The 121,896-nt window shown below is 45.5% G+C and overlaps 5 protein-coding genes across 5 annotated transcripts; 2 read left to right on the top strand and 3 right to left on the bottom strand.

The window, feature by feature from the left end:
- The first annotated feature begins 1,341 nt into the window (after positions 1 to 1,341).
- LOC128310816 (A disintegrin and metalloproteinase with thrombospondin motifs 9) lies at positions 1,342 to 92,398 on the top strand. The gene is made up of 22 exons (XM_053047539.1): positions 1,342 to 1,685; positions 32,475 to 32,717; positions 33,002 to 33,168; positions 33,367 to 33,507; positions 51,475 to 51,673; positions 67,361 to 67,533; positions 68,475 to 68,595; positions 69,940 to 70,177; positions 73,391 to 73,543; positions 79,923 to 80,246; positions 80,331 to 80,968; positions 81,053 to 81,614; positions 81,695 to 81,917; positions 82,317 to 82,487; positions 83,195 to 83,335; positions 83,775 to 84,077; positions 85,130 to 85,261; positions 86,007 to 86,246; positions 87,636 to 87,797; positions 88,745 to 89,036; positions 89,127 to 89,476; positions 89,573 to 92,398. Exons 1-22 carry the CDS (start codon positions 1,367 to 1,369, stop codon positions 89,738 to 89,740), a joined length of 5,460 nt encoding a protein of 1,819 aa, XP_052903499.1. The 5' UTR covers positions 1,342 to 1,366; the 3' UTR covers positions 89,741 to 92,398.
- LOC128310815 (vitellogenin-A1-like) lies at positions 14,482 to 20,816 on the bottom strand. The gene is made up of 3 exons (XM_053047538.1): positions 20,786 to 20,816; positions 15,751 to 20,682; positions 14,482 to 15,669 (listed from the first exon to the last, which is right to left on the bottom strand). Exons 1-3 carry the CDS (start codon positions 20,814 to 20,816, stop codon positions 14,483 to 14,485), a joined length of 6,150 nt encoding a protein of 2,049 aa, XP_052903498.1. The 3' UTR covers position 14,482.
- On the top strand, positions 21,880 to 23,910 carry LOC128310817 (E3 ubiquitin-protein ligase TRIM37-like). The gene is made up of 4 exons (XM_053047540.1): positions 21,880 to 22,601; positions 22,718 to 23,173; positions 23,237 to 23,443; positions 23,513 to 23,910. The coding sequence occupies exons 1-4, from the start codon at positions 21,880 to 21,882 to the stop codon at positions 23,895 to 23,897; spliced, it is 1,770 nt and encodes a 589-aa protein (XP_052903500.1). The 3' UTR covers positions 23,898 to 23,910.
- Positions 34,674 to 41,056, bottom strand: LOC128310814 (vitellogenin-A1-like). Its single transcript, XM_053047537.1, has 3 exons — positions 41,026 to 41,056; positions 35,991 to 40,922; positions 34,674 to 35,909 (listed from the first exon to the last, which is right to left on the bottom strand). Exons 1-3 carry the CDS (start codon positions 41,054 to 41,056, stop codon positions 34,723 to 34,725), a joined length of 6,150 nt encoding a protein of 2,049 aa, XP_052903497.1. The 3' UTR covers positions 34,674 to 34,722.
- LOC128310813 (vitellogenin-A1-like) lies at positions 44,183 to 50,566 on the bottom strand. The gene is made up of 3 exons (XM_053047536.1): positions 50,536 to 50,566; positions 45,501 to 50,432; positions 44,183 to 45,419 (listed from the first exon to the last, which is right to left on the bottom strand). Exons 1-3 carry the CDS (start codon positions 50,564 to 50,566, stop codon positions 44,233 to 44,235), a joined length of 6,150 nt encoding a protein of 2,049 aa, XP_052903496.1. The 3' UTR covers positions 44,183 to 44,232.
- Positions 92,399 to 121,896: the final 29,498 nt, after the last annotated feature.

The following is a 121,896-nucleotide window of genomic DNA, read 5'->3' as shown; positions in this document are numbered from 1 at the left end:
CTCCTCCAGATTACCGGAAGCAGAGTGACATTAAAAATATGTTAGTGAAAGATGACGTACGTTCAATATATCCATGAATTGATAGAATTGAAGATCTCGGAGATCTTCAGAGCGAAAGATGTTTGAAAAATCAGCAATTAAAATTTAGCCAAAGATGTCCTCAAGGGTTTTGCTCAAATGACTCGTAGTGTGGTGCTCTAATTAATTTCGAAAATACTCATCTAGAATACGAGATCTTGGAAAACCCAATCCATACGTCATTCGGATTGCGCACCGTATTGATGTTTCTGGCCCATGGCCTAGACCTTCAACGTTGGATGTCGCGATTCTTTGTCGAGACACACAGGCAATGTATTTTCGACCATCACAGAATATGTCTCACCAGTTCGCGTGCCAACACTTTGACGGAGATGACGCGTATACTGACGGCGTGCTGTACAAAGATCGTCATGTGCTGGTCGCTGGTTTTTTTTTTTCTTTCACACATTACCCTACATTTGTGCAAAATAGCTAGCGCCGCCAAAGTCAGTGGATGTCAAAGGATGTGCCCTGAAAGGTGGCTACATCGGGAGGTTAATTTTTTCTGACATTGGACAATGGGCATTGGACAGATATTTCTTTGTTAAGCGGATTATGAAGAACAACACATCCGACTTTAAGAATTTTTCATTGTAACTGTACCAACGCTAGTAATTTATGGCTTAACAGTCAGGAATTTGTATCAACTGTTTGTCGGCGTGCGAATAAACAGTGTACACAACCATATAAATTAAATTACATTCATTTTAATTCATTTCTCTTTAATGATATTTTCTTTCTTTTGCCTTCAATTTCAGTTTTCGAGTTTCGAGCACCAACGGCGGCACATACACGGCATTCGAATACACAAAGTGATGCAAATGAAGAAAAGCCAGCAAACGTGTTGCCTACGTACGACGTGCAGTGCATGGACGGTAGTAAACCATCCATCTCAACTGCTGACAAAGTGGACAGTTTTAAATTTCTTGCTGTATATAATCGGGTAATGCGGGAATAGTGACGCGTCCCGGCGCAGATTGGTCCCTGCAACGTTGTGTCCGGTGCTAGTATAGAATTATTAACCGCGCGTTACAGATCGGTGCATGGTGTGATCGATATCGCTATTGTCATTCGCGTTTTCGAAACGCCACCAGCGCAACGGTTTTTCTGTGAATTACGGCGAGCGTCTTTTCGCGTTCGTTAGTTAGTGCTGTTCTAGTGGTTTTGCGTGCGTGTGTTTTTTTTTGTTGTTGCTGTTGTTGTGAAAGTGCGAACCGTGTGCGCAAAGGTGTTAATTGTGTTTCGCTACGATATCTCATAAGCTCGGTATTATTTTTTGATAGTAGTTATGACCACCCGATGGTATTCATCCGGCAGGAGGAGGATCTGCTTCCTGGTGGTGGGTATTGTGTGCATCATCATAATATTGATACCGCTGGCACCGTATATTGCAAGCTATAGCTCACAACCATCCACACCCAATCAGTGGCAAATGCATAGCTCAAATGAGTCAGAGTTGGTGCCGACCACGCGAGAGCCGTTCTACCGAATATCCTATGCGCAGAGTCCACCGCGTATTGTAATGGTGGGGTCCGAACATGTACCACCATACGAGACACCGCCCAACGATACATCGCCCGACGGTAGTGGCACGTCTGACGGAAATGGTAAGGATTTAAATTATTTACATTTAAAAAATATTTTACTTTTATTGATGATTTTCACAAAATGGATCCCACCTTTGAATGACAATTAATTACAATTTATCAATTATTTAACTTACACCGAAACCCAATCGAAGTTGAGTCAAGGTGCATTGCAATCCTGGCAGGAATTTCGATGCTGTATTGTTACGTTTATTAACCGGATGCTCTGAAATGCTTCACGTTTGTCACAATTCTCGTCCACGCCGCTATTGGCAGGAGGCAAACTACAAAACGCCAAAGCGACCAGCGCAACGGACCGATCTTACCGAACCACATTTAATTGCATTTCCACTTTTGACAGCGGGCACTTAACGATGGTTGCAACCTGTTCCGACCCTGACCACGCAACATCGATCATCCTGCCGAATGGTTCGAACTATTTTGTCTTCAATCTTCGAACGCCGCTTCGAACCCCAAAATCACTCACCGTGCGAACCATTTATCTTTCCGATCTGCAGCGCGCACTGCACCGTCCGCTTACGCCGACTAGCGCTTGACAGTTTCCTGCGCTTGTGATCAGTCGGCCAGTCGGACGGTCTTCCGTGTGCGCTGTAGGCCATTAGTAGCATAAACAGTGAGACGGCCAATTCATTGGTTGCAGATGCGCATTGCATTCCGTTCGGTACGGTGCGGTTTGGATTGTAATAATGTTTTTCGCATTACTCTGATGTTGTGGCGGTTTTTTTTTTCGTTCTTCTACCTGCCCGGAGCATCGATCAGATCGATGCAGCAATGAGAGAGACCGTGTTTGCACCTTCATTGTCAGGGATGCTCCGCTTACGGTGGTTCACAGCGTATACGTTACGGTGCGGAGGTTCTGCTTTGTCCCTGTGAGTGTCGGCACAAGCTTCTTCGAGCCGTTCCGTGCACGATTGCGTGATGGAGCATCATTTTATTGATTCATTAATCTCAATCAAACCGTCAATCTTCGGTCATTTTAGCAGCGGTCAGTCGTGATTTGTACGATCGGGGGGCTCTTTTTTTTCAACCCGTGAAGCAAACCGAAAATCAACAACCAACCGTCACGTAAGCCGGAATGTAAACAACGAAAACCCGCAACAATTATCATAGTTGCGTTCGACAATGGTTTGCAGAAGTAAGTGCTAAATCCCATCGCCTGCACCACTAACCGCGTAATAATGGTTCTAGTGGTGCATTGATGGTGGCAAAAATGTTCGCCTCGTTCGGTTGATCGCATGGATGGGAACGAGACTAAAAATAATAAATACAGTTGATTTTTGTTTCCATTACACTGTCCCTAATTGTGCGATATATTTGAAAGGTATAGGCACGTCGTGAACTTCCTGGTGCATCGTGACAGGATGTTTATATGTTTGATTTGTTTTTGTTATGGTGCATGAAAATTCCGTAAAGTAATCCAACTTAAAATTGTATAAATTGCACGGGGAAGAACGATGCGCTTGAGTTAACCCCAACTACCGACAACTCCGCGTGATGTTTCGTTAACGAGAACGACAAAAAACATGTTTACTTTAACAATGTAGAGGTCAGTGTTGTCAGCACACCAACAAAAAAAAATCCAACTAAATTCTAGTGCAATTGCAAATATCCAAAGCGATGCGAATGCCTCGTTACGGAGACCCGTACCCAGACAAAAACAATGCGCAAAAGCACAGCCAAACAATAAGCCAAACATTCCACTACGGCCGGGAAGCTGCTCTGATTTGCTGCCGCTGTTTGCTTCAATGTTTCGTGCATCATTAAAACATCATTTTTGTACTTTTTGGCAACGACCGACGCATCGCCGGTAGTAATCACCATAAACGGTGTGAAGGTCTGAACTGCATTCCTGCGAGCAATTCTTTGCATCTTGCAAGCTAGTTCTTTTGCCGCTTGGTGGAAAACGCTTTCTTTGCTGCATGTACGAAACAGTGTGAAGCAAGTGAGAAGATTGCGGTATGATTATATTTAGAGCATAAGGGGTTGGTTTAAGGGACTTATATTTTGTGGTTAATGAACTTTCCAAATTATTCATTATTATGATTTCATGTAAGTTTGATATTAGGGATCACTATTCAAACATGTTTTATAGAAAACAAAATTGCGATACTTTATGTATTATAATTTCATATCGCATATCGAGTGAAATCTCTATTTTGGAGACGATACAAAAATGCATGTTGCATCGCATCTCATTATAATGTGCATTTTTTTAAGGACACATAGATTTTTGATAATTAAAAGATTTAATAGTAAATTATGTTTTGTTAAATTTACATTTGTTATAATTTTGGTTAAGCACATCATCTTTAACGAATTAAAATGTTTGAATAATTGCTTTTTTAAACGCAAACTACATGTTGTACCTTGGCGCTACATTCCTTTGCCCCCATTAGTCGTATCTGTCGTGTTCTTCCTCTGCGGAGATCAATGGGAGAAATACATTCCATAAATCCAAACCCACCGGTATCCGGTTGCATCGAATGATTAAAAGTATAAACCACTATTTATCACCCCTTCGGCAGCGCACCGGTGACCGGTGAGCTGCGCAACATTACCAGCATGAGCTTCACGCTCATTACCGTGCGGTCACTCGGTCTACGGGGTTCAGCACTACTGCCCAGCCATTACCGGCTAGCGGAAATTGGTTTTGATTTGTTTATCTTTCGTTTTGAGGTAAAGCCGTGGTGCTTTCTCTTTGCTGCATTTCCCAGCAAACTTCCCGATACGGCGATGCATGTTTCATCTCTCCCGTGCCATAGATCATACCATTTGGTTTCTGAGGTTTGATTTAAGGCGGTACACTTGAAGGCCTGCTTTGTTTGGGTACGGTGGCGTGAATCACTGGAAAAGTTTTTCACCACATCAACTGACTTAAATTTCATAATCGCGCATTCGGAAATGGAAAACTTTGACGTACTTTGATATATGCAAACGATAAAATATAAATGGAGAAAAAGGTGGTGATTGGATGTTTGGTTTGATTAAAAGTCGATTCGATTTAAAATTGTAGAAGTTGGCTAACCTGCCCTTTTATTTGTTAATTGTCATTACGATCGAGTTATGGTACACTAATATTGTTCACTGTACAAGACGTCGCAGATAATGTTGTTTGCAATGTCATGCGTTTTGTGCGTGTGTCTGTCGCTGTTCGCTTTCCATTCATGAATTACAAATTACGATAGCACGACAGCAATGCAGCAGTTTTTGTTTCTGTACTGAAATATTCATGAAGCAATACGGCCTAACCTTTTATCACAAATAGTAAGAGAAGGAGAATATTCATGAACGTAATTCACACATTTCTGCTAGCGTAAGTGTAACGTAGCGTTGTTTTTTTTTTTTGGCCAACAAGCAGAATGCTATCGAGGCTATCGTGTTACATCGGATAACGCACAGTAATAATAAGTACAACTTCACAAAAAGAGACACCCATGCACCTACTGAAACACAGGATCGATAACGGAGTCTGCCGCTCCGTACATAAGCGTCGAGAATTGATGGTCGAGTTGGTTTGATTGTTATAGACGTTGAACTATTCAATGCTTGAATAAATTCGCAAGGTCTATATCGTTTTACTCAGTATGCTTGTAATTTGAGTCATTTCGACAATGTCATCGTCCGTTCGTCTGTGTTCGTGGTGGATCGTTTTCAATAAGCAGTAAGCGGATAGTGCGATGGAAACCTGAGGTTCATGTTTTCTGTTGTATTATGTAGTGTTAGTGCACTATGTTGGGGTCAAGGTTGTTAGAATTTTTGTATCAATAGAGACATACTCTTTAAACTTCCTGGAGTTTCTTGGAAATTTTTAGAAAAACAGTGTACAAAATTTTTTATTTTTTATTTTTTGATGTTAACACGGGAATATGGGATGCCATCAATTAGGCGAAACATGATTAAGTATTAAAAAAACATCCAGGCTCTGTTATGAGGTCACATGTTCGATTGATGCGATAAAATCTGGCAAAGCCCGCTAGTAGTACACAACGATGTGTCGCAACCCCAACACTTACTCGAATCCTTCAAGTAGGGCTTTAACTGGCGAATAATAATAAACAACAGTGTGTAACGCAGATGAGTCGCCGATCGTCCTACGTTTGATGCGTAGGTGTTTAAATTACGAACGATACAAACGCGCGCGCGTGTGCGCCCGCACATACCACTTACGACGACGACGTACGACAGGTTGGAAGAATTCACACATCGCAAAACGGTTTTCAAATGGCAAACGGTAGAACTGTGCGCCGGAGACATGCAACTAGTGGAGGAAAAATGTAAATAAACACGATCAAACAGCCGATTACGAGCGTCGTAACGATGGTGCATGAGTCGTGGCTGGGAAGAGTGGGCAGAATCATCATCCACTCCGTTCGGCCATATATTCGGCACGTGAGGTCCATCCGCGTTCGCTTAGCAGCAGCGAACGATCCCACGATGTTGAAAATCCGTCGTAGAAAACGAAACATCCAGGCTCAGTGTGGTATCCGGGGCGTTACACGGGCGTTACACAAATCATTCCATGCGCGATGCCCGACCAAACCGGTGCGGAAGTACCCAATATGCCGGACCGTTCCCGACCTGCGCCCTAGCCGACCGATTAGCTTTGCGCGCGTGTGTTAGCAGCGGTGTACAATTATCACTTGGCAGAATTTATCGATTGACAGATAGTAATTTATGGAGCGAACGGTCCCCACGCTACCACGTTCGCGTCGGTTTTGTTTCGCGACCTGCAGAGGCACGGTGGCTCACCTGAACGGATGCTGCGGTACAGATTTGCTCGGTTTGCTCGCACGAGCATGTACATGGACGGGAGTTAGACGATTTGAAAAATGGCCCGTATGCAGCCCGTTGATCGGCACACAGAAGTCGCTCAGCCGCCGTGCTGTCTGCGCACCCTGTGTGAGTAATCTCGGAATCTCGGAAGGCACGGACCACCCTAATCCAGCCGCAAATGGAAGCTCGTCGCCCTGTGGTGGAACGATAATTTATTACGACTATCGGTAGTTGCACCGGACGACTCGAATCATGTCCGGTTGTATCGATGTTTTGAGATATGCACGCTACGTGTAAGCTCTTCCATTCCTCTGGAACTGGTCGTAAATTCGAAGAGGTGAGCTGTAGCTATCAACTCTTAAGGCTATTTTTCATTCAGTATGAATTCAATAAGGATAATTTCCTATTTTTAACCTCAATATTATGTTTTAGTGAGGAATACAACGTCTTATAGTCGTGTTAGTTAAATTAGATATTCAGAGTGTTATAAAAATGTGAGGTGTTAAAGGCAAGCCTGTCTTAGTTGTATATTAAGGGTTTAATTCCACTGGTGATGATTGAATGTTAGGTCTAAATGAAAAATGTATCCAAGTTCACCCAACCACATCCATGCTAGACGACCGTTAATTGCGATTAACAATCAGCTGTCTTCCAGCGGATCCGTTGGAGCCCTTCTCACTACCCTCTCTACAAGCTTTCTGGAAATCGTCTTTTTAGGCCCTTGAACTTCTGGGCAAGATATTGGATCAACGGTGGCGTGCATAGTTTCTGACCTCTGGGTGTGCTTACGGGCTACGGCTCTGCCGGATCACCCAGGAATGGTCAGTGCAGCCACCATGCAGAAGTGAAGCTAACTAGTGCAGTTACAACCAGCACAGTTGGATCGTGTTTCTAAGGTCCCTCTCGCATCTAACTCAGATCGCGATAAGCTACCGCATAAACCTGCTTCGGTTCTGGTGACGTTCGTTAAAGCTTGGGATTATTTATGTTACGTTCCTATGCCTCCTATCCATTCTAGAGCATTGGTTGGCCCTGTCGTGGGGTCATTACGATGCTTCACCGCGGTTTCGAATGTCAACAACGGTAGTTGTCTTTACATCCCTTGCGCTGACCAATATTAGCCCTTTCGGGATCGTCCACCACGGACTAGGCTGGAACCATATATCAGAACCAGATTACTAGACAAAACATGGCTCACGACACTCGGCGTTGTTACGGTGCCAGATTCCAGGTTGCCCTCGAAGTTTCGTTAATCCGTGACATGGTTCCCCGAGAGAGTGTATCCAGCAGGAAGGCTCAGCGCTACTCACGGAAACGGCACCCGGCTGTTTCCTACATTCCTCGTTGGAAAGTCGGTTAACAAAAAAAAAGTGCTGACTAGTCTCGAAACTGCTATGTGCAGTTGCAACCCATTAGCTGGGTAGATAAACTTTGCACCACCCCGCCCCGGCACAGGGTTGTTTTCCATTTTTGCCCACCATAACAGTGTAGTGTTGCAGTTTTCCTGCAACGGAACGTGCTTAACTAAGTTATCAAAATAGCTCACTGAATTATGGAGCAATTAAGCCTGCTACTTAGCCAATGGGGGATGTGCATGGGTCTGGTGTTGTATCGCCAATGTGTAACGCACTGTGGTAGTGCCAGCAGGAAACGCTACGTTCATTGCAACGAACGTCACTTCCACAGCTGCAGCTAATCTGCTTTAAGGACCGGCCGGTAGCGTCCCATTCGGCTGACAAGTAACAGCACAGGATTGTTTTTGCAACTCGTGTCTACCCGCCGCTTTGGTACAGTTTGATGCAGTGTACGCGTCCCAGCTTATTGATACAGGTGCTGTAAAGCTGGGCGTGCGTCTGGCGCTGTGTCTGTGGCGAGCGAAGAATTATGTTCTAAACACAACCCGAAATATCGGCCAGTGTGTCAGTTGCAAGGATGACTTCATCACTTATGATGTCTGCCAAACTATTGCACCTTCTCGGCAGCGGAGCGCAACGTTGCACAATTGCTGGTAGACACACAAACACCTTCTGGTCTCCGCCTCCATTCCGCGCCCGAAACGTTTACTTTAGCTATTCTGTTAATTTTCATCATCCAGAAGTTTACATTAGTTGAAGAAAAGCGATTGCTCCTTGGCCTTAATTGGTTATTGTTCGCTCGTCTCGCCCAGACCTAAGCTAATTTACGGTGCACCAGTTAGCGGGCCGGCGTGCCGTTGCGCGCTGCTCGATTGAATTTGATGCTTTATTGCACCGTAATCGGGTTGTATTTTATTTTTACGAGCCAATTTATAAACAATCCACCGAACGACGAGCGTTCGAGCGCAGATTTAACTAGGATGGCCTCCACCCTGACAAGGATCAATTTAAAGCGGTACATCGGTGGAATCGAACCCGTCGCATTCTTTAATCCGTACCACAGCTATACGACCAACTTTACGACCGAACGAAATGGATTCATATACTGAATTGGATCGAACTACTGTAGCGCAAAAAAAAAATTATCAATTTTCACCTTATTTGAATAGTGGTATCGTAGCACTAACGAGTAGCATTCTTTTTACTGTTTTTGCCTCCCATTTGGTGTTTGCGAATTCTGGCTCGTGCAGAGCATATTGTTTTCCCCCAGTAGCCAAAAGCTTATCGACCGTCTTATGTAATGTGGTACCCCGTTTAAGCGCCTTGGTAACGATCAATCTGGCTTTCTGATCCGATTAGTGATGTGTCTTCCGGCAATCGGGCAGCTCGGTTTTTAATTGATACCAACACCCAATACCTGGGGCGAAATGTGCGTAGGCGCTAAATAGAACCCGGTAAAGACCCCGGATTGTAGACCAGGCTTGTTGGAGCTTAACGTTCAAAAGAGGCACACTGAAGGTCCCATGAGACTTAAACCTTCCCCCCCTCAACAAAACGTTATTGGAACGCGTCGTGTGTCTGGCATCGTGCAAAATGATTTCTCCCAAAATTGTTACCACTATGGCGAAGGTAGAAATCTTCGCCCCTGCCTAATGTGCGATGATCGGTTCAGAAAGTGAGTTTCCGTGTATGCGTCTGTTTGCTGTCTAGAGCTTTGTTTGTATGACAAGAAATCGCTAGCAAGGAACACCACCGGCCGAGAAGATACAGCAACGATGCGCGTTTTGAGGCACAATTCCGATCTTCAATGAACCCGCTCCGCCAATGGCCACAAATCCTACGCGCCAAAAGTGTAACCTGTTGACAATCGGATTGCCGCTTGGGCATCTCCGTCGTTCTGACCATTCGGGGTCAGAACGGGGGCGAGCTTAGTTAATGGATTTATGGTTTGTTTTGCTCGTCGCGAATGGACTCAACCGGCGGGACAAGTGCAACAGATTAGTGATTCTTTATTGCGCACACCAACCAGCTGATCGTCTTTGTCCGCTGTCATCAAGACATTGTGGGTGAGTTGTGAAATTGGTTATTGTTTTACCAATAATTAAATCCTTCTAATTGTTTCAAGAAGAAAGGCATTTCGAAAGGTAATTGAAGAAAGAAATTAAATGTTCATCAAACACGCAAGAATTTCGTTTCGCGGTGATGTTTTAATACAATCAGAACATTCGTTAGACGCAAGACTCTGCTGTTAATTCGATTCGATTCTTGATCTATATTACATTTGCGTACGGTTGGCATCTTCTCGTACCAGCCTGACATTGTCGTCTGTGCATATAATTAATGATCGTCTCCCAGGCCGACGAGAACGCACGGAGCAACAGTGTATGTTACCGCTGCTAATCGATCAACAAGTCATTTCTGTGTTGCTGTACCGAAGGCTTCCTAAGTGCCCAAAACTTTCCCACAGTTGCAGCGTGTGTTCTGGCTTGTATCACGTTTCTGTACAGTTTGTTTTTTTTTTGTTCGTTCTTTCTCCCCTCCAACGAATTAGTGCGACGCATCCATAAGTAGGATTCTGCGTCGCTCTTTGTAGCATGGTTCAATGGGACGGAATGGCATGCTGAACGATTTATCAACCACAACACGTTCACGATTGCATAGTTTTTGAAGCCTGGCTGTGAGCAAGCAGTATACCAACGGCAACTTTCAAAGCTTTCGACTGGCCGCAAAATGCGGGGAGAAAGAAAATTGACGAAAATTTAGCGCAACCAGTCAAAAGCTTCCCATCTCAGTGATATGCCTAAACATTTATCTTCAGCTTATAAGTCATTATAAGTTCGGGTTCGTGTGTGCAATCGGCAAACCCTTTTTGATTTTTGTTTTGTTTTGAGCGAGTTTTAGGTAAATATGTCGAAGTGAGCGGTGGAGCATACATAATTTTTGTTCGGAAAAGGGTAGCACTGCGCGTTGCATTTATCAACCACTGACAGACGGCGTTTTGTGCAAAGGATTCATTTTGTACGCAAGTCGCGGTAAAAAATCTGCATAATTAGCTACACAGTAAATGGGGGGTTGCGGAATGTTGTGAGCAAAATATGGTATGCAGCTTCAAATAAACAAGGCAACCAATTAGAATACTCGAAATGTGAGATTTTGTTTTAATGTAACGATAATTTATTTATGGTGAACGGAACATTATTTTATACAGATCGTTGCATTGATCAACTTCCTATTGCACATAGTGGCCTTTACCGATGACCTATAGCAATGCAAATAACCAAGAGTGGAATGTATTTTTTGGCAGTTTAAATCGAACACATTATCGTAGTTCATTTTTTAAATATGCTTTATAATGATTTGCATACCGATAAGTCAGCGGGGTATCTGAGTTAGGGTTTTGAATTTATAAACGATCGCCCAAAAACGTGTAGCGAACCCCGAGAAGTTAGTTTGTGACAGGAATCTACCCAATTAGATCGCTAACTGTGTTGCATTAATTTGGTCCAAAACTTTGCATTTTCTGATGCCACCCCGTCGATGAAACCGACGGCAAGGCGACGCATCTGAACAATAAATCTTTGCTCGTGATGAGTGACATAAAATATAAATTTAATTCGTATTGGATACAGTGATTGGTTGGCTTTATGCATTATGCGGATTTCATGCGCAATAAAAGCTTAAACATTATATCGTTAATAAATAACCATTGTTTGGGCTGAGTTTTAAACATTCGAACTCATGTTTATTATAAATTCATTATTTAGATTTTCTGTTCATATTGACACCGAACCATAACATAGCGTATTCTATCTTCAAACGTACAAATATCATGGAAACAGTCACATATGCAACGGTCCTACTTACACGCAATCTCGTAGGATTTGAATTGCTTTACGCTATGCGCGATGTAAGCTGACCGAAAACGTGATAACACTACGATGTTGGCAGGTTTCGAGGATTTCGTGCCGTGTGCGTGCTGTCGTCTGCATCGCACGATGAGATTTACGGCCGATTAAATGCAGCAGTTGCAGCATTCCTATCGGGCGCACTTGCATCAATCACGACACCATTAATGTCAGTCAGAATTTATTATTCAATTATCGGAATCAGAGCTACTTGAAGCGTTTATTTATGCGCCCATATCAAGGAGTTTTGCGGTAACGGTTACGTTAAGGTGGATTAAAGCCTCGGTACTATTGAGTGGCACTACTCCAGTCGGCGAAAAGCGTTGGATTTTAACACTTACAGGTGGTGTAGCTGCTGTTGATGCGCGTTTTGACAGTGAGAAGTGCAAGTTATGAGTTGCATATGATTGCACTTAACTCAAGGCGTGTTTTGCTCAAGGAAATAAAATGGCAAATCCAATACCCGCAAACGTCTGTTTAATGTTGATTTTTTAACAGCAGCAGTGAAATTATTCGAAAAATCAATCGCTCTTTGGTGTACTTTTGCTTCAAACACCGTACCATAAACGGCAGTCCTACTTCGCAGTAAATCTTTCCGGAAAATCGCTACCGCTTTCGCAGGCTGCACATGCAAAGTGCACGTAAATCATTACTTTATCACGGCAGCCGTGAAATTATAGGCCTTTATTTTCATACCATCGCCGTACCCGAACCGTGCGAGCTAGACCGTGAATGGCTAGACCAAGACAAAACGATCGAGAGCAAAAGTTGAACAGGCCAGAACCATCCCGCATATATTAGTGGGTGAGTTGCAACATTGTCTGCTGTCGGTCAGTCTCTCAACCCTCTAGACTTTAGATCTCGAGACATACGCAGTACACCAAAGCTACTTGGAGAAGCAAGATTTATGTTGCTCATCGTCGCGCCGTACTTTTGAGTCGAGTGAAATCAGGACTTGCATCACCGTTAGGTTTCGGAATGCGAACCAATGGCTGTATCGTGCCAAAAGACAAATAGCGTTCGTAGGTGCGATCTTGAAAGGAAAGAGTCGGTAAAATACTGCATCGAGATAACGAATCGGTTTCATTTGCATTTAGAAAACGGATTAGCGATACATCACGTTTTCTATTTTAATAGGCTCATCAGCCGGTTGTTTGGACATATTTTATTAAAAGGTTTTCAATCCCACTTTCGGTTCATTTCACATCGGTTTTGTGTTTAGTTTTGTTCTCATTATATCACATTTAAAACTATACTCACAGTGCGAGAAATAGCTCATTAGTCTTCAACTCATTTCGTTCCCACGTACACGTGTAACGCGCACATCGCTGCTCACAGAGAACAATTTCAAGGACACAGCGTCACTAAACTTCTTGCCATTCTAACCAGTATCGACGGTCAATAATTCTGTAACTTTACAGATTTGTCCTTTGGTGGTCGGAAAAAGGTGGGTTGATCTAAAGAACGTGCCAGCCCAAGTGCATTCAACGTCTATTTACTGTCGTCGATAGTTGCAGTGGTATCCGCTCAAGCTGCATGGTTGTGTCGTTTCTCGACTGATCGATCGACCTGTCTCACCATTTTACGATTCAATTAAGCCACAATATTTGCATGCATGGCTACCGCCAGTGAATGGCTAGATCGACTGAAATACCGTCAATATATCTTATTAAATAATGAGAGTTAAAGGAACGTCGCTGTGTGTTCCAAATGACAATGATATCTTCGATCAAAAATGACAAAATCGGACTTCAGGTAGCTTGAAAGAAATAATTGCAACATATTTTCATTTTTTTGTGAATGGGAATTATGTTACATGGGGATTTTTTAAAATAAATTTCAACATCATATTGTTTTTTTATGCAAATACATCAAATAAATGTAAACATTCCAACCATTCAAATTGTATCGTTGCTCAAAATCTTTATCGGAACTAATGTAGCCTGAAATCATGCTCGATGATGCTATTTATTTATAAACACCTAGCGTGAATGACACTCCAAACCAGAGCAAAGCACTAGCACATCACAAAACCTCGTGCAATTCTTCGACATTGAATCATCGTTTGCATAAAAATAGCTCCACCCTTTTGCCAATAGCGGATGAGACGCGACAACATATCTAACACTTTACCACCACTCTACTCGTCCACGGTGCCCCGGGAATGCGGCGCTCGAGCATGATGGTACACTCTAATTACTGTAATTTCGAAGACTGATTGTTGTCTAGGAGCGAAAAGTTCACTGCACCCGGCGAGGTTTAGGTGCGTAGCACTGAGTCGTATTAGCTGCTTGTGAAATGAAATGCGATTGGGAATTTCTGTTAGTGCTGAGCGTCTGCGATTTGGGTATCGAACGACTTCATGCCTTAACCTTGACTTTCGCCGCGACGACCACCAACCAAATTTAGCAATTCAATTTAACTTATTGAATGAAATTGAATTTTTCAAAATGCCTTTGTCTTTGTTTTATTTCTTCTTGCGCTGGTGCCCAGACTTACCATCAAGGCATCTAGTATAGAACAATTGCATTATTGAATCTGAATCCACTTCAGTGAATCAGATATTAAAGGTATACAACCATATGAATTATATGCTTTTTGTTATAAACATTGTTTCTCGTAGATTTTAAGAATTCTTGTGAAAGTTAATATACTTCAAACACCGTTTTTATCATTCATTCATTCATCTTTCGAACCTCCTCTGTATTTTTTACATTTTCTGTATGCACAATTTGAAATTTTCATAAATTATTGAAGCCAGCTTTTAGTTGGCGAAGACACACTTCTTGGGGAAGAAGTACTTCACAGTCTTGGTGACCGACTTGTTGCTCATGTCCGGGTTGACTCCCTTGCGGATCTGCTGCTTGAAAAGCTGGGCAGCAGAATCGGTGGCGTCACGGCAGTGGACATCGACGTATTTCTGGATCTTTTCAAAAGCCTTGCATCCCGACGAGCAAGTAGGGAGGGCACGGTTGGTGAAACAGATCTTGTCACCCTGCTCGACGTACTGGACGCGGTGCTGCATTGCGCATTCCTTCTCGGTGTACTGTTGCTTCTCGAAGAAGTGTTCACGGTTCGGTTTCTGTTCCTCCGAGGACGACGAGTTGGAATCATCCGATTCGTCCGACTCCGACGACGAAGACGACGACGAGGACGAGTCCGATAGGTCAAAGTCTTTGTAGTAGTAGTTGTAACGCTGACGTCCGGCTTCCTGCTCACTGATGACGTTACCGAAGTAGTACTGGGGCTTCACACAGTGCTCCTGCGCCTTCTGGTGGTACTCGGCGAAGTAGGCCTGGGCTGGACCGCTGCAGTTCATTCCACTGAGCGCGTACGAGGCGGCAAAGTATTCGGGCTTGCGCATGACGCACTGGTCGGGAGTGATGAAGTCGTCCTCTCCCTCGCCATTGTTGGTACCGCAAAGACCGACGAAGTTGTTGAAGTACGACTGATCGGCGAAGAAGCGGGCACGGTATCCGTCGAACACGATCTTGATGTCGTCATCGCGGAAGCTGATCTCCAGCTCGTTGCCAGGCAGGGCATAGACGCGGATCAGCGGCTGATCGCCACCATCGTCGTTGGTGTACATTTCGACGGCGTACTTCTCGTGGATCTGCTGGGGCTTGCCATTGATGTAGACCATGGGGAGCTCCTGTCCGTGCGGGATGATATCGATGTTGTAATCATTCTGCTTGTACTGTCCGAGGATAGCCTTCAAGAAGAGCTGGTTGTCCTCGCCGTGACGCGCCAGGATGGTGATCTGTTCGTCCTCGCCGAAGCCATTCTTCCAGTTGTATTCGTAGTCCGAGTTGAAGAAGTGCGAGTCCTGAGCGTAGAAGTAGTAGTCGGGCTTGACGGTGTGCAGCACAACATGCCAGCAGTTGCCAAGCTCGTAGTCGTAGGTCTTTCCATCGAAGGTGTTGACGAATTTGTTCGACACAACGCAAGACGCTGTAATGAAACGTAGAAATTCATTATTAACCAATATGTATCGCTAAACATCGCTTATGCAAGATGTTAGTGTATACTCACGGTGGTAGTTTCCGCGGTAAGCGTAGTTGAACATGCGCTCGTAGTAATCGAAATCGGGGTGGATGGAGAAGAAGTAGCGGGCGTACTCGCTTTCGATCGGGTAGTTCTGGATGGCGAAGCTGCGATCAGGTGCGTAGAAGGAAGCGTTGTAGTAATCGAAGTACGGAGCAAGCTGGAAGTCAATCTGGAATTGGTTGTGTTTGCCCTGGAAGAAGTAGTCCTCGCTCCAGTACGGGAAGGTGAAGTAACGAGCGTAGTCAAAGAACTGGTAGGTCAGGTTCTTGGCATAGTTGGACATATCCTTGAACTCAAAGTTGAACGAGTACTGATCGAAGTAGCCGGCCTGACGGGTCGCGTTTTGGCACGCGGGCAGTTGGAAGTAGCCCTTGTCCATCTGCTGCTTGCAGCGCTGACCAGCCTCAGAGATGCGGAGGAAGTGGCGGTATTGCTCGGACTGAACCAGCTTACCCTGCATCGAGACTTGCGATCCTCCCTGGCACTTTTCGCCGTATGCGAAGTCCCAGTTCATGCTTCCGATCTTGTCGAAGTTGAGAACGTTCAGGAAGTTGAGCTTGGGCATGTTCGGGTACTGGTTGGTGGCCGAGAAGCACATCTGGAACTGCTTGCCAGAGAACGGAATGAACTGGTAGAAGGCGCTCGACGAGACGTACGGACTGAAAGACAGGAACATCAACAGACGCTCCTTCTCGTCGACCGGGCTGTCGGCATAGGCGGTGGTGAACACGAACTCAGCCTTCTGCTGCTTGCCCTCGAACACGATTCCGAAATCGAAGACATTCACATCGCTGTTACGAATACCAGCTCCGGCGTTACGCATGAACTGCTCCTGACGGCGTTGGCTTCCGGCGTAGTACACGAAGGGCTGGGCGTAGTTGAACTCGTTGTAGTATCCAGAGGATCCGTGGCGACCCTTCGGGTGTTTGACATCGGCGGTCTGGAAGTCCTGGTCGTAGTCGGCCTGCTTGTGCTGCAGCACAAACTTCACATTCTTCACGCTGGTACGCTGAGCATCGTAGTACAGGTTAAGCTGATGGTAGTGGTAAGTCTCCGAGGCGAACGGATAGACCAGCGCGGACCAGTAGTCGTGCTGCTCGAGGTGCTTCATCAGATAAGCGTAGTCGATGAAGTCCTTGTCGTATTTGGCCTGGAATCGCAGAGAAACTCCGAACAGCTCATGGCCGAACGAGGTGTCAAACGACTTGGTGGTCTGAGCACGATCGTGCAAGATATGCACGCTCGGCTGCTCGGCCATCGGACGCAGATCGGTGATGTCCTTGTATCCAGTGTACGGCCACGAGCTCATGTGGAAGAGGAGCGTGTCCTTCTCGGGTTCCAGCGGCTGAACGTTCACTTCAAAGTCGTTGTTCTCGAAGTCAAAGCCAAAGTCGAAGCTGAAGGGGAAGTATCCCTGGAACTTCTTCTGGTAACCGGCGACGTAACGCTGATGATCGAAGGGCGTGATGAAGCCAACCTTGGCATCAACCAGGCGAGAATAGGCCATGTTCACGTCAGCAGATCCGTTGAACCAACGCGGCATATGGATGAAATCGTCGTACTCCTTCTCGGGGTATCCGGTCGGGGTCTTGTAGATGCTCGGGTGAGTGGTGGCAGAGGCCTCGAACTCGAATTTCACCAGAGTCGGGGTCTTCAGGCTGTATGTGAACGGCAGTCCGGTTGCCAACGGGAAGGCCATGGTGACAACATTCTGCTGGTAGAACTTGGTGACGTTGTATGCAAATCCGTCCTCGAAGTCTTCGAAGTACTTCTTTGCAAGGCTGGGGAACTGCTCGATGGTCTGGTTGTTGAAGGCGAAGAAGCGCTCTCCGTTGAAGATCTGGAACATGAACTGACCCTCCAGCTCTTCAGCCTCCTCGGGGTCGATGTTCAGCAGCTTGGCAATGCGGGTGGTGGACCACTTCTGGAACTCCTCCTGGTTCTTGTTTCCGAACTGCTCGTAGTAATCGTTCTGGTACTTGTGGTTCTTGTTGTACTGGCTGAAGTAGTCCTTGAACAGGGCCGGGTACTGTTTGTAGTACTTGTAGTAGTAGTCGCTAGACTTGTACTCGTGGTGCTTGTTGTAGCTATCGTATTGCTTGTCGAGCAAGTCGAAGAACGTCTCCATGCTCGAGACCAGGTAGTAGAAGGTCGAGAAACGCTTCAGGCCACCCATGTTCTTGCGCAGGTGGAAGAAGAATCCACTCGGGACGTAGTGGTCATCGGCAGCGATCTGGGAGAAGTACATGCGGTACGAAAGCTCAAGTTCCTTGAAAGCGAAGTCACGCAGGTAAGTGCCCGAGTACTGCAGGCTGAAGTCACGCGGGTTCAGGTGCTTGATGGCGGCCTGGGCGTTCTGAGCGAACTCGTAATCGTCATCGAACTCATCGGCCTCGGAAGCGCTCTCAAACGCGGTCTTGACGGCAGCGCGCACGTAAGTGCTCGGGTCGTAGTGGGTCTGCTCAGCCATGCGCTGGAGCATGTACACCGGGGGCTTCGTACGGATCAGCAGGTACACTGCGGCACAACGCACCTCATGGGCGTCTCCGGTGTTCTGGTACACCTTGAAGAGCACAGAGCGAGCCAGACGCGGGTAGTTCTCGACCAGACGGTCCAGAGCAACAATGAAAGCCAAACGCTGGAAGTGGGTCACTGGGATCTTACCCTCCAGGTACGGCTCGAACACGTTCAGGATTTCAGGATGGCCCAAATGTCCCAGACAGCGGATGTACACTTGCACCTTCACGCTGTCACCAGCCTTGACGGCTTCACGCAGCTGGTGCGCGAACCACGGCACAACCTTGTGGGCAACGATCTTGTAGTCGGCGTCAGCCAAACGGCCGAAGCTGTGCACGGGGTAGTAGTTGTAGGCAGAGCGGTTGTTAACCTGAGCGCGGTTCAGGAAATCACAGTAGGAAATCAGAGCCGTCGTGTTCAGATACTCCTGGTGCTGGACAGCGTTGGACGTCACCAGCAGGAAGTACTCGTGCATAACAGTCTCGGTCGGGTAGCGGATGGTCTTGGGCAGAGTAGCGATAACGCTGGCGGCTTCATCGCCACGCAGTTTCTTCTCTTCGATCAGCTCCTTGATCACCTTGAATGCGGGCGGGGTACCGGCCTGGGCCAAAGCATCACGGAAAGTGTTCCAGGCGTCAACCTTCTTAGCGAAGGACTCGCTGTGGTTGCTGCCTTCCTCGCGTTCCTTTTGCGAGACGAACAGCTTCTGGCAAACATCGTAGATATCCTGGTAGTGCATGGTGCGCAGAACGCGGGCCAAGATGGTGAACTTGTTCAGGGTGTTCGACTTGGGGACCTGGGACACTTCCTGCAGCTCCTCAGCGATCTCGTACGTCAGCTTGTAGGCATAACGGGAGGCATCCACGTTGTGCGCGTACTGGACGCTGTATCCCTTGTATCCGGTGAAGTAGGGCAGGAAGGGGGTCTGAGGGGCTTCCTTCATGCTCTCCGGGATCGGCTGGTAGAAGTCTTCCTCGCTGCTCAGAGAGTCGGAGTCGGACTCGGAAGAGCTGTAGAAATCGTGCTCATCAGACTCATCGGACGAAGAGCTGGACGAAGAGCTGTTGGAATCATCGGAGCTGGACGAGTCGGACGAGGTTTCGTTTTGCTTGCGCAGACGGAACTGATCGCGCTTGTACGCCTCGTAGTACTGCTGTTCCTTGAAGGCGTTCAGATCACGACGGTTGCGGTTTCCGCGACGTTCGGTTTCCTTCACCTGCTTCTTGTACTGCTCGGAAGGGCTGATCTTGTAGTTTTGCGGCTCCTCCTCCGAGCTTGAGCTAGAGTCCGAGGAGCTGGACGAATCGCTGGAAGAATCCGACGACGAAGACGACGAGGAGTCATCGGTCTCGTTGGCGGGACGAACGAAGTTTTTCTTATCGTGAGCCATGTTGTAGCTGTACACCAGATCCACAAACACCTGGCGATCGTCAGCCGGGCCTTCGGGGTACTTGTCGTAGGGCGTGATTTCGTTGAGCGTCATGTTGACCTGAGCGTAGACCATGGCCTTCTGGCTGTTGACCAGAGACGGGCTGACGACAACCTTGTTGACGGTGGACACCGACTGAATGGTGTAGTTGTACCAGTCACCGGTCAGATACATCTGGGTCACCTCAGACTTGGTCATAATGTTACCCATCTGGTTGGTGTTCGGCTTGAAGTCGCTGAATCCGCTGAAGCCAAAGTGGAAGCCCATGCGCTGCTCGCAGCGATCGAAGTTGCGGGACTTGACGACATGGAAGACATGCTGGTCCTCCTCGAGCCACTGGGGCTGAGGAACCCATTCCTTGTGGGACTGGAAGTGGAATTCCGGCACGGGGTTGACATCGTACAGGGTTTCACATTCGCCGGTCACCGATGGCTCCATGGTCTTGTACACACCGGTGAGGGTGTTGTTCTCCGGGAACTGGTTGAACTCCGACTTGACTACGTACGCACCCTGAGTGTCCAGCTGGAACTGGCTGACCCAGCCCTTGAGCATGTTCACTTCGTGGTTCGGGACGGTCTTCTCAACGTAGAAGCCCTTGACGGCTCCCTTGTTGTAGTAGATTCCGAAGGGCTTCGAGCTGAACGGCATCGGCTGCCATTTCAGGTTGAAGCGCGACAGTTCAGTGCGGTATCCGCGGGGCAGATACTCGTTGAATGCCGCGTACTGCGGACGGTCAATGTAGGCAACGACGTAGTTGTGATCCTTGGGGCGGATCACCAGGTAGCCGTGCGTCACAATGCCAGTCCAGTAGTCCTCAAGATCCGGCAGAGCGGTCATGGTTTTCGTCGTCACGTTGTACACGTACTCCCGGTTCGGTTCCCAAGCACCGAACTCGAAGCCCGTCTTGTTGAACGGGCGGGAGTAGGGGAACTCATACTCGGACGAGTATTGGTACGCCGTACACAGCCCCACTGTAAAACACAATCGGAGATTAGTTGAGCAGCGTGAATATTTTTCGGGCAATCTGGAAGCGTCCTTCGAATGCTGGAGCAAATGTAGTCTAAGAGCACTTACCAAACGTGAGGAGAAGTAACTTCGCAATCATGGCTCGGTTGTTCTCTAGGCCCGGATGCTTTGATTGCACTCCAAAGCTCGAATGTGCCTTCTGGTAGTCCGAGGATCATCTTTTATACCTCAATTTTGCTGATAGGTTTCAATATTTTCTTATCAGTAACCTCATTCATGGAATCTGTTTACATCTTAATTGAAGTAACCGTGTAATCTGTACTCTGTGTTAGTTCATTATCAGATTTTTTAATGTTCTTCCATCGAACTGTACATAGTTGTTTAGATGATACATATAATGTGGTATTCGGTTAGTCATTTTGGAATTTTCATACTCTCAAAGGTCTTTCTAGTTTCGAGACTGCGGAATAGACGCTACATTTATTTTTAGAACAAATTTCATGATATTCAGCAAATGTAAACTGTGTAACGGGTTTTGAAAGTCATTGCCGTTTTTTGAGATCACCGCTCCTATAAAAAAGTCTGAGTATGATCTATACACTCTCAAACATTTTTCTTGTCTCTCTACTATTTTCCGATCTTTTTCCTGCATGCACTCAATGGTTGGTTGGTGTTCTCTCAATACATAGCAGGAGGTATGTTTTCTACCATGATCGTACAAAGGGTATATTCGTATGCTCTGCTTAAAATAGATCACATTCGCGTGGGTCTACCATTCTCGTGAGATTTTTCTGAGAGTGGCATTTTCCTTAGGTACGAAAATGAGTACCAGGCCGATGCATGTCTCTCCCAAGTAAATTATTTACTCTCTCATTTTTCCTGCTGAAAAAATTCAGTCCGCTGTGATCTGCATGTTAAATTGGTTCAGTTTTTGTGTGACGGTTTAGTAATTGCTAAAAAGCTAGAAATTTGTTTCGAAAACTTTTAGCAAAAGTGCACCTTTTTCTTCGTGTCATACGTTACTTACAAAGCAAGCGACAAAGTGCAAAAACCTGATCAACTGATAAGTATACCGTCGCAACAGCTGTTCAGTGAGAAGCGCTCGCGATAAGCATACAGTTAGGTCGATGGCCTAGCTGATTGGAACGATCGAGATCAACCGTCGCTTATCGTTATACGATCGTTGCCCACCGTCATCATCGATGGCGTCCGGTTCAGATGATCAGCTCGTGCAGTGCCAAAGCGAGTCACTTCAATGTCCGATCTGCATGAAGCATGTTGAAGATCCTCGGCTATGTGCTCAATGTTCCAAGCTCTTTTGCTACAGTTGCATTCGCCAGTGGTTGCAAAAAGCGGATGACGAACATGGTAATCCGGCATGTCCGTACTGTAGGTGTTCGTGCACCATAGACAATTTCGTGAAAATTCTGGAAGGTAGTCCACTCTATCCATGCAAACCTACCGCTGAACGAAACACCGCAACTGATCAGTTGACTGCGGACGCAGCTACTAGGAACAATCCGGACCATATTCTGCCCCGGTTGGAAAAGCTGCTGCTCGAAACGCAGGGCTTCCTGAATGAAACTGATAAACGTGTTACGCAAGAGTTGGACAAGCAGCACACGCTCCTGAAGCAAACGAAGGATAATCTCATAAAAACAGTAAATTTGATGGTACAACAAGAGCTGAAAGAGATACACCAGCAGTTCCATGCCAAAATTGCCGAGATTAATGCGTGGAGTGAAATATTAACAAACAAATTGGACAAACATCAATTTGATATCTCATCTGCCAAGGCTACGCTAGATCAGAGCTCACCCGCAGAGCTTATAGTGAAGCAGTCGGAAATCGAAACGGCTTGCGCAAAGCTTACCGACGGCCTAAAATCGGTTTCGCTCAACGTGAAGCCACATAGTTTTAAAAGGTACTTAAAGCAAACCGCACAAATCGTTTGTAACGTGAACGAAATCAACACTGGATAGCAACTAATTAATTGTCAATACTTTCATATTTTTTGTTTTGTTTGTTTGCAACGTGTAGTAATCTAATTCCCGAACCATCCAGCTGGAAATTCACTGTCCACAAATACTCTTCCATTAGGCGAACGAATGAAATTCAGTATTCGGATTTTGCCACCGATGACATTGGTTCAGTGTGGCGACTGGAAGTGCATCCATGTGGGTTTGACGATGCCAAAAACACGTCTCTTAGTATTTTTCTGCAGCTCTACAATGGAATCGAAGGGAATTACCACTACTCCTTCGAGCTGCTGGGACCGGGAAGGAATCATTTCTATGAGGCGGAGGACTATTTCGAGCTACGCAAAGGCTGGGGTCAAAATCATTTCATCGACTTAAAGTCCTTGCAGGAATCGTTTCTTGTGGACGATGGTTTCGAGCTCAAGTTTTCCATTCGTGCGCTCAACCTTGTTGACAAATATGGGAAAATGAAAAAGCGCGCAGATCTGCTGACAACCGAAGTTGACCAGCTGAAGAAGTGAGTTGCTTAAGTGAGCGTTTTGAAGAAATGAGTACAAAGATGTGGCTTTAACGTTTTCAGAATAGCCTATCCGGACTGTTTCGACGAGGTGATAAACATCCGAAACGTCGTGGACGCTACCAGATCCGCCGCCTGTCTATACTCTGACATTCTGTGCGATGATATCGGGGGCCGATGGAGGCTACAAATCTATCCCGGAGGCAACGCTGAATGCAAAGGCCAATTTATCAGCATTTTCCTTGAGTTTTGCGCTGGCATTCCCAATAAGTATGTTCCGGATGCGTGTGTGAAAATGAGCAAATCTCAGTAAATCGAGTATTTCTTCCACGATTCTAGGTACGAGTTTACAGTCGCACTGCTGCATCCGAACGTGAAGAAGATTATTAAAAAATCGCTTGAGTACAGCATCCAGCCATCGCAACCGTTCGGGTGGAAAACTTTTCTAGGCCGTGAAGAGTTAATTAACAACGGCTACATACAGAAGGATTCACTTTCAATTCGGCTCACCATCAAACCACCTAGCGCGACACAGAAGCTTCACTATCTTCGGCAACAGATGGAACTGCCCAGGGAATATATGCAACCGGCACGCAAGGAGTCGGTCATTTCCAACGATTCCAAGCCCACGACATCGCAGGAACCGTTTGAAACGCGGCTGCGTAAAGCTTCAATAAGCTTTAAAAATTTGTTTGTCAAAGCGCCTAGCACTGAACAGCAGTGAGGAATGTAACATTGAGCTATCGGAATAATATATGCAACTTATGTTTCAGTGAAATTTGTTGTGGTTTTGTTGCTACTTTGCATTGAAATATGCAATGAAATGTATTTGATTTTGTTTCGATGAAATTAATCAAATGTTCGATTGATAATTCACGCCACTCGTCAATCCTCACAAACTAACCGGTACGGTAGGTTCCAAGCACAGCAAGTACATAAATCGAAACGTAAATCGGGTAGGTTAAATCACACATATTGGTCGACCCACGTGAGAACCATCAAACCAGCGGCACACCAACTGCAATCTCGATTTCATTGAACTTGATCTTACCGTGCTTGATAGTGTGTGGCATAACCGGTGATGCGCAAGCGTCACGGCGTAACGATGCTCCGCATGCGCATTAACGGGTCAAACCGTACCCAACGCGAGCCGCAATCGGGTATGCACTTGAGAACAGTTGATGGATGGTGTGGAAGTATAAAAAGAACCAGTACGCAAAAATGCAGAATACATCACGATTTTTAGCTTCTAATAATCCACCAACCGTTAGACGATAAATGGTTATTGCGTGTAGCGTCTGTTATTATTTATGGGGTGTTTTCAATCCGATCGCGAATCATGCGAAAATTTTGAGTAACAGTCTAACATTAAACTACCATCAAGTTATTGCTATACTGCGCTCTCTGCAGCAGTAATTCTCTGCAGTAAATTTGGGTTATTATAATAATTGTGCTAAAAAGGGCATACAAATTCTTATATATTGGGTAGAAATATGTAATATTTTTATGTTCCTTTATTACAACTTCTCTTAATTGAACATTAATAATTTCCTGTATCGCTATTAGATCCTTACGTTCTTCATGCACATTCTCTCTGCGGTATAGGCGTTCAAACGGATTATTTACGTAGATATTCCACGAATTAAACCGACCAATCGTTCATGCACTGACAGCTGCACGGAAAGTGAAATCTACAGCATCGATAGGGCACGACCGGTCGCGTCATCTGCTCATTGATGTGTATGCAAATCGAATATTTATTTCTTTTGCATTCCCCCTCCTCGCCTGCACGTGATTCGTTGCATTTAGAACGCGAACGTGAAGCTAATCCGACATTCACAAACCAATCATAAATCAACCGGCAAACGGTTTAGTTGCCGCACTGTTATATGCACCATTTGTTTGCAGACGATCTTGCGGTCAGAGAGTCACGAACTGTGGCGCCTCGTGTGTCACATTCGCTCTAGGTAAGACTCGCTTGACTCCAACTTAGAAGTTAAGCGAAAGATTTCTAGCGTTTTGTTTTCCAGCTTTTACTATTACGGACATTCCGAGGTCAGTAGGAGCGTGCCTTATTTCCTGAAACTCACCCAACCATTTCAGTACGGCACCGATGCAGTGTTGCGTGTTTTAGTGACCGACTTTCCGGGTGCAGTGTAGATCACGCTATGCCATCGTTTGGCGACAGGCAATCAATGAGCTGTCGTCAGAATTGCACCGACTCTGACCTCGAAAATTTGATGCCGTATGCTCATTTTTCATTTCCTCGAACGATTCGCGCAAACCGGCCGCAAACGCTACGATTCCTGGTGCGGTTCTGCCGTTTATGCAGCTTAGAGGCAAGCGATCCGAGTCGAACGAATCGTAATCTGACCAGGCGTAAATGATAATGATTTGCTGGATAATTGCATCCGTTTATCGTGCAGCGCCCGGTGACACACAGCCCCACTTCGGGATCGGAGTTGATCGAATGCAGCAGCACCTGGCTCTGCACCTGGTAGCGGTGGCCAACTGCCAGATTGTGGGACAAAACAAAGTGCCTCGATCGTTCCAACCATTACCCGCATTAACACCCAGATCTGCGCAGCATGGTATAATTATCATTATTTTCTTCAGCGTCAGTGTTCTGCTTCATTAGGAGAGTTCCTGAAATTCGTATAATAGTTTTTGCCCCAACGTCGCTAACAGTGGTACCGTTGAGGACGCTGCTTCTGCAGGCATTCGGGACGGGGGATCCAGTTATCTGCACGACTACGCTGCTTGACCCGCGTCGAGCGTCCCGTAATTGATACTTCGCACGGTGAGGACCATTCCAATTGGTCGATCTTTGATCGCAGATCGCACTGAAGGATCCACTTAGGTAGCGTCCCACTCGGAGATGAGAACGCACTTGAGCGGCGTTATCAGATTGGAATATTTAAATTGCGAATGCAGCCTGCGGAGCTAAACGAAAACGCCACCTAACGACCGATAATCGGAATCGATTAGTGTCGATGATGACGGTTGAGGTTGGCTCATTTGGCGAATTCCAACCGTCGTCGTTATCTGATCGATTCGATTTTTGGGGTGGTTCTCAAAAAACAATGCTCGAAGTTGGGGGGTTGAGTGTTTGTTTACCAGATGGTTGATAGGGAACTGCCTACGGTTGTTTTTTTTCGGGATTTATATAAATTAAATAATGTGTATAAATTTTATCTCACATTCTCCAAACGGTAGTTATAAAAAGAAAAAGTACGATATAGAATAATTTCTACCCAAACTACAATATCGCAGAATACTTATGCAATAAATTTGAATTGTTTTATACCGCGTCATAAATGAATGAATTCATAATTGTGCGATGGGACAATCTCTTGAATCGTTCAAGAGAAATATTCTAATTGTGTTCATACAAAAGGGAACCATTAACTACTGTCTGTCAATCATTTCCATTTATCTTCTGCAATAAACTCCCGCTACCATGTCAAGAACCGGTGGTCCTGAGAGAGGCTGAATGAATATAAAAGAAAACGGAATCGACTGCTACGCGGGCATCAAGTGACCCCAAGCTAACGAGTGTCGGCCTTGAACTGTTACTTCCGCGATACCAAGAACGATATGCATATAAAACGACAATTTTCTTCTGTTTATTGATCTCTTCGGTTGCGCATAACCGTAAGGAAACTTTCAATGTTCACCAGAAAACACCGAGCGAAATGGGGAGAGCACATTCTTCTTCAGCTCCAACCACGCTTAACCATTGACAACAAACCACTACCAACTATCAATTGCTTACGAGCAAGGAAAAAAAAGGGTAATGGGCGAGTTTCTCTTTGCTGTCGTGTGCCCTCGGCACGCATCAAACCTGCAGCCCGTACCGTTACGGATGCTGTGTGCCGTGCCGAGTCAATGGCTATCGCGCTAAATCAATAATGGTATTAATAAAAAAGCAGCAGTGGCAAAGAAAACGCCGATATAAACACAGGAGACATTTAAATTGTCAAGAATCTGTCGTGGCGCCATTCGTTGCCAACTGTGCGGGAAAGAGTGGCTGTAAAACGGGGGAAGGGAAATAAAATGCCAACTACAAAAAGCCGGCAACAACGGATGATGCTTTCACGGTGTGTGAAGGTGTTAAAGGGTAAGCAAACCAACAGGAAGAGAGACACTTCATATATCTCTGCATCCCTTCCCTTGATTTGCATCCCCCCTTCCCTCCCCTTTTGGGCTGTTGATCCGGGAAGTACATACAGAACGCATTCAACCATGTGAAGGTGCATCTCGGGTGCCCCACGCTGCACCCACTGCACTTTGGTTCCGTGCAAACAGTGCTGGAATCGGGTGAGAGCACTCCAGCAAACGGTTAGGACAAGTTAAACAAGCACAAGCTGATCGTGTGTGATGAAAACAAAAAAAAAAACAAACACACACACACTAACACTCACAGAAACAAGCACAATACCTCGAAGACGGGATGAGGTACGATAAAGCAAAGCGGAAAACCCATCGGTCTCGGCGGAAGAGAAAACAAATCAGTATCAATTAAATACCGCCGCAGGCCGATAAGCCATTAGCGCAATTAGCATAAACAATATTGATTTTCAATTGAACAACCTTATGATCATGTCACGGCACAGCGTGAATTGGGGTCCCGTCGTATGCTTCTTCGTAGGAAACAAATATCACTAAGAGGAACGTTGGATCAATGGACACTCTGAACTAACCAGTGGCATTGTTTTAACTGCACGTAACAGAATTGTAGCATCCCAAGTATCTTGATACATCTTGTGATAATAAAATAAATCGTTATTTAGACAATTATATATCCTATATATCGATCCTGCCTTGTTCATTTAATTATTCAAACATTACTTGTCCGACTATGTGAAGACTGAAAATTGAAATATCTCATGCGAATTTCTTAATTAAAATACCCACCAGGCTACAGCCAGTACAGTTCACCTCAATATAATATGCGGTTTTATCTCTGTACCCTTTCCAATGTGGCCGCTTTCAAGATGCCCACTGTCTTACAGGTGTACGGTTAGCTAGCTCAGCCGTTCGGAGCTATAGCACTCGATCCTTGCGGTTAATTAATTTTCAGCATTTCGCATTAATATTCAACGCCCTGTCAGTTCGTTTGATTAGAGTCGATTAAGCCTAACAGTATGAATAATCTCACCGGTGTTTTATGAAGCTGTCGTGTAGCCTTTCGCTAAGGAGTTAAATACGCCATTTTTTTTGTCGTTTGCCCCCTTAATAAATGAGAATCGTAATAGTAATTCCGCCAGATATCGGTAGGTTCGTAATTAATCTTCTGCCTTAGCCAACCGTGACTTTGACCTTAGTTGGGTTTGTGTTGTGCACTTTTTTTGCTTTTCGCGGCATATTATTACTACATGGCCGGTTAGAACTTCGTGGTAGATTATTTCGTCTTTCGTTCCACGTTTCCGGCGGAATGCAATCTTGCGCGCTCGGGCGGGATGCACGTAGCTGACCGATCCCGCAGTCACGACCCACACCCATCGACGAAGACGCGCACCGCCTAGCCCCGAACGCAAACCGTGATAAATTGAAAATATTAAACGCAGCTCTGTTTAGCGTTTAGCGCGCAATGTATTCACCGTTCAGCAAAATTATGAGTCCTTAGCCGTTCGTTCGCAACAAAGGGTGAAAGAAAAATCCCATCCACAAGGATCGTTATTTCGCTGGTTTGCTGCGATGTTAGGAACGGGGGTGGGTGGGAAGTTTAGTTTGCGAAGGAAGGCATCACTGTGCATCGCTTTCAAACGATTACAAAATCCCATTAGAAATGCGCACAGTTCGCCCTCGGTGAGTCCGGGGGGTTCGCATTGTTATGAAACTGTGAAGACGTGTGCCTTTCACCGGACTGGCCGCAGCACGTCGGCCTGCAGCAGCAGGAAATGCTGGGGAGAAGGATCGCACTGGTGCAATGTGGCTCCGTGGTTAAAACGCGTAAACTTTGAAACCAACAAGAAGGAAAATCTAGCCGAGGAATAGTGCATTCTTTCGGTTGTGCATACGCTGCATGCGGAGCGTATTGTTTACGACGCGCTTTTAGCTGTTGTTATGGTAATAACTTAAACTGCATGCTGCTGCATATTTACCCAGCGCAACAGAGCCGTCAGTTTCGGTTGCATACGCTTGTTCTACATTTCTTTTCCGCCGAAGTTGTGTGGGCAAGTGCATCTCGACGATCGTAGAGCTGTGGTTGGTTTTACACGGGCACGACCATTAGTCAAACGGCTCGAGTGTGTTTCTAGGCCTCTGATGGTAAGATTGGACATTAGACACGAAACCATATACGCGGCAAACCATCAGTAAAATTGTGTAGGAGAAGAACAATGTATCAATTTGCGTTAAAAATTGAAACGATCGATCGTTATTCTACACACGACCGTCGCTGCTTAACCTCAGCTCAGCGTTAGCTCACATTTCCAATTATTTTTACCAAATTAACCTTTCGTCATCTTCCCACGTAGTCGAACTATTGGATAATGAAATTGGTGAAGATTCACCATGAACTGGAAATGTGTTGTGCGTTCAAAAGTTATTCAAAGATGACAAGAACCCAATAGGAAGGAAAATCCCCCCAAGCATAAGGAAAAAATATACAAACTTAATAGTTTTACGCTCAAAAGAATCATCTTAACTGATCTCAATTAGACGTTATCGCTTGTCCTTCCCGACGCACTTGATGTTTATTCGAGAAGATGACTATAAAACAATTTGCAGCACACATTAGCGCCATTGCCATTGCAAATGACAAAGTGTCGTTCAAACTTGAAAAGCATCGGCCAAACACATCGGCGAAGAAAAAAAGAAACGGTACGATTTGTTTCGTTTATCTTTCGATTCAATTGCTTGCCCTTAATCATACGGGCCCACCCGGGGCGTTCGATTGAGTCGTGTCGTGTCTGGGCCCCCTTTCAAGCTGTCGTCAATAAGAAGCTACTTGGGTAGGGTGTGTCGCGTGTCGTGGGGGGGGGGGGGGGGGGGGGGGGGGGATGTTTATGATTCGGAATTTATGTGTTTGTTGCACTTAAAAACCTGCTTTTACGTTGGTGCGGATCATTTACGAAACCCGTGACACTGGTCGGCGATAGCTAAACCGGCATGGTGATATTTTAAATGTGCACTTGCGCTATTTCCCCCTGCACTAACATCACAAATAATGTTTCTGCAACTATGCTGGATGGCTTGTTGTTGCTCTCATTTGCGAGACCACCCACCTACTGGGCATTCCCCGTCCTGTCATATTAAACAATTCAATTTGAATGCATCATTAAGCATATTTTCTATTCTCCTTGTTGCTTCTCGTTCAGACGCCGTCGAACCGACATTGTTGTCTTTGGCTATTATTATTTTAATGTTTTGTCTACGCTTCTACATTCGTAAGTATTAGCTGGTAGATAAAAAAAAAAACGCACACCGAGGTAATTTTGTGAAGCGATTGGAAATTCAACATCGGTACGGATCCCATTCATTGCGATCATTCTTCTTTCGACTTGCTTCGCTTGGCATGACTGGCGATCGGTCGATCGATCGAGCAACAAACGGGATCTAATCGAAGTTCGGTACTGGCATTAGATCGACAACATGACAGTAATGTACAAATTATGGTAATGATCATGTTTCCCTAATTGTGTATTGTTTTTTTCCGCATCCAAACGCTTGCAGCGATGATTTGAGAGTCTAAACATGGTTCGATACGAAGATGGTAATATCATCGCACATGGTAATATTGTGACAAAATGTAGCCAGGCTTTGTGGTTTCGGGTTGCCGGTTTTATGGTCCATTCCGGAAATATGCAAATGCAATATGTTGAAATAAATTCCTGTTCTAGTTACTGCATTTATTTTTGTGCTGTAAAAATGTTCAGAATCCAGCACAATGGAGGGGATGAAAAAGTAAATATTGCAATTTATTTTATCCCAAAATTTAAACCACTTCACTTCTGCATCGCTTAATTGACACTAACGGCGATCCATTAGCGCTCATTTAGATAAAAACAACCGACCACGTTCATTGCCACATATACCGCAAAGAAGTTGTCTATAAACTTAAGTACACAAAGTATGCGCTCGGGGTGTTTGCCGCATTCGAATCCTTTGAGGAATGCACTTTTAATCTCCCTGTGGCAGTCTGGTAACTGGCTGCATCGTCGCAAAAAGATGAAAGAAACGATTAATTTAACCGTCCAGTGTTCGGCCAAATTGGTCGTTTTGTGTGCACTTTGATCAGAAGGACGATTTTTCATTCCGCGCCGTGTATGCTTTTTTTAATTCCTTTCAAACGCCAACGGTTTCACGCGGCTACACCGAGCGAGCGGACGCGCAAGGATATAAGGGTGGGTTCGTGTAGGGATTTTGCTTAATTTCAAACTTCACTCTCGGTGAATGATAGACCGTGATGGTGTTTTAATTGAGTAATGTTATTACGGGTTGTTTCGCCTCCTCCCCGTGTGCGGGTTTGAAAAACCGGCCTAATGAAAACTTCGCATCCATCACCACACCACAACTCGGGCAAGCATTTACTGCTCGTCTCGTTCTGCTGGAAATATGTATCGGGCCGGACCTGTGTCTATGTCAGAGCGTTAAAAGTTTTAAACCTCCAACGAACGATACCTTTGCAATGATTCTTGGAAGATTAGAATACCTAATCTGACCGTCGCCGTGTGATGCGAACGCGATTGTGTGTATTTTAACAGTTCTTCTTCTTGGCTTTCCGGCGGGTGATTTGTGCGGTTTGGCGGAATTGCAAAGTGCGCCAACTCATCGGCCCGTCCGGGTTTATCGTGCCATTCCTGCCTCTAACCAGCACTGACATCAGCTGAGCTGTGAAAAGATGTTAATCTTCTCGTACATATTTTCTTTTCCTCGTTCCGTTTCGGTTCGGACGTTCTTAGCGTCCAATTTATGACAGATTTAGGGAGGGCAAAAATCGGCATAGCGCATTCCTTATTTACACCAACACCGTATTCTGCTTATCGGACCACCTAGATGTTCAGGTGGTCGAATGTAGATGCGTGATGTTGGCCTCAAACTCAAACGCCTATCCTCAGTATTCCAGAATCTGAAAACCTTCATCAAACCTTTTTTTTTAGAAATTCAATCCGATTCTTATATTTTTTGCTCTGTTCAGAAATGGGTCAATGAGCTTCGTTTTGTGATACGTAATAAAACGATGCATTGTTGCATTTTTTTTTAGTTTGTTATAATCTAATTTCTTTATGTTTAAAGATGTTTCAAAGTTGCACATTAATTAATTTCAATTTGTATCTGTTTGTTTATTTTGCAGAAACTGCAATGCGAGAATCAACTTTGCGGCTACCTGAAGTCAACGATGGCAGTGGGAGCAATAGAGTAGTATCATCAGTATCTGATGGCCACATTAGTACCAATAGTATTATTAGCAATAATATAGATAATGACGATGTGTCGCGAACGCACAAATTGAAGAACGGTACGTTCGAATATGCGTACATAACCAAGTTGGTGCGACCCTTACACCAAGACGACTTGCTGTATGAGTCCAAAGCAGGTAAGATTCAAAGCCATGTATCAAGGAGCGTCCAGACTGTAGATCATAACTGTTTTATATATAGTTCTTTTTTGCTAGAAAACCATTCGAGCATATGTTATAGTTACAGTCTGGATGCTCCTTCAAATTTACTTATATAAAATACAAAAATGTTTATCTTGCTTTAATGTGCTTGAAAAAACATAATGTTTTCTCGTTAATTTGCAATGGTTTTGCAGGCACGCAAAATGATACCATTTCCATTCGCTTCATTCAAGTAACTCACTATATCTCTTGTTTTCCAGATGTCTCTGATGGACGACGTAGCTCACAAATTCACGCTACTGGTGCGTTTCGAAGTAGATCATCAAAAATCTGGGATCCCCATCCAGAGTACGAGCTCAATGCATTCGGTGTCAGAATGCATTTAAAGCTTTCGCATGACGCAGAATTTATTCCGAAAGATATGAAGGTAATTGGCTGCTCAATTTTACGGCAAATCATGCTACACAATATTTGTATTGTTATCAGTATACTTCCTAGCATTTATAACCTTTTACACTGTTGATCAAATCAATAACCGATTATTTCGGGTGTATTAAAGGATTTAAGCAATTCGTTGTTAGCAAAACTGCACGAATCATACTAACATCCTTTTTCTCTTCGCAAGGTGACTCATTTTTGGCCAAATGAAACTGTACGTAAACCTGAGGATCACGATGAAAGTAGGTGGCTCCAGGGCTGTTATTACAAGGGTAGTGTCGTAGGAGATGCACAATCCACCGTACGCGTATCGTTATGTGAAGGAATGGTAAGTCAAATTAAAATTCGAGTCGAGTTCTACTAACATGAATCAACTTGTCCGATCCAGTCCGTCCAAACAAAACCGTCGTGAATATTCTAAATCCAGCTTTTTAATTTTGTATCGACCACCAATGCTATCTATTTTTGCACTCTGGATAGCAAGGCATGTTTTCTTCCATTAGTGCTGTATTTATAGACCAATATTCCAGGTGAGGGAGCAGATACAGCATTTCCTGCTAGAAAAAAAAACTGTAACGGCATATTCAAAAGATGTACAATGTTCAAGCTTCTCACGCTTCTACACCTGTTTTTGCTCGAACAGATGCGGAGTATATTTGTTTACAATTGGCTAGATTTTTCTTCTTAGATATTACCAATCATCCGACATTCTGTTTGAGCTATGTTACGATTAAGTTTAGTTTGTGATGTCCGAATATATGGAGCATTTAGTTTTACATTCTTTGCCTTCCTTTATCTTTGACGAAATTTATCTTTGACTCATCCTACGTCAGCATCCTACGTCACAAGTTAATAGATTTTGTATGAAATTATCAATTCTAGGTAAATATTAAGGAGAACAAAATTAATCCGAACAATTGCTATAATTGCCATGTAAGCAAAACTCTCAAATTTTGCTGTGCACAGTAGTGGAAATCTGTTTATAACAACTCTAAATGATGTCAAAATCTAAAATCATTTAGTCTATTGTACAGCTCACAATATTGCAGAAATTTTACAAACAGAAGCTCCACCTCTTGCTAAAATCGGAATCATCTTCGGACTAGCAAGAAAGATGTGTAGTGTATGTAAATACATTTATTGGTGCAATGGATTGTTTACACAAATATTGATTTCCGCGAATTTTCAAAAGAGTGAACGTTAAAGTGTTGGTGAACATCAAATTGTTGCGTTGAACATCAAACATATCGAACCCACTACTTCAGCAGTACATAAGCTACAAACACTCTAGTCCCATACTAACGAAACAAACGCACTCAATTTAGAGGATTTCCCGCAAAGCGGTCAGCGCGCTGGCCTTGGAGTTAAGTGCCACTTAGCATTGGTATTGTAATCATGCACAAAGGATTCCTCGGAAAAGAACATTTTCAATCGCAATTAATCATTTTATTATAAATACTCCTCCTTTTTTTTGTACATTTTCTGAATGCATGTTTTTACAAAGTGTTCATTTTGTATCGTTTTTCGATTCGGGTTTGGTTTTCTAGTAGACGTGCACACACTTCTTGGGCAAGAAGAACTTCACGGTCTTGGTGACCGACTTGTTGCTCATGTCCGGGTTGACTCCCTTGCGGATCTGCTGCTTGTACAGTTGTGCAACGGAATCGGTGGCGTCACGGCAGTGGACGTCGACGTACTTGGGAACCTTCTCGGAGGCCTTGCATTGAGAGGCGCAGGTCGGGAGCGGACGGCTGGTGAAACAGATCTTGTCACCCTGCTCGACGTACTGGGCCTGATGTTTCACGGCACATTCCTTCTCGGTGTACTGTTGCTTCTCGAAGAAGTGCTCACGGTTCGGTTTCTGTTCCTCCGAGGACGACGAGTTGGAATCATCCGATTCGTCCGACTCCGACGACGAAGACGACGACGAGGACGAGTCCGATAGGTCAAAGTCCTTGTAGTAGTAGTTGTAACGCTGACGTCCGGCTTCCTGCTCACTGATGACGTTACCGAAGTAGTACTGGGGCTTCACACAGTGCTCCTGCGCCTTCTGGTGGTACTCGGCGAAGTAGGCCTGGGCTGGACCGCTGCAGTTCATTCCACTGAGCGCGTACGAGGCGGCAAAGTATTCGGGCTTGCGCATGACGCACTGGTCGGGGGTGATGAAGTCGTCCTCTCCCTCGCCATTGTTGGTACCGCAAAGACCGACGAAGTTGTTGAAGTACGACTGATCGGCGAAGAAGCGGGCACGGTATCCGTCGAACACGATCTTGATGTCGTCATCGCGGAAGCTGATCTCCAGCTCGTTGCCAGGCAGGGCATAGACGCGGATCAGCGGCTGATCGCCACCATCGTCGTTGGTGTACATTTCGACGGCGTACTTCTCGTGGATCTGCTGGGGCTTGCCATTGATGTAGACCATGGGGAGCTCCTGTCCGTGCGGGATGATATCGATGTTGTAATCGTTCTGCTTGTACTGTCCGAGGATAGCCTTCAAGAAGAGCTGGTTGTCCTCGCCGTGACGCGCCAGGATGGTGATCTGTTCGTCCTCGCCGAAGCCGTTCTTCCAGTTGTATTCGTAGTCCGAGTTGAAGAAGTGCGAGTCCTGAGCGTAGAAGTAGTAGTCGGGCTTGACGGTGTGCAGCACAACATGCCAGCAGTTGCCAAGCTCGTAGTCGTAGGTCTTTCCATCGAAGGTGTTGACGAATTTGTTCGACACAACGCAAGACGCTGGAATGAAACGTAGAAATTCATTATTAACCAATATGTATCGTTAAACAACGCTTGTGCAAGATGTTAGTGTATACTCACGGTGGTAGTTTCCGCGGTAAGCGTAGTTGAACATGCGCTCGTAGTAATCGAAATCGGGGTGGATGGAGAAGAAGTAGCGGGCGTACTCGCTTTCGATCGGGTAGTTCTGGATGGCGAAGCTGCGATCAGGTGCGTAGAAGGAAGCATTGTAGTAATCGAAGTACGGAGCAAGCTGGAAGTCAATCTGGAACTGGTTGTGTTTGCCCTGGAAGAAGTAGTCCTCGCTCCAGTACGGGAAGGTGAAGTAACGAGCGTAGTCGAAAAACTGGTAGGTCAGGTTCTTGGCATAGTTGGACATATCCTTGAACTCAAAGTTGAACGAGTACTGATCGAAGTAGCCGGCCTGACGGGTCGCGTTTTGGCACGCGGGCAGTTGGAAGTAGCCCTTGTCCATCTGCTGCTTGCAGCGCTGACCAGCCTCAGAGATGCGGAGGAAGTGGCGGTATTGCTCGGACTGAACCAGCTTACCCTGCATCGAGACATGCGATCCTCCCTGGCACTTTTCGCCGTATGCGAAGTCCCAGTTCATGCTTCCGATCTTGTCGAAGTTGAGGACGTTCAGGAAGTTGAGCTTGGGCATGTTCGGGTACTGGTTGGTGGCCGAGAAGCATATCTGGAACTGCTTGCCAGAGAACGGAATGAACTGGTAGAAGGCGCTCGACGAGACGTACGGACTGAAAGACAGGAACATCAACAGACGCTCCTTCTCGTCGACCGGGCTGTCGGCATAGGCGGTGGTGAACACGAACTCAGCCTTCTGCTGCTTGCCCTCGAACACGATTCCGAAATCGAAGACATTCACATCGCTGTTACGAATACCAGCTCCGGCGTTACGCATGAACTGCTCCTGACGGCGTTGGCTTCCGGCGTAGTACACGAAGGGCTGGGCGTAGTTGAACTCGTTGTAGTATCCAGAGTATCCGTGGCGACCCTTCGGGTGTTTGACATCGGCGGTCTGGAAGTCCTGGTCGTAGTCGGCCTGCTTGTGCTGCAGCACAAACTTCACATTCTTCACGCTGGTACGCTGAGCATCGTAGTACAGGTTCAGCTGATGGTAGTGGTAAGTCTCCGAGGCGAACGGATAGACCAGCGCGGACCAGTAGTCGTGCTGCTCGAGGTGCTTCATCAGATAAGCGTAGTCGATGAAGTCCTTGTCGTATTTGGCCTGGAATCGCAGAGAAACTCCGAACAGCTCATGGCCGAACGAGGTGTCAAACGACTTGGTGGTCTGAGCACGATCGTGCAAGATATGCACGCTCGGCTGCTCGGCCATCGGACGCAGATCGGTGATGTCCTTGTATCCAGTGTACGGCCACGAGCTCATGTGGAAAAGGAGCGTGTCCTTCTCGGGTTCCAGCGGCTGAACGTTCACTTCAAAGTCGTTGTTCTCGAAGTCAAAGCCAAAGTCGAAGCTGAAGGGGAAGTATCCCTGGAACTTCTTCTGGTAACCGGCGACGTAACGCTGATGATCGAAGGGCGTGATGAAGCCAACCTTGGCATCAACCAGGCGAGAATAGGCCATGTTCACGTCAGCAGATCCGTTGAACCAACGCGGCATATGGATGAAATCGTCGTACTCCTTCTCGGGGTATCCGGTCGGGGTCTTGTAGATGCTCGGGTGAGTGGTGGCGGAGGCCTCAAACTCGAATTTCACCAGAGTCGGGGTCTTCAGGCTGTAGGTGAACGGCAGACCGGTTGCCAACGGGAAGGCCATGGTGACAACATTCTGCTGGTAGAACTTGGTGACGTTGTATGCAAATCCGTCTTCGAAGTCTTCGAAGTACTTCTTCGCAAGGCTGGGGAACTGCTCGATGGTCTGGTTGTTGAAGGCGAAGAAGCGCTCTCCGTTGAAGATCTGGAACATGAACTGACCCTCCAGCTCTTCAGCCTCCTCGGGGTCGATGTTCAGCAGCTTGGCAATGCGGGTGGTGGACCACTTCTGGAACTCCTCCTGGTTCTTGTTTCCGAACTGCTCGTAGTAATCGTTCTGGTACTTGTGGTTCTTGTTGTACTGGCTGAAGTAGTCCTTGAACAGGGCCGGGTACTGTTTGTAGTACTTGTAGTAGTAGTCGCTAGACTTGTACTCGTGGTGCTTGTTGTAGCTATCGTATTGCTTGTCGAGCAAGTCGAAGAACGTCTCCATGCTCGAGACCAGGTAGTAGAAGGTCGAGAAACGCTTCAGGCCACCCATGTTCTTGCGCAGGTGGAAGAAGAATCCACTCGGGACGTAGTGGTCATCGGCAGCGATCTGGGAGAAGTACATGCGGTACGAAAGCTCAAGTTCCTTGAAAGCGAAGTCACGCAGGTAAGTGCCCGAGTACTGCAGGCTGAAGTCACGCGGGTTCAGGTGCTTGATGGCGGCCTGGGCGTTCTGAGCGAACTCGTAATCGTCATCGAACTCATCGGCCTCGGAAGCGCTCTCGAACGCGGTCTTGACGGCGGCGCGCACGTAAGTGCTCGGGTCGTAGTGGGTCTGCTCAGCCATGCGCTGGAGCATATACACCGGGGGCTTCGTACGGATCAGCAGGTACACTGCGGCACAACGCACCTCATGGGCGTCTCCGGTGTTCTGGTACACCTTGAAGAGCACAGAGCGAGCCAGACGCGGGTAGTTCTCGACCAGACGGTCCAGAGCAACAATGAAAGCCAAACGCTGGAAGTGGGTCACTGGGATCTTACCCTCCAGGTACGGCTCGAACACGTTCAGGATTTCAGGATGGCCCAAATGTCCCAGACAGCGGATGTACACTTGCACCTTCACGCTGTCACCAGCCTTGACGGCTTCACGCAGCTGGTGCGCGAACCACGGCACAACCTTGTGGGCAACGATCTTGTAGTCGGCGTCAGCCAAACGGCCGAAGCTGTGCACGGGGTAGTAGTTGTAGGCAGAGCGGTTGTTAACCTGAGCGCGGTTCAGGAAATCACAGTAGGAAATCAGAGCCGTCGTGTTCAGATACTCCTGGTGCTGGACAGCGTTGGACGTCACCAGCAGGAAGTACTCGTGCATAACAGTCTCGGTCGGGTAGCGGATGGTCTTGGGCAGAGTAGCGATAACGCTGGCGGCTTCATCGCCACGCAGTTTCTTCTCTTCGATCAGCTCCTTGATCACCTTGAATGCGGGCGGGGTACCGGCCTGGGCCAAAGCATCACGGAAAGTGTTCCAGGCGTCAACCTTCTTAGCGAAGGACTCGCTGTGGTTGCTGCCTTCCTCGCGTTCCTTTTGCGAGACGAACAGCTTCTGGCAAACATCGTAGATATCCTGGTAGTGCATGGTGCGCAGAACGCGGGCCAAGATGGTGAACTTGTTCAGGGTGTTCGACTTGGGGACCTGGGACACTTCCTGCAGCTCCTCAGCGATCTCGTACGTCAGCTTGTAGGCATAACGGGAGGCATCCACGTTGTGCGCGTACTGGACGCTGTATCCCTTGTATCCGGTGAAGTAGGGCAGGAAGGGGGTCTGAGGGGCTTCCTTCATGCTCTCCGGGATCGGCTGGTAGAAGTCTTCCTCGCTGCTCAGAGAGTCAGAGTCGGACTCGGAAGAGCTGTAGAAATCGTGCTCATCAGACTCATCGGACGAAGAGCTGGACGAAGAGCTGTTGGAATCATCGGAGCTGGACGAGTCGGACGAGGTTTCGTTTTGCTTGCGCAGACGGAACTGATCGCGCTTGTACGCCTCGTAGTACTGCTGTTCCTTGAAGGCGTTCAGATCACGACGGTTGCGGTTTCCGCGACGTTCGGTTTCCTTCACCTGCTTCTTGTACTGCTCGGAAGGGCTGATCTTGTAGTTTTGCGGCTCCTCCTCCGAGCTTGAGCTAGAGTCCGAGGAGCTGGACGAATCGCTGGAAGAATCCGACGACGAAGACGACGAGGAGTCATCGGTCTCGTTGGCGGGACGAACGAAGTTTTTCTTATCGTGAGCCATGTTGTAGCTGTACACCAGATCCACAAACACCTGGCGATCGTCAGCCGGGCCTTCGGGGTACTTGTCGTAGGGCGTGATTTCGTTGAGCGTCATGTTGACCTGAGCGTAGACCATGGCCTTCTGGCTGTTGACCAGAGACGGGCTGACGACAACCTTGTTGACGGTGGACACCGACTGAATGGTGTAGTTGTACCAGTCACCGGTCAGATACATCTGGGTCACCTCAGACTTGGTCATAATGTTACCCATCTGGTTGGTGTTCGGCTTGAAGTCGCTGAATCCGCTGAAGCCAAAGTGGAAGCCCATGCGCTGCTCGCAGCGATCGAAGTTGCGGGACTTGACGACATGGAAGACATGCTGGTCCTCCTCGAGCCACTGGGGCTGAGGAACCCATTCCTTGTGGGACTGGAAGTGGAATTCCGGCACGGGGTTGACATCGTACAGGGTTTCACATTCGCCGGTCACCGATGGCTCCATCGTCTTGTACACACCGGTGAGGGTGTTGTTCTCCGGGAACTGGTTGAACTCCGACTTGACTACGTACGCACCCTGAGTGTCCAGCTGGAACTGGCTGACCCAGCCCTTGAGCATGTTCACTTCGTGGTTCGGGACGGTCTTCTCAACGTAGAAGCCCTTGACGGCTCCTTTGTTGTAGTAGATTCCGAAGGGCTTCGAGCTGAACGGCATAGGCTGCCATTTCAGGTTGAAGCGCGACAGTTCAGTGCGGTATCCGCGGGGCAGATACTCGTTGAATGCCGCGTACTGCGGACGGTCAATGTAGGCAACGACGTAGTTGTGATCCTTGGGGCGGATCACCAGGTAGCCGTGCGTCACAATGCCAGTCCAGTAGTCCTCAAGATCCGGCAGAGCGGTCATGGTTTTCGTCGTCACGTTGTACACGTACTCCCGGTTCGGTTCCCAAGCACCGAACTCGAAGCCCGTCTTGTTGAACGGGCGGGAGTAGGGGAACTCATACTCGGACGAGTATTGGTACGCCGTACACAGCCCCACTGTAAAACACAATCGGAGATTAGTTGAGCAGCGTGGATATTTTTCGGGCAATCTGGAAGCATCCTTCGAATGCTGGAGCAAATGTAGTCTAAGAGCACTTACCAAACGTGAGGAGAAGTAACTTCGCAATCATGGCTCGGTTGTTCTCAGAGGCCCGGATGCTTTGATTGCACTCCAAAGCTCGAATGTGCCTTCTGGTAGTCCGAGGATCATCTTTTATAGGTCGATTTGGCTGATTGTGCGATCCTGCTATCACGGAATCTGTTCATCTACATCGCATAGTTTATTGACCGATGTGTTGCACGATTAAGTAATTTTCACTGCTCATATGCTTACCGCTTGACGCTTATCAGTGCATTACTAATACCTACGGTGCAAATGGCACAGTGTGGTTTACTGTGGAATCTTCCCACAGCTTTTCAATGAACTTCAGCAGTTGCTACCAGGATCAATGGTTTTGTTTATTGAATTGCCTTTGTGTAAACCATTGCTTTTGATTGATTATCATTTCAGTCTTTACTTTGTTTAGTCTATGAATGGTTTATTTTGTGTTTACACTTTTTTGTAAGACGATCATACTTTTGAGCACATACAAAGCACTTATTTCTTTTGTATAATTTGTTGGTTTTGTATCAATCATTCGTATGTTTATTAAATATAAATATGTTTATTTATTAATATTATGTAGTAATATTGTTTATATTGATTCGAATTTGTATAGTCCTGTGCTGTTTATGCTAGAGATACTGATCTTCTTAACACAATATCTCTTCTTTATCAAACAAGGATCGTACATCAATAATCATGCCTTACGCACCAGGTACCAGCCCAATTATTGTCCTATGCATTTTATTGAACTGCCCAAGGCTTTATCAAAGTTAAGCAACTTTTCAAGTTCGATCAGTACATTCATTCATTCGCTTCTCCCCTCCCCCCTCCCCCCCTTCCAACCTCCCAACCTATACTTTATAAAAATAGGGACCCTACTATCATTCCGCCCAAGGCCTCCAAGGAGATTCACCCTTCATTGGTTGTTTGGCCACAAAACCGTCAAAAGGTATTGGCCCGCCATTTCCGGTCAACTTTTAGTTTATTTATACTTAGCTGGATCGTCAATCATTTATTCGGAAGATTGATCGAAATGAGATCTGTTGGTTTTGTTTAGACCCTGGTTTTAGTCCCACATGTTCAATCTCGTTAAATTACAGCTGGAAAGACCTGCTTTCATGTTTCTTTTCCACGTTTCGGGTTTGATCACAATTGACCATGATGAAGGTAATTTGTATCATTTTACCGCAGCGGCGGATCTAACGGTGGGCGGAGTAGGCGGCCGCCAGGGGCCTCGTCGATTGGGGGGGCCCGAAAAAAGCTTTTTAGTAGTTAAAGGTGTATAGATTATGTCAGAAAAGTCTCGCAAAACGAAGCGATGGCTAGCGTGGGGACCCCGAGGGATACAATAAGGGGCCCCTGGAAAATTTGTTCGCGGAACCCCTCCCCCCCCCCCCCCCTTGCAATTTTTTTTAAATTTTAGGCCCCGATATCATTCCGCCTAGGGCCTCCAAGGGGATTGATCCGCTACTGTTTTACCGTAAACAGCATCTGTGTCACTGAAATCCGCTTATTTCTCACTCCTGTGCAAGCGTCCTCCTGTTTGATTTTTTCACAAATTTCTTTCCAAAAATACAATTATTACAGTTAATTTCTCTATTCCAAAGTATTGCATCACCTTATTTTATTAAAGAAGAAGGGCCAGGCCGTGGCTAATTGCATCACATTATTTACTTACTTACTTACTTACTTACTTACTTACTTACTTACTTACTTACTTACTTACTTACTTACTTACTTACTTACTTACTTACTTACTTACTTACTTACTTACTTACTTACTTACTTACTTACTTACTTACTTACTTACTTACTTACTTACTTACTTACTTACTTACTTACTTACTTACTTACTTACTTACTTACTTACTTACTTACTTACTTACTTACTTACTTACTTACTTACTTACTTACTTACTTACTTACTTACTTACTTACTTACTTACTTACTTACTTACTTACTTACTTACTTACTTACTTACTTACTTACTTACTTACTTACTTACTTACTTACTTACTTACTTACTTACTTACTTACTTACTTACTTACTTACTTACTTACTTACTTACTTACTTACTTACTTACTTACTTACTTACTTACTTACTTACTTACTTCCTTACTTCCTTACCAATTTCCTCACCAACGGGGCTAAAAATACTTCAAAGTATCTTCCTACCCATGTTTTGAGTATAAAAGATTCCTCAGACTGTTGCAGCTTGACCGGATAGCATCCAGCATCCTAGCACGTATGTCTACATCGATGTTAATGGCGATGCTGCTCTTTGATCCAAGAAAGGTGAAATTTAAGCGACTTGGAAAGTGTGCTCGTCTTCCCACACGTCACCCCTTCGTAAGCTAGGATGCCAGTTTGCTGGTGGTGCTACCATCAATTTTTTTTGGCTCGGTTGTCTTTAACCTAAGGTTTTCCGCCGCCTACTCAATCCTTTGGTAAGCATCCGCTACATAGGAGAACCGTAAATCGTTTTTTGATTCATTTTAAAGAGGGTTTGTGCCTATCGACAGTCATTCGCCTCTCTAGCCGTAAATCAATGATGTATGCACCACCTTTGGGATCCACATTTCACTCGAGCTTGAAGTTTAGTGTGAACACGTACGTGGATACAATGCATATTGAATTAAACAACATATTACGGGTTCTTTACCGGCACAACAGCCGCAAAAGGTTCCGATATCTCATTTTTGGCTTCCTTTAATTTTGTTTACCTGATAGCCGGATAGACAGTCCTACGGAAGGACGATTGATCCGTATTTGTTTGTTAGACCAGTCCTGTCTTGTGAAGACTGGCATCGTTCATAACGCCTTTAGTGTCCCGTTACCCAATACATCGCTCAGTGGCTAAGTTAAATATGACAAACAACATATTTCCTACACGTATCGTCAAATGATAGTTTATGTCAGGTATTTCATGAAATACTTGTTTATTTTTTATCATCCCATTAGAATGGCACAGTGATTACAATCCCGGCACAGTTGTTTATTCCAACGAAAAGATTACGTCAATTTCGTTATACTCGTAATACTCGTTATAGTCAGGTCATCGTTAAAGGTCATTAAAACATTAGTTTTTACTGCAAATGCTTTTTATTATAAATACTCCTCATTTTTTTGTACATTTTCTGAATGCATGTTTTTACAAAGTGTTCATTTTGTATCGTTTTTCGATTCGGGTTTGGTTTTCTAGTAGACGTGCACACACTTCTTGGGCAAGAAGAACTTCACGGTCTTGGTGACCGACTTGTTGCTCATGTCCGGGTTGACTCCCTTGCGGATCTGCTGCTTGTACAGCTGTGCAACGGAATCGGTGGCGTCACGGCAGTGGACATCGACGTACTTGGGAACCTTCTCGGAGGCCTTGCATTGAGAAGCGCAGGTCGGGAGCGGACGGTTGGTGAAACAGATCTTGTCACCCTGCTCGACGTACTGGGCCTGATGTTTCACGGCACATTCCTTCTCGGTGTACTGTTGCTTCTCGAAGAAGTGCTCACGGTTCGGTTTCTGTTCCTCCGAGGACGACGAGTTGGAATCATCCGATTCGTCCGATTCCGACGACGAAGACGACGACGAGGACGAGTCCGATAGGTCAAAGTCCTTGTAGTAGTAGTTGTAACGCTGACGTCCGGCTTCCTGCTCACTGATGACGTTACCGAAGTAGTACTGGGGCTTCACACAGTGCTCCTGCGCCTTCTGGTGGTACTCGGCGAAGTAGGCCTGGGCTGGACCGCTGCAGTTCATTCCACTGAGCGCGTACGAGGCGGCAAAGTATTCGGGCTTGCGCATGACGCACTGATCGGGGGTGATGAAGTCGTCCTCTCCCTCGCCATTGTTGGTACCGCAAAGACCGACGAAGTTGTTGAAGTACGACTGATCGGCGAAGAAGCGGGCACGGTATCCGTCGAACACGATCTTGATGTCGTCATCGCGGAAGCTGATCTCCAGCTCGTTGCCAGGCAGGGCATAGACGCGGATCAGCGGCTGATCGCCACCATCATCGTTGGTGTACATTTCGACGGCGTACTTCTCGTGGATCTGCTGGGGCTTGCCATTGATGTAGACCATGGGGAGCTCCTGTCCGTGCGGGATGATATCGATGTTGTAATCGTTCTGCTTGTACTGTCCGAGGATAGCCTTCAAGAAGAGCTGGTTGTCCTCGCCGTGACGCGCCAGGATGGTGATCTGTTCGTCCTCGCCGAAGCCGTTCTTCCAGTTGTATTCGTAGTCCGAGTTGAAGAAGTGCGAGTCCTGAGCGTAGAAGTAGTAGTCGGGCTTGACGGTGTGCAGCACAACATGCCAGCAGTTGCCAAGCTCGTAGTCGTAGGTCTTTCCATCGAAGGTGTTGACGAATTTGTTCGACACAACGCAAGACGCTGGAATGAAACGTAGAAATTCATTATTAACCAATATGTATCGCTAAACATCGCTTATGCAAGATGTTAGTGTATACTCACGGTGGTAGTTTCCGCGGTAAGCGTAGTTGAACATGCGCTCGTAGTAATCGAAATCGGGGTGGATGGAGAAGAAGTAGCGGGCGTACTCGCTTTCGATCGGGTAGTTCTGGATGGCGAAGCTGCGATCAGGTGCGTAGAAGGAAGCGTTGTAGTAATCGAAGTACGGAGCAAGCTGGAAGTCAATCTGGAATTGGTTGTGTTTGCCCTGGAAGAAGTAGTCCTCGCTCCAGTACGGGAAGGTGAAGTAACGAGCGTAGTCAAAGAACTGGTAGGTCAGGTTCTTGGCATAGTTGGACATATCCTTGAACTCAAAGTTGAACGAGTACTGATCGAAGTAGCCGGCCTGACGGGTCGCGTTTTGGCACGCGGGCAGTTGGAAGTAGCCCTTGTCCATCTGCTGCTTGCAGCGCTGACCAGCTTCAGAGATGCGGAGGAAATGGCGGTATTGCTCGGACTGAACCAGCTTACCCTGCATCGAGACATGCGATCCTCCCTGGCACTTTTCGCCGTATGCGAAGTCCCAGTTCATGCTTCCGATCTTGTCGAAGTTGAGGACGTTCAGGAAGTTGAGCTTGGGCATGTTCGGGTACTGGTTGGTGGCCGAGAAGCACATCTGGAACTGCTTGCCAGAGAACGGAATGAACTGGTAGAAGGCGCTCGACGAGACGTACGGACTGAAAGACAGGAACATCAACAGACGCTCCTTCTCGTCGACCGGGCTGTCGGCATAGGCGGTGGTGAACACGAACTCAGCCTTCTGCTGCTTGCCCTCGAACACGATTCCGAAATCGAAGACATTCACATCGCTGTTACGAATACCGGCTCCGGCGTTACGCATGAACTGCTCCTGACGGCGTTGGCTTCCGGCGTAGTACACGAAGGGCTGGGCGTAGTTGAACTCGTTGTAGTATCCAGAGGATGCGTGACGACCCTTCGGGTGTTTGACATCGGCGGTCTGGAAGTCCTGGTCGTAGTCGGCCTGCTTGTGCTGCAGCACAAACTTCACATTCTTCACGCTGGTACGCTGAGCATCGTAGTACAGGTTCAGCTGATGGTAGTGGTAAGTCTCCGAGGCGAACGGATAGACCAGCGCGGACCAGTAGTCGTGCTGCTCGAGGTGCTTCATCAGATAAGCGTAGTCGATGAAGTCCTTGTCGTATTTGGCCTGGAATCGCAGAGAAACTCCGAACAGCTCATGGCCGAACGAGGTGTCAAACGACTTGGTGGTCTGAGCACGATCGTGCAAGATATGCACGCTCGGCTGCTCGGCCATCGGACGCAGATCGGTGATGTCCTTGTATCCAGTGTACGGCCACGAGCTCATGTGGAAGAGGAGCGTGTCCTTCTCGGGTTCCAGCGGCTGAACGTTCACTTCAAAGTCGTTGTTCTCGAAGTCAAAGCCAAAGTCGAAGCTGAAGGGGAAGTATCCCTGGAACTTCTTCTGGTAACCGGCGACGTAACGCTGATGATCGAAGGGCGTGATGAAGCCAACCTTGGCATCAACCAGGCGAGAATAGGCCATGTTCACGTCAGCAGATCCGTTGAACCAACGCGGCATATGGATGAAATCGTCGTACTCCTTCTCGGGGTATCCGGTCGGGGTCTTGTAGATGCTCGGGTGAGTGGTGGCGGAGGCCTCAAACTCGAATTTCACCAGAGTCGGGGTCTTCAGGCTGTAGGTGAACGGCAGACCGGTTGCCAACGGGAAGGCCATGGTGACAACATTCTGCTGGTAGAACTTGGTGACGTTGTATGCAAATCCGTCCTCGAAGTCTTCGAAGTACTTCTTCGCAAGGCTGGGGAACTGCTCGATGGTCTGGTTGTTGAAGGCGAAGAAGCGCTCTCCGTTGAAGATCTGGAACATGAACTGACCCTCCAGCTCTTCAGCCTCCTCGGGGTCGATGTTCAGCAGCTTGGCAATGCGGGTGGTGGACCACTTCTGGAACTCCTCCTGGTTCTTGTTTCCGAACTGCTCGTAGTAATCGTTCTGGTACTTGTGGTTCTTGTTGTACTGGCTGAAGTAATCCTTGAACAGGGCCGGGTACTGTTTGTAGTACTTGTAGTAGTAGTCGCTAGACTTGTACTCGTGGTGCTTGTTGTAGCTATCGTATTGCTTGTCGAGCAAGTCGAAGAACGTCTCCATGCTCGAGACCAGGTAGTAGAAGGTCGAGAAACGCTTCAGGCCACCCATGTTCTTGCGCAGGTGGAAGAAGAATCCACTCGGGACGTAGTGGTCATCGGCAGCGATCTGGGAGAAGTACATGCGGTACGAAAGCTCAAGTTCCTTGAAAGCGAAGTCACGCAGGTAAGTGCCCGAGTATTGCAGGCTGAAGTCACGCGGGTTCAGGTGCTTGATGGCGGCCTGGGCGTTCTGAGCGAACTCGTAATCGTCATCGAACTCATCGGCCTCGGAAGCGCTCTCGAACGCGGTCTTGACGGCGGCGCGCACGTAAGTGCTCGGGTCGTAGTGGGTCTGCTCAGCCATGCGCTGGAGCATGTACACCGGGGGCTTCGTACGGATCAGCAGGTACACTGCGGCACAACGCACCTCATGGGCGTCTCCGGTGTTCTGGTACACCTTGAAGAGCACAGAGCGAGCCAGACGCGGGTAGTTCTCGACCAGACGGTCCAGAGCAACAATGAAAGCCAAACGCTGGAAGTGGGTCACTGGGATCTTACCCTCCAGGTACGGCTCGAACACGTTCAGGATTTCAGGATGGCCCAAATGTCCCAGACAGCGGATGTACACTTGCACCTTCACGCTGTCACCAGCCTTGACGGCTTCACGCAGCTGGTGCGCGAACCACGGCACAACCTTGTGGGCAACGATCTTGTAGTCGGCGTCAGCCAAACGGCCGAAGCTGTGCACGGGGTAGTAGTTGTAGGCAGAGCGGTTGTTAACCTGAGCGCGGTTCAGGAAATCACAGTAGGAAATCAGAGCCGTCGTGTTCAGATACTCCTGGTGCTGGACAGCGTTGGACGTCACCAGCAGGAAGTACTCGTGCATAACAGTCTCGGTCGGGTAGCGGATGGTCTTGGGCAGAGTAGCGATAACGCTGGCGGCTTCATCGCCACGCAGTTTCTTCTCTTCGATCAGCTCCTTGATCACCTTGAATGCGGGCGGGGTACCGGCCTGGGCCAAAGCATCACGGAAAGTGTTCCAGGCGTCAACCTTCTTAGCGAAGGACTCGCTGTGGTTGCTGCCTTCCTCGCGTTCCTTTTGCGAGACGAACAGCTTCTGGCAAACATCGTAGATATCCTGGTAGTGCATGGTGCGCAGAACGCGGGCCAAGATGGTGAACTTGTTCAGGGTGTTCGACTTGGGGACCTGGGACACTTCCTGCAGCTCCTCAGCGATCTCGTACGTCAGCTTGTAGGCATAACGGGAGGCATCCACGTTGTGCGCGTACTGGACGCTGTATCCCTTGTATCCGGTGAAGTAGGGCAGGAAGGGGGTCTGAGGGGCTTCCTTCATGCTCTCCGGGATCGGCTGGTAGAAGTCTTCTTCGCTGCTCAGAGAGTCGGAGTCGGACTCGGAAGAGCTGTAGAAATCGTGCTCATCAGACTCATCGGACGAAGAGCTGGACGAAGAGCTGTTGGAATCATCGGAGCTGGACGAGTCGGACGAGGTTTCGTTTTGCTTGCGCAGACGGAACTGATCGCGCTTGTACGCCTCGTAGTACTGCTGTTCCTTGAAGGCGTTCAGATCACGACGGTTGCGGTTTCCGCGACGTTCGGTTTCCTTCACCTGCTTCTTGTACTGCTCGGAAGGGCTGATCTTGTAGTTTTGCGGCTCCTCCTCCGAGCTTGAGCTAGAGTCCGAGGAGCTGGACGAATCGCTGGAAGAATCCGACGACGAAGACGACGAGGAGTCATCGGTCTCGTTGGCGGGACGAACGAAGTTTTTCTTATCGTGAGCCATGTTGTAGCTGTACACCAGATCCACAAACACCTGGCGATCGTCAGCCGGGCCTTCGGGGTACTTGTCGTAGGGCGTGATTTCGTTGAGCGTCATGTTGACCTGAGCGTAGACCATGGCCTTCTGGCTGTTGACCAGAGACGGGCTCACGACAACCTTGTTGACGGTGGACACCGACTGAATGGTGTAGTTGTACCAGTCACCGGTCAGATACATCTGGGTCACCTCAGACTTGGTCATAATGTTACCCATCTGGTTGGTGTTCGGCTTGAAGTCGCTGAATCCGCTGAAGCCAAAGTGGAAGCCCATGCGCTGCTCGCAGCGATCGAAGTTGCGGGACTTGACGACATGGAAGACATGCTGGTCCTCCTCGAGCCACTGGGGCTGAGGAACCCATTCCTTGTGGGACTGGAAATGGAATTCCGGCACGGGGTTGACATCGTACAGGGTTTCACATTCGCCGGTCACCGATGGCTCCATGGTCTTGTACACACCGGTGAGGGTGTTGTTCTCCGGGAACTGGTTGAACTCCGACTTGACTACGTACGCACCCTGAGTGTCCAGCTGGAACTGGCTGACCCAGCCCTTGAGCATGTTCACTTCGTGGTTCGGGACGGTCTTCTCAACGTAGAAGCCCTTGACGGCTCCCTTGTTGTAGTAGATTCCGAAGGGCTTCGAGCTGAACGGCATCGGCTGCCATTTCAGGTTGAAGCGCGACAGTTCAGTGCGGTATCCGCGGGGCAGATACTCGTTGAATGCCGCGTACTGCGGACGGTCAATGTAGGCAACGACGTAGTTGTGATCCTTGGGGCGGATCACCAGGTAGCCGTGCGTCACAATGCCAGTCCAGTAGTCCTCAAGATCCGGCAGAGCGGTCATGGTTTTCGTCGTCACGTTGTACACGTACTCCCGGTTCGGTTCCCAAGCACCGAACTCGAAGCCCGTCTTGTTGAACGGGCGGGAGTAGGGGAACTCATACTCGGACGAGTATTGGTACGCCGTACACAGCCCCACTGTAAAACACAATCGGAGATTAGTTGAGCAGCGTGGATATTTTTCGGGCAATCTGGAAGCGTCCTTCGAATGCTGGAGCAAATGTTGTCTAAGAGCACTTACCAAACGTGAGGAGAAGTAACTTCGCAATCATGGCTCGGTTGTTCTCAGAGGCCCGGATGCTTTGATTGCACTCCAAAGCTCGAATGTGCCTTCTGGTAGTCCGAGGATCATCTTTTATAGGTCGATTTGGCTGATTGTGCGATCCTGCTATCACGGAATCTGTTCATCTACATCGCATAGTTTATTGACCGATGTGTTGCACGATTAAGTAATTTTCACTGCTCATATGCTCACAGCTTGACGCTTATCAGTGCATTACTAATACCTACGGTGCAAATGGCACAGTGTGGTTTACTGTGGAATCTTCCCACAGGTTTTCAATGAACTTCAGCAGTTGCTACCAGGATCAATGGTTTTGTTTATTGAATTGCCTTTGTGTAAACCATTGCTTTGATTGATAATTTCTGCACGGATTTTGCTTGCCATTGTTTTGCTTTGTGATTGAATTTATTATCTCTCTTCGCTATAGTGATGCAGATTAAATCCAGCCATAGACTTTTGTTGACATACATTTAAGTCGTGTCGAATGATAACCTTATGAACTTTGTCCCGTTTAAAGCTTTTCAAACACTTTGTTAGCTACGTTATAAATTTCGATATATGATTAAACACTTACATTCTGTACGCTGGTGAAAAATTTGATAAGAGTCGATTTTAAAATCATATAGGCCATTTGTCATTTCATTCAAGGTTTGAGTTGTGTCGACTTGCAAACACAACATTGCAAAATTATTAATTTTCTCTTTTCAACTTCAAAACAAGCTTGTCGTGGTTTCGATGCACACATTTCCTGTGGGTGTCATGTACCGCAAGTAATCTCAACAAACCCGTTAACACTATCTAAGTATGACGTTACCGTGTACAGCAACCTGTACGATCGCGTGAAATACGATGTTGTCTTAATGAACTTCCAATCGTTTGCCCGTTTGTCATCCACAGCATGGACATATAAAGACCACTAACGCATCCTTTATTATCGAACCGGCGAAGAATGTATCGAGCAGCGATGCAAGCATTCTGCACCGCATCCAACGGCTCATGGCGGATAAATCCAATCCTGGGAACGATGGACGAAAACTGCCGGATGGATCGAACACACCGGCAGAGGATTGTGCAGTACGAACAGATCACGAGGCTGGTAAGTAAGCTGGGAAATGTTTTACAAGCTGTTTCAAATAACCCATCAATGATATCCCACTCTCTGTTCTCTCCTTTGATACCGTTCACAATGAACGTTGTTTAATTATACTGACACGTCACTCCGCTATAAATCATAAGTATACCACCATGTTGTGAATTCTTGTTTTACATCATAATCTTCGTATCTGTTAGGATTCCACCGCACTCTATTCTATTCCTTTTTATTTTAAGATCCATCCACAAAATACTACAACTTAATATTGATGACTTAATGACTTCAAATTGTTACACAACCAACCCATTTGTGGAAATAGTGGTTTTAGTAAATAAGTAAAATTTATTTCATTATTATCAAAATGGATGGTATTGGTCCATTTCAAATGATCTGAATGAAGGATTGGTTTTAATTAAAATTTTATTCTAACAACCACATATGTTTAGCCTATATTAATTTCCATATAAATGATCTTTAATGTTGATGATATAAGATAACGTACCTTTATAAATCAGATACGATCTGTCAACGATTTTTAATCGAAATTTGATTTGTAAATTTGCTTACAAATTATCCGTCATTTTGATTAACTTCTTTGATTGTGGATCCTTCCCAATTTTTGGATAGTTCGTTATTCGTTGATACTTTCTCATAAAATCATTTCTTAAAGAAATTAAAACTTTGTTGCAATTCTATTCTCGGAACGAACGCCCTGTCTTAGGGTTGTTCCCTTTTTCGAGTTACCTTAGAAAAAAATTGTTTAAGAATTAAATGCTTTCCGAAACACGTTCACGCTCTTGACGGTCTAGTTAGTTTGTGACCAATGCTGTGCTTTAAAAGGAACGCATTGCGATGCGCAAACAATCATTCGACCGCCCGTAAACGTCTCGTCCCATATGACACGTGTTCATTGATAGAAATTGTAACGAGTGAAGATAAAATTCGTTCCATGTAGTTGTATATTTTCTTGTCTAAGTGTGTGTGTGTGTTTATGTATTTATGTAGGTCCTGCTGTACCTAATAAATCTTACTGTCTATCCAGTTAGACATCGATACCGTGAATTATTTTCGTATGGCCGGCGTACGACACACGGGTGGCGAAATATCGCTTCAGTCTGCCAGCTGGCTCAGTCTTCTAAACTAGCTTGCTTACCACCGCACGATCCTTCCAAACCGAGTACCCGACAGACTCACATTATGCAACACTCGCAAACCCACCTCGTGGATGAGTATGCATTACAAAATTCTGACAGGCCGCTTGCAAACGGTCACCAACGTTTATTCCACTCATGCTTCACATCGCGTTCAATTCCATCGGAAAGCGACAAATGCGCCTGCATCACAAAATCGTTAACAACAGTCGGCCAGCTACGCACCGGGCAACGCACGTAATAAAGGATTGCCAGTAGTAATAGAGCGTGGTAAAAGCTATCACAACATACGTTGCTAGCTCATTAGTTTGTATCACCTTTACCGATCGGTTCGATCGGTTGATCGATGTCTTACATGCCCGCTGTTGGTGTACGTACGCATATCGGCCGCTTTGTGGTAAACCGAATGTTTGGATTTGTGGTGGAATTCGCTTCACCGTGCCCGCGTCCAAAATGTTCGCCTCTGCTTTGACAAAGGGATCCCAAGATTTGGAGGAAACGTTACTCACTGCCCAGTATCGTATCGATCGGAATGTAGCCTGGACTGCTTGGAATGCAGCACCATGTTTACGTTACTATCATCAACATCATCATCGTCAGTAGCAGCCGAGCTACTGAAGTGAGCCAAACCCTACCGTCAGCACTTTCCAGTACATTTGCCTCGATGTTTACCAAACATTCAAGATATTCGGTAACACTGAAAGTAGTTCTAGGTTTGTGGATTTTTTATTTTCATCCACCACATCGTACACTTCTTCGTACCAGCAAGCAACTGTGTCTGCTTTGGAATCCTGTAACATCCAGGGTACTGCTTCCTTTTAAAACACGCTAGTATGTTTACCATTACACGCTTTTTTTTTGTGGCGAGTGATTGAGTGAGTGTTCACAAACTATTTACGTGTGCGTATGCCACTTCTGTATGACTGGATGGATTTTTGGTTTCCAAATAGATATTCTTGATCGTGACCCTGGCTTGCGAGTATGCTGCCCCCTTTCAATTCTCGACCCAAACGCTATTTTACGATAAAAGCAGATCGATGATGTCAGTTGTACGGATCGCACTACGCTATCACATCAATTCGCGTAGCAAGGCCAAACTACCGCTGGAACAATTAACTTTGATTGCCATCGGTTAAAGTTGGAAAAATTTCAACAATGTTAACGAGGCTGAAAATTACGAAAATTACAACATTTGCTGTGGTTAGAAAACTACACTGAGCATTGATATTAGAGGGATCAATTAAGAGGCAGAAGATTCAAAGATCCTAAGAGGAGTGCCAATTTATTGATGAATTTTTGTATATGTTTTTTATTTGCTAAAAACATTTTCCTATTTATAAACTATATTCAGCAATAGATATATAGATTCATGTTAAGATAAATAATACTTAAATGAAATATTATTTACACTTGACTGATGAATGTGAAACGTTTCAAATCAACCATCACTGAGGTGCTCAGTACTTGCCCAGCTAATGTATCACATGTCGATTTCTCTATTTGCACCCAAATGCTTGCCGGCGTACAACATTGTTGCCAATACGAAGCATTCCGGACCTGCCGTCAGTGTTAGTGCATTGCGCTAAGCTAACCGATTCCCTCCTGGGAGTGAAATAGTAGTTATCATAATTAAGCTAAGCACGCCCTTTCTCTACGCTGCCGATTTCTATCATGACCGCCCATCCCTGCCCTTCCTAACCGTAGCAATCTGTGGTTTGAGGCGCATGAACCGCAGAACAGTTGCGATGGCTGGGCGAGGCGTTTCATTACATGGTGCAGAATTATCAGCGACATGATCGAACGCAACCAATTTATGCTTATTTTTTAATTTCGATCCCTCGCGGGTACCTCACTGCACACTACATCTTAACGTGCACTTAATAGATGATGCAGATAATCGATCGAATAACCACAAGACAGCGTCCCGAGGGCGCGCAGTACAGACGCTCGAAAAGGTTCCATTTTGAACACACATACACGCACACACACGTTATTTTTTCATCATCCATAGGTGTAACGGGATGTAAATTGTACGTAAAAAAAAAAAACGAAACAGGGTTGAACAACTTAATCAAGTGAGTATCTCGGGGGTGGACTCGCAGTTCGCTCTCCATGCTCGGCTTCATCTTCATTCATCTTGCAATCAAGCGAACATGCACCGACATTCATGATCTTTTAACCTTTCGAGGTAAAGCTAAAACGAATATAATCAGCAAAATGGCAAAATAGTAAGATGCTGCCTTAACTAAATAAGATTTTTTTTCTACCCTACACAATTGTTCTTATGAAATCTTTATTTCTCAATAAGAAATCCTTTTTGTGGATTTGCTGAAACATTTTTTGGTATAAAATTTTAAACTTAACAAATAAGATAATGCAAGAAGCTTGTACCAACTGCAGCTCTCTGGCATGTCTGATTTATTACGCGCAAGCCCCTTTTCTCTTCAATCAGCGCAGGGCTACCTCGCAGTTATCCAGACAGGCTGGCGGCATATTTGCATAAGAAGATTAAATATACCCACCGTGCCGTGCCGGCGGAGCGCATTGTTAGGCAATCATGGGCCCACGCGTGTCTCGTGCAGAAGCGTGCTGAGTCGTGCTTTCATTCATACCGATTCAGTTCAATGGCAGTGGTTCCTGCAAGAACCTCAACCCTTCGGGCGCGCAGCTTGACGTACCGGTCGGATGGCCTTGCGGTAGAAAGGCTCGCGATCATGAACCCTAATCATCTGCTGTGTGCCATCGAAATAGATTGGTTTCATTGTGGATAAACCTATGCATCCTTTGGATGTTCCTGCATGTAGCTCAAGATGTATATTTGTCGAGTTTCCATCGTACCATTTTCGCACACGCTCCGCTACGTTGCATAATTTGTGCAACACCGTGTGCTAGCGTAGAGATGGTACGCTAAAACGCACTTTATTATATCCACTCCCCAGTATCTTGATGAATGAATGGGTTTCGTCCGTGTAGGAAGCCATCGCCCACATAATAAGAAGAAGGTGCTTAAAATCGAGTACTGATGGCGTACTGCAAATAATAAGGAAATAAATTTCCTCCAATTAGGAATGGTCTATGATTCATACCGTCTCGCAGAAATGAATTCGCCTACAAAGCTTGGACGGGATTGTTACATAGGGTTCAACTACTGTTAACTACAATAGTCAAAATAAAAATTTTTTTTTTTTTAGAAAATCTGTCCTCATGTTTAAATAGATTTAAATTAAAAATCAAAAACAATTAAGTGTACATGAAACAGCAACGCACTATTACTACTATACGGATGCAGTCGATTTATTAGAACAACTCGCTCCGCGGGTCAATAGTTACGGCAAACATCACTCGGTGATGAATTGATTTTATTTGCAAATCAATCGGTGCTGTGACCGCCTAGGGCACCAACGATTGACGCAAAGGGTAGGAGATCGCACTTATTTCTAGTTAGGTTGGTATGTTTTGAAATAGGACAATCTTGCCCAGTTCACTCAGAACGCGTTATGATACGACACTTCTAAACGTCGGTAAGCGTCATGCATCCATCCCATAATGGTTCCCACCCATTCCCACAGTACAAACTATACGGGGGGCGTTTAGTTATGCTTGTCAATCACGTAAAGAAAAAAAAACAACAAATGATCACTTCTGCAGACACTAGAGTATGCTGGCAGCGCGAACATAAGAAGGGCCTGGTGCGTGGTACAGCGCGGGACAGGCAGCTTAAACGTGACAAGCGCGACAGAAATTGATAAGCAAACAAATTGCGCTACGTTCGATCCAATTGGGCAGAGCATAGCGTGCGTGTGTACGGAGCGTATCAAATGCGCGTCACTTTTGGAGATACATCACTTAGCCTTGTTCGGCTAGATATTCCTACGCATCGGAACCTACGCCGCCGCGTACATGTGTTCGCATCTGGTTAACACTGATGGCCGTTCAGCGAACCCACCGAGATGATAAGTCAAACAAACGAAATCGCCGGCGCGGTCGCGCATTTTGGACGCGGTTCAGCGGATGCGCATGAAGATGTCTTCTCCCGGCTGCCTGACCTTCGTATGTGGCGGCGTTGGATGTTGCTAACTGTTGGGCAATGCTGCGAACGCTTCGCTAGACCCAACCCCGTTTTGGAGCAACCCAGGACCGAATCGCCGCCGCACGATCGCTGTTGATAGGCCCATAAATGTTAAGGTTGATTAAATAAACCTGCGCTAAAGGGCCTACACGTTTGCCACCTGCGATGCGCTTCGTTGATGATTATCAGCCACCAGGCATCAGCCGGAGCAAGCGCCCAGAGCCCTCGGCTAAACACTACTCCCGCAGCTCTCGACCAAAGGGCAAATCGGACGGTTTTTGTGTGGTGGAATCTTCGGCGAAGACTGACATGTTTTGCGTAAGCGTTCACGCCGCGAGCGTTGAACGCCCTAACGAAGTTTGTGTGTTGATCACCAACATCGGCACCTGCCCGAACTGGCCGGGCAATGAATCAAAGGCAGTGAGCTTAAACATAAAATCTATCAGTACATAATTCATCGATCGATTATTAAATCTTGCCTCGCTAATTGGTGATAAACCAAAGCGTCGTTTGTTATTCCGATCTGTTGTGTAGATACTGATACCAAGGCGATGGGCAGATGAATGTTATGTTCTATCTAAAACGATGGGACGGCCCCTGCACGTCACATGTACACCGATCCGCAGACGCAATATCATCCGACCAGCAGATCCGTTGTGTCATGTTGCGGAATAGACGTGTCGATGCAGGAACGTGTTAAAAATTAATTTTATACATTTTTGAAATTCTCCACTTCACTGTTCCACAGTACACGGCTTTGCACGACGAATCAGGTTGGACCTATGTGGATGGTTCTTCGGTGTGATAGACACCACAAAAACGGACCCTGCACCTTGTAAGGAATTTCATTCACGACATGTCCGCATGCCGGCCAGCTCCGGCACAGCATCGATCCTTTACCGCACCCGAATGTGATGGCTGTCGTTAGGTGAAACATGAAATCTAATTATGTAAATTGCCTGCTAAAATCTTTGACTGACGTGTAACAACAGTTTTCGGGGGGTGTTTTTTTTTCGAGTTCCTTTTTTCCTTCGTGGAAGTTCCTTTTTTTTGCCCACTGATAGAGTTTCTTCTTCCTAGTCCACGCGCACACCGAGATTGAGCCGTGTGCGGCTTTTACCCTGCGGTGATGCTTAGCACACACGCAAAAAAAAAACACTCACCCAATAAACAAGCACTCAGTAGACGAATTGACCATTGTGTGGGGCACCGGTAATCTAGACAACTTTTCGGCAAACCCCCCTGGCCTGCTAACGAACGCTGGAAACATAGGAATGGGCGAAAAACAAGAACACACCGAAACCGAAAAACTGGTTTCGTCGAATTCGATGATTGATCGAACAGTCGTCAAATAGGTAGCCCGGAATGATCGACGGTTCGGGATTGCGATAAACGAGCAGCAAACGAGCGAATGGCGTTAGGGTGCTGGAAGGATAAAAAGGGATGAAAGCCGAACGCCGCACGCCGAATGCCAGCTGACACGGCACAACATCTCCATCAAGGCGGGTGAGAAGGGCACGTGCTAGCGATAGACAAAATTGTTTCAGCACGATTCAACCGTCCGCAGCGTGCGGCGATGAATCAATGATCCATGTTTTGGGCCCTGGCATTTTAGAATTTGATCATCAAAAAAGCGATGAGCATCAAGACTATGGAATGTTCCCGTTTTTTTTTCAGTTAGGATGGACTATTAGGAAAATCACCAAGAATGTTCAAGAATTTTGCAAATCTAGATCTGAAGTAGAAGCGCACTTTCGAAGTCGTCCAAAATTTCATCTATCTTGGGTTGATGGTCAACACCGACAACAAAGGTGATGTTGAGATACGTGCCAGTATGCTGACTGCCCACCGGTCAATCTACAGTCTGAGCAACACCTTCTTTATTCAAAACTCCTGTGGTGACGGACGAAACTAGAACTATATGGACTTATATGTATAGTTCCAGTACTCACATACGCCTCTAAGACATGGGCTTTGCCCAAAATTGATGAAAAACTCTTGATCGCCTTCGAGGGGAAGATGCTCAGAAGGATTTGGGGACTCGTATATGAGGAAGGACAATGGAGGATCCGATACAATGACGAGCGCTAGGAGCTATACGGCGCACTTAATGTGAATAAAACTCGCCAGGCTGGTCACGTTATGGGAATGACACCGGACAACCCAGCCCGTAAAGTCCTTAGGTCCTTATCGTCCACATGGACAGAAGAGGCGTCCTAAGCCCAAATTGAGATGGAGTGTTGACGTTGATGCGTCCTCCAGAAAGGCCCGGATAAACGATTTGCTGACGATGGCGCTCGACCCTGAGCAGTTTAGAGGATTCCTGCAGCAGGCCAAAGCAAAGAGTTGTATAAGTAATAATAGAAGTAACACAGGAATTAAATTGTCCAAGAAATTAGAAAGTTGATTTATATTAAAAATCATTGTGCAACTTTCAAATTGATAATCTGTTCATCTTTATTTTCTCCTGGCACTGTACTCGAATGCTGACTAAGAGAATTGACCAAATGGAACTGCTTTTATTGATTGTTACTGTGACCATGAATTTTAACATTGGCACATACAACTTTGTTCGTTTGATGTGTTGCATTTATTTCTTGTTCTTTCTGCTACATTCATTTTGCGTTATTTTTGCTTCTCTGCGGTAAACCACTTACTAAACCACGATCTGTGGCCATTCACTATTCGGTCATCGATAAACATAACTTCCTGCTGGAAATGAAGGAAATGTTAGCTCCAAGTGCTAAATTAATTGAATAATCTCTCATTTCTGCGCAGCGACAGTTCGACATTCGGACAATCGATGAACTCCTTCCAGCGTGGGTCAAGTGTATGGATCCTGAACACTTTCGGCAATCAAGATTAATGATGTGTAATAATGACGTACCACCCTTTGAGGCAAGGAACGACGACAATGTTACGTTCGTTTAATTTGTCTTTTTTGGTGTCTTTCTCTCTCTCTCACTTTTCCACACAAAATTCCCCCGGTTAGCATTATTCTCAATGAAATAAAAGTTATTAAATTTGCTAGTGTGTTGCTGTGCCGCGCGAATAGTACACTGTCTCTTTTACGCATTTAGCACATACGGATCACTAACAACACCCGCAAACAAACCATCCGTTGAATGGAGATAAATGTCCCCATTCACGCTTCCGTGGTGATTGCGTAATTTCTCGCAAGGTCGTTCGATGATGAGTCGCATTATTTGTTCCCATCTTGCTCCTCATCGCCGTGCCGGTGCGTTCGTCAAGTGCGTCCAGGAAGCGTTCGCGGTACAGCCGACATTTCACAGCTGACGATTGGACGACGGATTGCCCGAGAATCTGGCAGCCGTACGATCCGTTTGTCATAACCGTTCCTGCCATTTAAGATCTGCCGTCAGGCGGTTAAGCCTCTCTGAATCAACAAACCGGGCACCGCTGATAGTGTGTTTGCCCTCTGCTTCGGAAACCAATAAACGTGAGAACAAGTTGTTGACCGCTCCAATGTAAACAGCGTCGAGAGTTACTGAAACAAAACTAAGAATTCAACCAGCTGACTCATAGGCTACAGTTGATTGCTAACCCCGTGGCAGGTGTTTTGAAAACCAATCTTGATAACAGCGAACCAATGTTTGTCAATGGAATCGTAATGGTTTGTAGTAATTAAGAACAATATTTTGAAAAAACACTGTTCTTATGACACTGGATCATAAAGCATCACTGATAGCTTAGCATGGCTAAGAATGGTTTGCGAAATTTATTTAAAGTTTACCCTTTAGGGTTGTTTTTTTTTATTTGTATTTTTAAAAAGGACTTCAATTAGATACATACACTTTAAAGAGTGAAATAGTGAATGCCTAAAATTTAATTAACGATTATTGAGGATTTGTCAATATTCTATTATTACTCGTCTATTTTTCAGTCTCGTTGGGTATATAAAAAAAAATCAATTCGATTTCAATTTTCTCAATGCCGAAAAGGCATGGCTACCGTATATTCAATACTTTCAAACATGCTAATTGTTGTTCTGCGCTGAAAGTATGAATTTAAGCACAGATTTTCAAAATTTCCACTCAAGCGTACGTAAACCACAAACGATCCTTCACACCTCCGACGCAACAAGTTTATGTGCAATCACTGGATGCTGTACACTTTTTCTAGCCATTTAACCGTAGCGGCCTGCGGCTGGATCGGTTTGCACTTACAACTTTACATAAATTACAGCACTGCACATAAAACAGATCAGGGCAAACACAAATCATGCCGGGTCTTCCTACTCACCTTCATCCTGTTATGTAAAGTAGCACCCCGGGCATAAATGACATCGCCCTACGAATGGTTTCAACCTTCCGTCAAACTAGCGAACTGCATTGCGCGGAAGATGAAATGTGCAATGACGTATGGGTACAAAAACACATTTACCACACGTCAGATGGCATTGCATCCTACGAGCCCGAGTGTGTTCAAATTGCACATCGTTTACTATTTTCGGTTGAACCCCCGGACCCTCGAGCCCCTTCACAAACCCATTCCGTCTGGCACGGTGACACACTTTCCACGCTGCACAAAAACTGAACTTTTGGTGACACAGTTATGCTTTAGCTAGGGCACAAAACCCCCCCGTCACGTGCATTTGAACGTGGATGCTGGCATTGAATAGTGATCTTTGCCTGCATGCCCACAGAGATGCCTAAAACATGCACTGGCATAGAAATCATTGTTCCTCCCCAAAATACTACCGCCGCTTCCACGAGCTGTTGGGTCGAAAGTGAATTCTATGGTGCAAAAAAACAAGGTGTCCCACTATGTTTACACCCCATCTCGTGTTGGCAATAACTTCCCCCCTGGTAGTAGGACCCTACCCATACCCACTCATTACAATGGCTCAATAAAATCACTCTTTTACGATACAGTTGATGTGATATTTTGTGTTATTTATTTTATCGCACTGTACGTCAACTATGGGCACTTCCTTTTTTGTATTTTTTTTACTCCTTCTTTACAATGTTTTTGACCGTTTCTTCCCCCGGACCCGCGTTTTTGCTTTTGCTTTTTGTTTATCGTGAGGTGATCGGGTGCAACATGATCCCAAACCACTACCGCACCCATTTGCACGAATCGTGGCGCGTTTCGTTGATTTTATTTTATTGTTTTGTGTCGTTTTGCCACAATCGTCACCACCATACCTTCTTACTCGCGACACATTCATATTCCCCCCCTCGTGTGAATGTGGCCACTCTTCCGCTACTGAGTCAGACAGCGCAACCTGGGTGAGGAAGCTGTTTTGTCGACGTCGTGTCTGCAAAATTCGTCCGCATAGCCTCTACCGCTGGATGCTGTCTGCTGAGCAGTGCTGTGAATTCAAGGATGATCTGCTACGCTGCTTGCTGTTGTGTGGTGTGACTGATTTGCATAAAACAGAAACCCCCCATCGAAACAAAAAACCTGCCCAACTTGTTCTCGCTGCCGGAAACCGATCTGCTTTTTGGAATGGATCGGGCGGCTATATGTTTAGGGCAAGATTTAAGTCGCGTATATAGAAATAAATTGACGTTTCTGTTTTATTGATCAATTTCAATCATAGATAAAGATTGCGGTGTGCTACGATTTGCATGTTGCACGAAAGCTGCGACAAACGACCCACCCTTACTGGTAAAGATGAGCTCCTTTACGAGAAGACCCGACAGAACTGGAAATCCCGATAATACCACCGTTGAAGTAGCGAAGCTTTGCTTATTAGCATAAAATTTTTATGTATCGAAAAATGTTATCAAGAATCGTTTAGTGATTAAAAGAAACCGGTATTCATTCATTGGATTTCTCACTAGGTGAGCTTCGCCCAGCTTTGTGGGAATGCCGTCAGCCATACCAGCAAGTTCCAGCTCATCCGATGAAGTGTGCTAAATTTTTACACATCTTCGGGGAAAATGCCGCCACTACTCATAAAACCTATACCGAGATCGGGTGCTATCGGATGGAACATAATCAATATTGCTGAGAGAGCGTTCGCAAAGGCTCCACGCACAGGGGAAGAAGATAGCAAACGATCACAAATAAAATACGGAACCTTCTGAACCAGTTAGTCTCGATTCGTCGTAAAAACATCAGCCATAATTTATGGGCGGCATTAGACGATGAACTATTAAGCGTTAACGAGCGGTTAGAAGCGTTACCGACAGTTCCGAACGTGTCTCGCGTACCGTTGATCCAGATGTACTTAAACGCCCAAATGTCATCTAGATTCGATGGTGATTTATGGCGTATATTTGTTAACAAATTTCCTGCTTTTAATTAGCATCGTTCATCCGTTTGTTCACACTGTCATAATCAATCGATGTCAAGGTACATCTACTTCACAATATTGCGAACGTACGCTTCCTTCGCTCATCCAATTGATGTGTTTCCGTTGCTCCATCGTAAGGATACGGGGTATGTTGCCTTATTTGACCCACCCGAATGGAATCGTGAGAAACGGAAGGTTTACAGCAACACGATTCAAACACGTAGTGCAGCGTGCTGTCGGACGGATACCATATGCTTCGAAAACACGGCAATGCAATTTTCAGCCGTGCATGCTGCTAGAGTAACATGCTTTCCATTCAACTTGTTTCGGAGTCTGGATCAGCGAAATACCGTGCGCCGTAAACTATTGCCGATACCGGCAATGGATTAATTTATTTCGAACAGATTGCTTTTGCTCCGCATTTGCTGCATTCGATAGGGGAAGGAATTGTTGCCCATGGTGGTTGTTCATCGAACAGCATGTCTCGAAGCGCCCAGCAAGCAGTCTTTGGGGCCGCCCCGCTCCACCCACCCGACCAAGCATGCTTTAATTAATTTCAACATCGTAAAACAATTGTACGACGAAAATGTTTTCCGTTCACAGCTAGTTTCCACCGCCGCCAAGCCACGGTACCGTTTCGTGTAGTTCCGAGCCGAATTGACGCTTATCGCAATCGAATATCTTCAACAAAGGTGTTTTACAAGCGTAGCATACTTTTTTTTCTTACCAATTTTTTCTCGCGTTGATAGTACACGCGGCTGATCCGCCGAAGGGGTAATGGATTAACTTCTTGTGATTAATTAAACTGTCGATAAGCCGATCTCGTTTCCATTACCCGCCAATGTTGGTTTTAAAAGCCAATCATACCATTTTACAAGACACCCTGGTCGTGGGGTGCGATTGGAAACAGGTTCGTGTCTTATGCGCGCGCTTAAGTCTTTCGTGTGGCACAGTCAGCTGGTGGCGTAAACAGTGTTCTTTACTGCCACACAAACACTTGTTTGTGTATATAGCAAGCTTTTTGTTGGTTTTATCGTGGTATTATTTTCATAAACCTTTTTAAAAAACGTGTCAATGAATTGTAGAAAAATATTGCCTACTAAATACAATGATTGCGATTTTCCACCGGGTTATTTGTAAACATGATCCGTTCACACCAAAGATCATTGAGTGCATAACAATGTTATCGAATTACTAACAAGGAAAACAAAAGATTTACAACCCTACCAGTGATCGCAAAAGGCATGATGATCTTCGTTCCTGTTACACGTTAGCTTCACTCGATCATTTCAATTACTTGCCAAATAGCCGTTTAATTCTATAAACGCCTGTCAATACCACTTTAAGCCCATTTATACCTCCAGTAATGCTGCACATTACCTTGCGCCTCCATCCCATGCTCTTCGCTTGTTCCGGTGAGATGGAGCGCAGCAATATGCACGTCCACAAACCGAATCCGTTTCGCCCGAGACAATGTCCGCACGAATTGTTCTCCGTGGTGCATCTTAATTATATGCTGCATCAGGTGCTGGATGAGCTGAGAAGCAACGTATAAGGAGACGTTGACATGAAAAGTCCATTTCAAGGGCAGAGCAAAATTGACACACTGTACCATCGACTAACTTGTGCTGCGATGTACCGGTTAAGGTTGCAAATAACCTTTGCTAAGAAAAGTGTAGATAGAATCTGATCTCACGAACTTGTCTAAATGGAAAGACTAAACGATTCAGGTGTGAACATTATTTTTCGAAAAGCACGCAATACCTGAACGATGTACCATGTTGAGTAGGATGGTATAGAGATCCTTTACGTTTACGTTCGATACGATTGCCAATACGCGGTTAAACATGCAGGACGGTTCAACGTGTCGAAGAATAAAACGTTATGAAACGTTCCCGTTTAATGTGTTACTAAAACTGATGCACAAGAACTCGTTACAAGTTGCAGCAGCAAGGGCGCGTGTGCTATCTTCTTCAATCGGCACACGCCAGCTAGTGTGTTGATGGACACCATCTCAACTGCAGCGCGCGACAAGCGTGTGATAGCACGCAAAAGAAGGTCTTTAAGTTGCGTGGCACATAAATGATAAATTACCATCGGCGCCTCCACAGAGCAAATAGGCTGCTTCCTGGATCGGTCTCTACAGCATCGTCCAGACGGCCAGTTCTCTGGTATGGCGTGCCACCCGAAGACGTGTCAGTGCGGGGAACGATCATGTTACCTCCGGCCATCTCCACACCCCGTTCGATAAGACGCACGTACCAATTAGCTTAATCGCCAATTAAAACCTAATCAATTTCACAAGCCAGACAGGAACAACGCAGGCGTGAGCAATGCGTATCAACGACTGTGTCGACCAATTAGCGCGATTTATCATAACACCGTCGGCTACTCGGCATCAGTTCATGAACGACGGCCTAATCGTCTGACAAGCCTAAAACGTAACATTAAAGCGATGTTGGTTTATCTCATCCACGGTGAAAGGGACATTTTATAATGGAGCCTTGGAAACATGCATTACCTAAAGGATTATAATTAACATAAGAGATCTATCTTTAGTATGCATGAATTAAATTTTGTGTTTGTTAAACTACCAGCAAATGTCCTACCAATGCTAAATTTTCTGAAGATGTTGCTGGTTGGTTGCGTTTCATCATCAACCAGTCGTGAATGATGAACCTGTTCCTCCAACACCTGCATTCGTAGCTCATAAATTTGTTCGAATTCATCATTCCATCGACGATGCACCTACTGACCCAAAGTACAAACCGCGGGTGTATAACAAACACTGCCGCAAGCGCGATGGCAGGGTGACTAATCGTTCACTGAACAACTCTTCACCGCTTGCGCAACCGCATTCATTCGCCCAAAGCGCGCCACAGGATGCTGGGGGCACTGGCGCTGCCAGCGTGGTGGAATTGCCTAAAAGCAACGCCGCCACGGTAGACTCCCTGGCGCACACGAACCGAACCTCAAAGTCACTCCGCAACTCCGAACTGATTGACAAGCCGGTTTGGCAAATTGACCGACTGGTTGACAGTGGGTTAGTTGGTACAGTTCGTCCGTACAGGGCGCCTCCACCATCCACCACCCAACGCCAACCGGGCAAACAGACGACGCAGGTGCAGGTGTGCGCAAGTGACAAAATCAACACGCACTCATAAATAGCTATCAAACGCGCTAGCCGAATGGTTGGAACAGATCGCCACTCTAGCTCTACAGCTGACAACGGTGAACCCGGTGCGACCGTAAGTGGCATCGAACGATCGCCGGATCGCCTAGCTGCACTTCTGGCCAGCCTCACTGCAGGACGCTTCTTGGTGTGTGTGTTTTTTTTTTTCAACAACAACTGACCCCACACTCTTTCACTCCCGGGCCGACAGCCAACAACAAATTATCTAACAAAATAAGGCGAGCCACCACAGTCAACGAGACTAATCGTCGGTGACTAGAGCGACGGCCGAGCATAACCGATGGACAGGTTGTTTGGTTGGCCCGGTAAAAGCTAGGTTTCTCGCTTGATGTTGTTCCAAATCACCGGGACAGGAGGCGGACAGCTCGTCATAGCATGTGCTTTTATTTTTTCTTTTCTTTTGCCAGTCTTCAGTCACTGTAACCGCCTAGTGCTGCCGGGGTGGGTGAATAGACGGATTGCAAGTGTCGGAGGTGCTAAGCATTAGAAATCATTAATTTGATTAGCATAATATTTTAATTTTAAAGAGTGCCACTTGACTCGTGTTAGGGCGCACAAACCAAAACAAAAAACACAATAAAACAAAGCACGTGTTGGAAAGAGAGATAGAGAGAGTAAGAGAGACGGAGCAAAACATGAGCATTGGAAAGCAGTAAGCTGCTGTAAAAGGAGTGAAGTAAAGTTGTTATTTTTACTATTCCACCTGCCCGCGCAAGCAAGCACGTGCTGGCGAGATCCAAGGTAATTGATCGAACGTGTGAGCAAAGTGACTAAGAGGCTTCTAAAAGTAAACAATTTGACAGTATGCACAAACATCGTCTAGCCGAGATACAGTTACCGACATTGAGGCGCGGTTCAAAAAGGGTTGGAATTTAATATTTCTATCTAGAATATTTCCCGAATTTGTAGTAATCCTTGTAAATCAATTAGAATCAATCTATACTTTGTTAACAATTTTTAATTCCCCAGACAACCCAATTCATTATTCGTTTACTGTCATTTTTCATTTCAGCTGAACGATTACTGAGCATAGAACCGACGGATCTGCATAGTCGAAATCGGCGCAGCATTGAGAACTTTCCTAACAACGAATACACTGTCGAGGTGCTCGTGGTGGTCGATAACAAAATGGAGCGATACCACGGTGCTGATCTCAAATCCTACGTTCTAACGCTGATGTCCATTGTAAGTATCGATTGGGAACGGTTGGGACATTTCCGATAGCTGCTTTCTATTGTTAGAGCACTTGTTGCCATTAAGTCACCGGGAACAAACCATAACTAATTTCTATACAAGCCGTGTAATACAATCCAAAACAAAAATGTTGATGCTAATCCTTCGATGTCTCACGTAAAACTCCGACACATTTTCTCCTAATTGCACGACACCGATGCTTATCGGTAAAGGTACAGGGCATATTGAATACGAATGCGGCTGTTCCACATCGTGCTGCACGCAAATCCGGAAGGTTTGCGCGGCAATGCATGATCGTGTATCGATCATTTTTCATGCAGATAATTTATCGCTATCGAAACAACACCCTCTACCGGGCGCAGGGTTTTCTCTACCATACCCTACTCAATTACGCACCGCACAAGCTTTAACACAGAATTTACGACGTGCAGTCTCGTGCAAGATGCGAGATGCAAGCGAAATTCCTCCGATTTGCGTCCAAAGGAACTCTTCTTGCCTTCCTTTTGCCCTCCAGACAAGCGCCTTCACCGTACGCTACCCTCCAAAGCATGTTCTTATCGCAAATACCCGAACGGTTCGGAAATTGAATTGTTTTACCGGAATGCGCCGCGAACTACGCGCTACCACATGCAGTGCTCGGTGCAAAGTAAAAAAAAGGCACACAAATTGCACCTTTTGCAGCTGCACCGGTTGTACACCGTGTGATCGTTTTGCCTATCGGAATTGCTTAATCTCGCGCGTCATAAATTATGCTACGGGTTATTGCGGGTGCAATTTGTGGCGAGATGGTGTTTTCTATTTTGCTTTTATTAATGCTGCTATTTCACTTAACTCACGATTTACAGTTTACCCGTTTACCGGGTGTTGCTGCTAGATACTGCGTCGACTCTCTTTCACCTTCTACCTTCTGCCCTTTTTTCCATTCCATCCAGGTTTCCAGTGTGTACGCCGATGCTAGCATAGGGAGTTCAATGAAGATAGCTGTGTCGCATATATCCTACATTCATCACGACCTTAATGCGCAAATCGACGCCACCGAGAAGGGATTAGTAGGTAAGAACCGGTGCCGCATCCAAAATTAAACTTAAAATCCAACTACTTTCCAGCAGTAGCTACTTCATTGCCAGTGACATCTCTCTTTGGGAACGTTTACAAACAATTCCCCGTGTTACCGATCGACCGAATTGTTCGTCTGGCCATTGTTGCCAAACGTGAAGCCGTATAAAGCACAACGAACAACCAATAACCAGCATGTTTTACAATCGCGCCGAAACCTTTGGCATCAATCCGCGATCGGCGCGGGCAACTTTTTTGTTGCTGTTCTTGCAAAACTACGGCTTTCCACGATGAGGCCGTCACGTGGGAGTTTGCAAACGTGACAACGGCACTGGGTCAGAGTATGTGCGTGGCAGGACCGCCATTGTGAAAACTCTATTACCAGTCCCAATGACAAATGGGACAACTTTAGTAAACAGTTGTCTAGACTCCGTTAGAATGTGTTTTTTTTTGTTGTCACATTGCCAGCATAAGCCGCAGCTGCAGTGGATGCCCAACAGCTCGAATATTTCATGTTGCTTTTTTTTTGTTCGCAAAAATTTATCTTACACGCGCCACTGCGTAAAACAAACTATCCTGCTGGCAGTGAGGGAGAGAGATCCCTGCGCGCACCTTTTCCCGCGGTGGCGTGTGAAAATTTGATCAATGCATCAACCCCGATGGTCGTGGCTCTGCGATATTTAGTTGCTCACGTTCACTGTGGAATATTGTTTCTGCAGGATAGGGTAAGTTAATAAAGCGGTTGCGAATGCGTTTGTGTGACCCCGCTGGCGATACTGGCGTAACTTTGCAAATATGCAAGCTTGTCGCGGACCTAATAGACTCCTGCGTCGTAATGCAGGGTGTGCATTACAGTGAACACCGTAACTGTGCTAGAAAAGCGACACAAAGCATCGTTTAGTTAATATACTGAACTGCTGGCCATTTGTAATTAATGAAGCCGTTAGAGTTAGTTTACTGAATTGGCGTTGAATATTTTGCTAACTAGGCTTCATTGTTTAGCTGAATGATACATTCTCTCTATCATTCCCGCAATATTCCTAAGTTAGTTCCTAAGTGTAAAACAAAGATATCCTACCCTCAGAATCCTTGGGTCACCAGTGAAGTAGTATGGAAATATTCATTTAATTTTGAATAGGATTCAGAATGAGTAAAAGATGCTACATCTGCAATTATATATTCCTGCTTTACTTGAAAAGAGCACAGACATCGCACCGAATTTAGCCACCTAAAGTCCAATCATAGAAATGTTGTGCTTTTTTCTGTAAAGTATACAATTTTCTTTAATGATTTTCAATTTCCCCACGCAGTTACTCATTTGTTTTTGTTCACTATCCCCAGGGGTGTCGGCTTCCGATATGCTGCAAGATTTTTGCCGGTTCAAACAGTCGACGAACATCCACCACGACGCTGCGTTGCTCCTCACCCGCGAGCAAATCTGTCGCAATCCGGTCGAAAACAACTGCGACACGCTTGGACTGGCGGAGCTGGGCACGATCTGTGGGAAGACGGCATGCGCTATCGTGCAGGATAATGGCCTGTCGGCATCCTTTACCATCGCTCATGAACTTGGCCACGTGTAAGTATCTTCTGGTGCAGACGAAAATGCTTCGGTTTATTTCCCTCCTATTATTTACTGTACGACCTGCTCGATACGAATAGTCGCCGCACAACCGCATTAAACAACTGGACAATCCGCCTAACACGAACCAATTACTCATCGCGCGTACACCCGGCCTGAGTACCGGCCCAGTGGATGCGCAGTAATCCGATTTTATGCACCGCGTGCACAGATATGGAAGGCGAACGAAGATTGGACATTACTTACTTCCTAGACACGGACATGATAAATGGTTTGATGTAAGGCGGGCTATTGCTGAGTGCATGAACCATTTTGCCCAGACTTACCTGCACTCGCCAAAAGCTTACCAGCTCCCACATCTCGCTCATATTAATCAGCGCACAGCGGATGGCAAGAACAGAAAAAAATACACACACGGATGAAAGATGATAAATAGGATGCACAATAAAATTTATTAAATACGACGCGAACAAGGCTCACGGTGCGGAGCAAGCGCCACCAGAACAGAACCACACTGAGATCGCGTACAAATTGGATCGCCCAGCCAGCGGTAACCGGGCACGGTTGTGCGCTACCCTTCCGACACTTAATGCCCAATGACCAATTGTGGAGTGTCGTGCCGATGTTCAAGTGTTTCGAGACAAATGGATGAATTGCAACGTCTGGCCGCGGTTTACACGATTAGCGGGAACACGTTTTGCGGAAGATCAACATTTTATGGCCTTTTGTTCTGCTACTGTCATCCGTGGACGTTGCTTATGGACGAGGTGAGGTTGCTTTACTGCAAGCGGGGCGTTAGTGTCGGTACCCACCGTTGCAACCAGCCCGTCAGACAGGAGCTCGTCATTAATTAAGCGCCGGAGCGTGCGCACATTGTAACACGCGGGTGTAATAAACTCACCGATTTATCGATGTGGTGATCTTTTTTTTATGTCAAGTTCAGTTCAGGGTAGTTCCTAGACAAACAGTGTATAGTGTCGCTTAGAAATATGGGTCAGTAAAATGCTAGTAAATGATGAAGTTATTATTAAAAACCGCGACAGCAGTTCATATTTCTGCGACCACAATTGTCATAATTATGGCGAACTATTATAGCAAAGGAATAGCAGTGCAGCCAACGGAAGAACAATGGCAGAATTTAGCACGAGCTCCGTGCTAACGATACCGTACGTGAGAATGGTTACCAATTTTCTTATGTAGCCCCCCCCATCCATCTTAGTAATGGTACGTCCAATTTGTTCAAAATCAATCTCATCTGTATGCATAATACCTCCCCCAAAAAGACATGTCCCAGTCATGCAAAGGCGGAGTCTCTTGGTCGAGTTTCTTTTGTTCTCATAGTCAAATTTTGAGTCAAGTTTCTTTCGAGTAGACAACCGACAGGAAGACGAACTTCAACCTTCACGCACACACTCTCACCGCATGGTATATAAAGCGGCGCGTAACCACGCCCGCTTCAGTCGCCCGGCGGCTTTTGCAGCGTGTGGACCTACGCCGGATCGTAGCAAAAATATGATTCTATGCAAAAAAAAGGGGGGTGGGGGAACTAGCACCACTCTCTGGCTCTCTCGTGAGAGCCGTTATCAGAGAATGATACTCTTTTTCCCCATATATTTGCGTGGCGATAGTGCTGTAATGAAAGAGAATATTGGATTAAGTCGGTCGAGCAGCAGCAATAGGTACATCCTTCAGGGTCGCGCGAGTAGCTTGGCTCACGTGCGTTGCTAACGGTTTATAAACAAAGCCTAACGAGAAGGATTTTTGTCATTGAAAATTTTGAAAAACATTCAAATGGCTTGGTGATTGGCTGTTTTTAAATAAAACATAAAATTTAAGGCATTTTGAAATAATTTTTGCATTGAAAAATAATGAAAAAAAATTTTTGGTATAAGTTTTAGAACTTTTCAAACACCATAGAAAGATGTATTATTTTATTCTTTACATTTTTGTAGAACATCATTTTTATCTATCTCTGCTACTTTTCTAGTTATTCTTAAAAATATGTAAAAATTGTGGAAAAATCACCACTAATATGTATAGAAAAACTACATTTCTTATTCTTAACCACTTTGTAGAACAATGTATGTATCTAACACTTAAACTTTTCCTGCTATTGTTAAATACTCCCGTGTGTTACCGATCGCCACAAAGCAATGTCTTCGAATGTATCAAATTATACCTAGTTTTGATCATTGAATTTGTGCGCTTGTCCTTCAAATATCTTAGGAAAAAGTGTTCCAATTGTTTAGTTAAAGTGTTGCCAATACTTTACAACCGATGGTTTATAAATAAATAATAATTTAAGTACGATTAAATGCAGAAATCCACACACGCCAGTCAGTTGGACGCTTTAAATGAGAGGTTGAATATGTGGGCTTCGAGCCGCATATGCTGAGCTGCAAGGCGCGTAAGCTGCATGAACAAAATTTAACTCTAAGTCGGCAGACGCGAGCACAGTACACAGGTACCTGTCGACACACGCGTTGTCGGTCTGTCGCTTTGAATGTGTTCGCCTATGCGTACATAGGCGCGTAAGCTGCACGGACAAAATTTAACTCTAAGTCGGCAGACGCGAGCACAGTACACAGGTACCTGTCGACACACGCGTTGTCGGTCGGTTGCTTTGAATGTGTTGGTGCGTTGCGATATCCGTATACGCGCGATGGAGGGCGTGGATCGCGTACCGTGATTTTGCGTGTGTATCACGTGTGTGTTCGATTTTTTATCTCGCGTCGCATGTAGGCCAGAACGAGAGATCCGAATAAAAAAAAGGTAGGCGGAGTCCATTTGCTGGTTGGGGTTCCATATCTACAAGGAACCGCCGGATTTGGTAGTACCGCTCCTCACAAATCAAACAAAACGCTCACAATGCACCTTTCCTTGAAGAATGGATACTGAAGGGCTCATACAATTGAGTTAACACCTTGACGACAGTTGTAACAATCTGGATAGAAATGGTATTCCGTCGCAATTTAGCCATCGCATCAAAAACAATTTGCACTATTCAAATGTTGAGAGTAAATTATCCACCAACAGGTTTGGACCACCGCACCACACGCTAGTTCCTAGTTCGGGCACGAAACTATTGAATCCATCTATTGGAATACTTCTAATCTATTCTGTCCATTGGAAACTTAAATGAATTTAAATTTTTCTTTCACCTAAACTCACTCCATGCTTCATCCGTCTACCGTCGCTCGCTATTCGCAGGTTAGGAATGCCGCACGATGACGACAGCCGGTGTCAACGATATCGGGGCGATTCGTCCGGGAACAATCGAATCATGTCACGCACGATCGACCATAACACACATCCCTGGCAGTGGTCCAACTGTTCACGACAGATTCTGAGCGAATACTTTGAGTAAGTAACTTTTTTAAACTTATCTACGAAAATTACCTGAAATATTGTGTTACAAGCTTTTAACAATCATAAAACATGATTATCTATCGACGCCCACGGATCCATTTTGAAACAGATTTTTCATGAAATTAATGTAGCAACCATCTCTACCATCGCTACTTATATGCGTACAGTTTGCATACATTATGATATCGACAAATTTATCGACGATTAAACGCCACATGCCGTGGGCCATCGGCGCCACCAGGCGCGATTGAGTGACGTTCATGTTGAACGATTAATCGTTTAGCCCACATGCGTTGCCGGTTAGCCTTACCTAAAAACAGTTTGAAATTGTCTTCGCCTTAAGCAATTTAGCAGTTGATTTTCAGAACCGCGTCACACGCAACTGTTACCATTTTTATGCAATCTCGCTGTAGCGTTCCCTTTCGATTGACCAAAACCCCCCGCTCGAAGGCTTGGTGACGGCGTTGCGTCAGTAAAGCAGAAGGGTCGAAAACCTACACACGAAAACTCGGCGTGCTGGGTAGATTTATGATCGTTCGATAATTAATGAAATTAATTTGCTGTTGAAATCGATGACCACCCGGGATCGTTAGACAAACAAAAAAAAAAGCAAATGTAACAGCATGAACTTTATCCTTACAGCTTCCTTTCTCTTTCTGAGCCATAGGTGTTTTGCGGTGGCTACATACAAATATAGGTTCGGCTGTTCATTCACCAGTCACTATTTAATTGATTATACTTATGTTGATGAATCATGATTTGCTTAAACAAAATCATGTATGGTTTAAGTGTTGCTTTTCAAAGTGATATTAATGTTTTTTTTTGTAAATTGAATAAGCATTTAAATTTGTCCTTTGGGAAATCATGGAACAGAATTGCTTTTTTTTGCAAAAGTTCCCATGGGTGCAAAAACCAGTTGATTCGAAAGCCCTGTAATGATATGTGTTACAGGGTTAACAATTTTATCCGACACAGCTTGTTCAAAAGGAAGCTTATTCTGTTCTAAGCTTTCTCGATTGACACCCTGAAGGCTTAGTAAATGTGGAAAAATATATATTCTTCTGTATTTTTCATTTATATTTAAACATCAACCAGTATGAACTCCAACTCTGCCCGATAATTTCCAAAACCTTGTACAGAGTTACACATGTTTGTTTTTTTTTTATTATTTAGTCTATTTTCACATGTTTAATTTTTTTCTGTAAGTTTTATGTAAAGAAGTAACTGTACGCATAGACGTTGATGCTAACCTGGACCACCGGGAATACCAATAAACCACATTGAATACATTGAATAAATGGTTAGCATGAACACACACGAAATTTGTGTATGAATGGGTATGTGTGATTTGTATTGTTTCCCATTGTAATCATTCGTGGCTCGCCCATCATGTACTAAACATACCCAATTACAGAACTTCTCTTCTTTACGTTCACCTGCCCATGTTTGGTTTATGCTGCTCCGGCACATGCTTTCACCAACGGGTTATGTTGGCAAAGACAAACAACAACACCATACCTGATCATATGCTTCTTCCTGGGCGGTTAAACATGCACTTTCATGAATGCGCAACATAATGTAACCATGTCGTATGGACAAGCTTAATATTGTTTCCCCTTTTTTTTTGTCTTCCGCTTCGTTCGTTCAGTGAAAGTCGAACACTCCAGAATGAAGGAAAGGAAATCAATATATTAATTCTACCCAAAAACAAAAGCTGTAACAATGCTTCCATTACTCGGCTGGGTGGTCCCGGGATGGTTCGCCCCTGTTAAGGTTCTGACGAATGGAAGACTGCCGAAGCAGCTTGATTTATACCATTTCTCTTTTGCGCTCGTTTTGCTGCAAGCATTCCAATCTGTGCAAGTGCGTTTCGGAGGCTACACTTGCTACGTATCGACCCCAACCAAAGCACACGGTGTTGGTGATGCTGACGATAGCAATCACGTTCACCTTCTCATTCGCTGTAAGAATATGTTTGATTTATAAACATAAAAAAACGACATAATTTATGTTACTGGAACATATTTAAAATTCACAATATCCAGCGGGATCGTTGTCAATTGGCCAATTATAAGCCCATTTCTTTTGCATGGTTTTATTGATCTACTTTTTTTGTGACAGATGCTAAGAAATATTTTGATTCTTTTTTGAGTTTGTAAAACGCATACATGTGCCACAATTATTTTGCGGAAAACCCTGCTGAAATGTAAAACATACAAATTACACCGTTTTGTTCGAATGCTGCACGTATCGCAGTACCTAAAAAGCTCTGCCTCATATTTTACTACTAATCAAATAATTGATCAGCACCGATCAAAACAATCACGGGGCAATCCTTTTACGGCAAACATGCGGGAAAAATTCCCGCTTCAAAGAGCGTAAAACATGTCCCGACACCGGACGCCGACAACCGCAATTGATTGAAGCGGTTTGTTTTGGTTTCCTCCTGCCGCAGGATGAAATATGGATACGCAATTGCAACCGGCCGGTTGTTCGGTGCAATCAGCGATTGCAACAAGCAAAATCCAAAGAATAAACGCACGGAAAAAAAGAAACCATCCTGTGGAATGCTAAAGGCCGGCAGCCTCAGCCAGAAAAGATAAATCACCTTTCCTTACGCAATTTCGCAACGTGTATGCCAAAAAAAAAAAAGATGGCCACGCCGAAATAGCCGGCAAAACGCGACAGGGTTTGCAGAAAACCGAAAGGAAGTCATCTTTATCCAATGAAGATCTCCACCGCGGCAGTTGGCGTGAAAAGAGCGTTTGATTTACGCCCGTGTGCCTTTCGCACATATTTTTAACACATTAATATGCGGTTCGAGCTTGCGTAAATGGACCTGTTCTGGAGCTTCCTGTGCACTACTGCATTTCTTCGATTACCTTCCCACTTGCTCTGGAGGTTTATGGACCGATGTTGTAAAACGACGGACACTGTCACAACGTTGCAGTTGCAGATGCAAACAGCAAGATTGCTCTTTTTACATTTCTCGTTTGATCGTCTCACAGTTGCTGTGATGCGCGATCTTCCGCGCACGAATCAGAAATTCAGACCTTGAGGAATGCACATTGGCATTACGTTTGCTCGAGTGACTCACCTCTTCCAAACAAATTCCACACATCCCTTGTTAATTGCGAACAAAATGCATATCAATTATCATAAAAAAAGGTAAAGTGCCGGCGCCCGCTAAGGGCAACCAGCGACCGAGGATTAAACGACCCGAACTGGACGTGATCGGTGACGGAATGTTTGGGTCATGTTACTGCGCTGGCTGTCTCTCCTTCCTTTATTGGTCCGATGAAGCTGGGGAGTGGGAAAGCTTAGATAAAAAGGTATTACATCGTGATGACAGATAAAGGTGGTCCTTCCACCGGTGAAACGATACGTACAATCCGCTTACTCCACGGACGCAGGATTACCTCGCACTAAAAACAAGGGCGAAACGGTTTTTGTTAGCTTTCTTTTCTTTTTTGGCAGTCCACCCGTCACTCTACCAGGCACGGTCTCGTCATTCCATCGTAATGCCTTTTTTTTACGGCACAGTACGCGTTGTGTGAGATGGGTGGGATGTTAAATCCTGCCAAAAATGTTGCTATCACGGTCGGCAAAACTGGTCCACATACAGAGCGAAACCTTATTTTCTTCGCATCGTTCACCCAATTAGCGCACCAAGCTCGTTGACCGTAGCATTTCTTCTGCTGCCCGTATACATTGTCCAGCGTATACCGTCACACTTCACCAGGGATTTTTGGACAGTTATTTTAACAACTTTAAAGTGCATTACAAAGCTGTGCCACCCTGGAAGTGTCTGTTCGGAGCTGTCTTTATTCATCCGTCCAGCTTTTCTCAACCCGAGCCGTCATGCTGGCCGTTGTTACGTACCCCACTGTTAGACTAAATCACGAACTGCAACTCCAAAAATTGCATACAAACGCACAACACACATACCTCGGGCCGGCCAAAATAAACCGCTGCCTCATTGTCGGGTTACTTTCATTTCGAAGCATAATGCCGGCACGGGCGTAGGATTGGTTTGTGTGTGTGTTGCATATGGTTTGGCCCTCCAGGTTCGCGAGGGGAGGAAAATACGAAACAGCATCAAGTTACATCCCAATTTGGTGAGGTAATGGAAAAGCTTGCAAGAGAGAAGAAAGGGGAGGCCGCAGGTTTTCAGAACAATCACGCGGTGCGTTTCCGTGACCATTTTTTGGTTTGTTTCGATTTTTGGTTTTATTTTGCTTCCGCGCACTCGAATTAGGTTGACCAACTGCATGGCCAAACAGTACGGGTCTGAGGATGATAAAGGATCCTGACCATCGAACGATCCCAAACCAGCGCCATATTAGGCGAGAAATGACTTAATCAACCGTAGTGTAATATTGCGAGATATATCCCTCGGGACATTCGGACATACGATTCATTACCGACCGTACACCGGTCAGAGTTTTTTAAATTTCTTTTTAACTTACATACGTGACAGGGTTTTCGCGTTCATTTGGAACCGTTTTTTACTAGTTTCAACATGATTCTGAATGTGTTAAAATATATGTGGAATGGTTCCTATATTCTTGTAATCATTCTAAAATGCAATTGATTCTTTTCAAAGCTTTCTCTACTTTGACATCCGTCATGTTGTGAAGGTTTCAAGTGTTGGATTTGAAAAATATGTACCAAGAAAAAAGCGAAAGCAGCTTGCAAAATCTTTAAAAAGGCTAGAATCTTCCATATTTAGCTCAACATCTTCCAGTTCAACTTTTAAAAATTTCAGCAATAGCTTCAACTGCACCATTTGAACTCGAAAACCCTGCAAAGTGCGGTACTGCATCTTGAGATGGATGTAGCGATAAGTTCTCCTGATAAATATGTATTTTTTTCTTATCAATTACACTGATTTCAAGATGTGATCCTGATTGTGCAGTCGTGTACAGTTTACATTATTATTTTTTTAAATCATATAATATTTTCTCTTTTAAGATGTCTTCTTTTGCGAAAGATTTTTCTCGCAAGTGAAAATGTGTAAGAAAATTGCTATATGATATGCTTGTTAGCGGTGTGGTTGCGTTTAACATTCTTTTTTCCCCCCTCCCAAACATACTCCCAACCAATCATTAATCTTCCGGTGTAAGCCTTTCACGATAGTGGCGAATCATTTTTCATGCCTCCTTTCGAATGCCACTTGTTGATTATTCCGCGGTGGTAATTTTTCACGTTAATTCCTGACGGTGTGCAATCAACACTTTCTAATCCTTTCTATAACGCGCGTACCGATGCGCGTTTCGCAATATCGTCAATTAAACCATTTAGCCACATACGACGCCATCGCACCATCTTCACCCTCACGCGACAGAGATACCGCGGTCCTTCGCCAGAAGGTAATCTTATCGCTACATCATCGCGTCTTGTCATCTTAGTGTCGTCGTGGTTAACGGCCTACCCACCGTACAACAACATGCATGACCCACAATCCGAGACTGCGACAGAAAGCACGTGGAGAGAAAGAAAAGGAAGGCTTAATTTACCGGCCGGCTAGTGTCAACTGCAATTATTCGTGTCGGGCATTCTTCCCAGCTGCATCTCCCCCCAGGATGCAAAGGCACCACCCTAGCCGGTCGACCTGAGCGTGATCGTTTGCGGTCAATCACATATTAACGATTTCCTTCCTCGTGCGGTGCATGTACAATGGGCCATTCCCTGACCTAGGACACGGTCATTTAATGCGTCCGGGGATCGGGATGGTTATCGGTTGCACAATTCGCACCCATGTAATACTATAAATATTCCAAATCCCAGTGTCCCAACACTACAGAACCAAAGGGAGGTACGTTTATGACCCCGATCAAATATTCCCAATGTCTACGCGTGGTTTGCTGAGATACATACCGATTACTGTAGGATGTGACAACAGGATGGACGTAATAAAATAACCCTGCTCACGACACCGCACCGACACCGAATGATATTACTTTCAGTGATAATGATCTTTGCCAGTTTGAAGCCGGCATGCCGGCACGCTTATTGATTTTACGACTCGCTACTACTTGCAATTGCCCGCTACGAACGCATGTTTCTGCCAGAGACCAGCGGAAAATGTTAAAATAACTCATCTCGCCACTCGTAAACTGCATATTTATCGGTTCTTCTCGCTGTTTGCTGTATCAATTTAAATGTTTGTTCGGTTGCAATGCAACGGACGATCAATCGATCAAAGCACCCGGGTACTGATCGACAAAGGTCAAAATTTGCATAAAAACCCCACTGTGCTGCATTTTTATTCTCTGTTTTGCTCCGGTTTCACATGCAAATTCCCCGCTCATTTGACCGATAAGTAATTGTGTCTTTTCTCTCTCTCTCTCCCTCTTTTATGCACGTGAAGGAAAAATCCAGACAACTGCTTGCTGAACCACCCATCGACGGATCTGATGTCGCCGGACACTACGCTCGCTGGTGAAAAGTTTACCAACAACAAACAGTGCGAGCTGGTGTTTGGCAATGGTTCGAAAATCTGTTCATATATGCCGACCTGTGCACGGCTTTGGTGCAGCTGGGAGAATGAACTGTCCGGTTGCAAAACGCAACACATGCCGTGGGCGGATGGAACCGAATGCCAGGAGGGACACTGGTGCCAGAAAGGTCAGTGCGTCCCGATCGACCGGACGGCGCTGAAACCACAGAACGGTGGATGGAGCGGATGGAGTTCGTAAGTAGCGAAAAGGATCTTCCCTGAAATGGGAAATGGGTAGCGTGGAACCTGCATGACATGATTGTCTCCTTCTTTCTACAGCTACGACGGATGTTCGCGTACGTGCGGTGGAGGTGTTCAGAAGCGCACCCGTGAATGCGACTCCCCGAAGCCAAAAAATGGTGGCAAGTTCTGCATTGGTTTGCGTATCGAGTACCGTGCCTGCAATACACATGCCTGCCCGAACTCGCGGTACAACTTCCGCGAGGAACAGTGCCACGAGTTTCACGGTCAGCACTTTGACGTGCCCACGCTGGAACCGAATGTACGGTGGATCCCCAAGTACGGCACACCGCTGGCAGACCAATGCAAGCTGTTCTGCCGTGCGGAAAACAAGAGCTTGTACTTTATGCTGCGGGAAAAGGTGATTGACGGTACACCGTGCACGTTTCCGGAGGATAGCTTCGATATGTGCATTAATGGCCAGTGCCGGAAGGCGGGATGCGATTACGTGCTAAACTCCGACGCCAAGCTCGACCAGTGCGGCGTATGCAATGGGAACAATACTACCTGTCTCACGGTAAGCGGACAGCTTTACACCGGAACCGGTTACACGCAAACAAAACAAAACAGCATACATAAGGTGTCGCCCGATAAGTCAATGGAGTTCCACATACCGGACGGTTCCACCAACATCAACATCGTGCACAAGGGCTACATGAAAGACGCATGCTTTTTGAGTAAGATAAAAACCTCCAGACAGATTTGATTTTAAGTGCCAAATTTTCTTATCTAATGATTACGATCATTTTGCTTTATTGAAGGTCTGATGAGTGGAAATGAAATCATCTTCAACGACCCGATACATCCAACGTCACACACAACCAAACATCGATTGTTTGCCGGAGTCCGACTAGAATATACCGTGCACGGTTCGCAGGAACGCATTACCTCCACCTACGGACGGCCGCTGAAGGAAAAGCTTACGGTGCGGATCGTACGCAAACAAAACAGCGATAAAACTTTCCATGGTCAGGTGGAATACCACTACTTGGTGCCGAGTACTCCGGTCGGGAACACACAGTCCAATGCGATATATTCGCATCACGATTATGAGCCTTACAAGCACCCGCACCATACGCACTATTCACACCACAACGGTAACAGTGTGCATCGGCTACAGCAATCGGTATCCGCACCCGAGACACCGTACCGGTGGGAAATGGGTGACTGGTTGGAGTGTGACCATCTGTGTACGGGCAAGCGGAGGCGTCCGTTCGTCTGTCGAAACTCCGACACACGGCAGGAAGCAAAGCCGGAAAATTGCAACCATTCGGCCAAACCGCAAGATCTGAACGAGTTCTGCAACACCGAGTGTAAATTCGAGTAAGGAATCCACTATCGACTGAGCAGTATTCTAAAGCCAATTGCCTACTCACTGACGGACTTACCGTTTATTCATACAGATGGGAGTCGGGACCGATCGAGTGTTCGAATGCCTGCGGCGAAGGATTCAAACAGGTTGAATATTTATGCGTCAAATCGTACCCAATGGAGCTGCGCAGAAACGAATATGTTCACGAGGCAAATTGCTTAGATATTCCGAAACCGATCACCAAGCGTGATTCACAATCGACGTGCACCGGACCGTGCAAGAACGCAACATGGAACTATTCGTCATGGAATAAGGTTACAAGCAAGCTCTACAATATTCTGGTTATTATCGAACCTCCACAATGCGGCATTACTTATCGGGTTTCTCTTTCTCCATTTCTTTCTTTCTTCTGCTATTTGTGTAATGTCTACTACCTGTACTGTGAACCTTCAACACCGGTACCGGCCATGATCTCCAACACAACGCTTGGGATAATACTTGTGCGCTGTCGCGGGGTGAACCAAAAAAAAAATCGAACACCTTTCCCATGTTGTTACGTTACGCTATTTGATTCTGTGTTTTGTGGCGTATATTCCCGCTCTACTTTGTGTGTACTCGTCTCGCATATGCCTGTCTGTACATTGATTCACTGTGTATCGTCCCTCGTTCCCGGTGCGTTATCGATGATGTGCGTGTCGGTGTACTGCGAACAGTGCTCCTGCACTGATGGTACCCAGAATCGTACCGCAACATGTCTCTCCGATCCGAACGGTTTCCAGATCGATGATGCGTACTGCGAAGTCAAGGAACGCAAAGTCGTTCTTCAATCTTGCGATGCAGAGGAGCAGGAATGCGCGACATGGGTTGCAGGAGAACTCACACCGGTAGCTAAATGTTACTTTATCATCCCACATTTTATGTTCATCCCCTTTTTCAGCTCACTCATATAAAATTGCCTACCTGCAGGCGTTTCGATTCACAACAAAACGTCGCAAAACCCTAGCAAGAAAGGGCCGGCGTGTGTGTGTGTGTTTTTTTTCGTTAATGTTTTTTGTACATATTTCCCCAATCAACTCCAACAGTCGTGTAATGATGTGTGTGTTTGTGATACTTTGTTTTTATTTCTCTTTGCTCAATCTGTTGCAATAGTTTTTTGGTGTAACAGATCAGTAAGATGTGTACATAGTTGTATGACAATTTTTTTTTTTGCGCTATCAATAATTTTTCTTTCCATTATTAATAGTTTTAAAATTTTGTTTGTTTTTTTACATACTCCTACCAGAGTAATGCTATGTAATATAGCATGAAAAATCATCCAACTCATTCCGTTGCATTAGCTATTATGATATGGTTTGCTTTTGTGATCTGCTTATCGACATTCACTGTAAGCAGGAGCGGTTTGATCACCCTTGTACGATAACCATTGTACATATGATGATCGTGTCGATAAACATTAATTGCATGCGCCTACAAACTGTCTTGCTCATTATGATCGTGCTTCCCTCTAGTGCGTACGTACAATGATTTCTCAATGTTCCCTATTTTATCCTTGCTATATCCTTCGACACTACCTTCACCGCCTGTCCGTCAGTGTTCCGTTACCTGTGGCGAAGGGCAGCGAGCGTACGCGCTACAATGTATGCTAAAAAATGTGAGCGTAAATGCTGCCTTATGTGGTACGCGTCCAGTGCCTGTCATTTTGAACTGCACCATGCCGCCCTGCGATCAAAAGGTTTGTGTGTTTTATGTAGCTTCCTTCTAACCAACCGCGACAGTGTCCTTTCTCTTCCCGCTCACCATAATGTTAAATGTTCGGACTAAATCGTTTTGTCTGCTGGTTCTCCACAATTCTATGTCGCAAATGATTTTCTAATGCTTTCATGTTGCTAAATGTATACGTACTATATGTTTCTATGTTTTGACATTATCTGGAATTGCCTTTTCTTTTGCCCTGTTTCATTTTGTTCGATTTTTAGTCGAAATATTTAATTAAGCTCATGCTATATTCATCATTTTCTATCATCTATTTAAAATTGTTTTATTGCTCACACCCACCGTACAATAACAGAACCAGAGAAGTACAATTTATTCTATAACATTCGACATTCCCCACACTTTATCTATCTTCCCAACAAAAAAAAAAAAACCCCGGTGCCAACCATAATTTATAGCAAATGCCTAACACCCAATACTCATCCTTTCGGAACGACGTACAGCCAAACCAGAGCATGAAAAACGGCAACTACCAACCGAACGCGGAATCTGGCCCTGTTCCGCGCGGACAGTGGCGCACCTACAATTATTCCAACTGCAGTGCGGAATGCAAAGGCGGTGTTAAGAAGCGCTTGGTCCGCTGCATGTCCAAAAACGAACAGGTGCTGGAGGACCGTTACTGCTCCCATCCAAAACCTCCGACACAGATCAATTGTGCCAACTTCCGCTGTCCCACCTGGAACTTTGGCCAATGGAGCAAGGTAAGTGCATAACGAGCGACCGGAATTCGAGCGTCACGTGACCGTGGCTATTACACCAAAACGTCCTATGTGGATCCAGTGTTTTTCGCCCTAAGCAAGATCGGGTTTTGGGGGAAGGAGGTAGAAGCGAAAGGGACACTCACACCTACACGCACACAGCAGAATTTACATGCGCAATATACAAACATCTTGCCTCGATAGGAAGGCGATCTGCGGAAGTATGAATGCTTCTGAAAGCTGTTCGGTAAATCGTTGACGAAAGTTCTGCCGGGAAAAGTTTTTGTTGCTTCTTTCGAAACTGTGTGTTCTTACGACTGTGCTTTGCATTTACCTGGTCGAATTTTATCCTACCATACACTCGTATCATAGACTATAAGTTTAAAATATTTAGCCTGTTAAATGTCTCGTTTTGGTTATTTTTTTTTACAAAAAATCGTTTGACACTTGTATGCCAGAGCAGTTGTACATGTATATTTCTTGCTATATTTGTTAAATCAAGCTTCCATCCGGCTTTTGGCAAGTTTTCTAATGTTGCGCTTACAATCACAATCACATTCCATTCAATCACACCACACAATCGAATGAGATCCTAATACACACAAACCTTTGGAACATAAAGATCAATTGCAAACACCACACATTGCCACATGGTACAATGATTCCTCCTTTCTGCGCCGGGGTTGGTGATGATCCATAATGATCGGCACTACCCGTACTGCAACCTCTACACAACGACGACTAGTGTAACAGTAGTGTTCAGCAACTTTAAGATCGATTGTGACCGTACATCTCACAAGATCTACCTGCATGCCAAGATTTATGCGCCTTTGATTGCAATAAATTAAATGTTCATATCCGCGAGTATTGTGCAATACACATAACGGGCCCTTTGCTGAGACTATTTCCCTAGTATTTTGTTGCCCACAAAGTTTTTCGATTTAATGCACCGATTGTTAGTATTATTACATTATCCCACATACGATCCTTGCTCCCTTATCCAAACAACCTCATTGGGTGGCTCAATCATTTTAAGACTGTGTTTTCTCTTTTAGTGCAATAACGAATGCAAACGCTCCCGTCAGGTCCTGTGCCAGGACCATCGTGGCAATGAAAGCGACCAATGCGCGAAGGAAATGAAACCACCGGACGAGGAATCGTGTTGTAATTTTAAATGGCGAATTACCGTAAATATCGTTCTGGTGACATTTTTGTTCTACTCTTTCATTATTTATCTTCTGTTTTAGTTAGTTTGTTTTTTTTTTTATTTTCGTTTACTTTGTGTTTATATTTTCCTAAGTTACAATCAAAATTATCATTTATTTCTTTTTGGTTCATTTTTATTTTGCTTTAGTTTTTGTCGGTACTTTTTTTCCTACTGTATCGTTTTCTACCGATACGGTAAACCCGATTGGCAAATGATTTTTAACGTGTGTTGATTCCTGATGTACATTTGTTTCATTGACTCAATCGTGTATGTAACGATGCAATTGATTCTTTTTTTCTCTTTATTATCTCTTTCTCTCTTTCTTCCTTTATGACATTTCTTAAAAATATGATACACCATATCATCATGGATCGTGTTCTTTTGTTTTTTTTTTCTTCTGTATGTTTCATACGCATATCAATATCATCGATTACAACAACAACAACAAAAACATTAAACAATCCATTGCTACCATTTGCTCTCATCGCTGTGCCAATACGCGATTCATACCAACAACAACCAAAACCGACAACACTCCACTGCATATACATAAATACCGTGTACCGTCCATACCTTCAATGTCAATACTTCAACAACTTCACCGCCACCAAACTGACGATCATCCTCCTCACCATCACCATCCGCCGCTGCCAACGCTTATGGTCCGTGTGCTACCGTGGGCGCTCGTCCTTGTCGCGTACCATCTTCTTGCCCTGGTTGTGCAGTGTTCCGGAACGTGCGATGCCGAGGGACGCCGCAGGCCCGTACTCATCTGCAAGAAGTTATTTCCCAAATCGATCGAAAATCCGAAACCGTTTAGAAACGGCCGAAGAGTTGAGGAGAAGTATTGTGCCAGTGCTCCAAAGCCGGCGTTGAACGCTTTAAAGCCGAAGAAAAAATGTAACAAACGATGTCCTCGCCCTCCTGGGAGACGTCCATCCTGGGAGACCTCGCCCTGGTCTAAGGTGTGCTGCGTAACTATGATGTGTTTTGTTTTTCTCCTCTCCGTAGAACTTCCCGCATACCTTTCACTGTTGTTGATAAGCTTTCCTTACTGACTATCCACACATCCAGCTGTACTTCTAAGCCATTGTTAGCATGGAGCTCGTTCGTCTCGTTGTATCGCAATGTAATGTCTACTATAGGATTTTGAGCATAAGTGGCAAAGTATACGGTAGTCTTTTCAGGATTCTGTTTAAGTTCAACTCGAATTTGTCGAAATAGATGCGAAAATCTTCTCACTTTTTGAAATATTTAAAAACTTTTTTTACCGACAAACTCAACGGTTCGGGAATGTACTTTCAGTACGTCAGCTCAGAATCAGGTTCCTTTTGAAAAAGATCCAGCCAGTGCGAAGGATCCCAGATCTATTTGTTTCTATATGAACATCATCCAGAAATGCTTCCGACTTGCAATATTTCTGAGATCCAGTCACAACTTTAAGCTTAGGTTTATGTTCAAATTATAGTAGTACTATATCAGGATAATGTGTCAATTGAGAAAGCTTTGCACGGAAACTGCGTTTGCTTCTAGAAGATCCAGAAAAAGAGTAGGATTCTACGTCTGTCTATGTACGTTCTAAATGAACTTGAAAAGAAGCCAGAAATAGCTCTCTCTTTACCACTTGAACGCGAAAACCCTGTAAAATTGAAGCGAATGCTTCTAGTTTTAGTATAACAGTGGTTCACATTTCAATCGGTTTGTTTTTTCATATTGTATACATGTGATCACGATCTGGACGATCTCCAACTAACTAAGCTATCCCATGGCAAGCTTAACATGCTCCATACGTTCTATGTTATCCATGTTAGCGTACTTTCCTTTCCTTTTTTTAAATGTACTCTAACTTTCACAGCGATTCCATTGCAGTAATTCTCTAAATCTTTCTAACGATCACATTGTTTTGTCTTCCTACTCGTTTTTATCTGTTCATGTTTCATATCTCTGTGCATATCTACACCCGAAACCAACCAACCGACCACACACCGTGCTCATTGCCATCAACGCTGTGTCCGCTGTGTTGCCAACCATGTGGTAAATCGATTGGTTACACCTTACGCTACCACCGCCCACCAATCGGCACGCTTGTTTTTTGTACATTCGGTTCTTTTCCCATACACACACTCCTTTTCGCGTTTCTTCATTTCCCATGTTATATTGAATCACCCGTCAATTGAACATTGATAATACATTGTCCCGAAAAAAAAAAAAATACTGCACCCCCCAAAAATTTTCTCTACGCATTTTCCCACGCTAAAAAACAACATCAACCACCACCTCCACCCACGAAACGAAATCTATTCCCACACATCGAACCGGCATTGAATCGGCGTAAACGACGCGTTCGTGCGCAGTGCTCGGTTGGGTGCGGTTTCGGTAGAACAGTGCGCAACGTGACCTGCACCGATGGCCGCAAGATCTTACCAAAAGCCTGCAACGAGACGACGAAACCACCGAACACGAAGATCTGCCAATCATTGGAATACTGTAAATGGAAAACAATTAAACTATTCAAAGTATGTGTCGATTATATTTATCTATTTTTTGAACAAAAACTGACTTATAAGTATAATTTTGGTAAATTGTTTTTGGTTTTAAATTGTCGTTTACCATATGTTATAAATTCCTTACAGTATAAACAACCCCTCAATTGGAACTGAACACAGAACGTGCTCTGTTATAGGAAGAAGAATCCTGAAAAACGCCTAAAATTTTAAATAATTTGAAGAATATTTCCTGTGGGACAAATTATGAGGCGTTAGATGATGTAGTCTTCCAATGTACTGATCTATATATGTTTTTTTTTTATTATCGGTACTTGTCTATATATAAATCAGAAAGATTTCAATACAATATTGTCCCTACTTACCGATTGTCTATAGCACTCAAGGTCCAGGCACTTGTAACAATCATACACATTCCAAAAACAAATTGTTCTCAACAAATTGCTTTCGCTATGGTACTAACAACGTTCATCCTCATCCTTAGCAGCTGCTTGATGAAAGTGTACGCTGGGAGGATCAAAAGCTAAGTGTAATGATGCTTCAGCTTCCTACGTGAAACAAACTCACTAAAGAATGGCCAGCACTGGCCCAATTCATGTAACTGAAGCACAACAAGAGAGGGAAAGAGCGCGATGGTATTGACGATCATATACCTGCAGGTTCTTCATATTACTTAAAGTTGGCACTACTTCCAGTTAAGCTGCAAAACAAACACCCATTAAGCAACTTGTGTCCTTCCAATCACGCCTCTCAGTTTTCTACCTACCTCTGTGTACCTTGATCGTGCTCTGTTTGATCTGTTTGAAGCAAAATCTGAACAATCCGATCCGGCACGGAGCGAATCTAGCATCAGCTCGCCACGGATCACTTTCACCCGTAGCTCACTGAATTCTAACCACCACGCACTCTCTCACCAACATCTACCTATCTTACATTCATACTCCACCTTCGCATTATAGTGCAACTGTAAGGGTAAGCAGCAACGCACCGTCAAGTGCTTCGACGAGTTGCTGAACACGGAATCGAACCTCTGTCCGGAGAACGAACGTCCGCACAAGACGATCGCCTGCCCAAAACCGCCAGGATGCGATTCACGCTCTAGACCGGCGGTCTACCGTAATTGCAAGGATGTTCAACTTAAGCACCGCACCGATGGCGAATATGAGATGAAACTGAACGGAACCATCGCTATGATTTATTGTCACAAAATGGCAACGCGATCACCAGTCGAATATCTTACCCTGCCCGCAGGTAAGTGTGTCGATCGATTCGGTCGATTTTTTTTAAACGAATTCCTTCGATAAACAACACTCTATAACTAATCGCCTCTATCGCCACCAGGTCCGAGGGAAAACTATGCCATCTACAATAAGCGTCGAGCGGCCGATGCAAATAGCTGCCAAGAATCACCACGTGACTGGGAGGACGAAAGCATCAACTACGGTGCGACACATTACCGCAAGATCCGCATCAATGTCAATACGCTGCTGGTGCATACGAACGATTTCGAATTTACCACCAGCTCCGGCACGAAGCAACCGTTCGGTTCGGCTGGTGACTGCTACAGCAATACGGGCCATTGTCCGCAAGGTGACCTAGCCATCAACCTGACGGGTACCCCGTTCCGCATTCGACCCAGCACCTCGTGGGAAACCGCCGGTGTAAAGTCCGTGATGAATTTCCTCGTACCGGTAAGAGTGGTCATGCAAAACGGGAAAGCTACATAGCATCGACTACCAGTACCATAACTAACCGTCGCATATCCTTTGCGCTTTTTTGCTCCGTAGCTTAAAGCCCCGTACCAAAAGGTGCGAGCACGTTGTGGCGGCTACTGCGGAAGTTGCTCCGTGTCACGAAATAGCAACCTGTATCTGGAGCCAATTCCGGTACCCAAACGGCGGCCACAGAAGCTAGGCCGACTCAACCACAACAAGCATCAGATGCGAAACCCATGACCTTACAGTGTTAGTGTCCAAGGACTGGTGTTTTCAGCGAAGACTGCATTTGGAATAGTAGTATATACTACCACGACGACTACCAGTCTTCCTTAATCGATGTGGATGCGCTAGAAATGCTACTAGCGGCATAACACACTAACCGTCTCTTCCCGTCCCTTAGCCGTGAATAGTGTACACTCGTATTACTCTCGATTCGTGTGTTTGTGTAAATGTATGCACGTGTGTGTTTGTGTGTGCGTGTGTATGTGTGTGTATTTCCGCGATTTCTTCCCTAAACGTAAAGCAAAGTCTCGAATTAGTGTAACCTCCAAAATGTGCCAAAATGATCAAGAAATTGCTGCGGCAAACACAAACACGTAACTGGTCGGTTGGTCGTGAGGTGTGTCGGTCAATGAGAGGAACGTTTTCCGTTCCCCAAACGATACCGGATCAACCGACGACTACCAACGAAAGCGATGCAACTGATCGCGACAGCGAATTTAAGTTCTGTTTTAAGGACCCAGGCTGTCCATTGATTAACGGATGCCGTTGAGTAGTTGTTTGATGTTAACGCTAGTAAGAACCCGCTACGCGGCACGATCGGTTCATTACAGCTTAGTTTATTGTTAGATTCGTTTCATTCTACCCAACGATTTCATTCATATGTCTGGCTTGTCACTGCCTCGTCCTGCTATGCCATATGAATACCCGGGGAGGGCCTGTTGGCTATTAATTTGTTGCTGGATTTTTGTTTTTGCATTTGTCTTTTCTTATGTTGACATACCACGATCGCTTTGCTGGATCGGTGTATGCCAAAAATAAATTAAACAAATCATCTCAAAAGTACAAACAATTTGTCGTAGGCCCCATCCTTAACGTTTCGTTCCTTTCCATTCCTAACTAAAGTTATAACAAAACAGAATTTGTTTTAGAAAAGGGGGAAAAACACCAAAAAAATGACAAAAGAATAAAGTGGAACATAAAAAAAAAACAAAGAGATGAACGAGAAACAAAAAAAAGAAAAGGAAACTGAAAATCTATCAATTGTTGATTGTGTAGCCAACTCGCAAAATTTTCGATATTACCTATAGTAAGTCTAGAAAACGACAAAGAAAAACTACATACTTGGAGAATAATAAGCGAAGCGCCTGTAGACAATTCGTTTTATTTGTGTTTAAACATAATTATCGATATTATAAGCTATCGATACCCACACATTTAGATCCGTATGTTCGATATTCTGTTAGTTGTACATAAACTCAACCGTATATGGGTGTATTTTTTATTATAAAAAATATGTTTTGCACTGCGAGTTGGCTTGAAACGTACTCCAACACATACAAACCTCCGAACGAATTGATACATTTAACGATGATACCAGAAAATACTCAATAGTGATAAAAGCAAATCTGCACAACCAAAATTGTTAAGGATGAAGAGAAAAAGAAAAAAAAACATCAAGGGAGAGGAAAACGAAACCTACAACAACAACTTAAAAGAAGATGCCAGGCAAGGAAGGAACCTTTTCTACGCATTGCAACAAAACACAAAAAGTGGGATGCGTAAAATTGATTAATTAAAATGCTGTCGTTGAATGAATCTCAAAACGGGCCGTTCTAGTATTACGAAACCTACACCAACGCACCAAACGTTTGTGAACAAGTTTACATATTTAGTACGATCTTGGGAAGAACGAAATTGATAATGTTTTTTTTATTCTCCATGTAAAACAATTGCGAAAAACATTGTTCCACTCGTAACGCAATCTGCTTTACAAAACTGCCCCGCTCTAAAACTGCTAAAGCATATTTTAAAACTGCACCCGAATGCGTGCAGTGATCGTGTGTGTTTGCGTGTGTTTGTGTATGTGCGCGTGTGTGTGAGTGTGTAATAATATCAAATTGAAGTGTTTTCGTTAAACAAAAGAAGAAAAATGGATTGAAACTGCCATATTATTGTTAACGTAGCGTTCCCATTTTGGTTGTAAATGGAACCCCGTACGAATCGTTCAAGCATCATAAATCGCAGCGCGAGGCATGAAGTTAATACGAAATACGAAACGATTGTGAAATTAACGAACAGATCTGTAGGACGGATCAGCTCGCTTGTAGTAGCTGTAGTGCTGTTTTTATTTTTTGCTTTATAATTACCTTAAAATATTTTTCTATTCATAATAGGTCAACACTACTAATAAGCGCTAGTAAGGATCGTTGTGCGTTCAATCGATTAATCATTTAATGATGTTTACATTGTTTTGCGGATGACAGGAAAGCTTGGTAGCATCACCTTGGGAAGAAAAACTATTATTTTTTTTATATAGTCGTAATGAGTGCTTTTGGCAAGTATTAACTTTGATAAAGAAAATGCAACGATAACATATAATCGGGGGATATGTGCCGAAGTTGCACCTATACTAGCAAACACTCAGAAGTAAGAGAGAGAGAGAGAGAGAGAGAGAGAGTGTGTAACTTCTTATGTGACGTTTCATTAATGTACGTTTAATTAATCCCCATATCGGTAGAACGCTAGAATAGAAGTGCGCCAACTAAACCAACCGACATTATTTATTTACACTGCCGCGAAAGTAAACTTTAAAAATGCGAAACAATAAAGAAGAAAAAAAACTGTAGGACAATAACAAAACGATCGCAACTATCGAAAGGGCGATCGGAGAGCGCACAGTAAAATTTGCGACCAACGTAGATTTTATTCGTTTGCAAGAGTTAGCGCTTAAGAAATTCATCTACAGAAATTCAACATCGAATGATGTTGGTGCCTTACGTTATCCTTTCATTTGTTTTGTTTTCGTTTCATCTTATCACCGCTCTTTGTATAACACGATTCACCCAAATGGTTGAATTTTACAACATATATCTGCAATCACCTTCAGAAAACAGTCTAACTCAACCAAATAACTTGATCAAGCGATGCGCGCAGCTAGCATTTCAACCCATTTCATCCATCTTACATCAAAGGTCTAACACTTACGACTGCCAACGGAACACACACACCAGCGCACGTTGCAATCGTGCGTTAGTCTAATCTTGATCCTACTCTTGGTTATTCTTTAAATAATTATGTTAGTGCCTAGATTTTACTCTACTGTGTAACTTTATAATTGTATCATTATGTATGAACGCTTAATAAATAGCGAACTGCCTTTAAAACATTTGACCAAGAATGGTACGAACAATAGATGTTTAACACGTTGACCGCCATGTCAGCCACTATGTGGCTGACGGGTTTTTTTTCGATCGGGCCACGTCAGCCATATAGTGGCTGACACATTTCACGTTGAAACAGACGATTTACAAGCGTTAAATTTGCACATACTTGATTCCTTTGCTTTCACAGTGCTTTTTTTCGTGGTTATTCTTTCTAAATAAAAAAGAGAGTCTCTATTATGTTTCTATTCTCATTTATTCATCGTTTATTTTCGATGAACAATGTTAAAACACTCAGCACAAAGTTGAAGTTGATCGGGACTGCTTGAATGTAAACGATCTTTTAACAGTTTCACGTGCCTTTAAGCGGCCCATATTTTGTCTCTTATTGTTGTACCATTGTTTGCATGCGCGTCGCAATTTTTTCCTATGAGAGTCCTGACGGATGGCTAAAACATGATGTACTTGGTGCGGACTGAAATTAGTTGTATTTTTTACGGGTATTTGTAACAATCCAGAAGCAATCATTTCTCTAAATTCTCTTATGCCGATATTTTTTTTTGTTGCAGTTTTAAAAACTACTAAGGCGTTTACTACAGAGGTTCCCAAAAAAAGCTCGATTCCTAGCTTTCGGTACCATTTGACGCCTTTCCTCATTGTTGTGGCCATTTGGTCCGATATGGCATCTTTGCTGCGAAAAATCTTGGGATGAACCTTGCGCTAAAAGATTCGAAGTACAACTAAAGTATTCAAAAAGCTCAAGCATTCAGTAGAAAAATTGATTATAAGTAAAACGGAGGAATTCATAGAAGTGATATTGTCAGAGTCTGATAAATCCGATTCCCTTGCCAGCAGGAGTTGGAGTCGGAATTTCACCGATTTTTAACAACATTTTGGAGCGACTAAAACAACAAATAGAATTGGTGAATGTAATTTAAAAGAGAAGGAGAAAAAAACCGAATGCAAATGCAATTGTTTCTACGAGTGCTTCGGTGACCTGACGGGGCAGTTCAGTGAACATGTACCGTGGCAGTCAACGTGTTAAAGAAAAAAAAATTTTTGTAAAAATTTTGACCCCAAAACATGAAAAAAGTCCGAAAATTGTATGGTTTTCTATTGAAATCAGGTGAAACTTTGAAGGGTCTAGGACGCAAAATAAAGAAGTTACAGGCGTTTAAAGAAAAAAAAAATTTGTGAAAATTTTTGCCCTAAAAACTTGAAAAAAGTCCGAAAATTGTATGGTTTTCTATTGAAATCAGGTGAAACTTTTAAGGGTCTAGGACGCAAAATAATGAAGTTAAAGGCGTTTAAAGAAAAAAAAAATTTTGTGAAAATTTTGACCCTAAAAACTTGAAAAAAGGTCGAAAATTGTATGGTTTTCTATTAAAATCAGGTAAATGACCAATTTGTCTAGCTCTGATACCAGGAGAGCATCCAACGCAGGAGGATGCTTTTTCCGCGTTGACCGAGACAGAGAACTCACCAAAAATGACCACTTTGTCAAGCTCTGATACCAGGAGAGCATCCAACGCATAGGGATGCTTTTTCCGCGTTGACCGTGACAGAGAACTCACCAAAAATGACCAATTTGTCAAGCTCTGATACCAGGAGAACATCCAACGTGGGAGGATGCTTTTTCCGTGTTGATCGAGACAGAGAACTCGCCAAAAATGACCAGTTTGTCAAGCTCTGATACCAGGAGAGCATCCAACGCAGGAGGATGCTTTTTTCGTGTTGATCGAGACAGAGAACTCACCAAAAATGACCAGTTTGTCAAGCTCTGATACCAGGAGAGCATCCAACGCAGGAGGATGCTTTTTCCGTGTTGATCGAGACAGAGAACTCGCCAAAAATGACCAGTTTGTCAAGCTCTGATACCAGGAGAGCTTCCAACGCAAGAGGATGCTTTTTCCGTATTGATCGAGACAGAGAACTCACCAAAAATGACCAATTTGTCAAGCTCTGATACCAGGAGAGCATCCAACGCAGGAGGATGCTTTTTCCGCGTTGATCGAGACAGAGAACTCACCAAAAATTACCAGTTTGTCAAGCTCTGATACCAGGAGAGCATCCAACGCAGGAGGATGCTTTTTCCGTGTTGATCGAGACAGAGAACTCGCAAAAAATGACCACTTTGTCAAGCTCTGATACCAGGAGAGCTTCCAACGCAGGAGGATGCTTTTTCCGTGTTGATCGAGACAGAGAACTCACAAAAATTGACCAGTTTGTCGAGCTCTGATACCAGGAGAGCATCCAACGCAGGAGGATGCTTTTCCCGCGTTGATCGAGACAGAGAACTCGCCAAAAAAGACCAGTTTGTCAAGCTCTGATACCATCAGAGCATCCAACGCAGGAGGATGCTTTTTCCGCGTTGACCGAGACAGAGAACTCACCAAAAATGACCAATTTGTCAAGCTCTGATACCAGGAGAACATCCAACGTGGGAGGATGCTTTTTCCGTGTTGATCGAGACAGAGATCTCGCCAAAAAAGACCAGTTTGTCAAGCTCTGATACCATGAGAGCATCCAACGCAGGAGGATGCTTTTTCCGCGTTGATCGAGACAGAGAACTAACCAAAAATGACCAATTTGTCAAGCTCTGATACCAGGAGAACATCCAACGTGGGAGGATGCTTTTTCCGTGTTGATCGAGACAGAGAACTCGCCAAAAATGACCAGTTTGTCAAGCTCTGATACCAGGAGAGCTTCCAACGCAAGAGGATGCTTTTTCCGTATTGATCGAGACAGAGAACTCACCAAAAATGACCACTTTGTCAAGCTCTGATACCAGGAGAACATCCAACGTGGGAGGATGCTTTTTCCGTGTTGATCGAGACAGAGAACTCGCCAAAAATGACCAGTTTGTCAAGCTCTGATACCAGGAGAGCATCCAACGCAAGAGGATGCTTTTTCCGTATTGATCGAGACAGAGAACTCACCAAAAATGACCAGTTTGTCAAGCTCTGATACCAGGAGAACATCCAACGTGGGAGGATGCTTTTTCCGTGTTGACCGAGACAGAGAACTCACCAAAAATGACCAGTTTGTCAAGCTCTGATACCAGGAGAGCTTCCAACGCAGGAGGATGCTTTTTCCGTGTTGATCGAGACAGAGAACTCGCCAAAAAAGACCAGTTTGTCAAGCTCTGATACCATCAGAGCATCCAACGCAGGAGGATGCTTTTTCCGCGTTGACCGAGACAGAGAACTCACCAAAAATGACCAATTTGTCAAGCTCTGATACCAGGAGAACATCCAACGTGGGAGGATGCTTTTTCCGTGTTGATCGAGACAGAGAACTCGCCAAAAATGACCAGTTTGTCAAGCTCTGATACCAGGAGAGCATCCAACGCAAGAGGATGCTTTTTCCGCGTTGACCGAGACAGAGAACTCACCAAAAATGACCACTTTGTCAAGCTCTGATACCAGGAGAACATCCAACGTGGGAGGATGCTTTTTCCGTGTTGACCGAGACTGAGAACTCACCAAAAATGACCAGTTTGTCAAGTTCTGATACCAGGAGAGCTTCCAACGCAGGAGGATGCTTTTTCCGTGTTGATCGAGACAGAGAACTCGCCAAAAAAGACCAGTTTGTCAAGCTCTGATACCATCAGAGCATCCAACGCAGGAGGATGCTTTTTCCGCGTTGACCGAGACAGAGAACTCACCAAAAATGACCAATTTGTCAAGCTCTGATACCAGGAGAACATCCAACGTGGGAGGATGCTTTTTCCGTGTTGATCGAGACAGAGAACTCACCAAAAATGACCAGTTTGTCTAGCTCTGATACAAGGAGAGCATCCAACGCAGGAGGATGCTTTTTCCGCGTTGATCGAGACAGAGAACTCACCAAAAATGACCACTTTGTCAAGCTCTGATACCAGGAGAGCATCCAACGCAGGAGGATGCTTTTTCCGTGTTGATCGAGACAGAGAACTCACAAAAATTGACCAGTTTGTCGAGCTCTGATACCAGGAGAGCATCCAACGCAGGAGGATGCTTTTTCCGCGTTGACCGAGACAGAGAACTCACCAAAAATGACCACTTTGTCAAGCTCTGATACCAGGAGAACATCCAACGTGGGAGGATGCTTTTTCCGTGTTGATCGAGACAGAGAACTCGCCAAAAATGACCAGTTTGTCAAGCTCTGATACCAGGAGAGCATCCAACGCAAGAGGATGCTTTTTCCGTATTGATCGAGACAGAGAACTCACCAAAAATGACCAGTTTGTCAAGCTCTGATACCAGGAGAGCATCCAACGCAGGAGGATGCTTTTTCCGCGTTGATCGAGACAGAGAACTCACCAAAAATTACCAGTTTGTCAAGCTCTGATACCAGGAGAGCATCCAACGCAGGAGGATGCTTTTTCCGTGTTGATCGAGACAGAGAACTCGCAAAAAATGACCACTTTGTCAAGCTCTGATACCAGGAGAGCTTCCAACGCAGGAGGATGCTTTTTCCGTGTTGATCGAGACAGAGAACTCACCAAAATTGACCAGTTTGTCAAGCTCTTATACAAGGAGAGCATCCAACGCAGAAGGATGCGTTTTTCCGTATTGATCGAGACAGAGAACTCACCAAAAATGACCAGTTTGTCAAGCTCTGATACCAGGAGAACATCCAACGTGGGAGGATGCTTTTTCCGTGTTGATCGAGACAGAGAACTCACCAAAAATGACCAGTTTGTCAAGTTCTGATACCAGGAGAGCATCCAACGCAAGAGGATGCTTTTTCCGTATTGATCGAGACAGAGAACTCACCAAAAATGACCAGTTTGTCAAGCTCTGATACCAGGAGAGCATCCAACGCAGGAGGATGCGTTTTTCCGTATTGATCGAGACAGAGAACTCACCAAAAATGACCAGTTTGTCGAGCTCTGATACCAGGAGAACATCCAACGTGGAAGGATGCTTTTTCCGTGTTGATCGAGACAGAGAACTCGCCAAAAATGACCAGTTTGTCAAGCTCTGATACCAGGAGAGCTTCCAACGCAGGAGGATGCTTTTTCCGTGTTGATCGAGACAGAGAACTCACCAAAAATGACCAGTTTGTCAAGCTCTGATACCAGGAGAGCATCCAACGCAGGAGGATGCTTTTTCCGTGTTGATCGAGACAGAGAACTCACCAAAAATGACCAGTTTGTCAAGCTCTGATACCAGGAGAGCATCCAACGCAGGAGGATGCTTTTTCCGCGTTGATCGAGACAGAGAACTCACCAAAAATGACCAGTTTGTCAAGCTCTGATACCAGGAGAGCATCCAACGCAGGAGGATGCTTTTTCCGCGTTGACCGAGACAGAGAACTCACCAAAAATGACCAATTTGTCAAGCTCTGATACCAGGAGAGCATCCAACGCAGGAGGATGCTTTTTCCGCGTTGACCGAGACAGAGAACTCACCAAAAATGACCAATTTGTCAAGCTCTGATACCAGGAGAACATCCAACGCAGGAGGATGCTTTTTCCGCGTTGATCGAGACAGAGAACTCACCAAAAATGACCAGTTTGTCAAGCTCTGATACCAGGAGAGCATCCAACGCAGGAGGATGCTTTTTCCGTGTTGATCGAGACAGAGAACTCACCAAAAATGACCAGTTTGTCAAGCTCTGATACCAGGAGAGCATCCAACGCAGGAGGATGCTTTTTCCGTGTTGATCGAGACAGAGAACTCGCCAAAAATGACCAGTTTGTCAAGCTCTGATACCAGGAGAGCTTCCAACGCAGAAGGATGCTTTTTCCGTGTTGATCGAGACAGAGAACTCACCAAAATTGACCAGTTTGTCGAGCTCTGATACCAGGAGAACATCCAACGTGGGAGGATGCCTTTTCCGTGTTGATCGAGACAGAGAACTCACCAAAAATGACCAGTTTGTCAAGCTCTGATACCAGGAGAGCTTCCAACGCAGGAGGATGCTTTTTCCGTGTTGATCGAGACAGAGAACTCACCAAAAATAACCAGTTTGTCAAGCTCTGATACCAGGAGAGCATCCAACGCAGGAGGATGCTTTTTCCGTGTTGGTCGGGACAGAGAACTCACCAAAAATGACCAGTTTGTCAAGCTCTGATACCAGGAGAGCATCCAACGCAGGAGGATGCTTTTTCCGTGTTGATCGAGACAGAGAACTCACCAAAAATTACCAGTTTGTCAAGCTCTGATACAAGCAGAGCATCCAACGCAGGAGGATGCTTTTGCCGCGTTGACCGAGACAGAGAATTTGCCAAAAAAGACCAGTTTGTCAAGCTCTGATACCAGGAGAGCATCCAACGCAGGAGGATGCTTTTTCCGTGTTGATCGAGACAGAGAACTCGCCAAAAAAGACCAGTTTGTCAAGCTCTGATACCATGAGAGCATCCAACGCAGGAGGATGCTTTTTCCGCGTTGACCGAGACAGAGAACTAACCAAAAATGACCAGTTTGTCTAGCTCTGATACAAGGTGAGCATCCAACGCAGGAGGATGCTTTTTTCCGTGTTGATCGAGACAGAGAACTCACCAAAAATAACCAATTTGTCGAGCTCTGATACCAGGAGAGCATCCAACGCAGGAGGATGCTTTTTCCGTGTTGATCGAGACAGAGAACTCACCAAAAATGACCAGTTTTTCAAGCTCTGATACCAGGAGAGCATCCAACGCAGGAGGATGCTTTTTCCGTGTTGGTCAAGACAGAGAACTCGCCAAAAAAGAACAGTTTGTCAAGCTCTGATACCAGGAGAGCATCCAACGCAGGAGGATGCTTTTTCCGGGACAATCGAGACAGAGAACTCACCAAAAATGACCAGTTTGTCAAGCTCTGATACTAGGAGAGCTTCCAACGCAGGAGGATGCTTTTTCCGTGTTGACCGAGACAGAGAACTCACCAAAAATGACCAGTTTGTCAAGCTCTGATACCAGGAGAGCATCCAACGCAGGAGGATGCTTTTTCCGTGTTGATCGAGACAGAGAACTCACCAAAAATGACCAGTTTGTCAAGCTCTGATACCAGGAGAGCATCCAACGCAAGAGGATGCTTTTTCCGTGTTGGTCAAGACAGAGAACTCGCCAAAAAAGAACAGTTTGTCAAGCTCTGATACCAGGAGAGCATCCAACGCAGGAGGATGCTTTTTCCGGGTCAATCGAGACAGAGAACTCGCCAAAAATGACCAATTTGTCGAGCTCTGATACCAGGAGAGCATCCAACGCAGGAGGATGCTTTTTCCGTGTTGATCGAGACAGAGAACTCGCCAAAAATGACCAGTTTGTCAAGCTTAGATACCAGGAGAGCTTCCAACGCAGGAGGATGCATTTTTCCGTGTTGATCGAGACAGAGAACTTGCCAAAAAAGACCAGTTTTTCAAGCTCTGATACCAGGAGAGCATCCAACGCAGGAGGATGCTTTTTCCGCGTTGACCGAGACAGAGAACTCACCAAAAATGACCAATTTGTCAAGCTGTGATACCAGGAGAGCATCCAACGCAGGAGGATGCTTTTTCCGGGTCAATCGAGACAGAGAACTCACCAAAAATGACCAGTTTGTCAAGCTCTGATACCAGGAGAGCATCCAACGCAGGAGGATGCTTTTTTCGTGTTGATCGAGACAGAGAACTTACCAAAAATGACCAGTTTGTCAAGTTCTGATACCAGGAGAGCATCCAACGCAGGAGGATGCTTTTTCCGTGTTGATCGAGACAGAGAACTCGCCAAAAAAGACCAGTTTGTCAAGCTCTGATACCATGAGAGCATCCAACGCAGGAGGATGCTTTTTCCGCGTTGATCGAGACAGAGAACTAACCAAAAATGACCAGTTTGTCTAGCTCTGATACCAGGAGAGCATCCAACGCAGGAGGATGCTTTTTCCGCGTTGATCGAGACAGAGAACTCGCCAAAACTGACCAATTTGTCAAGCTCTTATACAAGGTGAGCATCCAACGCAGAAGGATGCTTTTTCCGCGTTGACCGAGACAGAGAACTCACCAAAAATGACCAATTTGTCAAGCTCTGATACCAGGAGAGCATCCAACGTGGGAGGATGCTTTTTCCTTGTTGATCGAGACAGAGAACTCGCCAAAAATGACCAGTTTGTCAAGCTCTGATACCAGGAGAGCATCCAACGCAGGAGGATGCTTTTTCCGTGTTGATCGAGACAGAGAACTCACCAAAAATGACCAGTTTTTCAAGCTCTGATACCAGGAGAGCATCCAACGCAGGAGGATGCTTTTTCCGTGTTGATCGAGATAGAGAACTCACCAAAAATGGTCAGTTTGTCAAGCTCTGATACCAGGAGAGCATCCAACGCAGGAGGATGCTTTTTCCGTGTCGATCGAGACAGAGAACTCGCCAAAAATGACCAATTTGTCAAGCTCTGATACCAGGAGAGCATCCAACGCAGGAGGATGCTTTTTTCGTGTTGATCGAGACAGAGAACTCACCAAAAATGACCAGTTTGTCTAGCTCTGATACAAGGAGAGCATCCAACGTGGGAGGATGCTTTTTCCGTGTTGGTCGAGACAGAGAACTCACCAAAAAAGACCAGTTTGTCAAGCTCTGATACCAGGAGAGCATCCAACGCAGGAGGATGCTTTTTCCGCGTTGACCGAGACAGAGAACTCACCAAAAATGACCAATTTGTCAAGCTCTGATACCAGGAGAGCATGCAACGTAGGAGGATGCTTTTTCCGTGTTGATCGAGACAGAGAACTCACCAAAAATTACCAGTTTGTCAAGCTCTGATACCAGGAGAGCATCCAACGCAGGAGGATGCTTTTTTCGTGTTGATCGAGACAGAGAACTCACCAAAAATGACCACTTTGTCAAGCTCTGATACCAGGAGAGCATTCAACGCAGGAGGATGCTTTTTCCGTGTTGATCGAGACAGAGAACTCACCAAAAATGACCAGTTTGTCAAGCTCTTATACAAGGTGAGCATCCAACGCAGAAGGATGCGTTTTTCCGTGTTGATCGAGACAGAGAACTCGCCAAAAATGACCAGTTTGTCGAGCTCTGATACCAGGAGAGCATCCAACGCATAGGGATGCTTTTTCCGCGTTGACCGTGACAGAGAACTCGCCAAAACTGACCAATTTGTCAAGCTCTGATACAAGGTGAGCATCCAACGCAGGAGGATGCTTTTTTCCGTGTTGATCGAGACAGAGAACTCACCAAAAATAACCAATTTGTCGAGCTCTGATACCAGGAGAGCATCCAACGCAGGAGGATGCTTTTTCCGTATTGATCGAGACAGAGAACTCACCAAAAATGACCAGTTTGTCAAGCTCTGATACCAGGAGAGCATCCAACGCAAGAGGATGCTTTTTCCGTGTTGGTCAAGACAGAGAACTCGCCAAAAAAGAACAGTTTGTCAAGCTCTGATACCAGGAGAGCATCCAACGCAGGAGGATGCTTTTTCCGGGTCAATCGAGACAGAGAACTCGCCAAAAATGACCAGTTTGTCAAGCTCTGATACCAGGAGAGCATCCAACGCAGGAGGATGCTTTTTCCGTGTCGATCGAGACAGAGAACTCGCCAAAAATGACCAATTTGTCAAGCTCTGATACCAGGAGAGCATCCAACGCAGGAGGATGCTTTTTCCGTGTTGATCGAGACAGAGAACTCACCAAAAATGACCAGTTTGTCAAGCTCTGATACAAGGAGAGCATCCAACGTGGGAGGATGCTTTTTCCGTGTTGGTCGAGACAGAGAACTCACCAAAAAAGACCAGTTTGTCAAGCTCTGATACCAGGAGAGCATCCAACGCAGGAGGATGCTTTTTCCGCGTTGACCGAGACAGAGAACTCACCAAAAATGACCAATTTGTCAAGCTCTGATACCAGGAGAGCATGCAACGTAGGAGGATGCTTTTTCCGTGTTGATCGAGACAGAGAACTCACCAAAAATTACCAGTTTGTCAAGCTCTGATACCAGGAGAGCATCCAACGCAGGAGGATGCTTTTTTCGTGTTGATCGAGACAGAGAACTCACCAAAAATGACCAGTTTGTCAAGCTCTGATACCAGGAGAGCATCCAACGCAGGAGGATGCTTTTTCCGTGTTGATCGAGACAGAGAACTCGCCAAAAAAGACCAGTTTGTCAAGCTCTGATACCATGAGAGCATCCAACGCAGGAGGATGCTGTTTCCGCGTTGATCGAGACAGAGAACTAACCAAAAATGACCAGTTTGTCTAGCTCTGATACCAGGAGAGCATCCAACGCAGGAGGATGCTTTTTCCGCGTTGATCGAGACAGAGAACTCGCCAAAACTGACCAATTTGTCAAGCTCTGATACAAGGTGAGCATCCAACGCAGGAGGATGCTTTTTTCCGTGTTGATCGAGACAGAGAACTCACCAAAAATAACCAATTTGTCGAGCTCTGATACCAGGAGAGCATCCAACGCAGGAGGATGCTTTTTCCGTATTGATCGAGACAGAGAACTCACCAAAAATGACCAGTTTGTCAAGCTCTGATACCAGGAGAGCATCCAACGCAAGAGGATGCTTTTTCCGTGTTGGTCAAGACAGAGAACTCGCCAAAAAAGAACAGTTTGTCAAGCTCTGATACCAGGAGAGCATCCAACGCAGGAGGATGCTTTTTCCGGGTCAATCGAGACAGAGAACTCACCAAAAATGACCAGTTTGTCAAGCTCTGATACCAGGAGAGCATCCAACGCAGGAGGATGCTTTTTCCGTGTTGATCGAGACAGAGAACTTGCCAAAAATGATCACTTTGTCAAGCTCTGATACCAGGAGAGCATCCAACGCAGGAGGATGCTTTTTCCGTGTTGATCGAGACAGAGAACTCGCCAAAAATGACCAATTTGTCGAGCTCTAATACCAGGAGAGCATCCAACGCAAGAGGATGCTTTTTTCGTGTTGATCGAGACAGAGAACTCACCAAAAATGACCAGTTTGTCAAGCTCTGATACCAGGAGAGCATCCAACGCAGGAGGATGCTTTTTCCGTGTTGACCGAGACAGAGAACTCACCAAAAATGACCAGTTTGTCAAGCTCTGATACCAGGAGAGCATCCAACGCAGGAGGATGCTTTTTCCGTGTTGATCGAGACAGAGAACTCACCAAAAATGACCAGTTTTTCAAGCTCTGATACCAGGAGAGCATCCAACGCAGGAGGATGCTTTTTCCGTGTTGATCGAGACAGAGAACTCACCAAAAATGACCAGTTTTTCAAGCTCTGATACCAGGAGAGCATCCAACGCAAGAGGATGCTTTTTCCGTGTTGGTCAAGACAGAGAACTCGCCAAAAAAGAACAGTTTGTCAAGCTCTGATACCAGGAGAGCATCCAACGCAGGAGGATGCTTTTTCCGGGTCAATCGAGACAGAGAACTCGCCAAAACTGACCAATTTGTCGAGCTCTGATACCAGGAGAGCATCCAACGCAGGAGGATGCTTTTTCCGTGTTGATCGAGACAAAGAACTCGCCAAAAATGACCAGTTTGTCAAGCTCTGATACCAGGAGAGCTTCCAACGCAGGAGGATGCATTTTTCCGTGTTGATCGAGACAGAGAACTTGCCAAAAAAGACCAGTTTGTCAAGCTCTGATACCAGGAGAGCATCCAACGCAGGAGGATGCTTTTTCCGTGTTGACCGAGACAGAGAACTCACCAAAAATGACCAGTTTGTCAAGTTCTGATACCCGGAGCGCATTCAACGCAGGAGGATGCGTTTTTCCGTGTGGATCGAGACAGAGAACTCACCAAAAATGACCAGTTTTTCAAGCTCTGATACCAGGAGAGCATCCAACGCAGGAGGATGCTTTTTCGTGTTGATCGAGACAGAGAACTCACCAAAAATGACCAGTTTGTCAAGCTCTGATACCAGTAGAGCATCCAACGCAGGAGGATGCTTTTTTCGTGTTGATCGAGACAGAGAACTCACCAAAAATGACCAGTTTGTCAAGCTCTGATACCATGAGAGCATCCAACGCAGGAGGATGCTTTTTCCGCGTTGATCAAGACAGTGAACTAACCAAAAATGACCAGTTTGTCTAGCTCTGATACCAGGAGAGCATCCAACGCAGGGGGATGCTTTTTTCGCGTTGATCGAGACAGAGAATTCGCCAAAACTGACCAATTTGTCAAGCTCTTATACAAGGTAAGCATCCAACGCAGAAGGATGCTTTTTCCGCGTTGACCGAGACAGAGAACTCACCAAAAATGACCAGTTTGTCAAGCTGTGATACCAGGAGAGCATCCAACGTGGGAGGATGCTTTTTCCTTGTTGATCGAGACAGAGAACTCGCCAAAAATGACCAATTTGTCAAGCTCTGATACCAGGAGAGCATCCAACGCAGGAGGATGCTTTTTCCGTGTTGGTCGAGACAGAGAACTCACCAAAAAAGACCAGTTTGTCAAGCTCTGATACCAGGAGAGCATCCAACGCAGGAGGATGCTTTTTCCGTGTTGATCGAGACAGAGAACTCGCCAAAAATGACTAGTTTGTCGAGCTCTGATACCAGGAGAGCATCCAACGCAAGAGCATGCTTTTTCCGTGTTGATCGAGACAGAGAACTCACCAAAAATGACCAGTTTGTCAAGCTCTGATACAAGGTGAGCATCCAACGCAGGAGGATGTTTTTTTCCGTGTTGATCGAGACAGAGAACTCACCAAAAATAACCAATTTGTCGAGCTCTGATACCAGGAGAGCATCCAACGCAGGAGGATGCTTTTTCCGTATTGATCGAGACAGAGAACTCACCAAAAATGACCAGTTTTTCAAGCTCTGATACCAGGAGAGCATCCAACGCAAGAGGATGCTTTTTCCGTGTTGGTCAAGACAGAGAACTCGCCAAAAAAGAACAGTTTGTCAAGCTTCTGATACCAGGAGAGCATCCAACGCAGGAGGATGCTTTTTCCGGGTCAATCGAGACAGAGAACTCACCAAAAATGACCAGTTTGTCAAGCTCTGATACCAGGAGAGCATCCAACGCAGGAGGATGCTTTTTCCGTGTTGATCGAGACAGAGAACTTGCCAAAAAAGACCAGTTTGTCAAGCTCTGATACCAGGAGAGCATCCAACGCAGGAGGATGCTTTTTCCGTGTTGATCGAGACAGAGAACTCGCCAAAAATGACCAATTTGTCGAGCTCTGATACCAGGAGAGCATCCAACGCAAGAGGATGCTTTTTTCGTGTTGATCGAGACAGAGAACTCACCAAAAATGACCAGTTTGTCAAGCTCTGATACCAGGAGAGCATCCAACGCAGGAGGATGCTTTTTCCGTGTTGACCGAGACAGAGAACTCACCAAAAATGACCAGTTTGTCAAGCTCTGATACCAGGAGAGCATCCAACGCAGGAGGATGGTTTTTCCGTGTTGATCGAGACAGAGAACTCACCAAAAATGACCAGTTTTTCAAGCTCTGATACCAGGAGAGCATCCAACGCAAGAGGATGCTTTTTCCGTGTTGGTCAAGACAGAGAACTCGCCAAAAAAGAACAGTTTGTCAAGCTCTGATACCAGGAGAGCATCCAACGCAGGAGGATGCTTTTTCCGCGTTGACCGAGACAGAGAACTCACCAAAAATGACCAATTTGTCAAGCTGTGATACCAGGAGAGCATCCAACGCAGGAGGATGCTTTTTCCGGGTCAATCGAGACAGAGAACTCACCAAAAATGACCAGTTTGTCGAGCTCTGATACCAGGAGAGCATCCAACGCATAGGGATGCTTTTTCCGCGTTGACCGTGACAGAGAACTCACCAAAAATGACCAGTTTGTCAAGCTCTGATACCAGGAGAACATCCAACGTGGGAGGATGCTTTTTCCGTGTTGATCGAGACAGAGAACTCGCCAAAAATGACCAGTTTGTCAAGCTCTGATACCAGGAGAGCTTCCAACGCAAGAGGATGCTTTTTCCGTATTGATCGAGACAGAGAACTCACCAAAAATGACCAGTTTGTCAAGCTCTGATACCAGGAGAGCTTCCAACGCAGGAGGATGCTTTTTCCGTGTTGGTCGAGACAGAGAACTCACCAAAAATGACCAGTTTTTCAAGCTTCTGATACCAGGAGAGCATCCAACGCAGGAGGATGCTTTTTCCGTGTTGATCGAGACAGAGAACTCACCAAAAATGACCAGTTTGTCAAGCTCTTGTACAAGGTAAGCATCCAACGCAGGAGGATGCTTTTTCCGCGTTGATCGAGACAGAGAACTCACCAAAAATGACCAATTTGTCAAGCTCTGATACCAGGAGAACATCCAACGTGGGAGGATGCTTTTTCCGTGTTGATCGAGACAGAGAACTCACCAAAAATGACCAGTTTGTCTAGCTCTGATACAAGGAGAGCATCCAACGCAGGAGGATGCTTTTTCCGCGTTGATCGAGACAGAGAACTCACCAAAAATGACCACTTTGTCAAGCTCTGATACCAGGAGAGCATCCAACGCAGGAGGATGCTTTTTCCGTGTTGATCGAGACAGAGAACTCACAAAAATTGACCAGTTTGTCGAGCTCTGATACCAGGAGAGCTTCCAACGCAGGAGGATGCTTTTTCCGTGTTGATCGAGACAGAGAACTCACCAAAAATGACCAGTTTGTCTAGCTCTGATACCAGGAGAGCATCCAACGCAGGAAGATGCTTTTCCGTGTTGATCGAGACAGAGAACTCACCAAAAATGACCAGTTTGTCAAGCTCTTGTATAAGGTGAGCATCCAACGCAGGAGGATGCTTTTTCCGTGTTGATCGAGACAGAGAACTCACCAAAAATGACCAGTTTGTCAAGCTCTGATACCAGGAGAGCATCCAACGCAGGAGGATGCTTTTTCCGTGTTGATCGAGACAGAGAACTCACCAAAAATGACCAGTTTGTCAAGCTCTGATACCAGGAGAGCATCCAACGCAGGAGGATGCTTTTCCGTGTTGATCGAGACAGAGAACTCACCAAAAATGACCAGTTTGTCAGGCTCTGATACCATGAGAGCATTCAACGCAGGAGGATGCGTTTTTCTGTGTGGATCGAGACAGAGAACTCACCAAAAATGACCAGTTTGTCAAGCTCTGATACCAGGAGAGCATCCAACGCAGGAGGATGCTTTTTTCGTGTTGATCGAGACAGAGAACTCACCAAAAATGACCAGTTTGTCAAGCTCTGATACCAGGAGAGCATCCAACGCAGGAGGATGCTTTTTCCGTGTTGACCGAGACAGAGAACTCACCAAAAATGACCAGTTTGTCAAGCTCTGATACCAGGAGAGCATCCAACGCAGGAGGATGCTTTTTCCGTGTTGATCGAGACAGAGAACTCACCAAAAATGACCAGTTTGTCAAGCTCTGATACCAGGAGAGCATCCAACGCAGGAGGATGCTTTTTCCGGGTCAATCGAGACAGAGAACTCACCAAAAATGACCAGTTTGTCGAGCTCTGATACCAGGAGAACATCCAACGTGGGAGGATGCTTTTTCCGTGTTGACCGAGACAGAGAACTCACCAAAAATGACCAGTTTGTCGAGCTCTGATACCAGGAGAACATCCAACGTGGGAGGATGCTTTTTCCGTGTTGATCGAGACAGAGAACTCACCAAAAATGACCAGTTTGTCAAGTTCTGATACCCGGAGCGCATTCAACGCAGGAGGATGCGTTTTTCCGTGTGGATCGAGACAGAGAACTCGCCAAAAATGACCAATTTGTCGAGCTCTAATACCAGGAGAGCATCCAACGCAAGAGGATGCTTTTTTCGTGTTGATCGAGACAGAGAACTCACCAAAAATGACCAGTTTGTCAAGCTCTGATACCAAGAGAGCATCCAACGCAGGAGGATGTTTTTTCCGGGTCAATCGAGACAGAGAACTCACCAAAAATGACCAGTTTGTCGAGCTCTGATACCAGGAGAACATCCAACGTGGGAGGATGCTTTTTCCGTGTTGACCGAGACAGAGAACTCACCAAAAATGACCAGTTTGTCAAGCTCTGATACCAGGAGAGCATCCAACGCAGGAGGATGGTTTTTCCGTGTTGATCGAGACAGAGAACTCACCAAAAATGACCAGTTTTTCAAGCTCTGATACCAGGAGAGCATCCAACGCAAGAGGATGCTTTTTCCGTGTTGGTCAAGACAGAGAACTCGCCAAAAAAGAACAGTTTGTCAAGCTCTGATACCAGGAGAGCATCCAACGCAGGAGGATGCTTTTTCCGGGTCAATCGAGACAGAGAACTCGCCAAAAATGACCAATTTGTCGAGCTCTGATACCAGGAGAGCATCCAACGCAGGAGGATGCTTTTTCCGTGTTGATCGAGACAGAGAACTCGCCAAAAATGACCAGTTTGTCAAGCTCTGATACCAGGAGAGCTTCCAACGCAGGAGGATGCATTTTTCCGTGTTGATCGAGACAGAGAACTTGCCAAAAAAGACCAGTTTGTCAAGCTCTGATACCAGGAGAGCATCCAACGCAGGAGGATGCTTTTTCCGTGTTGACCGAGACAGAGAACTCACCAAAAATGACCAGTTTGTCAGGCTCTGATACCATGAGAGCATCCAACGCAGGAGGATGCGTTTTTCTGTGTGGATCGAGACAGAGAACTCACCAAAAATGACCAGTTTGTCAAGCTCTGATACCAGGAGAGCATCCAACGCAGGAGGATGCTTTTTTCGTGTTGATCGAGACAGAGAACTCACCAAAAATGACCAGTTTGTCAAGCTCTGATACCAGGAGAGCATCCAACGCAGGAGGATGCTTTTTCCGTGTTGATCGAGACAGAGAACTCGCCAAAAAAGACCAGTTTGTCAAGCTCTGATACCATCAGAGCATCCAACGCAGGAGGATGCTTTTTCCGCGTTGATCGAGACAGAGAACTAACCAAAAATGACCAATTTGTCGAGCTCTGATACCAGGAGAGCATCCAACGCAGGAGGATGCTTTTTTCGTGTTGATCGAGACAGAGAACTCGCCAAAAATGACCAGTTTGTCAAGCTCTGATACCAGGAGAGCTTCCAACGCAGGAGGATGCATTTTTCCGTGTTGATCGAGACAGAGAACTTGCCAAAAAAGACCAGTTTGTCAAGCTCTGATACCAGGAGAGCATCCAACGCAGGAGGATGCTTTTTCCGTGTTGACCGAGACAGAGAACTCACCAAAAATGACCAGTTTGTCAAGTTCTGATACCCGGAGCGCATTCAACGCAGGAGGATGCTTTTTCCGTGTTGATCGAGACAGAGAACTCACCAAAAATGACCAGTTTTTCAAGCTCTGATACCAGGAGAGCATCCAACGCAGGAGGATGCTTTTTCGTGTTGATCGAGACAGAGAACTCACCAAAAATGACCAGTTTGTCAAGCTCTGATACCAGTAGAGCATCCAACGCAGGAGGATGCTTTTTCCGTGTTGATCGAGACAGAGAACTCGCCAAAAAAGACCAGTTTGTCAAGCTCTGATACCATGAGAGCATCCAACGCAGGAGGATGCTTTTTCCGTGTTGATCGAGACAGAGAACTCGCCAAAAATGACCAATTTGTCGAGCTCTAATACCAGGAGAGCATCCAACGCAAGAGGATGCTTTTTTCGTGTTGATCGAGACAGAGAACTCACCAAAAATGACCAGTTTGTCAAGCTCTGATACCAGGAGAGCATCCAACGCATAGGGATGCTTTTTCCGGGTCAATCGAGACAGAGAACTCACCAAAAATGACCAGTTTGTCGAGCTCTGATACCAGGAGAACATCCAACGTGGGAGGATGCTTTTTCCGTGTTGATCGAGACAGAGAACTCACCAAAAATGACCAGTTTGTCAAGTTCTGATACCCGGAGCGCATTCAACGCAGGACGATGCTTTTTCCGTGTGGATCGAGACAGAGAACTCACCAAAAATGACCAGTTTTTCAAGCTCTGATACCAGGAGAGCATCCAACGCAGGAGGATGCTTTTTCCGTGTTGATCGAGACAGAGAACTCACCAAAAATGACCAGTTTTTCAAGCTCTGATACCAGGAGAGCATCCAACGCAGGAGGATGCTTTTTCGTGTTGATCGAGACAGAGAACTCACCAAAAATGACCAGTTTGTCAAGCTCTGATACCAGTAGAGCATCCAACGCAGGAGGATGCTTTTTCCGTGTTGATCGAGACAGAGAACTCGCCAAAAATGACCAATTTGTCGAGCTCTAATACCAGGAGAGCATCCAACGCAAGAGGATGCTTTTTTCGTGTTGATCGAGACAGAGAACTCGCCAAAAATGACCAATTTGTCGAGCTCTAATACCAGGAGAGCATCCAACGCAAGAGGATGCTTTTTTCGTGTTGATCGAGACAGAGAACTTGCCAAAAAAGACCAGTTTGTCAAGCTCTGATACCAGGAGAGCATCCAACGCAGGAGGATGCTTTTTCCGTGTTGACCGAGACAGAGAACTCACCAAAAATGACCAGTTTGTCAAGTTCTGATACCCGGAGCGCATTCAACGCAGGAGGATGCGTTTTTCCGTGTGGATCGAGACAGAGAACTCACCAAGAGTGACCAGTTTTTCAAGCACTGATACCAGGAGAGCATCCAACGCAGGAGGATGCTTTTTCCGTGTTGACCGAGACAGAGAACTCACCAAAAATGACCAGTTTGTCAAGCTCTGATACCAGGAGAGCATCCAACGCAGGAGGATGCTTTTTCCGTGTTGATCGAGACAGAGAACTCACCAAAAATGACCAGTTTTTCAAGCTCTGATACCAGGAGAGCATCCAACGCAGGAGGATGCTTTTTCCGTGTTGGTCAAGACAGAGAACTCGCCAAAAAAGAACAGTTTGTCAAGCTCTGATACCAGGAGAGCATCCAACGCAGGAGGATGCTTTTTTCGTGTTGATCGAGACAGAGAACTCACCAAAAATGACCAGTTTGTCAAGCTCTGATACCAGGAGAGCATCCAACGCAGGAGGATGCTTTTTCCGTGTTGATCGAGACAGAGAACTCGCCAAAAATGACCAATTTGTCAAGCTCTGATACCAGGAGAGCTTCCAACGCAAGAGGATGCATTTTTCCGTGTTGATCGAGACAGAGAACTTGCCAAAAAAGACCAGTTTGTCAAGCTCTGATACCAGGAGAGCATCCAACGCAGGAGGATGCTTTTTCCGCGTTGACCGAGACAGAGAACTCACCAAAAATGACCAATTTGTCAAGCTGTGATACCAGGAGAGCATCCAACGCAGGAGGATGCTTTTTCCGGGTCAATCGAGACAGAGAACTCACCAAAAATGACCAGTTTGTCGAGCTCTGATACCAGGAGAGCATCCAACGCATAGGGATGCTTTTTCCGCGTTGACCGTGACAGAGAACTCACCAAAAATGACCAATTTGTCAAGCTCTGATACCAGGAGAACATCCAACGTGGGAGGATGCTTTTTCCGTGTTGATCGAGACAGAGAACTCGCCAAAAATGACCAGTTTGTCAAGCTCTGATACCAGGAGAGCTTCCAACGCAAGAGGATGCTTTTTCCGTATTGATCGAGACAGAGAACTCACCAAAAATGACCAGTTTGTCAAGCTCTGATACCAGGAGAGCTTCCAACGCAGGAGGATGCTTTTTCCGTGTTGGTCGAGACAGAGAACTCACCAAAAATGACCAGTTTTTCAAGCTTCTGATACCAGGAGAGCATCCAACGCAGGAGGATGCTTTTTCCGTGTTGATCGAGACAGAGAACTCACCAAAAATGACCAGTTTGTCAAGCTCTTGTACAAGGTAAGCATCCAACGCAGGAGGATGCTTTTTCCGCGTTGATCGAGACAGAGAACTCACCAAAAATGACCAATTTGTCAAGCTCTGATACCAGGAGAACATCCAACGTGGGAGGATGCTTTTTCCGTGTTGATCGAGACAGAGAACTCACCAAAAATGACCAGTTTGTCAAGCTCTGATACAAGGAGAGCATCCAACGCAGGAGGATGCTTTTTTCCGCGTTGATCGAGACAGAGAACTCACCAAAAATGACCACTTTGTCAAGCTCTGATACCAGGAGAGCATCCAACGCAGGAGGATGCTTTTTCCGTGTTGATCGAGACAGAGAACTCACCAAAAATGACCAGTTTGTCAAGCTCTGATACCAGGAGAGCATCCAACGCAGGAGGATGCTTTTCCGTGTTGATCGAGACAGAGAACTCACCAAAAATGACCAGTTTGTCAAGCTCTTGTATAAGGTGAGCATCCAACGCAGGAGGATGCTTTTTCCGTGTTGATCGAGACAGAGAACTCACCAAAAATGACCAGTTTGTCAAGCTCTGATACCAGGAGAGCATCCAACGCAGGAGGATGCTTTTTCCGTGTTGATCGAGACAGAGAACTCACCAAAAATGACCAGTTTGTCAAGCTCTGATACCAGGAGAGCATCCAACGCAGGAGGATGCTTTTCCGTGTTGATCGAGACAGAGAACTCACCAAAAATGACCAGTTTGTCTAGCTCTGATACCAGGAGAGCATCCAACGCAGGAGGATGCTTTTCCGTGTTGATCGAGACAGAGAACTCACCAAAAATGACCAGTTTGTCAAGCTCTTGTATAAGGTGAGCATCCAACGCAGGAGGATGCTTTTTCCGTGTTGATCGAGACAGAGAACTCACCAAAAATGACCAGTTTGTCAAGCTCTGATACCAGGAGAGCATCCAACGCAGGAGGATGCTTTTTCCGTGTTGATCGAGACAGAGAACTCACCAAAAAAGACCAGTTTGTCAAGCTCTGATACCAGGAGAGCATCCAACGCAGGAGGATGCTTTTCCGTGTTGATCGAGACAGAGAACTCACCAAAAATGACCAGTTTGTCAGGCTCTGATACCATGAGAGCATTCAACGCAGGAGGATGCGTTTTTCTGTGTGGATCGAGACAGAGAACTCACCAAAAATGACCAGTTTGTCTAGCTCTGATACCAGGAGAGCATCCAACGCAGGAGGATGCTTTTTTCGTGTTGATCGAGACAGAGAACTCACCAAAAATGACCAGTTTGTCAAGCTCTGATACCAGTAGAGCATCCAACGCAGGAGGATACTTTTTCCGTGTTGATCGAGACAGAGAACTCGCCAAAAATCACCAGTTTGTCAGGCTCTGATACCATGAGAGCATTCAACGCAGGAGGATGCGTTTTTCTGTGTGGATCGAGACAGAGAACTCACCAAAAATGACCAGTTTGTCAAGCTCTGATACCAGGAGAGCATCCAACGCAGGAGGATGCATTTTCCGTGTTGATCGAGACAGAGAACTCACCAAAAAAGACCAGTTTGTCAAGCTCTGATACCATCAGAGCATCCAACGCAGGAGGATGCTTTTTCCGCGTTGATCGAGACAGAGAACTCACCAAAAATGACCAATTTGTCGAGCTCTGATACCAGGAGAGCATCCAACGCAGGAGGATGCTTTTTCCGTGTTGATCGAGACAGAGAACTCGCCAAAAATGACCAGTTTGTCAAGCTCTGATACCAGGAGAGCTTCCAACGCAGGAGGATGCATTTTTCCGTGTTGATCGAGACAGAGAACTTGCCAAAAAAGACCAGTTTGTCAAGCTCTGATACCAGGAGAGCATCCAACGCAGGAGAATGCTTTTTCCGTGTTGACCGAGACAGAGAACTCACCAAAAATGACCAGTTTGTCAAGTTCTGATACCCGGAGCGCATTCAACGCAGGAGGATGCGTTTTTCCGTGTGGATCGAGACAGAGAACTCACCAAAAATGACCAGTTTTTCAAGCTCTGATACCAGGAGAGCATCCAACGCAGGAGGATGCTTTTTCGTGTTGATCGAGACAGAGAACTCACCAAAAATGACCAGTTTGTCAAGCTCTGATACCAGTAGAGCATCCAACGCAGGAGGATGCTTTTTCCGTGTTGATCGAGACAGAGAACTCGCCAAAAAAGACCAGTTTGTCAAGCTCTGATACCATGAGAGCATCCAACGCAGGAGGATGCTTTTTCCGTGTTGATCGAGACAGAGAACTCGCCAAAAATGACCAATTTGTCGAGCTCTAATACCAGGAGAGCATCCAACGCAAGAGGATGCTTTTTTCGTGTTGATCGAGACAGAGAACTCACCAAAAATGACCAGTTTGTCAAGCTCTGATACCAGGAGAGCATCCAACGCAGGAGGATGCTTTTTCCGTGTTGATCGAGACAGAGAACTCACCAAAAATGACCAGTTTGTCTAGCTCTTGTACAAGGTAAGCATCCAACGCAGGAGGATGCTTTTTCCGCGTTGATCGAGACAGAGAACTCACCAAAAATGACCAATTTGTCAAGCTCTGATACCAGGAGAACATCCAACGTGGGAGGATGCTTTTTCCGTGTTGATCGAGACAGAGAACTCACCAAAAATGACCAGTTTGTCTAGCTCTGATACAAGGAGAGCATCCAACGCAGGAGGATGCTTTTTTCCGCGTTGATCGAGACAGAGAACTCACCAAAAATGACCACTTTGTCAAGCTCTGATACCAGGAGAGCATCCAACGCAGGAGGATGCTTTTTCCGTGTTGATCGAGACAGAGAACTCACAAAAATTGACCAGTTTGTCAAGCTCTGATACCAGGAGAGCATCCAACGCAGGAGGATGCTTTTTCCGTGTTGATCGAGACAGAGAACTCGCCAAAAAAGACCAGTTTGTCAAGCTCTGATACCAGGAGAGCATCCAACGCAGGAGGATGGTTTTTCCGTGTTGATCGAGACAGAGAACTCACCAAAAATGACCAGTTTTTCAAGCTCTGATACCAGGAGAGCATCCAACGCAAGAGGATGCTTTTTCCGTGTTGGTCAAGACAGAGAACTCGCCAAAAAAGAACAGTTTGTCAAGCTCTGATACCAGGAGAGCATCCAACGCAGGAGGATGCTTTTTCCGGGTCAATCGAGACAGAGAACTCGCCAAAAATGACCAATTTGTCGAGCTCTGATACCAGGAGAGCATCCAACGCAGGAGGATGCTTTTTCCGTGTTGATCGAGACAGAGAACTCGCCAAAAATGACCAGTTTGTCAAGCTCTGATACCAGGAGAGCTTCCAACGCAGGAGGATGCATTTTTCCGTGTTGATCGAGACAGAGAACTTGCCAAAAAAGACCAGTTTGTCAAGCTCTGATACCAGGAGAGCATCCAACGCAGGAGGATGCTTTTTCCGTGTTGACCGAGACAGAGAACTCACCAAAAATGACCAATTTGTCAAGCTGTGATACCAGGAGAGCATCCAACGCAGGAGGATGCTTTTTCCGGGTCAATCGAGACAGAGAACTCACCAAAAATGACCAGTTTGTCGAGCTCTGATACCAGGAGAGCATCCAACGCATAGGGATGCTTTTTCCGCGTTGACCGTGACAGAGAACTCACCAAAAATGACCAATTTGTCAAGCTCTGATACCAGGAGAACATCCAACGTGGGAGGATGCTTTTTCCGTGTTGATCGAGACAGAGAACTCGCCAAAAATGACCAGTTTGTCAAGCTCTGATACCAGGAGAGCTTCCATCGCAAGAGGATGCTTTTTCCGTATTGATCGAGACAGAGAACTCACCAAAAATGACCAGTTTGTCAAGCTCTGATACCAGGAGAGCTTCCAACGCAGGAGGATGCTTTTTCCGTGTTGGTCGAGACAGAGAACTCACCAAAAATGACCAGTTTTTCAAGCTTCTGATACCAGGAGAGCATCCAACGCAGGAGGATGCTTTTTCCGTGTTGATCGAGACAGAGAACTCACCAAAAATGACCAGTTTGTCAAGCTCTTGTACAAGGTAAGCATCCAACGCAGGAGGATGCTTTTTCCGCGTTGATCGAGACAGAGAACTCACCAAAAATGACCAATTTGTCAAGCTCTGATACCAGGAGAACATCCAACGTGGGAGGATGCTTTTTCCGTGTTGATCGAGACAGAGAACTCACCAAAAATGACCAGTTTGTCTAGCTCTGATACAAGGAGAGCATCCAACGCAGGAGGATGCTTTTTCCGCGTTGATCGAGACAGAGAACTCACCAAAAATGACCACTTCGTCAAGCTCTGATACCAGGAGAGCATCCAACGCAGGAGGATGCTTTTTCCGTGTTGATCGAGACAGAGAACTCACAAAAATTGACCAGTTTGTCAAGCTCTGATACCAGGAGAGCATCCAACGCAGGAGGATGCTTTTTCCGTGTTGATCGAGACAGAGAACTCACCAAAAATGACCAGTTTGTCTAGCTCTGATACCAGGAGAGCATCCAACGCAGGAGGATGCTTTTCCGTGTTGATCGAGAAAGAGAACTCACCAAAAATGACCAGTTTGTCAAGCTCTTGTATAAGGTGAGCATCAAACGCAGGAGGATGCTTTTTCCGTGTTGATCGAGACAGAGAACTCACCAAAAATGACCAGTTTGTCAAGCTCTGATACCAGGAGAGCATCCAACGCAGGAGGATGCTTTTTCCGTGTTGATCGAGGCAGAGAACTCACCAAAAATGACCAGTTTGTCAAGCTCTGATACCAGGAGAGCATCCAACGCAGGAGGATGCTTTTCCGTGTTGATCGAGACAGAGAACTCACCAAAAATGACCAGTTTGTCAGGCTCTGATACCATGAGAGCATTCAACGCAGGAGGATGCGTTTTTCTGTGTGGATCGAGACAGAGAACTCACCAAAAATGACCAGTTTGTCAAGCTCTGATACCAGGAGAGCATCCAACGCAGGAGGATGCTTTTTTCGTGTTGATCGAGACAGAGAACTCACCAAAAATGACCAGTTTGTCAAGCTCTGATACCAGTAGAGCATCCAACGCAGGAGGATGCTTTTTCCGTGTTGATCGAGACGGAGAACTCGCCAAAAAAGACCAGTTTGTCAAGCTCTGATACCATGAGAGCATCCAACGCAAGAGGATGCTTTTTCCGTATTGATCGAGACAGAGAACTCACCAAAAATGACCAGTTTGTCAAGCTCTGATACCAGGAGAGCTTCCAACGCAGGAGGATGCTTTTTCCGTGTTGGTCGAGACAGAGAACTCACCAAAAATGACCAGTTTTTCAAGCTTCTGATACCAGGAGAGCATCCAACGCAGGAGGATGCTTTTTCCGTGTTGATCGAGACAGAGAACTCACCAAAAATGACCAGTTTGTCAAGCTCTTGTACAAGGTAAGCATCCAACGCAGGAGGATGCTTTTTCCGCGTTGATCGAGACAGAGAACTCACCAAAAATGACCAATTTGTCAAGCTCTGATACCAGGAGAACATCCAACGTGGGAGGATGCTTTTTCCGTGTTGATCGAGACAGAGAACTCGCCAAAAATGACCAGTTTGTCTAGCTCTGATACAAGGAGAGCATCCAACGCAGGAGGATGCTTTTTCCGCGTTGATCGAGACAGAGAACTCACCAAAAATGACCAGTTTGTCAAGCTCTGATACAAGGAGAGCATCCAACGCAGGAGGATGCTTTTGCCGCGTTGACCGAGACAGAGAACTTGCCAAAAAAGACCAGTTTGTCAAGCTCTGATACCAGGAGAGCATCCAACGCAGGAGGATGCTTTTTCCGTGTTGATCGAGACAGAGAACTCGCCAAAAATGACCAGTTTGTCAAGCTCTGATACCATCAGAGCATCCAACGCAGGAGGATGCTTTTTCCGCGTTGATCGAGACAGAGAACTAACCAAAAATGACCAATTTGTCGAGCTCTGATACCAGGAGAGCATCCAACGCAGGAGGATGCTTTTTCCGTGTTGATCGAGACAGAGAACTCGCCAAAAATGACCAGTTTGTCAAGCTCTGATACAAGGAGAGCATCCAACGCAGGAGGATGCTTTTGCCGCGTTGACCGAGACAGAGAACTTGCCAAAAAAGACCAGTTTGTCGAGCTCTGATACCAGGAGAGCATCCAACGCAGGAGGATGCTTTTTCCGTGTTGATCGAGACAGAGAACTCGCCAAAAAAGACCAGTTTGTCAAGCTCTGATACCATCAGAGCATCCAACGCAGGAGGATGCTTTTTCCGCGTTGATCGAGACAGAGAACTAACCAAAAATGACCAATTTGTCGAGCTCTGATACCAGGAGAGCATCCAACGCAGGAGGATGCTTTTTCCGTGTTGATCGAGACAGAGAACTCGCCAAAAATGACCAGTTTGTCAAGCTCTGATACCAGGAGAGCTTCCAACGCAGGAGGATGCATTTTTCCGTGTTGATCGAGACAGAGAACTTGCCAAAAAAGACCAGTTTGTCAAGCTCTGATACCAGGAGAGCATCCAACGCAGGAGGATGCTTTTTCCGTGTTGACCGAGACAGAGAACTCACCAAAAATGACCAGTTTGTCAAGTTCTGATACCCGGAGCGCATTCAACGCAGGAGGATGCGTTTTTCCGTGTGGATCGAGACAGAGAACTCACCAAAAATGACCAGTTTTTCAAGCTCTGATACCAGGAGAGCATCCAACGCAGGAGGATGCTTTTTCGTGTTGATCGAGACAGAGAACTCACCAAAAATGACCAATTTGTCGAGCTCTGATACCAGGAGAGCATCCAACGCAGGAGGATGCTTTTTCCGTGTTGATCGAGACAGAGAACTCGCCAAAAATGACGAGTTTGTCAAGCTCTGATACCAGGAGAGCTTCCAACGCAGGAGGATGCATTTTTCCGTGTTGATCGAGACAGAGAACTTGCCAAAAAAGACCAGTTTGTCAAGCTCTGATACCAGGAGAGCATCCAACGCAGGAGGATGCTTTTTCCGTGTTGACCGAGACAGAGAACTCACCAAAAATGACCAGTTTGTCAAGTTCTGATACCCGGAGCGCATTCAACGCAGGAGGATGCGTTTTTCCGTGTGGATCGAGACAGAGAACTCACCAAAAATGACCAGTTTTTCAAGCTCTGATACCAGGAGAGCATCCAACGCAGGAGGATGCTTTTTCGTGTTGATCGAGACAGAGAACTCACCAAAAATGACCAGTTTGTCAAGCTCTGATACCAGTAGAGCATCCAACGCAGGAGGATGCTTTTTCCGTGTTGATCGAGACAGAGAACTCGCCAAAAAAGACCAGTTTGTCAAGCTCTGATACCATGAGAGCATCCAACGCAGGAGGATGCTTTTTCCGTGTTGATCGAGACAGAGAACTCGCCAAAAATGACTAGTTTGTCGAGCTCTGATACCAGGAGAGCATCCAACGCAAGAGCATGCTTTTTCCGTGTTGATCGAGACAGAGAACTCACCAAAAATGACCAGTTTGTCAAGCTCTGATACAAGGTGAGCATCCAACGCAGGAGGATGCTTTTTTCCGTGTTGATCGAGACAGAGAACTCACCAAAAATAACCAATTTGTCGAGCTCTGATACCAGGAGAGCATCCAACGCAGGAGGATGCTTTTTCCGCGTTGATCGAGACAGAGAACTCACCAAAAATGACCAGTTTGTCAAGCTCTGATACCAGGAGAGCATCCAACGTGGGAGGATGCTTTTTCCTTGTTGATCGAGACAGAGAACTCGCCAAAAATGACCAATTTGTCAAGCTCTGATACCAGGAGAGCATCCAACGCAGGAGGATGCTTTTTTCCGTGTTGATCGAGAAAGAGAACTCACCAAAAATAACCAATTTGTCGAGCTCTGATACCAGGAGAGCTTCCAACGCAGGAGGATGCTTTTTCCGTATTGATCGAGACAGAGAACTCACCAAAAATGACCAGTTTTTCAAGCTCTGATACCAGGAGAGCATCCAACGCAAGAGGATGCTTTTTCCGTGTTGGTCAAGACAGAGAACTCGCCAAAAAAGAACCGTTTGTCAAGCTCTGATACCAGGAGAGCATCCAACGCAGGAGGATGCTTTTTCCGGGTCAATCGAGACAGAGAACTCACCAAAAATGACCAGTTTGTCAAGCTCTGATACCAGGAGAGCATCCAACGCAGGAGGATGCTTTTTCCGTGTTGATCGAGACAGAGAACTTACCAAAAATGGTCACTTTGTCAAGCTCTGATACCAGGAGAGCATCCAACGCAGGAGGATGCTTTTTCCGTGTGGATCGAGACAGAGAACTCGCCAAAAATGACCAATTTCTCGAGCTCTGATACCAGGAGAGCATCCAACGCAAGAGGATGCTTTTTTCGTGTTGATCGAGACAGAGAACTCACCAAAAATGACCAGTTTGTCAAGCTCTGATACCAGGAGAGCATCCAACGCAGGAGGATGCTTTTTCCGTGTTGACCGAGACAGAGAACTCACCAAAAATGACCAGTTTGTCAAGCTCTGATACCAGGAGAGCATCCAACGCAGGAGGATGGTTTTTCCGTGTTGATCGAGACAGAGAACTCACCAAAAATGACCAGTTTTTCAAGCTCTGATACCAGGAGAGCATCCAACGCAAGAGGATGCTTTTTCCGTGTTGGTCAAGACAGAGAACTCGCCAAAAAAGAACAGTTTGTCAAGCTCTGATACCAGGAGAGCATCCAACGCAGGAGGATGCTTTTTCCGGGTCAATCAAGACAGAGAACTCGCCAAAAATGACCAATTTGTCGAGCTCTGATACCAGGAGAGCATCCAACGCAGGAGGATGCTTTTTCCGTGTTGATCGAGACAGAGAACTCGCCAAAAATGACCAGTTTGTCAAGCTCTGATACCAGGAGAGCTTCCAACGCAGGAGGATGCATTTTTCCGTGTTGATCGAGACAGAGAACTTGCCAAAAAAGACCAGTTTTTCAAGCTCTGATACCAGGAGAGCATCCAACGCAGGAGGATGCTTTTTCCGCGTTGACCGAGACAGAGAACTCACCAAAAATGACCAATTTGTCAAGCTGTGATACCAGGAGAGCATCCAACGCAGGAGGATGCTTTTTCCGGGTCAATCGAGACAGAGAACTCACCAAAAATGACCAGTTTGTCGAGCTCTGATACCAGGAGAGCATCCAACGCATAGGGATGCTTTTTCCGCGTTGACCGTGACAGAGAACTCACCAAAAATGACCAATTTGTCAAGCTCTGATACCAGGAGAACATCCAACGTGGGAGGATGCATTTTTCCGTGTTGATCGAGACAGAGAACTTGCCAAAAAAGACCAGTTTTTCAAGCTCTGATACCAGGAGAGCATCCAACGCAGGAGGATGCTTTTTCCGCGTTGATCGAGACAGAGAACTCACCAAAAATGACCAGTTTGTCTA

This window comes from Anopheles moucheti, chromosome 2, assembly GCF_943734755.1.
Source record: "Anopheles moucheti chromosome 2, idAnoMoucSN_F20_07, whole genome shotgun sequence".
Lineage (NCBI taxonomy): Eukaryota > Metazoa > Arthropoda > Insecta > Diptera > Culicidae > Anopheles > Anopheles moucheti.
Note: the sequence above shows the minus strand (reverse complement) of the source record. Positions and strands in the feature narration are given on the sequence as shown.

Excerpts from the sequence above, each read along its gene's own strand:
- LOC128310816 (XM_053047539.1), top strand. The coding sequence starts at position 1,367 with ATGACCACCCGATGGTATTCATCCGGCAGGAGGAGGATCTGCTTCCTG. Across the intron at positions 86,247-87,635 it reads AGACCTCGCCCTGGTCTAAG|TGCTCGGTTGGGTGCGGTTT; the intron begins GTGTGCTGCGTA and ends GTTCGTGCGCAG. Across the intron at positions 89,477-89,572 it reads TGATGAATTTCCTCGTACCG|CTTAAAGCCCCGTACCAAAA; the intron begins GTAAGAGTGGTC and ends TTTGCTCCGTAG.
- LOC128310815 (XM_053047538.1), bottom strand. The coding sequence starts at position 20,816 with ATGATTGCGAAGTTACTTCTCCTCACGTTTG. Across the intron at positions 20,683-20,785 it reads GTTACTTCTCCTCACGTTTG|TGGGGCTGTGTACGGCGTAC; the intron begins GTAAGTGCTCTT and ends TGTGTTTTACAG. Across the intron at positions 15,670-15,750 it reads TTACCGCGGAAACTACCACC|CGTCTTGCGTTGTGTCGAAC; the intron begins GTGAGTATACAC and ends GTTTCATTACAG.
- LOC128310817 (XM_053047540.1), top strand. The coding sequence starts at position 21,880 with ATGGCGTCCGGTTCAGATGATCAGCTCGTGCAGTGCCAAAGCGAGTCA. Across the intron at positions 23,174-23,236 it reads GAAGTTGACCAGCTGAAGAA|AATAGCCTATCCGGACTGTT; the intron begins GTGAGTTGCTTA and ends TAACGTTTTCAG. Across the intron at positions 23,444-23,512 it reads TGCGCTGGCATTCCCAATAA|GTACGAGTTTACAGTCGCAC; the intron begins GTATGTTCCGGA and ends CCACGATTCTAG.
- LOC128310814 (XM_053047537.1), bottom strand. The coding sequence starts at position 41,056 with ATGATTGCGAAGTTACTTCTCCTCACGTTTG. Across the intron at positions 40,923-41,025 it reads GTTACTTCTCCTCACGTTTG|TGGGGCTGTGTACGGCGTAC; the intron begins GTAAGTGCTCTT and ends TGTGTTTTACAG. Across the intron at positions 35,910-35,990 it reads TTACCGCGGAAACTACCACC|CGTCTTGCGTTGTGTCGAAC; the intron begins GTGAGTATACAC and ends GTTTCATTCCAG.
- LOC128310813 (XM_053047536.1), bottom strand. The coding sequence starts at position 50,566 with ATGATTGCGAAGTTACTTCTCCTCACGTTTG. Across the intron at positions 50,433-50,535 it reads GTTACTTCTCCTCACGTTTG|TGGGGCTGTGTACGGCGTAC; the intron begins GTAAGTGCTCTT and ends TGTGTTTTACAG. Across the intron at positions 45,420-45,500 it reads TTACCGCGGAAACTACCACC|CGTCTTGCGTTGTGTCGAAC; the intron begins GTGAGTATACAC and ends GTTTCATTCCAG.